The sequence below is a fragment of the Haliotis cracherodii genome, unplaced genomic scaffold (assembly GCF_022045235.1).
Source record: "Haliotis cracherodii isolate W230 unplaced genomic scaffold, xgHalCrac1.p SCAF_14, whole genome shotgun sequence".
NCBI classification, from domain to species: Eukaryota; Metazoa; Mollusca; class Gastropoda; order Lepetellida; family Haliotidae; genus Haliotis; species Haliotis cracherodii.
The window spans coordinates 12,478,979-12,623,157 of NW_027266269.1; the positions used below are offsets into that span (position 1 = coordinate 12,478,979).

A 144,179-nucleotide genomic window follows, 5' to 3' on the forward strand; every position below is an offset into this window, starting at 1 on the left:
GAAACAGTGCAAGATACGTACTTTATCATATCTTACATAAGGCACATCACTGAAACAGACTATAAGTTATCGTCCTTAACTCATATCCGGCAATTTTTAAACACATACCCTTATTGAATTAACATGCATGTTTGAGGCTGTCGAATCGTGTGTATTCGCGTGTGGTGAGTCGGGTGAATGCACTTTGAGATACGATCGTGTTTGTGGTGTTTATTTGACAGGTTTCATCGGAATTTCAAACATCCACTTCAAAACCTCGGGTGTACTTTTCTTTACACGGGAACATTGTTTGAACGGTGTGGCAGTTTTATTTGAGAAGGAGATTTAAGCGAAGGTTTTTTAAAATGCACTTTGCTTTAGGCGTGACATTTTTTTCGACACATTCATTGCCTAAAAGCTTTTAGAACAGGACTATGTTTTTTGGGATAAGTTGTCTAAACTTATTTATTTCATATTTCATCTCGTCATGGCTAAACTAAAATTGTGTCATTAATATTGCTGCACAAACTAAATACAATATCTGCGTGAACCATTGGTTTGAGGACTGACGGCGTTCTGCGTGCTACAGAAGAATCCATTTCTGGATAGAGGGGTCTGTGGCATGTGGTAGGGTCTGACACGGTGCACGTTGGGTTCATGCTGCACGTGTATTCGTCAATGCCTCATCGTCGACTTGACACCTGCACTGTCGGCCAAGCGTGAAAATCAACACCTGTTGTTGTTTTGACTTGACGGATAATTGTCAGGTCGGGATTTTTCCTGAGTCTGTTTGATGTATGGAATTAGAGACCTTACACCTGTTAAGGTGTTCTACATAACATTTTATACATTAACACACATACATCCACTGCGAACACCTGAACGTTATTTTATCAACGCAATGTACTCGGCATATGGTTTTGTCACACCGCAAACAACAAAATTGCAGCTATATGACGAAGGCCTGTGAGTAATCTAATCTGGACGGACAAACCAGTGATTAATATTATGAGCAACATTGCGAAAAACAACCCATATCACCGAGCCTGGCCGTCCAATCGCCATCTATTTGAATCCGAGTCCGATTTCCTTCCCGTGTAAATTTCACCACACGAGTTAGATAGTTTATCAAATATAATCCACACATATAATTGCTATCGGAAAGAAAAAGTGGAATATTATACAAAAGAAATATTCAGTTGTAGCAATTACAACCATGCGAATATAGCTTGGGTTTCATCGCAAATATCTGCTTTTATAGCTGTAGATGGAACATAAATCTAGTCTCCTTACAAAATCCAAACCCATCCCACCCCAAGAGAATCACATGGCCGATCCCTTAAACTATTTAGTGTCTATAAGTAGAATTACCAAAATTATAAAAGTTTCTATTACTTCCCAAAACTATCTACTTGCCGATTTTACAATTTCGTACAAGGAATCATTATTTGCCCATTGAAACCGGCCGATGGCGAGGGTTACTGAGGGAAGACTGTGTCTGTACACTATGCAATTCATCTGCCGATGGAGACAACTTTTTAGTTGTCAAGCTCTTTTCCAACAACGACTTCTCCATATCCCAAAAAGAATTGTTATATCTGGCCAAATATGTGTAAACTGAGTAAAACGTTATCACCTAAATATATATCCACTTTGAAACATTTGTCCAGATTCATTGTACATTTGAACACATTGTTGCGTTAAAGTGTCTAAATAACTTATTAGCATACAAATAGCATATTACGATGACACGCAATCATAAAGGCACCTATACTGGTTAAGTCGCCTCTCGCGCCAAATCCCAGGTCATAACTTGGCTCTGCGAGCCAGCCAACCACTCACCCACTCACTCTCATTTGTATCATAAACATTAAAACTCACAACTTGATACAATTATTTCGAGAGTAATTATCGTCATTAAACCCGTCTTTTGTATAACGTTAATATCTGGAGCAATTTCCGCGCTGATGCAGCGTCGCGCCATCAAATCAATACCTAGCCTATATACGCTAACTGTAGCCCACGCCCCGGCTGTCAGCATCATCGATGTCAGGTGTACTGGGTCAGTCGGTCGGTCACTAGATCGGCCCACATCTCGAGCCGTGACATCACGCTATGCTCTCTCACCTTGCCGGCCAACACTTCCTCTATTGAGTGAGTGAGTGGGTTGGGTTTAACGCCGCTTTTAACAGTCTTCCAGTTATATCACGGCGTGTCAACTTAATGTGGGCGGAAAGCCCGAAGTGAAGCAGGTCTCAGACGTTTACCACTTCGGTGAAACCCACGAGCACAGGTATGGTGCTGACAAACCCAGAAACATAATTGGGGCGAACCGGGATTCGAACCCACAATCATAGGTTTCTGGCGTGCCCAAGGGATGCAACCCTGCACAGCGAATCGCGGCGCCTTAGACGACTGGGTCACCCGTGTCCCCATCCTCTGTTGAAGTTGAAACCATGTGAAACTGACATTCCAAACATTGCCTTCAAAATGCAGCAACTATGTTAATATTACAAAGTTAAGAAACTGAACGAGATAAACACGATGACAAATCACTAAAACATTAGCTCGTTTTTGCAAAATGTGCCCGCGAAATGCATTGGAGCGGGTCCTCTCCGGTCAATAAGCTACCCCCATGGGGATTCAGAGGCAAACTATGTATCACAAGCCCATTAGGTTAGTAACAGCTGAAAGGCAAATGCACAACAAAGAGACAAGCGTTCAACCACTTCAAAATAATGACACAGTGACAGACAAGTCCCGACTGGTAGACAATGACACAGTGACAGACATGCACCCAAAGGCAGACAATGACACAACGACAGACACCCACCCACAGGCAGACAATGACACAACGACAGACACACACCAATAAGCAGACAATGACACAACGACAGACATGCACCAACAGGCAGACAATGACACAACGAGAGACATGCACCCACAGGCAGAAAATGACACAACGACAGACATGCACCCACAGGCAGACAATGACACAACGACAGACATGCACCCACAGGCAGAAAATGACACAACGACAGACATGCACCCACAGGCAGACAATGACACAACGACAGACATGCACCCACAGGCAGACAATGACACAACGACAGACATCCACCCACAGGCACACAGTTGAGTTTGGATATGGACGTTAAATTTTAACTCACCCCAAAAGAATTGCATGTTTTCTTTATTTACAAACCAACTTCTAGAATGGCAATCAGACAGTTAAAATTCTCTGTGGATATAACGTTACGTTGGAAGGTTCTGTATCAAGTAATGTAGCCCATGATGGCTGCTTCTTTTCAAATAATCAAACAAAAATACTACTGAACAATTCTCATGGTACAATATTACTTAAATACTGTATGTTTACATACAGTCATCATATCATACGTGACCTTTCTCTCCCATTGTATAATTACTAATAACCACAACATTGTTATTAAGTTAAAATCCTTATGTAATCAACTTTAAGTCCTTATTTTATAATACTACTTTAAAATATTCATATTGTATACCAACAAAAAAATCAAAAGTTACTAACTTACTTTAAAATACTGTTGTCGGATACACATTAAGGTGAGGTGAAATGGGGTTTAACGCCGCGTTCAAGCTTATTGCACTTACATAACGACGTGCATGCACGTGTGTGTGTGTTTGTGACTGCTTGTGCTAGTACGGACTAAATTTTGTTATGCCAGCCCACTGAGATACCATGCCGCAGTTTAACATGAATACCCACCTCAGATACAGTATACTGACTCCGAGCCGACCAGTCCTTGTTTTAGCCCCTTAATGCCGAGCGCCAGACAGGATAATAAAAAGTACCATCTTTGGACGTTTTTTGGTGTGACGCGGCCCGAGATCCGGGCGGACGCTCTACCACTAGACCACGGAGGCGGTTTATAATCAATAACTCACCATATGGTTCATTTGTGTCAGTGTCTTACTGACCTAGATGCAAGAAGTACAAATGTGCACCATCCTGCACTAATGCGTGGACAATTATTGTTCAGTAGCAGCTGGTTATCAAAAGTATTGACTTGGCGCTGTCATAATTATGGGCGCTATATTATTCTCTTCAGAGGGAGCAGGTGAGTGTGTTTTGGGTACTGAGTGAGTATAATTTTACGCCGCGTTTAAGACTATTCCAGCAATATAACTGTGATTTTCACAATTTAACCATATCAGGAATCGAACACCAACCTTTGCGTGGCTATCGAAGGGCCCTTAAAGTAAGTGAGTGAGTGAGTGAGTGAACGTCATAGGCCGCTGGCAACAATATATTCAGGTTAGGAAACGTCGCTTCTTGTTGTAATAAGAAGCTGTTCATTCATATATGTTATCTTTACTTGGTCTTACAAAGACGATAACCATAAGCCTCATGGGAAATGCTGCGCTCGAAATTCGAGCCTAATAATATGTTCCATAAAGCGTCCCAGCTTTGTGACGTTATATCAATATAACGTGACGTCGCTTTCCAATTGGGACATCAGAAAAAAACGGGACTCTCTTACCCAATCGTGATGATGGTGTTTCTTATCAAACGCAATCTTTTGATCTGTTCACACTTGGTACAAATGTTCTTTGTTTGTTTGTTAGTTTGTTGTTTATCGCCGCACACAGTAATATGCAGCTAAATGACGACGGTCTGTAAATAGTCATGCCTGGACCAGGCAATCCAGTGACTGACATCATGAGTAGATCAACGCCATTGAGATACGATGACATGCATGAACCAGGTCAGCAAGGCTGGCCACCCAAACCAGACATCTGTTGCTAGGGGCCGGCTCTGTGAAGACACGCTTACAGCCAGACAGTTATACAGAGAACAGAAAACGCACATACGAAATCACACACACATGCACACACATATACACACAGACGCACACACAAACACGTCCAAGTACAAACACGCATATATGAATGTACACACACATACATGTACACATATATACACACACAGACGCACACACAAACACGTCCTAGTACATACACGCATATATGAATGTACACACACATACATGCACACACATATACACACACAGACGCACACACAAACACGTCCATAGAGGTTATCACGAGAGTGTGTTTGGGGATGGTAAATATCCTGCATTAGGAATAAACATTGTATTTAGCGAGCCTTGGCGAGCAAAATACATAGTGTTTATTCCTAATACAGGATATTTACCATCCCCAAACACACAAGCGTGATAACCTCTTTATCATATAATGTCATTCTTTAATTTTGTGCGTGAAAATCGCTTTCCCTCTCTCACAAACATTACCTAAACATTGCGAGTTTTCCTGGAATGCGCGCATTAATATTTATTACGTCGCAGGGTAAGTGATGTGTCAGTCGGACAGTGACAGTAGCCAATATAGTTCCAACTGAAATCTGTTTCTTTAACAATGGCGAAGCAAAATATTCGCATAACAACAACAAAAAATTACTTGCATTTCGCGGCAATCCATCGGTCTGTCCGCTGGAGTAACTGCCCTTTGTCAAAGGGAAGCTACTCTAACCCTAGTCTAGGAGACGTCATGGCCAATTATCTCTGTAGTTTATCCAGATTCCCGATGGTTAATTCTGACTCGATTGCCGAATGTTTATAAACAGTGAAAGTAGTCCCTACTTGACCTTTGATATTTGCATCTCTATCCGCATGTGACCCCAACGGATATCGTTTTTATCCGTTGTCTTTATCCTGCCGAAAAACCTACCCATTATATGATAAAAGTACATACACGCATATATGAATGTACAGACACATACATGTACAGACACATAAAAGTACACACATATATACGTACACACAGGTGAGTAAGTGAGTGAATGAGTTTTGGTTTTGACGCCGCCTTAGCAATTTTCCAGCAATATCACGGCAGGGGACGCCAGAAATGAGCTTCACACATTGTGCCCATGTCGGGAATCGAACTCGGGTCTTCAGCATGACGGGCGTACGCTTTAACCACTAGGCTACCCGACCGCCCCCATACGCACATGTACAGACACCGCTCAGTGTGATGTCACAAGACCCGTACTTAACACCATGGTTGCTGGTATATAGTATATTACTACACAATTAGGATTGCAGGTCCAAGGCCGAATTGACCGCCCCCGTGGTCTAATGGTAGAGCGTCCGCCCGGAGAGCGGAAGGTTCGGGGTTCGATCCCCAGCCGCGTCATACCAAAAGACGTTAAAAGATGGTACTTGTTGTTACCCTGTCTGGCGCTCGGCATTAATGGGCTAAAACAAGGACCGGTCGGCTCGGAGTCAGACTACTGTGCCTGAGTCAGGTACTCATGTTAAACTGCGGCATGGTATCTCAGTGGGCTAGCACTATAAATCGGCATCAGTCCGGACTAGTACAAGCAGCCACACACACACACATACACGTGCATGCACGTCGCTATATAAGTGCAATAATCTTGGACGCGACGTTAAACCCTATTTCACCTCACCTCACAAAAGCCGAATTGAAAAAGATTTTCAAGGCGCTTCAGACGTTTATAATTGTCAAGTGGATAAACAGCCGTTCCAGGTTTGGGGTGAAAATGTAAACACGAGGGCGAGGGATTAGCCCGCGGGCCGTCGGCCAAGAATGACAGTTTCAACCAAAATCAAGGGGACTTGTTTTATCCATCATTTAAACAATCTAACTGCAATAAATACCTGAAAAGAGGAAAACCACGTGGAGCATGGAGACAACTGAAGTCACGTGTATTAAAATTGAACACCCTTTCAACACCTACCAGGAGTGTTTACATATAAGCCAAACCCGAGGTACAGTGATTTATTAGATCTATAAGCCGACAGAAGAATCTAAAACAACATTGATCAACAATGTTATATTTCCAAAAACACTTTCAATATACATAGGAAACGGACATAAAATGTCTCTTGTTGTTTTTGTTGTTGTTTAACGCCGCACTCAGCAATATTCCAGCTATATGACGGCGGTCTGTAAATAATCGAGTCTGGATAAGACAATCCAGTGATTGACATCATGAACATCGATCCACGCAATTGGGATACGATGACATGCATCAACCAAGTCAGCGGGCCTGACCACCCGATCCCGTTAGTTGCCTCTTACGACAAGCATAGTCGCCTTTTACGGAAAGCATAGGTTGCTGAAGACCTATTCTAACCCGGATTTTCACGGGTCAAGGCGATAACTGACTTCATGACTTTATAATTAAATTCTCGTTATGTTCATTATAATTCCTGCAGTCTGATTAGCTGAATAGTCACGTGTTGTGCCATTCATTTCCTATGAAATATAAAAAAATAAGCCACGCCCACCGAAGTGGACTACTTTAATCAGTACGGAATCTTGGGGAATCCCAGTGTACGGCGGAGGGATTCCCTTTCTGAGCACCTGTATCATCAGGAAGTTATCAGGCCTCCTAACATTCTAGTGCTATTTTGGGGTATCAACATCAACAACAAAACACAAATCACAGGTTCAAAGTTAATAAAGAGTTTACAAACGAAATCAAGAGTTTTACAGTATTTATGTCTTGTCTGGTATATACGCACAGCCCAGAAACAATCATTTGCGTCGTCTTGAGTACAAAGCAACAATATGGTCGACTTCAACAAGTGTTGATGTAGGCGATTCAAAAACTGTATTTGGGTTTCAATCTGGAGACAATGCCACGTTTTGTCCCGGATTCGATTACTTAGAATTTCTGGATGATATTAATCTGGATGAAATAGAAAATTTGATAGCGATTACAGCTTCAACTACTCCCAAAACCGCAAATCAAGAATTGGAAATGGCTTTACTAGACAATTAAATTCCAATGCTAGCACCGTCAAGATTTAAGAAAATATCAAATCGGGACTTGCAACAACTTAATGAAATCAGGCAATCCACGTCCACAAGAGAATTACAAAATGGGGTGTTCAAGGTAGGCCCTATGTTCCCAAAATAAACGAAATAAATATAACCTTACGGTGATCATGGTGATATTGCCTACAATCTATATAAACAAATCGAGAGCCATATTTCGTTGTCTACACCTGGAGATGCAACTGGATTTAATTTCACGGCATTTCCTTCTGAAAGAATACAACAGATTCCTATTTCCTATCCAGGCCTGATATTCCTCGTTTAATTAAGTCTCCCTTATGAGGTTGGAGTTTTTCGTAACATTTCTGTGATCGTAGATCTTGGCCAAATCAACACAGAAATCAAGTTGGGCTATGTTGTATCTTTTTAAGATTGGGCGATAGAAACTGGTGTGGCAGCTGTGGACTTTTCATCAATTATCCCCGAAGAGCTCAATGGTAACGTCGCTATGTAAGTGCAATAAGCTTGAACGCGGCGTTAAACCACATTTCACCCCACCTTAATGTGTATCCGACAACAGTATTTTAAAGTAAGTTTGTAACTTTTGATTTTTCAGTTGGTATACAATATGAATATTTTAAAGTAGTATTATAAAATAAGGACTTAAAGTTGATTATATAATGATTTTAACTTAATAACAATGTTGTGGTTATTATTAATGTGGACTTTTCATCAATTATCCCCGAAGAGCTCAATGGTAAATTGACCCGTGAATATTCTGGGGTAGAATAGGTCTTCAGCAACCCATACTTGCCGTAAAAGGCGACTATGCTTGTCGAAAGTGGCGACTAACGGGATCGGGTGGTCAGGCACGCTGACTTGGTTTATACGTGTCATCGTTCGATGCTATTGATGTCAATCACTGGATTGTCTGGTCGAGACTCGATTATTTTAGGACCGCCGTCATATAGCTGGAATATTGCTGAGTGCGGCGTTAGAATCAGCAATCGGAAATTAAGAGGTCAAGTCCAGTGTAAGCTTTATTCGGATAAATAATTGGACGCATGCGTTAGTTATTTCTCTTGTAACATCACATACTATGTACAGTAAACTACGGTTATAACGAACACGCTTATAACGAACTGGCGGATATAACGAACTTAATTGGTCCTGTCTATTTGCTGTAGTTATGCTGTATATATGCTTTTAACGAACTACGGTTATAACGAACTAAAATTAGTAGTCCCTTTGAGTTCGTTATAACCGTACTTTACTGTAGTTTGGAATAGTGATGACATTTTTCTTTCACAGTCAGGTAAGTTCTTAAACTGAAAACTTTAACGTGACGTTGTCATTGTTAACACATGTACTTTGATTTTGTCATGTCAGGATATTGTGTTGGGAAATAGTGGTACCTCACTGACAATGGGGACCCACTGAAGGGTATGTGACTTCATGAAGACTCTAATGGAACATGGTAATTTGAATTTACAAGTAATACAGAATTATTCATGTTTGTGATGTTTATGCCTGTATTTTGATTGTTGATGACGATTTGCCATGAATAAGGCCCAGATGTATGTTGGACTTACAGCAGGAGTCTACCTACAATACACACATAACGATCCTCACACAGCAAAAAAAATGTCGGTTTCCGTCTTCCGGATACCTTCTCATTTTGGATCCGGCCCGGATACCTTCCGGAAACCTTCCCCAACAATGTCAAAATTTGGGGGGTGCATTTTGTTCTAGTATGTGTGAAACACATAAAAAATTATCTGGAAATTACAAAAAAAATTGAAGGTTGCTGAAGGTATCTGGAAGGTTTCCGGATGCAAATTTTCTTCATGTTTTTGTTATAGTAAATGTGTCAGTGTGGGCGTATCATTCAACTGTAGTGATTGTCTGAGTCATGACATTCCTCAATATCCTCAGTAATGTTTGAGAATAAATCAGTATTATCTTACATATAATGAAACTTTATAAGGAGCAAACACTAAAACCACAAGACTGTCATGTCATTGACAGGGACGAGGTTACTAGAGTAACATGTACATTTTCGCGGAAATTCAGTCCGGACTAGTACAAGCAGTCACACACACACACACACACACACGTGCATGCACGTCGCTATGTAAGTGCAATAAGCTTGAACGCGGCGTTAAACCACATTTCACCCCACCTTAATGTGTATCCGACAACAGTATTTTAAAGTAAGTTTGTAACTTTAGATTTTTCAGTTGGTATACAATATGAATATTTTAAAGTAGTATTATAAGATAAGGACTTAAAGTTGATTATATAAGGATTTTAACTTAATAACAATGTTGTGGTTATTATTAATTATACAGTGAGAGAGAAAGGTCACTATGATATGATGACTGTATGTAAACATACAGTATTTAAGTAATATTGTTCCATGAGAATTGTTCAGTAGTATTTTTGTTTGATTATTTGAAAAAAAGCTACCATCATGAGGTACATTACTTGATACAGAACCCTCCAACATCACGTTATATCCACAGAGAATTTTAACTGTCTGATTGCCATTCTAGAAGTTGGTTTGTAAATAAAGAAAACATGCAATTCTTTAGGGGTGAGTTAAGATTTAACGTCCATATTCAAACTCAACTGTGTGCCTGTGGGTGGATGTCTGTCGTTGTGTCATTGTCTGCCTGTGGGTGCATGTCTGTCATTGTCTGCCTGTGGGTTCATGTCTGTCGTTGCGTCATTGTCTGCCTGTGGGTGCATGTCTGTCGTTGTGTCATTGTCTGCCTGTGGGTGCATGTCTGTCATTGCGTCATTGTCTGCCTGTGGGTGCATGTCTGTCGTTGTGCCATTGTCTGCCTGTGGGTGGATGTCTGTCGTTGTGTCAGTGTCTGCCTGTGGCTGCATGTCTGTCATTGTGTCAATGTCTGCCTGTGGGTGCATGTCTGTCGTTGTGTCATTGTCTGCTTATGGGTGTATGTCACTCGTTGTGTCATTGTCTGCTTGTGGTTGCATTTTTGTCGTTGTGTCATTGTCTGCCTGTGGGTGCATGTCTGTTGTTGTGTTATTGTCTGCCTTTGGGTGCATGTCTGTCGTTGCGTCATTGTCTGCCTGTGGGTTCATGTCTGTCACTGTGTCATTGTCTGCCTGTGGGTGCATGCCTGTCGTTGTGTCATTGTCTGCCTGTGGGTGCATGTCTCTCGTTGTGTCATTGTCTGCCTGTTTTAAGTTTGTCTTGGAATTTTAGGCTGAAGTTGGTGTTACTGCTAACGGCCGAAAAGTGGTTGGCGAGATTATTTGCTTTTTGGGCGGGGTTGGTTGAGTTGTTAATGCTGGGTGTTTTTTTTATGTCGTTTTAAGCCTCTAATGGCGTGGATTTTGCGCCAGGCCGTTTTGGCATCTGTACGGTTATTTATAGCTTCGCAGAATTTTTCCAGTCTCTACTTTTGGCTATTTGGACTAGTTTTTGAACCTGGTGGTTTAGTTCGTGGGCTATGTTTAGATGTTTGTAGTCGCGTTTTGCTTTATTGAAGGCTGATTTACGTTTTCGTCTAGTCTGTTCTATTTCCTCATTCCACTATGGTACGGTCAGTTTGCCTGTCTTAGATGTTTTGAAGGGGGTGGAGGTTTTTTGTCTGCGTTTATTATAAAGTCTGTTTTTACGATAGGTTTCTGGATCATTATTTTCTATTTCGTTTAAGTTAGCTTCGTTGCAGATATCTTGGAATTGGTCCCAGTTAGCTTTATTGTAATGGAATTTTGGTTGTTGGTTTTCTGTTTGGATTGGTACGTTTATATCTCCTATAGTTTATGGGGAAGTGGTCACTACCTAGCGGGACGTCGTGCACTTCCCATTGAGTACTTTGAGCTAGATCTGCGGTGCATATGGTTTGGTCGATAGCCGACATTTTTTGGTTTATCTTATCGTACCTCGTGGGTTGGTTGCTATTTAGGAGTACTAGGTCGTTTGTTTCTATCCATTCGGAGATTAATTTGCCATGATGATCTATTTTATCATCTATACTCCATGTAGGATGGTGAGCGTTAAAGTCTCCTAGGAATATAGTAGATGTATCGCTTATTTGGAGTAGTTCGTTTAGATCCTCAGGTTGGACTTTTTGTTCCGCCCAGTGGTAAATATTTATGATGTTTATGTTTCGGTTATTTAATGTGATTTTAATGCCGTTGGCTTCTAGGTTTGGCGTATCTATTTTTATTTCTTCGTAATTTATATCTTCCCTGATAAATATTATTAATCCTCCTGCGGCTCTTCTTGTTTTGGGTTTTGCTCTGTCAGTTCTAACTGAGTTGTAGTTAGGTAGTGTAAATTTGGATTTTTTTGAGAATTTGGTTTCCTGGATACAAGCAATGTGAGGGCCTTTATTTAGTTTAAATTTAGTTTTTAGTTCATGGCCGTGGGAGGTAAGTCCGTTGGCATTCCACTGAAAAATATTTAGTCCTTCCATTATTGGGTTCGGGTGATTGGTGATTTAGTTTTTAGTTTCAATTTTATTTGGTGACTTCTTTTAGACGGAGGTTAAAGAGGAAGAAGTTTAGATTGAAAGCTACTTTGTGGAAAGATTTCATGCTAACTTTTGGTGAGTTTTGACTATGCATGTATGCTAGGAGTAAGGTGAGGTGATTTAGGTTTTGGGTGTTGTCTGGTTGGGAAGTTTGGTTTGTTTTAGTTGGAGTATTTTCCATTGTTTCCTCAGTAGTGGAGAAATCTTCGCCATCGGTTAGATTAGGGTTAGCTGTATGAGTTTCCATGGGGGAGGCATGTGATGTGGAGGGTTGTGTAGGTGTTTGCGGGATGGGTGTAGCTGATGTTTTCTTAGTGTTTGTGTTGTGTTGTTGTGCTTGCTTGTGGGGGAGTGTTGTTGCCATGTGGGCTGAAGGGGGCTTGGATGACGGTCGTGTTGTGGCGGTCGTTTTGTGGTTTGTTTTGCATGCATGTTTTGGCTATGTGAGATATGGGAGGGTTCGTGGTTGGTTGAGTGGCTGCTTGTGTGTGTGAGGTGGGTGCGGTTTCTCGGTAGAGGCCCCAGACAGAGCTGTCGGTTATAGGTGTGGTGTTTGTTTGTGGGATGGTGTTTGGGTGTGGTGTAGGGAGGACTGGTTTAGATGCAGGTGTAGCAAATTCTCGTGTTTGGATTTTAGCCGTGTCTATGTTTATGTGTTTGTTGGCCTGCTGGGTGAGTGTGTGTCTGTGTGGGCATTGGTTTGAAAGTGAAGTGTGTTGGATGGATTTGCAGTGGATGCACCAGGGTGTGCATGTGCCTGGGCAGTCTGTTTGTGTGCATTTTTTACATTTAGTTTTAGGGTATGTGCATTGAGAGGCAGTGTGGTTGTATTTGAGGCACTTTTAACATTGCTTAACCTGCTTTATATAGGGTTTGACTTCTAAGTTGGTGTGGGCTTCGAAGGATATGTGTTCCCAAGGCTTCAGGGAATTTAGCGGGTTTTTTAAAGTTGATTATGACAATGGAGGTTGGGACCGTTTTTTCCGTTTCTGGTTGAGGTCATTCTACGCGTGCTGGTGAGGGGTTGAGGGTTATGGTCTTGGTTTATGTTAGCTTCTAGAGAGTATAATTGTAAGTCCTCAGTTGTTGCCCTTGGGTTAACCCTAATTACGCCTCGTGTATATTGTTGCCAATTAGGTGTTTGTTTGATTACCGTGACGTGGAATATTTGAGTTATTTTATTTGCTGCGTTGTAAGATTCTCGGTTAGGGATGATTATCTGGTATCCTTTGTTGACTTTTTTAATATTGTTGTAATTTATTTTTTCTCTCTTAAACCAAAGTCCTATTTTATCTGCCGAAAGTTCTAGTGAGAGAGTGGTGCCTGAGCCTGCGGAGAAGAAGTAGAGGGCGAAGGTGGAGAGGAAGGCGGCCGGGGAGGGTGTTGGCGATGGAGGTGGAGTGGATGTGTCGAGTTTTTTTGTTGTTGGTGTTTTGAGGTGGCGAGTTAGCTGGTTTGGTGGGGGTTGTGTGTTTCGTGTTTTCGCCATACTCGGTCGGGACGATGTTTTCGAGTGACCTCCCGGAAGTGTTGTGCGCTTCCGCGGGCGTGGGTGACTAAGGAGCTGGAATGTCTGCGAGTGTGACGTTGCGGGTGTCATTCATGTTGTTTGGGTGTTGTGTTTGAGAGTTGGAGAGCGTGTGTTGTGGTGAGTGGTGGTGGAGCGGAAGTGGGGAGTGGTGTTTTGGGGAGGTGAGTTGGTTTGTTGTTTTTACTGGGTGAGTTGTGTTTAGGAAGCGGAGGAGGTTGCGGTGGTTGTTGTTGTTGTTGTTGCATTAGGTGTTTAAGAGGTCGCCTTCTGCCTAGGCAATTTCGGCTGACCTGTCCCTCTTTGGGACTCCTGTGTGTGAGAAGGGTTCACATATCTATTGTGAGTTCGGTGTTCACATAATTTCTGTTTTTGAATTGATATGATTTCTAATTTCTTATATTGATATGATTTCATTTTTATCCTTGGCTGCTCTGTTTATATACGTTCGAGCAGCTGTCCATCTCTCAGAAATAGAGTTAGTTTGGCCTTCGCTATTGCATCTCTTGGCTTTAGGAGATCTATGACAGATAGCGGTTCTAACTGCAATTCTTGTTTTAACCTAGCCCGGGCTGGGGCATGGTCTTGACACTCTAGTAACACCTGGTCAATGGTTTCAGCCTGATGAACAAACCTTGTCATAGTGCTTTTTGTGACCAAGTCTGAGGCGTGAGATAGCAGTTTCAATTTTCCTTTCATTTGAGTATGAGTTTGGCTTTTGTTGGACCTTGGGTTGAATTTTGTATAGCCATCTGCCGATCTTACTTGCGTCCCATTGGGCTTGCTATCTTTCTGCTATGGAGGCTTTGATTTTGCTTTTTGTCTCTAGTTTACTAAAGGGAATAGGCTGTATATCCGCTTTGTCTAGAGCTAGCTTCGCCAGTGAGTCTACTTTTTCATTTCCATGAATATCTATGTGAGAGGGGATCCAACACAGCTCCACCTGTTGCCCTTGGTCCGATAGTTTTGTATATTCGTATAGAATATTGTTGACTGTGTTTGGCCTGGAGTTTGAGTTTCTCCCACTGATGGCCTGAAGTGCACTTAGCGAGTCTGATAGGACGGCTGCCTTTGCTTCCGGGAGTTCCGGTATGAGTTTGAGTGCATGATGAATTGCCTCCAATTCAGCCGTGAATACTGACTGACCATCAGGCAAGCGAACTGAATGTGCTTGGGGTTTGGAGCTGTGGATATGGATCCCGTAACCAGCACTGTTGTTGATAGGATTCTTGGATCCATCAGTGCATATATGGGCCCAGCTGTCCCAGGTAGTTTGAATTTTAGTGATAGCTATTGATCGTAGTAGGGTTGGGTTTTTTCTTTTAGTGACTTCTGATGTTAAAGCAGTGTCAACTTTGGGAGTTTGTAAAGTCCAGGGAGGGTGTAACCCTTTGTAGTGACTTTCTGGAGGCTGAATGTCATCGCAATTGTGACTTCGAATGAGTTCATGTACTAATATCCCAGATGGCTTCAGTGAGGGATTTTTTCGAGGTAGGGCTTCATCTCGACCGTTTTTGTCTTGCCATGTCTTTTTAACCAAAGGGTTTGATGTTCGTCCCCAGAACGATAATATTGCCTGCTCTTTTCTTAGTTTCAATGGGAGTTCTCCCGTTTCTACTTGTAGTGCCTCTAGTGAGGTGCCTGTCGCTGCGCTTGTGGCCAGCATTAGGGCTTTGTATTGTATTCTGTCTAGGCGCCTCAAGACAGTATTTGATGCTGAGTGAAAAGCCTCACAACCATAGTCAATTTCTCTGATAAGAGCTTTGTAGAGGTCCAGCTGAGTGTCCCTCGGTGTGCCCCAAGATGTGCCTGAAATTGCCCGTAATACGTTCAGGTCTTTTTGACATCTGTTTTCCACATATTCTATGTGCTTGCGCCAAGTGAGGTGTTACTCAAGGATAACTCCAAGAAATATTGCAGATTTTTCGAATTTGATAGGTTTGCCTTTTATGGAGACACGGGGTATCATAGCATCTTTCCCCCGGCGTTTGAATAGAACTCCAACCGTTTTTTCACTTGAAAGGGTGAATCCCCATTTATTTACTATTGATCTACTCCGTCCAGGGCTGACTGGAGTTTTTTTCTGATTTGTGAGATATCTCTGTGCTTTACCCATATTGCTCCGTCATCAGCGAACTTAGAAGTTTGGGTAGGAGAGTTGACATGGTCAAAAAGATCATTGATCATGATATTAAACAGGGTTGGGCTTATGATGCTGCCTTGTGGCGTGCAATTGTCCAGTGCCATAGGATCCGATCGATTGTTCCCTATTTTAACTGATAGCGACCTGTCTTGCAGGAAGCTGTCTATGAAGTTTGCCATGTTCCCTTCAACTCCATTTTGTGATAGTTTTGAGAGGAGTCCGTCATGCCATACCATGTCGAACGCTTTGCTGAAGTCCAGAAATACTGCGGCTAGGTATTGTCGGTTTCATTGGGCTTTTTTTTTATTTCATATTCCAGCCTTAGAATATGATCTAGACACGAGTGTCCCTTCCTGAAGCCACTTTGGTCAGGTTTTATGTGATTGCCAGTTTCAAGATGATGCATGAGCCTTTTTGTAACCATGGCTTCCATGGCTTTGCACATGTTTGAGGTGAGTGAGATCGGTCGATAAGAGTTTGGTAGGGCTTCTTCTTTCCCTTGCTTTAGCAGCGGGATAACCGCAGCATGTTTCCATGCTTTTGGGACTTCTCCTTTGGACCATATCGTGTTATACACCTCAGTGAGTAAGCCTTTGGTTTGATCAGGTAGGTTTTTCAATATCTCGTAGCTGGTTGTGTCAAGACCAGGTGCTGTGCCTTTTCTATGTTGTATCGCATCATCAAACTCTGTCACAGTAAATGGTATATTGTATACCAGATGCTTGCTTTGCGGCCGTTTTGAGATCTTAGACATAAGCATTTTTTCCTGTTTGAATTCTTCGCTGCAATTTGTGTTGCTGCTGACAGATGAGAAGTGCTCAGCTAGAATGTTGGCCTTTTCTTTGACTGTATGGGCGTTGGCTAACTTGGGAATTTTTGTGGGTTTCTGCTTACCCCTGATTGCGTGTATTTTGCATTTGTTTTCTCATTAAGGGATTTGCAGAAGGTCTGCCATGACTCTTTTTTAGAATCGTCTATGAGTTGTCTTACTTTCGTCCTGGCTGCTCGGACTTGGGCAAAGGCGGATTTATCCCTTTTTGACCTATTTATGGCTTTCTTTCTCACTCTCCTAGCTTTTGCTATTTCCCTGTTCCACCATGGTACCGGCGTTTTGCCAGTTTTGTGGTCTTTTTTTTGGAATTGATTTTTCAGCTGCGGCAATAATTGCTGAGGTGAGATTTTGGCAAAAAAGATCAGGATCATCCGAGGCAATTTCTGAGGACTTGAATGATATACATTCCTTCCTGAATTTAGGCCAGTCAGCCTTTGCATAGTCCCATGTGGGCTGAGGATCGGGCTGTTCCTCTAATTGTGGTGGGCTACCTATGTAGGTGAGTATAGGAAGGTGATCGCTTCCCCAAGTGTCGTCATGGACTTGCCATTGGCAATGTGAGGCGAGGTTTTTGGTGGCAATTGTGAGATCAATTGAACTCCACGTGTTGTGGACTTGGTCATAACGTGTGTGACTGCCGTTGTTCAGAGTTATGAGATTGTCGTCCTCAACCCATTTCTCTACCATTTTGCCGTATTTGCATGAATCATTCCTGTACTTACTTACTTACTTACTTACTTTGGAGATTTAACGTGCGCTTTCCGACTGATGCGTATTTCGCACACGGGCCCGGCCAGGCCATTTAATGTGTTTCCGAAAGGGGCGAGGGTGGTCTGTGCAACCCAAGAGGGGGCTTTAGGGGTTGCTTATATAGAATTTGGGAATTTTGAGATTTGGAATAGATGCCGATGGGGTTGGGGAGGAGAACTAAGGGAGCTGGGTATGGTGGATGATTGTTTGTTTATGTGATTTTGATTTGGTAGGTTATTATGGTTTTAGATGCGTTTTATTAGTTCCGTTTTGATTAAGAATACGCCTAAGGCCTTGAAGTTTTCTAGTTTATTTTGTGGGTTTAGTATTGCTTCTAGAGTGAGAGCCTTGTTTAGATTGAGGGTGGTTTGTAATGCGGTTTGATGTGTTGGGTAGTGTATGCAGTGGATGAGTGCGTGTTCTGGGGTTTCTGGTTGTTTGCAGTGTGGGCAGTTACCTGTAGTGTGTTTTTTAATTTTTTTTAGGTGGTTATTTAGGTTGGTGTGTCCTGTTTGGAGTTAAGTGATTACTCTGTCGATTTTTTTTGATAGATGGAGAATTTTTGGTTTGGTTAGTGGTTTGCTGAGCACTCTTTTGATTTGGCTATTTGAGTTTAGATATAGGTTATGCCATTTTTTGGTGACTTTTTGTTTGTTTACACTTTTAAATTCTGATTTTGAGATGGGTAAGTTTAAGCTTATTTCTGGGATTTTGAGGGATAGTTTAGCTGCTTTATCGGCGTTTTCATTACCGTATATTCCTACGTGGGCGGGTATCCACAAGAAGGTTATTTGTTTGCCTGCCTTAGTTAGGTCGTTGGAGCTTTTAAGTATTTGATTTATTAATTTAGGTCGGTTTTTGGTATTTTTGTTTTGGAGGGCTTGCAGTCCACTTAGGGAGTCAGTAAGTATTAGGATTTTTTGCTGGTTTTTGGATTTTTGATTATGGAGGGCTGAGGCCATGCCCATTAGTTCTGCCGTGAATATTGATTGGTTGTTTGGGAGTCGGAAGGATTGTGTGGTTTTAGTTGGTTGTGTGGTATAGGACTCCGAAACCTGTGTGTTTGGAGGTCGGATCTGAGGATCCGTCCGTGTAAATGTGACACCAATTTGGCCAATTTTCGAGTATGTATGCTAGTGTGGTAGTTTTAGCTATGTTTGGGTCGCTTTGTTTATTTATTTAGCTAGCTAGTGTTGTGTCTATTTTGGGTATTTTAAGTTTAGGGGTTAAGATATTTGATTGTTTGCAGTTTTGTTTAAGATTTTTAATTTGGTGTTCATTTAGGTAGTTTGTTATTCTTTGGGATATTGGGGTAAGTAAGGGGTGTTTACGAGCTAGAGCTTGGTTTTGGGGGCTGATGTTTTGGTTTATTAAGTTTTGGATGAGAGGGTTTGATTGGGACGCGGCCCTGAAATTTAAGCTTAGCTGTTCCCTGCGTAGACTTAGTGGCATTGAAGTGTAGGGGGTGCCATGTTGGGTGCGTGTAATTAGTTTGAGAGCCTGATATTTTATTGAGTCAAGTCTTTTAGATAGGGAGTTGTTAAGGGTGTTGTATATGGCGCAGCCGTAGTCTAGTTTTGATCTAATTAGTGATATGTAGAGAGAGAGGAGAGTATCTTTGGAGGCTCCCCAGTTAGAGCCAGTTAGGCATCTTAGGGTGTTTAGGTCTTTACTGCATTTAGTTGTTAGGTTTTGGATGTGAGCATCCCAGGTGAGATGTTCATCGAAAATAAGTCCTGAGAATTTGGTTTGTTTTTGAAATTTGATTGTTTGATTGTTTAGCTGGAGGATTGGGGAGGCGGGTTTCATGTTTTTATGTTTGAAAACTATTCCTGTTGTTTTTTCTGAGTTAAGGGAGAAGCCCTATTTGTCAGCCCTTTGTTGTATTTTATTAAGAGATTTTTGGAGTAAATTTTGGACCATTTTCATGCTTTTAGTGCGGATCCAGATGGCTGCTTCATCCGCGAATTTTGAAGTGTTTACTTTAGGGGATAGGCTCTCGAATAGATCGTTTATCATTATATTGAAGAGGTTGGGGCTGAGGATACTGCCCTGTGGAGTGCCATTTTCTAGGGGGCATTGGTCCGATAGAGTTTGGTCTATACCCACGGTTATTTTACGATTGTTTAGGAAGTCCTGGATGTAGTTTATTATCTGACCTTTTTAAGTTTTTGTATTATCCCATCGTGCCATACCATGTCGAAAGCCTTAGAGAAGTCTAAGAAGATGCCTGTGGTATATTGTTTATTTAGTTGTCCTGTCTTAATATCTTGTTCTAGTCGGGCGAGGTTATCTAGGGTTGAGCGGCCAGGAGTGAAACCGCTTTGATCTGGGTTTATGATGTTATTTTGGGTTAAGTAATGTTGTAATCTATTTTTAGCCATTGATTCCATTACTTTACATAAGTTTGAAGTTAGGGATATTGGTCTATATGAGTGAGCTTGATTAGCTGGTTTATTAGGTTTAGGGATTGGTATGACTAGGGCCTGTTTCCAGGGAGTAGGAACCTGTCCGTTTAGGTAGATGAGATTGTATAGTTTGAGTAGTGCCTGGAGTAGTTTTAGGGGGAGTTTTTTAATTATTTGGTAAGAGGTTAGGTCTAATCCTGGAGCTGTGCCCTTTTTCCTGTTTTGGATTACGTAGAGGAGCTCCTCCATTGTGTAGGGTTGATTTATTTCTAGATTGTTATTGTTTGATTCTTTTGTGGGTTTGTTTTCTGTTTTAAATTTATCTTGGAATTTTTGGCTGAAGTTTGTGTTACTGCTAACGGCCGAAAAGTGGTTGGCGAGATTATTTGCTTTTTGGGCGGGGTTGGTTGAGTTGTTAATAGTAGTTTTTTTTATGTCGTTTTAAGCCAGTAATGGCGTGGATTTTGCGCCAGACCGTTCTGGCATCCGTACGGTTATTTATACCTTCGCAGAATTTTTTCCAGTCTCTACTTTTGGCTATTTGGACTATTTTTTGAACCTGGTGGTTTAGTTCGTGGGCTATGTTTAAATATTTGTAGTCGCGTTTTGCTTTATTGAAGGCTGATTTACGTTTTCGTCTAGTCTGTTCTATCTGACCTTTGAGTCCTATTTTTTTCATGTTGGTCAGTTTCAAGTATCTATATACTAAGCCTAGCCATCTCAACTGTAAATCGTCTCATCTCAGTTTCTCAGTGTAATAAGTGTTTCTTCCTATTGTTATTTTTGTAATTTCTAAAAATTGTCTTCTCATCACACAGGCATCTTTCATTACACTTACATTAATTCTTTTTTAAAAAAAAAACAACTTTCCTTGAAGTCCCCTAATCCCCTAAAGCTCTACCCCTTTCATTTCAACTACCTCTACTCTCTCACCTTAGGGAGAATGCGACTGTAAAAGCCCCTCGCTAGACAGACAAGTAGTGAATGTTTGAGATAAGTTTATTATTTATTATATATAGTTTAAACTCAATAGATAATTCATAGTCTTTTTATTGTTCAAATTACTAATAAAACATATTTTAACTTGTTCCTTCTAAACATACTTCCAAACAATTCCAAACAATTCCAAACCATTCCAAGTCATTCCAAATCATCCCAAATATTTCCTGTGTTGGAAATATGTTTGGAAATGTTGCCAATCCAATTTTGGATTTTCCGTAAAGATCGATCTTTCCAAGCTTTGGAAATGTTGGAATGAGCGATCTTTCCAAAGCAATCCAACGTTCATTCCAAATTGGAATAGATGCTCCTTGGTCTTGTGTTAGTTCCCATCTCTCAACGCATCGTTAACTGAGTAAACACAAACAATCAAAAGGATTTAAAACTAAAACAATCACCAAATAACTCCTTCATACCCAAACTCAAACCCCCAAATATAGACATAACTCTCTTCACTAAACTAAAAAAGGAAACTGACCCAAATACCGCCAAATCCACGACACCAGCATACATATCCGAAAAAAGACGAGATCTGTGTCACATCTACACATACCGGTCCTCTGACCAGGACACAAAACGGACAGGTTTCGGCACCCACATCCACAAACATACACGAGAAACCAAATTCTGAGGCTCCCCAATAACCAATCAATCTCTACGGCAGAACTAATGGGTTAAAACAGCCCTACACAGGGCTGTTTTAATCAAACAGCAAATTAAAACACTTGCTACAAAAGCCACTAAAAAACCCAATAATCTATCACAGAAGTCTAGTCATGTAGTCTATAGCACTAGTCATATACCTAATCAATACAGGTCTACTCGGCCGCATCTAAAATAATCAAACAATCTGCAAATAAAACAAAACCCCTAAATCTATAAACACTAAAACAGCCATTACTCTTCCAGTCCCCCCATCTTTAATCATACGAAATTCACCAAACTTTTAGCAGAATTCGAAAGAGACCCGATATATGTAAACTATCAATGAAGAGTTATCTTATACTGGATACGTTTGCTCAGACAACCAGATACACGATACTCTAGACGATGTTATTACATGCTTAAGCACCTTGATGACTTTGGGGATATAAACTGGACCTCAGCTGTTAGAAAAAAAAACTGTTTTGCATGGATTTGCATATCCCAGGATTTTGGAAATAAAATTCTTAACAATGTTTAGACAACAATGTGAAGATATGTATGGTCAAGGCTGGTCAGCTGATCTCAGATGTTCAAAATCGTCACATGCCTGTTCCATGTTTAAGATGGAAATAATACCAGAAATGTATTTAACAACTATTGGATATACACTGCAGACCGTCCGAGAACCGGCCAACCAAGACTTACCACCCCTGCAGAGGATCGCTACATTCGAGTGTTCACCTACGTCATCGCAATCCTACAGCCATGAAGACTGCAGGACGCATCCCTGGTTTGAGGAGGATATCGGACCAGACTGTCAGGAACCTTCTTCGCATGGCTGGAATCCGACCCAGAAGACCAGTTATCGTCCCTGTTTTGCAACACTTCCACCGACAGCGACGCTTGCGTTGGTGCTATTGTACCTTGGGATTTGAGAAACTGGAGACGAGTGTGGTTTAGCGATTAATTACGATTTCTTCTTCACCGGCGAGATGGAAGACAATGTGTTTATCGTCGTCGAAGTTAACGTTTTGCCCCACATTGTGTACGTGAATTCGACAAATTCGGTGGCGGTAGTGTCTTGGTGTTGGGGGCCATATCCAACACCACGAGATCTGACTGGTTGTGGTTCAGGGATATGTGACAGCAAATGGCTCCTTGAATCAATTTTTTCAACCTCACCTGCTTCCAATCATTGACCGCCAGAGGGAGCTGCTTTTGAACAGGACAACGCTCCACCGCACACAGCTTGTGTCACGGTAGACAAACTTCATAATACCAACATTAACGTTTTGCCCTGGTCGTCGAGATCTCCAGTTCTCCACCTCGAGCACCTCTTGGCTGAAATCGATCGATGTGTACGTCAACGCCAGGACACGCCGCAGACACTCCCACAACTGGCCAACGCGTTACAAGCAGAATGGCGCAGAATGGCGCAGAATGGCGCAGAATGGCGCAGAATTCCGCAGGACAAAATTTGTACACTTATCCAGTCAATGCCGAAAAGATGCAGAGTCGCGATTGCTGCCCGGGGCGGTCACACGAGATACAAAGTTCAGCGCAACCTTGTGGCCTTATGTGACATGACAATGAACAGTTTTCAATGCCACTGCACAACGACAACATGTGACTATCGAGCACCAAAAGTAAATCTATGACATTGAATTAAATATATCGACTTTATTAGGTTCAATAAATTTACTAAAAATCTACCTGTGCGTTTCTTTTTTTCTAAGAATGTATGTGTGTCTATATGTTTGCGTGTAGGTTGGGGTCAGTGGGGTAGCCTAGTGATTAAAGCGTTCTCTCGTCAAGCCGAAGGCCCAAGTTCTATTCCCCACATGTGTACAATGTGTGAAGCCCATTTCTGGTGTCCCTCGCCGTGATATTGCTGGAATATTGCTGAAAGCGTCGTAAAACAATATTCACTCAATCACACACCCAAGTATGTGTGTCTTTCTATGTGTCTATGCATTGATGTGTGTGCTTGAGTATATATACATGTGCTTGTCCATGTGTGTCTCAATGAATGTGTGTGTGTGTGTGCGTGTCAGTGTCTCTGTGTGTTTTTTAATGTGCGTCTGTGTGTATCAATGTACGTGCATGTGCGTGTGGGTTGCATGTTTGTCCTTGTGATGGTGTTCGTGTCTACATGACTTGAGTATACCCAATAAAAAATAATAATATGGTTTAATTAAAAAAAACCACCTTCAATATACATATCAACACAACGGGGAAATAATATTACAACTGAATTCACAGGTCCAATTGTCAGGAGTAATAGTTCCTCATATTCACTCAACAATTGAGTACGCACCGATGCGCCACACGCCACAATCACGCTGATGCGCCACACAAAGGGACTTTCAGCAATGCACACCGACATAATGGCGGCATAGACATACCATCAATGACTTATTATAGACGTTAACAAGAGCGCTATGGATTGGTGAACATAATTGCTAGCAATTCTATTACAAGGAATCGACGACAGCCAAAACGGTTGTTTCAATAACAGGTGGACAATTATAAGATAGCCACGTGCATGCATATGTGTGTGTGTGGCTGCTTGTGCCGATTTATAGTGCTAGCACACGGAGATACTATGCCGCAGTCTAATATGAATACCCAACTCAGACACAGTATACTGACTCCGAGCCGACCAGTCCTTGTTTTAGCCCCTTAATGCCGAGCGCCAGATAGGGTAACAACAAGGACTACTATGCGTCAGTGACTCCACCTACAGACCAGCATCACCACACCAGGTCAGTGTCTCCACCTACAGACCACCGCCACCACACCATGTCAGTGTCTCCACCTACAGACCACCGCCACCACACCATGTCAGTGTCTCTACCTACAGACCACCGCCACCACACCATGTCAGTGTCTCCACCTACAGACCACCGCCACCACACCATGTCAGTGTCTCCACCTACAGACCACCATCACCACACCATGTCAGTGTCTCCACCTACAGACCACCGCCACCACACCATGTCAGTGTCTCCACCTACAGACCACCGCCACCACACCATGTCAGTGTCTCCACCTACAGACCACCGCCACCACACCATGTCAGTGTCTCCACCTACAGACCACCATCACCACACCATGTCAGTGTCTCCACCTACAGACCACCGCCACCACACCATGTCAGTGTCTCCACCTACAGACCACCGCCACCACACCATGTCAGTGTCTCAACCTACAGACCACCATCACTACTACATGTCAGTGTTTCCACCTACAGACCACCATCACTACTACATGTCAGTGTCTCCACCTACAGACCACCATCACCACACCATGTCAGTGTGTCCACCTACAGACCACCACCACCACTACATGTCAGTGTCTCCACCTACAGACCACCATCACTACTACATGTCAGTGTCTCCACCTACAGACCACCATCACTACTACATGTCAGTGCCTCCACTTACAGACCACCATCACTACTACATGTCAGTGTCTCCACCTACAGACCACCACTACATGTCAGTGCCTCCACCTACAGACCACCATCACTACTACGTGTCAGTGTCTCCACCTACGGACCACCACCACATGTCAGTGTCTCCACCTGCAGACCACCATCACTACTACATGTCAGTGTCTCCACCTACAGACCACCACCACTACTACATGTCAGTGTCTCCACCTACAGACCACCATCACCACACCATGTCAGTGTCTCCACCTACAGACCACCATCACTACTACATGTCAGTGTCTCCACCTACAGACCACCATCACTACTACATGTCAGTGTCTCCACCTACAGACCACCATCACTGCTACATGTCAGTGTCTCCACCTACAGACCACCATCACCACTACATGTCAGTGTCTCCACCTATGTACAGACCAAAATCACTACTACATGTCAGTGTCTCCACCTACAGACCACCATCACTGCTACATGTCAGGGTCTCCACCTACAGACCACATCACTACTACATGTCAGTGTCTCCACCTACAGATCACCATCACTACTACATGTCAGTGTCTCCACCTACAGACCACCATCACTACAACATCTCAGTGTCTCCACCTGCAGACCACCATCACTACTACATGTCAGTGTCTCCACCTACAGACCACCATCACTACTACATGTCAGTGTCTCCACCTACAGACCTCCATCATTACTACATGTCAGTGTCTCCACCTATGTACAGACCACCACCACCACATGTCAGTGTCTCCACCTTCAGACCACCATCACCACCACATGTCAGTGTCTCCACCTACAGACCACCATCACCACCACATGTCAGTGTCTCCACCTACAGACCACCATCACTACTACATGTCAGTGTCTCCACCTACAGACCACCATCACTACTACATGTCAGTGTCTCCACCTACAGACCTCCATCATTACTACATGTCAGTGTCTCCACCTATGTACAGACCACCACCACCACATGTCAGTGTCTCCACCTACAGACCACCATCACCACTACATGTCAGTGTCTCCACCTACAGACCACCATCACTACTACATGTCGGTGTCTCCACCTACAGACCACCACCACATGTCAGTGTCTCCTCCTACAGACCACAACCACATGTCAGTGTCTCCACCTACAGACCACCATCACCCCTGCAACCCTCCTATGATTCCATGTACTGTTACATGTCTCAGCGCCAATTCATTGACTCGATAGCCAGGTTGAATGCAGGTATTAACACGGTTCTACCCATACGTGAATCAACGTCCTCTGGAAGGTGAATAGTGCCCTACTCAAATCCATTCCGAGATCGCAGTTCTTTTTGTCATATGCGACAATGACGCCTCGCATACAAACTAATAATACTACCATACAGATTTTAAGCCCACTCATTCAAGGCACATTCATTGTGTTGCAGCTTGCTGTGAGCGTACACCATCACGGGGCCATGGTGTAGCTATTTAGCTGTAGATGTTCTCTCAAGCTGAAGGTATGTTCTCAATCGTACTTGTATAATTTGTGTTACAATTTGCTTAAAACGTACTCTGTGGTTTAAAGGTATATCATTTTAACCAGTTTCATATACCAGGACAATATTCTTATGTAGTATACGTACAGAGAAGAGGCACTCATGCCCAACAGTTACGAACAGGAGTGTGAGATGACTAAAACGGAAAAGAAATTATTCAAATAATGTTCCTCGGTGCGTGTCTCTTAATCGCACAAACTTAATATGATTCAGTTATGTTTTTACCGAGTGGCGATAGCGCCATGTGATATGGTGTCTAGTTTGTATCTCCAAACCCCATGACTAGTTGTGTCTGTATTAATAATGCACCTTATAATGCTAATGTGGATCATTTCAGGGTGGTTGCTATGGAAATCATATGACGTCGAATCGACTTATGTTCATTTTTGTCCTTACCACAGGCGGATATTAGACTCCTGGTTACAATGAAGCCAAATGCAAGAGTTTTCGGAATTCTGTTTGGAATAGGATGTATCGCCCTTCTTCTTGTGCTCTATAAGACGCAGGTAAGTTGCTGTCAAATCTACTTCACGCTCTATACAGCTTCTGAGGAGAAGGAGAGGTGTACACGTAATTATGAAACGGGTAGAATGGATGGGTGTTACTTGCATATAATCCCGGAAATAAATTGCGTTTTTTACCCAAACATTGGTTAAACGAACATGGTTAGCAGTATGTTTGAAATAAGAGGGGTGGTGGGTGCGCAGCCCGGGACCCCCTTTCTGTGTCTGTATGTGTATTGGGCTGGTGGTGTGGTGGGTGGGATATTGGTGTGGTCACTGACAGACTGTAAGGATCCCAATAACATTATTATTTTTCATAAACCGTCAGGAAAGCTAGCACGTTTAGCGTATAATTTTATTTACTATTTGTAAAACCTGAGGCCAAAGTATATTCATATACCGGTTTATCAAAACAATACAGACATTGATTTTTTTTATAAATCTGTTATCAGCGATACCGATTAAATATTAGCATGTTCGAGGACGGCAGTATACCAATTAACAGTCTCGTTAAACAAAGGCAATTACAGAGAGATGGTTAGGCAAGTTATCAAACAAAACTGAATCCATAACAATTGATATAACCTTTATACAGAATACACAAGTATGTTAGAACCAGAAAATATATTTATGCTTTAGTTGTAGCAAAGCTTCGAAACATTTTAGAGAAGTTCAGAGGGGAGCAGAAAAAAGAAGGAAGGTATTCGTTGTATGTGTATAAGAAAGTGTCCTAATTGTGATCGAGTTATAAAGGCTGAATAAAATCCTTTACTTCTTTGTCTACTTTGTCTACGGTATTGGAATGATATATTTAAATATTTGTCATAAATGCATTTGTTACAAACGATCCTGAACAAATCAAATCTTTATGCCTGTTTATCATCCTTTTTAAAGAAGAAAGTATTTTCGAAACAATATTCGGGGCGGTCGGGTAGCCTAGTGGTTTAAGCGTTCGCTCGTCACGCCGAAGACCCGGGTTCGATTCCCGACATGGGTACAATGTGTGAAGCCCGTGATATTGCTGGAATATTGCTAAAAGCGGCGTAATGCCATACTCACTCACTAACTCACTCGAAACAATATTCAAAACTTAATATGTATATTGCCAATAGAATGTGAATTGTTATTTGTACATGAACCTGTGATTGGTTTGTTGGTTGGTCAGTTTATTTGTTGGATGGATGGATGGATGGATTTGATGGATGGATGTGATGGATGGATGTGATGGATGGATGGATTGTTTGTTGGATGGATGGATGGATGGATGGATGGATGTGATGGATGGATGTGTTTGATGGATGGATGTGATGAATAATACATTCAATTATAAGTGTGTCAAGTGTCAACACTGCATACTATGTTTTCAATATAGTGTTAGTCTTTTTTATGCAAACAAAATGGTTGAATACACATCCTTTTTAATGGTTTGACTGGTATATGTTTTTTCGTTTGTGTACAAATTGATATTTTTTACTGAGTTACTGTTGTGGGAAAACAAAGGTGCAGACATTAGGAGTAATCTATAAAATGTGTTTACATGTGAATCAAAGAGACAAACACCTCGCCATGATAATAAGAACTCTCTGCTATAAGCAGAGTCCATTATGCGATTCAATAGCATGTGTTTATGCATAACTTAGGAGATGCACCCACTGTGTTTTGAAATTTGATGTAGTCCTGCTGTAGATTAGACACGCCTTATCTTAATTTGGAAACGTGCTCTTTCTTGCAATTGGTAATCATCGCGACAAGCAATTTCGTGGAAATATATCCCATTGCAGGGGTAACTGGTTATGGTAATAGTGACACAATTGCAAACTTTATTGAATAACAGGATTATGTACATTTGGAAGTTTACTTTTGTAGCAGTTGGTTTGAGATATCTCCCAACAGCAATTCAGTAATTCATATTATCAATCTCCCAACCCGTACCTCGACCTGTTCTAACTTGACATACTTCAGTTTCCATAACGCTGTCAAAACATGTGCTTGCGTTGACAGTGCTCTTTACAAATCCAGAGGGCATATAGGACATTAAGCGGTTACAGGCCGGCAAATCCACATTTCGAAAATAGATAGCCCAAATTGATGTGGCTCTCGCGGCAATGGTTATGGTTGCGTGATTGTATAATGAGGCTCTCGCGGCTATGCTGTCAAAACATGCTCTGTGATTCTAACAGGTTACCGTATATAACAAAACAAGTCTTGTTTTCTCATTTTCTATTCAACAAGGATAACATATTCATCAAAACTTTACATTGATGAATATGAATAGCATATGAATATCATAATGCAGATGAAGGAGGTCGCCCACGTGGTCAGCATATTCCATCTCACTCAGGTGTGGGTTCAGGAGCTGTATCTTGAGGGACGCAATACATGCATCGATTGCCTTGTACTTCTTTTTTCGTGAAGGTTCTGATCACTGGTGTGAGAGTCTAAGGACTGCAACCTCTTTGAGTGACTGCTCTCGCTGAAATAGCTTCACTACCTCGTAGATGTTCGGGTGGCACTTCTTGGCAAGTTTCTTTATCTTGTTGTGCAACCCTTCCAGGTGATTGTTGGTACGGTGGCCTTGGTCTTCGAAACGGTTCCAAATCTCTGGCATGAAGGCCCCTCCTTGAACCCAACAGGTTGTCACGTAGTCCATGAAGGCAGTCACTTTAGGGCCAGCAGGAGAGTCAGCAATGGCATCAAGCCACACATTATCCACTTTGTCACGAGGTACTAGCGGGAGGGCAGCAGCTCTTGTCACCAGCTTCTTCACCTCCTCATCTTCCTTATAGTCCAACACCAGACCTTCTTTCTGCACCCTCCTCCAGATACATTTGGTGAAGTGAAAGAAACACCCTCTAACTAATGTCCCAGGAAATACCTCAGTCACGGCGTTGTGAGCTGCACGTTCAAAGTCCAACTGAATTGTAAGTGGGGCAAACTCTAGACCTCCTCTACTAGCATAATCGCATAGGTACTGAAACATGTTGACATAACTTTTGTTCGATTGGACAACAAACAGTAAACTAATGGAAACATATGGCCAAACACCTCAGCATGTAAACAATAAATCTGATCAAACAACTTGGGACAGGCATAAGATGTACCATCACAAAATACAATGTCTGCAGTACACAAATGTTCAATGTTCTTGTCAGTAGTGAAGATGATGATGTCGTCACTAACACGGTGTAGGAACTGGTCGCTTCCCTCAGTCTGGGAGTACCGCGCTTAGTAATTTAAATGTGGGACACTCATATAAAGGTATCGGTAATCGAATTAATTAATTACCCGCTAGAATAGGCGAAATGCACTCAGCTGAAAATGTGGCTTTACCGGCAATAGCCATTTCTGAAATGTGGCTCTCCCGGCTAGACACCCATTAAGCTCGCTCAAGGATTTCTTTTTCTCAGTCAAGTCTGGCCACATGGCCCATGGTATAGTTGTAAGATAAATAACATTTTAGGTCACATGTCCAGAGTGTTATATCTCTGTCGATCTCATTTTAAATAATTCATATAAATATAAAGCTATCAAGCGTAGTACATTAATAACACGTGATTTAAATTTGCAAACGTAACATTACCTTTAAAATATATCTGTAATGAGGTATGAAAAAGTATTTCTCAAGTGAAAATATTTCTTACATACAAAAAAGACATGGTATTCATCCTCTACTAAATGAATGTCACATTCTTTATGTATAGATTCTGTATCAGGTATATTTAAGAATTGAACGTCTGTTTGGATTGGTTCATTGAAGCATGAACGATTTAAAAGCGCTGGTGTGAATCTCCGAGCTTTATGAATGTGTTACTTGTGTTTGGATAATCGCAAACCAATTCGGACGATGCGGAATGACTCTGAATCTTGTTTTGTGTTAATTTTCAACGTCAGGATGTGTTATATTTGGGATTTGTCGCGTGTGATGTAACACTTTGCTTAGCTGGTGTTTCTTGTCACACCTGAGATGGACCTACTGTATGACCTGATGCCAGCTTCATTTCTGTGCCCCGTCACACCTCATGTGCCGCCGCTTCTCGGCCTAGAATGTACGGAGTAGGTCGCCCAATTCAGAAACTGAATAGTAGATTTGGCCTAATTCCGACTACGGACATTTCCTCGTCTCCGATGACCAATCGATAAAACAAGTAGGCACTGTTTTTTTGTTGTTGTTTTTTTCCCCGATACGATAGTAAATCGGGTTTTAGTTTGGGATGTGTCAGCGGCCACATCTGAGCAGGGTACGACACTGTTTTCATTGGTGCTTGATTGCTGTCATTTCCGAAAACAGGGGATCAAAGTCAATATCGCTCAATACATCAATGTCGTTCACCTGAGTAATTTTACAGAATTAATTTTCTTCACTTTCGTTATTAGTATTGAAGATAGCCATTCCATATCCAAATCACCGCAAAGACAATCCATTTTGTTTCATGTAGCAGCTAGATGACATCAATCACCAGAACCAAAGCATTTATTTATTTATTATAAGTCACATGAAATGTTACAAGACCAGGCAAAAATATTAAATTAATTATATTGCTGATAAATGCAGGTATTACAAAGAAAATAGAAAAACGAGTTCATCATAAACACCGGTCGAGAACCCCTGAAAGTAGTTCCGGCAAAAGTTCACACGATCAATTTCACAGAAAAATGTTCACATCGTGTGAACTTTGTTTGTCCGTTCACAGGTGTGTGAACTCCAAATATCAAATCACGTGACTACCCCTTCAGCCAATCAACATGAAAGAAACAGTGTAAAGTTCAAAGTATGAAATTATTTAACAATGACCTTTTACGAATAATGTTGACTCAAAAGGAGTGAAGATCCATATTCCCTTTGAAGAATGTATCATGTACCACAATTTGAAAGCAAGGAGAGTGAGGATGCCACGCATTCTGTTTTGCAATATTGCCAGAGGACAATTCGTCATGACGCTATACATCATGATCATGTACATATATTAAATACAGTAGGGTCTAAATGACATTACTTTGTACCATTTCGTTGTGAAGAGCATGCATGAGAGTATTATTGACACTGACCAATCAAATTCAAGCTCTTTACACAAAAGGTAAGGTACACTACACAGTGTCAATCAGTCAATCATTTATGTCAGTGTTAAGGTCTCCGGCCTAGGTACAATTAATCCAATGAAGGTAATATGAACACGAGTGTAACAGCAAATATTTACAATTGTGAATATCTGAGATTGATGTCTTTCTTTAATGTTATTGACTAAATGTTTTTGAATGCTCAAATCAGAGGACTGCAACAACAGTATCAAACTATTCCGTAGATTAGCATAAGCAGGGACATTAAAAAAATGACAACTATTTTGAACGGATATTAACATATTACCAAAAGAAATTCATTTTCAGTTACATGTAAGTTACATAATGGACAAAACCGAAGTGTCTAATCGATGATCGTTCTCCTCCCTAAATTATTCATAATTTCCAGTTGACCAGTCCTTAATATAATATGCAAACGTCTATTTTCTTTTGATACTATACTTAACAAGAATGACTTGAATGTGAGCGAAGTCTTTAACACTTAATATGATACTAGTTTTTAATAACTCGACATCTCAGAATACCATTTTTGTGTAAAACAAATTTTAACTCTGCAGATACATTCTGTCCGAATACATAAACTTATATGAAAAGAGATCAATGTTGTTGTCGTGGATAATGAGTAGGTGACAAAGACACTGGTGAAACCCACGGGTATGGCGCTGACATCCTAGAAACAGAACCAGGATTGGAACCGACAATCCTAGGTTTCTGGCATGTTAATGTTGCACAGATAATTACGGCGCCTTAGACGATTGGGTCACCGCCTCAGCATTAAAGGATATGTCTTTGTTGAGCCCGCCGTATAAACGACGTTTCTGACACCTCCTAGTAGTTTTTCACATATGTGCCCTCTCTGAAGTGAGTGAGTGAGTGAATATTTATAGTCACATCGGCAATATTTCAGCCATATAGTGACTAAATCAAGTTATACAGTAATAATACATTCACATAGATATTAAAATCCGTCAACAAAGGACAGTAAAAGTACTAGTCTATCACAGATACAGATTTAAAACTAGCATGTTACCATAAAAATGTGACTACTCTGAACAATACATTATAAAAATGGGCTAGAGATCACCAGCAACCAAACTTTGGACACCATACTAGGGACCATGGGGACTTACGGTACATCTGCTTCCTACATGGGACCCCAGCAAGATTTACACCGTCCCTTTGGCTACTGGTGAGAGTTAGACAGTTGAAGCCAAAATATTTAAAAATAACAAGCATACTACGATTAAAATCCAGGAAAATGAAACATACTTTGAAGGAAGTGGGACTTACGCACCCTCTCAGGAGGACAATCATTTTACGATACTTCAACCCCCTTTGAAGGTACAGCCACAAACAATCACAGTTATCGAATCATTCTACCAAATTAAAACCACTTATTTTTACAATAAATACAATCAAAATTTATCTATTAACTCGATTTCTCTTAAAAAACCAAGAATTAAATGAGTACTGACATTATTAAAAAGATCCTTTAATGAAGATGAATGATAATATTTATCCCTTGTGAGAGAGAAATCGACACAATCAAGCAAAACATGCTTGACGGTGATTCTCTCATCACAAGGGATACAGAATGGAGGATCTTCAGCTTTTAACAAATATTCGTGTGTATAACGAGAATGGCCAATACGACATCGTCGCAGAATGACCTCTTCAAATCTGGACTGACAACCCAAGTAAGTGTAACCGATTGTTTGTTTTATTGCATGTAGCTTATTTACACCTACTTGGGTGTCCCACTTCTTTTGCATAAGGTCCCTGATGTAACATCTAATAACAGGTTTAATATCACTGTATGGAATAAGAAGTGGCGTTACAGATTTGTTGAGTGCTGCCTTTGCAGCAGCATCAGCCATTGTGTTACCCACAATGCCGACATGGCTGGGCAACCAACAGAAGACAATGTCGTATTGGCCAGTGGCAAGGTCATTGTATATTTCTAAGATATCCAAGATGAATGGATGACCCGAAGACCCATTTTTAATCGCCTGAAGACAAGACAGTGAATCAGAAAATATTATAAATTGTTTGTGGATGGACTGCTGTTGAATGTATTCCAAAGCTGTGAGTATTGCCTTAGATTCGGCTGTGAATATAGAGCTATTGTCGGGTAATCGGGAAGAGATAGTTTTTGATCCAATGACAGTGGCACTAGACACATTGCCACCGTCCTTGGATCCGTCAGTGAAAATAGAACGGTGAGAATCATAATTGCTCCTCAACTGTAGGTAATCCTGTTGATAGTGTAAGTCATTAGTGTCTGATTTTTTGTTATTAGCAAGCGTTAGATCCACTGTCGGTCGAACCAATTGCCATGGAGGAGATGATAAAAGTCTGTGTGGAGATACGGTATCAAGTTCTATCCTGGCAGCAGTAATATGGGATTTCATCCGAACCCCAAGAGGTGGAATATGTTTTGGTTTCTTCTGAAACAGTTCTTCATATTGTGGATGAAAAACTGTATCATAAGCAGGATTTGATAGATTTGAACGCAGTTTTGCAATATACTGAAGAGACAATTTAATACGTCGTTGTTGAAGAGAAGGCTCATCAGCTTCGACATAAAGGCTATCAATAGGAGATGTCCTGAAGGCGCCAAGACAGAGTCTCAGGCCTTGATGGTGGACTGTATCTAATTTTTCGAGATGACTCTTACAGGCTCCACCATATACAATCGAGCCATAATCTAATTTGGAGCGAATAAGAGATCTGTATAAGTGGAGGAGGGTTGTCTTATCCCCTCCCCACTTAGAATTTGATACGACTTTCAGTAGATCTAAGGCCTTCAGGCATTTATTCTTCAGATACTTAATATGAGGCAAATAGGTCAAATGATGGTCAAAAACAAGTCCCAAAAATTTGGCCTCCTCAACAACCTTGATTGGAGTATAGTCAAGAAACAATTCAAGATCTTTATGAGGTTTATAACTTCGACAAAAATGAATACAATTTGTTTTGGATTTTGAAAATTTGAAACCATTTTTTTCACACCAATTCTGAATTTTATTTAAGCAAAGCTGCAATTGTCTTTCAATAGTGCACATATTTTTGCCACGACACGAAATGTTAAAATCGTCAACAAATAATGACCCATCAATCGAGTCATTTAATACAGTTGCTAAACTGTTAATCTTAATACTAAACAAAGTGACAGACAATATACTGCCCTGTGGGACACCCTGATCCTGATTATAATGATCAGACAGGGTAGAGCCCACGCGGACTTGAAATTGCCTGTCAGTTAAAAACTTTGATACAAATTGAGGCAAACGGCCTCTCAAACCAAAGTCATGTAAATCAGTCAAAATACCATGTTTCCATGTGGTATCATATGCCTTTTCCAAGTAAAAAAAGATTGATACCGCGTGTTGTTTATTTACAATGGCATTTTTTATAAACGAATCCAAACGTACTAAATGGTCGATGGTACTTCTGTTTTTTCGGAAACCACATTGAATGTTAGTGATTAAATTGTTGGTTTCCAAGTACCAGACTAATCTATTGTTGACCATACGTTCCATGGTTTTACAGACACAGCTAGTTAATGATATCGGTCGATAATTTGAAGGATCTGAATGATCCCGGCCAGGCTTTGGTATAGGTATGACAATGGCATTATGCCAAGAAGATGGAAAATTCCCTGAAGTCCATATTTCATCAAAGATACAAAGCAGAACTTCTAAACATGATTTAGGCAAGTGTTTTAGAAGTTGATAATGGATGTTATCAGCACCCGTTGCAGTATCATGGGCCTGTCCAAGTGCAGTATTTAGCTCATGAATCGAAAATATTTCGATTATTTTAACATTATTAAGATTATGTACCGTAGGATGTCGACGGAAATACTTTTCCGCCTTCTTCCTAATCTTTCTGGCCTTTTTACAATCTGTATCAAACCATGGTTTACGAATGTGGGGTATTACAGAGGACTTAGGAATAGCTTCGTCAGCAATTTCATTCAGTTTATCAGAGAAAACCTGAATCGGATCAGGGACATTTATTAAAATGTCAGTTGTCAACATTTCCTCACATAATGATTTATATAAAGGCCAATTTGCCTTTGAAAAATTCCATCTCGTTGAAGGTGTGCCCTCTCTGAACACAAAGAGCAACATGATAAGGCATGAGTGTCCCAAAGGACAACAGTGTCTCCTTTATTTGGCTACCTATAGAATGACCATATAAAAGAGACCGTGGTCGTCTAATGTGCAGAGATTCACAATGACTGGGCTGTCTAACCATACATGAGTGGTACCCCAATGGCTCAGTGTAATACGTGTAGTCACTGACTCGTATAATCTGTTTCGGATTGACTGCCAATGGGCACAAGCGTGTTTGGGTTAGGGCAACTTAAGATAGTACTACAATATAGAGTTCAATTCAATTCAAAGTGTTATATTTTTGTCTCAACATTTGAACATGAAGAAGATAAAATTCAACGGAGCATGATACATAATACTCAGTAGCAAGATCATTGATGTATATCTCGAATAAAGTGGGCGATAACACACATCCTTGTTTGATACCGGAGTGTACAGGGAAGATATCAGTTTCATACTGCTTGTATGTTTGAACCACAGGATTTTCCGTTCACAGAGTTAAACGCTTTTTTAGAATCAATAAAACATGAAAATGATTTCATATTTTTTTCTATTATTTACAATACTATATAAACTATGAATATGGTCGAGACAAGACCCTCCTGTTCTGAATCCGTTCTGTTCGTCAACAAGAATATCCTGGGCTTCGAGGTATTTGCATAGCCTTTGGTTAAAGACGTCAATATAAATCTTGGAGCGAATGGAGAATATGGTGAGGGGCCTGGAGCTCAGTGGGTCACGCGGATCACTGCCCTGACTTTCCTTAGGTATGGGTTTAATCTTGCCTTTATTCCAAATACTAGGTTCGTGTCTCGTCTCGAAGCTATGGGAGATATATAATAATTCTGAATAAAAATTCAGCACATACTTCATTCTTTAGTACAACACTTAGTATATTGTCAAGTCCCGTTGGACCCGTGAAGATCAGGGGTTGAATAGGTCTTCAGCAACCCATGCTTGCCGTAAGAGGCGACTATGCTTGTCGTAAGATGCGACTCACGGGATCGGGTGGTCAGGTTCGCTGACTTGGTTGATGCATGTCATCGTATCCCAATTGCGAGGATCGATGCTCATGGTATCAATCACTGGATTGTCTGGTCCAGACTCGATTATTTACAGACCGCTGTCATATATCTGGAATATTGCTGAGTGCGGCGTTAAACAACCAACCAACCAACCAACCAACCAAACCAACATGTGCGCGATGGGATCAGAGTGGGCCTCCTAAAATCTCTGTCTGTGATAAGACCTTACCCGTCACCAACACTGAACACAGCCTTATTCCTTGGGTACTTTCACCACATATATACAAGAAGCACTATGCGCCATGTCAGCACATACTGGTTGTAGTGGTGGTGTTGGTGCCCGGAGTACCTTGCCTAAGGGCTCAGTCACACATACAGGATATTTACTGTCTTCCAAGATGGGACCATTCCCGATTAAAATTTGTCCAAAGTCTGATCAAGATCCGTGGCGGGTAGTTCACAAATAATCAGATACTGTTCAGGAAGCGTCTCGATTCAGCCGTTTCCAGCCGAATTCGTCGCGATTCTCTCGTTCTCACTCATAATCTGATCCGATTTGTATCTTCCGCATGGTAAAAAACGACCGAACCTGTCCCGATTCTCCCGAATGCCATCCGACAGAGATCCGACAGTGACCGGACAGTGAAGCTCGTCTAAGACAGAGACCACCTAACTTGGTGTTGTATGGGAGGTCGCCTTCTGCCTCAGCAATTCAGGTTAATCTGTTCTTCTTTGGAACTCATGCGGGTGAATTTGATACTCATACTATCTGTTGGGATTTTAGAATTGAATTTTGTGTAGCCGTCTACCGAGATTATTGGCGTACCGTGATGGTATGCACTTTATTTCGTGTGTTAAGACCCTAAACGTGTTTCGATAGAACATACTAAATGTGTATTCCGTTTAGGATTAAAGCACGATTGATTGGCAGTACTCCTGAACCCCTGTCTGAGCCCCTCCTCGTCCCTGGAACGCCTGGGGGAGTTTTCCTCCTTAATAGAAATTTGTCGCTCCGGGCCAACACTAGGCTGACTGACAGTAAAGTCCACTACACTGGTGATGAGCAATAACAATGGGGATTAACGTCTTACAAGTAAAGGCATTTACGTGTTTCAATGAAAACAAAACTTTTATAAAGTACTTTGATAACGAAGTTTCAGGACTACCCCATGTCCTTCCAACTTCCATCATTTGTGTTCTTCCTACTTCCAAATGCCAATCAGAGACTTAGGTGATTCTAGACATTACTTAACATGGTAATTTGCCTTTGGTAAACAGTGTATGAGGTTTGCTCCAGAAACGATCGTCCCTACCCCCATAGACCTGCAAACGTAATGTGAAAAAATCCCTAAAAACTCCCTTAATAGCCAAAGGTGCCAGTCCAGTGCATGTCTAATGTGTAAAAAGTTTAATGAAGAAATATTGAATGGTGTACAGGGTAAATACCTAAAAAAAAGTAATGGGCGCACACTGCCCGCTTCTATATCACCTACAGAAATCAGTTTGGACGGCGAATTATTAAACACTCTCCAGACTTGGAGAAATGTTTACTGAAAAATTTAAAACTGAGACAATCTTGACTTGCCTAATCATTCTTGACTTGAGTTGGGGTCATTTTCATATTTTTTTCTCTTGGGTCTGGGAGACACACAACGCTGTGAGTATCGCATGGAGAACTGACCAGTAGAGACAATCCGTTTGGGTCAGACTGGGTCAGTGTAATCGGTATCCTCCCATTAGTTTCACGTCCCGTTTGTCACATACCTTAAAACAACATAGGTCATGGCGGCTGGCACTGACAGGTCTACCCTATGTTACCTAAGTATTAGAATGGAATGATCCAAGAAAAGTAGAAAAGTAAACTTGTACTTTATTTCTGTGTTGTATAAACACAATGACATTGACATGTTATAATAAACATTCTTTATTTGCACTGGTAGCAGCACTGAATAATTAATTGAATTGATTGTCTCTGGATAGTTTTTGTGTACTCCAACCCTGCATTGAAGCCTGCAGCAAAGTCGGTGAAGAACATGTTCCCTTCAAACAAACACAGGCATATTTATCATCCGAGCGCTGTGCTGCACGGGCGTCGGCGAGCTTTAGACCATCACGGACCACCCTGTTTACAATATTACATGTGACATTATTGTCTTTGGCCTCAGGCGCATCAAATGGTAGGTTCCGCACAAAAACAATACAATAAGACAGTTTGACAGAAAATAGAAAGATTTGGCAACTGAACTGTCTAGTTAATATGTCTCTATTTTTTTATATTTATTTATTTATTTATTTATTTATTTATCTTATTTCATTTATTATTTTTTATTTTAAAAAAAATATTGTTTTACTATTTTTTTACACAACCAATTTGTAAGGATTTAACTTCACACTTAGTTTACAAAAATGTCAAAACTTGCTGACCTGCTGTCTGCTGTATAGGTAACCTATACCTAACAAGTATGCTACAAGACGTGCTACTCCATGTATAACTATGTAATGTCATAAGCTGAATTGAATAAAACATATTTTAAAAAAAAATTGACTGATTAGGTCCAATAGTTTTTCAGACATTGTAGTAAACGTCAGTACCTTAAATTAACTTCCAGACTATATATGCAACTATTTTCAAAAACGCGAGAATGCGAGATTGCGATACTTGACAAATGTCGCGATCTCGCGTTGTTCTGTCAATTACCTATACAATCATCTAGTGGCTTAGTCGTCTGAGGCGTCGCAATTCGCTGTGTAGAGTTGCGTTCCTTGGGCGTGCCAGAAACCTATGATGGTGGGTTTCGTCCCATTTCAAGCTGACAGGGTATAACTGAAATATAAATATTGTTCAAAGCGGTGTTAAGCCAAACTCACTCACTTATTCAGAGCCATGCCGGTCCCTGTGGGTACTTTTCAAGTATCAGCATGCCTATCATGTGGATGTCAAGGCCGCAATAAAATAATAGAGTTTAATTGAATTTTAAAATACATGGGAGACGGAACGCATTTTATTTTTAACATTTTATTGTTTTCATATCGAACTACTAGTATTTAAAGCATTTGTGTACAATTGTTGACGAAGGGCGCGATTGACATGTACCATGCGTGTTCAGTAGGGCTACGTGTACGGAGTAAGAACACACATTTTAGCGATATTTCTATTTCTAGGAACTTTGAGGCAATAGAATAATGTAAGGCGGGATATCGTATTTAGTTTGCTATTAGTGTTTTCCCCTTGTGTAGAAACACACGTTGGCCAGGCGCCCCTGTCCCCGGAAATAATTTGCGCGGCTGTATATGCAAGTCTTTCTCGATTTTGTTGCTTCGCCGTCCAGTTTCCGTTTAATCGTTCACGATCGTCTCGCTACTGAAGGGTCACGTTCGAAACTCAGGTTTCGTCAGTTAGTGGTTTTCGGGACCAGGTTCGACCTAGATTCTGACTTTGTCTGGTTGTTCAGAACTAAACTTAGTTACTCGGCTTTGTAATCCTCGTTTTTGCTGGTAACCCGTAGGTAACCAACTTTCCCGTGATTGTCCAGCATTTTGGGATTTATAGTATTTCCTTCAGTCAAAGTGACTGAAACTTTAGCCGATGGAGACTAGTTTATATTCAGACGTAGTCGTCTACTTTGTAGTCTAAGCGACTTATTTTTTTTGGATAAGCCCTCTGTGTTTATTTCCTGTTATAGCCGAGGATATTCGCTAAGTAGAGTATTGAGTTAATTGACGGGGTCATAATTGATCGCGGTCTTATATGGTGTCCACCCGATCTGTCGAATTTCTGAAATTAAGGTAGGTAAAATAATTCTACGGATCGGGAAAATATATCCGTGTTTACTTAACGTGTCTGCAGTTAGAGTATTCCATTATTTTTTTCTCATAGGGGTGATAGGGAACTTGACGCTGTTAGGAACGGTATATGACACCTGACACGAGGACTCGGCTATTTCATATTCTTCCTTCTGTTGTAACAAGGATATAACAATACATTTTCACATACATTCAGCAAAAACAGCATAATAAATAGTCAATATATATATTATCAAAAAATTTAGTATATCTTGATGATTCTAACAATTTTCATGATTTTTATTCATAAAAACGTTTACAATAGCCACGTTAACATACATACACAAACATAATAAATAATCACAAATATAAATATTTATCAAGTAATGTTCATTCATCAATGATCTTTTTATTCATAAAAACGTTAACAATAGTCATGTTAACATCCATACACCAACATAAATATTTATAAAGTGATCTTCATTCATCAATGATCTTTATTAATTAAAACACACGTTCTCCATGTTCAATAAATAAATCATAGTTTCACTCACAAATTTCATTCACAAATGTCACCACACACCAAGAAGGTTTGCCACATGATCAACATAGCCCACAGGACTCTCTCACCACATCTCAGTCTGTCCTTTACCCGTCGAATCTGCTCGTCCATCTCAATGTACCTTCGTCGGCGTCGTGGTTCACGGGGATGACCGGCAAGATGTGCAATCTTTACCTCAGTAACTGACTGTTCTCTTTTGATGAGTGTGATGAAGCTGAATATGTTGGGGTGGCATCAGGTGAGCTGTTTACCTTGTGATGCCATCCCTCAAGGCAGTTGTTGGTACGTTGACCATCATTCTCATAGTGGTTCCAGGATTGAAGGGTCCAGGGTCCTTCAATCCATTGCGTCGTCACATAGTCCATGTATTTGGTCACCTGTCCCCCACCGGGACTGTCGGCGATGGCATCAACCCACACATCTTCTACTGAATCTAATGGAACAAGGGCAAGGGCTTTGCTTCGTGTCGCTACCTTTCGGAATTCGTCATCATCTTTGTACTGGCTTGCGAGTCCTAGATGTTGAATCTTCCTCCAGAGAGCCTGGGCAAAGTGGAAAAAAACATCCCCGAATGTGAACACCTGGAAGGACATCAGTAGCAGCATTGGCGATGGCGACGGCATGTTCAAAGTCGATCTGCAGGATGTCAGGCTGGAAGTGGAACCCATGGTAGTTGCAGCGTCTATGATGTGGCGGAAAACGCTGACGTATGTTTCCTTCTTCTTATCTGGGAGGACGCAGTATACAAGAGGAAAGTTATGTCCCTGGACCTTGGCGTGGAAGGTGCACATCTGCAGGAAGAGGTGGGGAGCAGCAAAGAACGTTCCATCTTCATAAATAACGTCAGCGTCGCATAGAAGTTCAAGGTTGGCTGGTGTGGTGAAGATCAGCGTCTTCTTATCTGCCGGGGATGTCGGGGATGAGGAAGTCTTTTCCAGCATCTGTCTTGGACCATTCTCCCTCGATCTAAACATAAAACAAAACGATTACACACTTATAACACAAAATACAACACTATTAAACCAAATTGTTCAATTAAAAAAATACCTGAACATAAAACAAAATGATTACAACATTATGACAAACAAAATAGAACATTATCAACTTTAAAATATTAAGTTAACATAGAAAACGATATAAAATAGTAATAATAATGTTACCTTTAACTAAGACAAAATTGTTATGGATGAGCAACTTCTTTATTACAAAAGAGCAGCTTGATAACGGTGTTAGAATCTACACCGAAACGTCGCCCATTTGTAATAAAGAAGTTGCTCATCCATAACAATTTTGTCTTAGTTACCATTCCAACTTCTAAATGCCACTCAAAGAAGTTAATGTTACCTTTGCAACTACGATCAACACATCGCCAGTATTTTGTGTCATTCTTGGTCTTGTTGACGCTTAACTTAAACCCTCTATGATAAGCAAATAGTGAGCCACGAGCATTGGCAAGATAGCGGACTTCAACTGCAACGTTGGCCATAATTGAAATAAGTGAAATGTTGAGAGAGAGAGAGAGAGAGAGAGAGAGAGAGAGAGAGAGAGAGAGAGAGCGTTTTAGTGATTTTCCGACCGCTTCAGCCTTCGGCTATTTCGCAGTCGGGGCCAGACGGGTTTAAGATAAATATTAATATTGGGGAATAAGAAAAGTAATCGGCTGGCCCAAAAAACTGTAAATTAGGGGGGATAAAGATAGAAATAATATAGTGAAGGGGGTAGAATGGGATAAGAGAGCTTAGTGGAAGTTTGGAACTGTATAGAAACCTAGGCTAAATGGGAACAATAATGGAATAGATTATATATGTCACTGAAGAGCTGTCATGAGACAGCGAAAGTACTATGTATGAAACTGATATAAAGAAGATGATGGACTAACGTGGACTTTATTATTTTGTTATATATTACATGTACACCGAGTGAACATTTACCTCATTTTTGTATATATATATATATAAGATCAGTTAGGCTGATGTATTAATGTAGCATTCTATCTAATAAAAGCAACAACAAAAAACAGTGGGGTGGTGGGAAACCTACTCTAATAAACATTGGGCTTATGCGGCGGGGGTTGGGGAGGCGCGTGTCAGGGGTGAATTGTCGTCGTCTGCTACGGAGCCGGGCTTGGGTGAGCGGCTGGTTAAACGGGCATGGTTTTTAGTGGCTGGATATGAGTAAATTTTTCGCGCGGACGTCGGAGAAGACAATTCGCGCTAGGAATTTTGAATGTTGTGAAATGTTATCGAAAAGTGTGATATATATACCTAAATAAAACAAAAGCGGCAAAGATCACATTTGTTTTATATAGAAACGTCAATATATTTTATAAGCCCCTTGTAGGGTCGAAACTGAAGTAATGTTGTCATAAGTAACCTCCGAGCTCAACATGCCACGTTTGACTCAAAACTATACAACAAACATATTTTGTGTTTTCATTTTTAAATCATATAAGCTTAATCCCTCATCTTTTTACTGTACGCCTCTTAGTTGCTATCATCCGTTCACCCCTTAATTAGTGAAAGTAGATACGCCCAGTGAGTAGTCATGGTTGAGTGGTAGCATATGTTCGACCGATCGGGAAAAACCCAGACATTTTTTTTCTACAAATTGAAACATTGTAATTTCAGAAATCCGACGGATCGGGTGGTGACCGACTTAATTGGCTGCCTGCGCATCTGGTCGGTATCTTGTCAAAGTGTTGTTTGTAGCTACCCATTCTATTACTGTAATATAACTGCTCAGCTTAACCGCTTTGTATATTTGCACTAATGTAATTAACCAGTGATCCCTGTTAGATCTGATTTTGTTTATTTGATTTCTTGTTGTCATCTATTGCTTCAATTAGCCGTTATTAATGAACCTATTACCACGTTTTCTTTATTAGTTTATTCTTATTTCATGTCACCTCTGAACATTGAAACACAGCTCCGTGACATATCCCATTATTGTATATTTTTTAATCGATCGTTAAAAGGAGCGATCTTTCCAGAAAACTGGAAACTCGCTCACGTCATGCCATTGTACATTGTACAAGAAAGGTGACAAAGCATGCAACGACCAACTACATACCAGCATTCATTTATACCTTCTTCAATCAAGCTGTGGAATGACTTACCCCTTGCATACAGAAACGCAACATCATTGTCAAATTTTAAACAGATGATTAAAACAACCATTACAGCTCCACCTCCATAATTCTTAACCGGCAACCGAAAGGATAACATTTTACATACTCGTCTAAGACACTCTTGCAGTTCCCTAACGCAGATGTCCCAATTACACTATTCCCAGAAATATCATGTTCGCTAACACTGTACAGCTGGAACTACATATACAGTGCTCTACGGTTATGAGTGAGTGAGTGAGTTGGGTTTAAAGCCACTTTTAACAGTATTCCAGTTACATCACGGCGTGTCAGCTTAATGTGGGAGGAAAGACCGAAGTGATGCAGGTCTCAGACGTTTACCACTTCGGTGAAACCCACGAGCACGGGTATGGTGCTGACAAACCTAGAAACATAATCGTGGCGAACCGGGATTCGAACCCACAATCACAGGTTTCTGGCAGGCCCAAGGGACGCAACTCTGCAGAGCGGATCGCGGCGCCTTAGACGACTGGGCCACCCGTGCCCTCCTCTACGGTTATGAATCCCTTGCTGAAGGTCACAATTGACAATCTCATTCTCAACAGCGTTCAACAATATATACTGTCGACGAATAGATTCGAGTAACTCATTATCTGATTACAGAATATGCTCCTGCGACCACTTATTAATAATTACGACCTTGGTGTAGTGAGTGAGTGAGTATGGTTTTACGCCGCTTTTAGCAATATTCCAGCAATATCACGGCGGGGGACACCAGAAATGGGCTTCACACATTGTATCCATGTCGGGAATCGAACCCGGGTCTTCGGCGTGACGAGCGAACGCTTTAACCACTAGGCTATCCGACCGCCCCACCTTGGTGTATAAACTGCATACATGTATGTGAATATTCGGGTGTGTCTGCCTTTGTCTGTAAGCATAATATATATGGGTATGTGTATGTCTTTAAATGTTTGTGTATAATCATTCCTTATTTCAGAATCAAATGGCAGAAACGAAAGCCGACGTTGATGCTGATATCACTAAACAATTCAAGGTAAGGAAATTGAAACAGAGACGCAAATAGGGTGTATATGTTCATTAAACATTTAATATAAATCCAATTTAGCCCCTCAAAATACTGTCCATTAACGCATGTAGAAGTGTACGCCTTTTTATATTGAATAGTTTTGTTATTATTCCAGTGTTGAGACTATGGTATTCTCAATGAGATAAAAATATTTTTTGGGACACAACATTTGATGACAGTGTATACGATGAAATTAACTTGATCTCTTGCATGTCTTTTGAAAAACAATTCTTTCGTCCGCCAAATGCTGAACATTATTAAATTCCCTCGAGTTTTACACTTAAATTTTACCGGGCATGAAAACATGTACTGTGGTTGCCATAAACAAAATGTATGTTTCCTCATTTTAGACAGAATAAAATGAATGTATTGAGAACGGCGTTAACTGTACAGAGATGGATACGAAATAATTTCCCCCGAATGTTTCTGTATATTTGATTTGAAATAAGATCAATTGTGTGGCGACCTGGCAACAAAGACATGTTTAATAGCACTGTTCATTAATTTGATAAATCCAACTGTTCACCTTTAATATATTTGTGTTTGTTTGTTTCTTTAAAGCCATACTTAGCAATATTTAAGCTATATGACGCAGTCTGTAAACAATTTAATTTGGACCAGACAATCCAATGATTGACGTCATGAGTATCGGTCCATGCAAATAGGATACGATGACATGCATCAACCAAGTCATTGACCCTGACTAGTTGGTCCATTAAGCTGCCTCTTCCTCTCCTCTCTGGCTATATATTAATAGTTTTGCGTTTTGGGTTTTGCGTTCTGCGTATCCAATGAAACATGCCTTGCTCATATGTATGTTCAAATGAGGGAAGGGTTCATTTCTGGAGCTTCGTTCTTAAGATAGCTCTTTAATATTACTGTGAAGGTTTTCATATATGAAGAACTTGTACCTCTTGCTATTCGTGATATTTTTTATATTGAGATTAGCGTTTCCAAGATATCATTGAACTTCAAACGGAGGTAGGGCACTACTGAACTGGCGCCGATTGCTGTTCTGGAATTTAAACAAAAAACTGTTTCCAAAGGGGAAATTTCAACTGGGGGTAGGGTTTATTTCCAGTGCAAGTATTATAAACCTTTCAATATTTCTAGTAGAATGAACATCCATTAGTTTATACCTTCACATTTTGAGAGCTAGACTTAAGTTTAAACGTGTGTTGGTTTTATGTTACGACTATAGCTCTTAAACTTTCTGTATTGCTTTAAGAGGAAATTCCCAGATACCACATGTTTGTGCCTTTTGCCTATACAAACTAGTAATGTGCTTGTCATTGTATGGTTAATGTGTGCCAATCCACTTGCCCTTCCTTTTGCAAAGATTAAGGCGGCCTCTTACATGAAGGTCGAGTATTATTAACTTACTGGAGAGTACAGTGTAGTATTAAAAGAAGGGATTGTTTTGATATGTTTCCTGTGTTCCAAGTATTATAAAACTGTCTATTTGCGGATAGGTTTTGAAGTAATTCATTAATTTACTTGTAATTCCAATTATGATACGCCCAATGACTTCAATGAGATAAAAATAATGTTGGCAACACAACACATGATGTAAGTAAATTATATGAAATCTAATTGATCACTTGAAAGTCACGAGAAAGGGGACTTTTTTTTTTTTTAAACCATTATTTGACAAGCACTGTAATCGTAAACTCGCATTTTACTTCAGCACCAAACCTCAAAATGGAAGCTTAACGCAGAAAAAAACTTGGATGGACCACTCAAGGACCTTCGCCAGCAAGGACAGGTAAAAGACAACACCTTTCATCATTCCATCATGTGGTGCAGCCGTCTATGGCACCAAACTTAGCTGTGAATAGTTGCGTCCCTTAGACGTGACAGAAACCTATGATCCTGGGTTCGAATCCCTCTCGCTCGTGGTTTTCTCCAAAGTTTAACGGAAATACTGTTCAAACCTGCGTAAAACAAAAATAACATATCTGTCATAAGTCTAGTTTGAGGTCACATTGAACATAATGTGAGACGGCGTGTTAGGGTTAAGGTTAGGGTTAGGGTTAGGGTTAGGGTAGTGGAGGGGAATATCTCTGTTCGATGCTGAATTCCTCAGGCTCAAAATCAGTGCCAACCTGGGATACGAACCCATACAAGGTGGATCCTGATAGATAACAGACGCAGCTCTGCACAGAGGGATTCTTGGCTGGAGACCATTTGCCCGCTCCTTCCCACAATACACCATATTGTGCTTTAGATATTTTCTATTTTACATTCATTTTCCTGTGTTTGAGATGATATGCGCTACCAGTGACAGGATGAGACGGATGTAATGTCCCTGTTACTGCTACCAGGTACATCTGGACAACCCAATGTTGTAACCGCTGTTATTGCGTTAAAGAAACCATTGTAAATATGTGTTTTGAGAAACCTTGATTTGAAAATAGCCATCGATTTACTATATCGATACACACAAATAAGTATTTTATTTCACCTTCTACAAGTAAGCATTCTATATATAATATCACCATCTACATAAAAACATCCTACATATGGTATAGCCATCTACATGTAAACATTCTGTTCATAATATGGCCATCTACATGTAAACATTCTATATATAATATGGCCATCTACATGTAAATATTCTATATATAATATGGCCATGTACATGTAAACATTCTCTATATAATATCGCTAACTACATGTAAACATTCTATGTATAATATCGCCATTTACATGTAAACATTCTATGTATAATATCGCCATCAACATGTACACATGCGATATATATCGCCACCTACATTGTACATGTTTACAATCCATATATGATACTGCTATCCACATGTTAACATTCTATACATAATATCGCCATCTACATGTAAACATTCTACATATTATATCGCCATATACATGTACACATTCTATATATAATATTGCCATGTACGTGTAAACATTCTATATATTATATCGCTATCTACATATACACATTCTCTATATAATATCGCCATGTACATGTAAACATTCTATATATTATATCGCCATCTACATGTTAACAATCTATATATAATATTGCCATGTACATGTGAACATTCTATATATTATATCGCTATCTACATGTACACATTCTATATACAATATCGCCATGTACGTGTAAACATTCTATATATTATATCGCTATCTAGCTACATGTACACATTCTATATATAATATCGCCATGTACGTGTAAACAATCCACATATAATATTGCTATCTTTATGTGCATATTCTATATATAATATCGCCATCTTCATATAAACATTCTATATATGATACCGCAATCTACATGTGCACATTTGTATATAATATTGCTATCTACATGTACATATTCTATTGTACATCCCCCTGACAGGCCCGTGCTACATAGGAAGTACCGCACACATAACCAACGTTCCATTAACTATATTTGAGTTGTTACATGTATATTCCCAATGGAGATGAATATATTTACTTCAGACTTTCGTCAACCCTTGTCAACCCGAGATATTTCACATTAAAATCGACTGGATAAATAGTTTCCTGATTAGTCTTCCTATATACATGCACACGTTTGTTAGTGTTATTGTCCGGTTTGAGAGAGTTCCGGATTAACGCTGTTTACTCCCCACACGTGGTCCAGACTGTAGTTACTGTAGTGAGGTGAGGTGAAATGGGGTTTAACGGAGCGTCCAAGATTATTGCACTTATATAGCGACGTGCATGCACGTGTATATGTGTGTGTGTGGCTGCTTGTACTAGTCCGGACTGATGTCGATTTATAGTGCTAGCACACTGAGATACCATGCCGCAGTTTAACATGAATACCCCACTCAGACACAGTATACTGACTCCGAGCCGACCAGTCCTTGTTTTAGCCCCTTAATGCCGAGCGCCAGACAGGGTAACAACAAGTACCATCTTTTAACGTCTTTTTGTATGACGCGGCCGGGGATCGGACCCCGGACCTTCCGCTCTACGGGCGGACGCTAGTTACTGTAGTGTAACACGAACCTATCATACATGTTGAAATAGCTATAATGTGTCTTGACAGAATCATTTGGTATCGTGCATAATAACATATATTTCCATGTTGTAGGTTGTTCTACCCGAGAAAGATGTAATACAGAAAATGTCCATCAGTGAAGCGTTCAAAACATATCACAGGTTAGTAAGTTTTTATCAATATAGCCAACATAAATGGACACGCCCAGCCCTGCGCATTAATTGGATTTGCACAAATTGTATTTCTCATCTGTCTTTTCACTTTAAGTCTTGGCCAAATTTGTTTAGAATTTAAATTTGTTTGAACAACGTGTATTTTTTAAATTGCCTTGAGTCTTATGCCCAGAAGGCGGTGGCTCATGGGCCAATCTGGTGAATTGATGAAACTTTTAATTAGTCTACTTGAGTATATCATCTCAGTATCCTTGGTGCTGCCAGCTGGAGACCCACTGGTATGTAGCATTGTTTTGATGATACTCCGTGGTGGGTGGGGAGCTGGGATGGTGAACCTTCTATTATCAACAATGGATCAACCCCCAAAATACATTCGAGCATTGGATGATGGCATGTCCTCATCAGCGAAATATTTCGGGTTGACAAGGGTTGACGCCACACTCAGCAATATTCCAGATGAATGACGGCGGCGTGTAAATAATCGAGTCTGGACCAGATAATCCAGTGATTGACATCATGAGCATCGATCATCGCAATTGGGATGGATGACATGCATCAACCAAGTCAGCGAGCCTGACCACCCGATCCCGTTAGTCGCGGATCGCCTCTTACGACGAGCATGGGTTGCTGAAGATCTATTCTAGCCCGGATCTTCACGGGTCTCCCTATTTTGCTTGTTCCATATGTATGTTCCCGTGTTTTTCATGTGAACAATTGACTTGTCTTTGCATGTGTTTGTGACGGGTGCCACTGACGGGGCAGGATAGGCTCACATTTTCGCTAACACATTGTGTCATCGCTATTTAGAGTTATTCGTAGACACATGCTCATGGTTTAGTCAGAATCGTGCAATGGACTCGTGAATATGAAATATATTTTGTTGCTTTAATTTCAGTCCACACGGAAAAAATAACATGGAAGAATAGGGAAATAATAGACCAGATAATCGAGGATTATGTGTAAATATGTGTAACGCTACTTTTTATTCAGTTACCTTGACAACGTAGATATGTTGTGCAAGCGGAAGCTGCGCATTGGCAACCTCGGAGACGGAGGCTGGGAGATATGTGATGACGCAGAATACCGACCAGTAAAGCCTTGCATTGTGTATTCCTTTGGGTGAGTTGTCAACTGACTGGAATATATAGTTGTCTTAGATACAGAAACAAACATTGATTACGATGGCATGACCCATGTATGAATGCCACTGAGAACGTTCGTGTTTGTACCCCATATTCCAAGTCCAAGTCTGTGTATACCGTTAGAACGATAAAGGACACAATCATGTAAGAAAAGCCTTGTTGACACAACCTTGAAAACGGAATGTGGGGCACAAGCGTGTCTTGTCAAAACTCAAATAAATCTTACACATTAACACTTATTGTTTGGTTAATCTGTCCTCCCAACCAAACGCGGCCCCTTTAAACGAAATTTATGAAAATGAAATACATAATGTTTTATCAATAACATTCTTCCCTTGAGTTACAATAAAACTGTTTCGGCCAAGTCCGAGCCAAGATTTAGGTCAGACATTTGCATTAATGATGGGTTACGTTTTTTTGTTTGTTTGTTGTTTAACGCCGCACTCAGCAATATTCCAGCTTTATGGCGGCGATCTGTAAATAATCGAGTCTGAACCAGACAAACCAGTGATTGACATCATGAACATCGATCCACGCAATTGGGATACAGGTTACGCACTGTTGAAAATATATACACACACATGAAGCTAAGTACACATGAGGAATGAAACTTAAACGATATAAACTGAGCTTTATACACTCTTCAAAAAAAGAAACGCACAGTAAAAAAAAGGGATATTTTTTAAGCGGATGTAAAAGTATCTACACAGAATATGCGTGAACACAATCAAATGAAATTAGACACAGTGATCGACAAAAGCATTGTCGTCATTGTCAGCATTAATTCAGTTCAGTCATTGCACATGTCGTCGGATCTTTTCGTGGGGAATTCCTCGCCATTCCTCCTGTACGGCTATGGCGAGTTGTGCCAGTGTGTGGGGACGCTGCTGACCTTGACGGACACGTCGATCAAGTTCGCCCCACATATGTTCAAGAGGGTTGAGATCAGGCGATTTGGACGGCCATTGAAGGACATTGATGTTCTAATTAACAAGGAAATTAACTGTTGCACGTGCTGTTGGAACAGCTCCCTCTGGCCGTCCAAAGTTGGGAGGAGGTGTGGACGCAGAATTTGGTCTATGTATCGGTTTGCTGTAAGCTGGCCCTGGACCACCACTAACTGTGATCTACACGTGTTGGACATGGCTCCCCACACCATGACACTCCCTTCACCAAATCGGTCCACCTGTCGAACGCAGTTCGGCGCAAAACGTTCATTTCGACGTCGGTATACACGTTGTCTTCCATCCCGTCGTTGAAGAAGAAAACGTGACTCATCGCGGAACCAAAGGCGTCGCCAGTTCCTGAGATCCCATGCCTATACTCTGTTGCACCACCGGACACGTCGTTGACGGTGTAGACGTCGCAAGATAGGTCCAACTTTTGGTCGTCTCGCTCGAATTCCAATTTCCCTCAGACGATTTCTGATGGTTTGGTCGGAAATTCTTCGCATACCAGACCTTGACCTGCAGTGTCCGTTGCTGTAGCAAATCGATTCCGAAGGTGATGCAACCGGATGTACCGATCCTGACCAGGGGTGGTCACTCTTGGTCTTCCACTTCTGGTATGATCTTGAGTCTAACGGTGCTTTGGTGAACGTTGAAGTGTCTTGCAACGGCAGACTGGGACTCCCCATTCATAGCTATCGGGGGCACGCGGGTGGCCCAGTCGTCTTAGGCGCCGCGATTCGCTGTGCAGAGTTGCGTAACTTGAGCACGCCAGAAACTTATGATTGTGGGTTCAAATCCCGGTTCGCCCCGATTATGTTTCTAGGTTTGTCAGCACCATACCCGTGTTCTTGGGTTCACCGAAGTGGTAAACGTCTTAGACCTGCATCACTTCGGGCTTTCCTCCCACATTAAGCTGACATGCCACAATATAACTGGAATACTGTTAAAAGCGGCGTTAAAGCCAACTCACTAATTTTCACTGGGCGGTCAAAACTGGGGATCGTATTTGAAAAAAAGATCTGATATGAAAGAGTGCCACCAATGGGACAAGATACACTCCCTGCGAAAACCTGGCATCCTTACTATTTGATAGTGATTCATATAAACAAATGGTAATCATATACACTGGACTTGACTGGAGTAGAAATTTATTAGGGCTTTCGAAACGTGGAGCAGTCGGGTAGCCTAGTGGTTATAGCGTTTGCTTGTCACGCCGAAGACCCGGGTTCGATTTCCGACATGGGTACAATGTGTGAAGCCCATTTCTGGTGACCCCCGCCGTGACATTGCTGGAATACTGCTAAAAGCGGCGTAAAACCATACTCACTCACTCACTCACTTTTATCACTTTTATTTAAACGTGTGCGCACAACCATTTATGTACATGTATACTCACGCCGTATTGTTTTTGAAATTATGAGACGTGTATTTTTTACATCAGTATTAATATTAGTAATATTGTTTTTTCTTTCTACAGAATCAGCAACGATTTTTCGTTTGACGATACCACGGCCAAAAACTATGAATGTGACGTCTTTTCCTTTGATCCGAGGTTTGTAAACATGCTTGTAATGTATCGCTTGTTTAACTTCGGACTCAGATCAGCAATATTCTAATGATCTGACAGCAGTCTTACAATGTGAATAATCGCGTCTGGACAAAGCAATGATTGATATTATGAGCAAGTGACCCGCCGCCGGGATGCGATCGCGATGATGCGCTCTCGACGAAGTCAGCGAGTCTGACTACCTGGTCCATAAGTCGCCTTTCACAACCTGCATAAGCTGCTAGAGAGCAGTTCAAACCAGAAAACCACACAGGGTAAAACATGATAATGAGTGTAAATGAAAATCCTTTACTTATGCAGAGTTGTGTCCCTTAGTTGTGCGAAGACTTTGTGAATGTTCGATTCCCATATTTCTGCTATATAGAATCCTGGTTTGTCAGCACCAAACAGGTTCTCGCGGATTTCAAGACAAAGGCCTACATACCTTCGAGCTTTCCTTATCAATTGATGGACAGCCATTTGATGTTTTTACAGATATTTTTTTCTTTTCTGTCACTGCTTCAAAACATGCAACTTTCTTTTTGGGTGCTAAAACATTTTTAAATGCAAGCATGTGTGGGAACAATTCATACTCAACAACAAAAGTCCCTGTGACAACAATATTTTAGTGTATTTTTTGGTTTTCAATATTGTAGTACATGTATGGAATCAAGTCACAGAAACGCAACTGCTACAGAAAAGCATGCATTCCACGCAAAAGTTGTCTTTTATGCAAGCCCCATGCATATACTACCCAAGAATGGGTATAAAAACATGTGCGTTAACAGGATTCCATATGCATTGTTTAGCATCGTGCTGACAACAACCTGTCAGAAAAATTAACAAAATTACGCAATTATTCAACATACGAAAATGAGCGTCTGCGAGCCATTGTATGCTTAAAGCAGGATCGAGTCAACGTGATGTTGCAAGACAATTTAACGTCCACAGAAACACCATTTGGTGTTTATGGCAACGTTGGCAACAGACGAATGCAGTCAGAGACCATCCTCGGAGTGGCAGGCCACGCGTAACCAATAATCGACAAGGCAACTGGATTCGAACAACACACCACCTCTGGCCTTTCGACGAATATCTTCACAAACCGTACATCGTCGCCTCAGATGTGCAGGGATTGTCGCCAGAAGACCCGCCAGACGTCCCATTTGGACAGGAAACCACCGTCAAGCACGTCTACAGTGGTGCAGACAGCGTCTACGCTGGACGGACATGCAGTGGGGACAAGTTCTATTCAGTGACGAGTCTCGTTTTCATCTCAGCCACAGCGATGGGCGGATTCGAGTGTACCGACGTCGAGGTGAACGTTACGTCAATCATTGTGTCAACAAAACAACTTGTATGTCATCCCCTGGCCGGGTGGCTCTCCTGATCTCTCACCAATCAAGCACATTTGGGATGAGATGGATCGGCGCCTTTGACGTCAACCACAGACACTCCAGGAACGTCGAAACATGCTTCAGCAGATATGGAAAGATGTCCCACAGGACTTTAATTTAACCAGTTGAACATTTACAGGGGTCTTTTATCTGTTGCAAACCGAAATTGTTTCAGATTTGGTAAAAATCATAACTTTGCATTAAATCTTATTCAATGTCACAGGAACATTTGTTGTTCAGTATATTTATTTGGTAAAAGGAACGATAAAAACATACAATAAAACTATAACAAGGCTCACACAGGCTTGAAAAGGTTTTGAATTTTAAAGTCCCTCTTGAACAAATGTCAATACTGAAACCTTTGAAAATCACAAAATAGCTTGACAAGTATTTGTCAGTAAAAGTATTGAAACACACACAAATATGTACAAGGGTATTTAAGCGTGATTTATCACAGTCATAGATTTGTGTGTCAAAGGCCATTAGACAATTTATTTTTTAGTTTTGAAAATTTGTGATATTCACACTGCTTGTTAGGTCTTGCGACTAATATATAGTAAGCTTGATTTAATAATATATTGAGTCTAACGGTGCTTTGGTGAACGTTGAAGTGTCTTGCAACGGCAGACTGGGACTCCCCATTCATAGCTATTGGGGGCACGCGGGTGGCCCAGTCGTCTTAGGCGCCGCGATTCGCTGTGCAGAATTGCGTAACTTGAGCACGCCAGAAACCTATGATTGTGGGTTCAAATCCCGGTTCGCCCCGATTATGTTTCTAGGTTTGTCAGCACCATACCCGTGCTCTTGGGTCTCACCAAAGTGGTAAACGTCTGAGACCTGCATCACTTCGGGCTTTCCTCCCACATTAAGCTGACACATCTGCATGAACCTTGTATGATTGTTCGCCTGATATTCGGATGTGCTCAACAAATTGTGTTGCGAAAATATACTTCAATTGCGACCAGATGTTACGCTTTGAATTGATCGTCAATAAGGATGTGTGGGAGAAGACTTGAAAAACAGTTTATATGTCTCTGTCTCTGATTGCATCTATATTATATTAATAATGACACGTGCATCATGTTTCAGTATGGCACTTGCAAGTTACCAGAGGTCACCACGTGTACGGTTTTTGAGATTAGGTATTGGCGGAAGGGACTCCAAGAGCGGTTCCTGGGATCTTCATACATTGACCAGTTTCAAGACAATGCTGAACCACACAGGGGTCAGTAATATATATTGACATTTTGCATCATTAATTAGGAACCTCCACAAACGTATTTACAATAACCGTTTTAAATGTCTCTAATTTGGTCCATGTTTGGACGAAACAAAGACGTTTTCTCGTCACTCGTCTCGCTAAATTATAAATGAACCGACCCTAACTAAAAGTATTCATCGCCATCGGGATACGACGACTTGCACTCACCACCAGTCCATTTTCTCACCTCGTATGATGAGTACTGGCTACTGTAGCCTGTATTCGTATCGGGTTCATGCTGGAGCCGGGGGCACGGGTGGCCCGCTAGAAACCTATGAATGTGGGTTCGAATTCCGGTTCGCCCCGATTATGTTTCTAGGTTTGTCAGCACCATACCCGTGCTCGTGGGCTTCACCGAAGTGGTGAACGACTGAGAACTGCAGCACATCTGGTTTTCCTCCCACATTAAGCTGACACGGCGTGATACTAGAATACTGTTAAAAACGGCGTTAAACCCAACTCCGACACTCACTATGCATGATCCAGTTTACTGTGTCTGACTGATGTTAGAATGCAGCTTGGTACCTTAGTGGACTATTATAAAAGCGGCATACCTCAGCACCATCTGCCGCACGCACGCACGCACGCACGCACGCACGCACACTCTGCACGTTGTAAAAAAGTGAAACAATATTAAACGCGGGGTTAAACCCCATGTCACCTAATCTCTTTGCACTTATCTTAAACCAAGGGTAATTTGTGACACAGTAAAACCCTTCCTTTTGTTTTCCAGAAATTCATTGATGTTCTCAAGATGGACGTCGAAAGTTCAGAATGGCCAGCGCTGCCCAACATGATCTCATCAGGGGAACTGTCTAAAGTCCGACAGCTTCTTGTGGAATACCACGGACCTTGTACCACAAGAAATGATTGCATCCTTAAACTGAACATTTTGAAAGATATTTATGATAAAGGTTTTAGGAAGTTTTATGTCCATAAAAATTTTCATTGTGTATTGAACAATGATTTATTTCCTGTTATAAGAACATTTTGCTATGAGATTCATTATGTAAATATCAACATACAGTAAAATTTATCAGATCAAAGTTTGTGGACATATTAAAATTCCAGGTAGTTCTTAATATTCTGCCTCTTCCTTTGCTCTAGTTCTATCACCAAGTCGTTACCCTCACACGAGTTTAATAGTCTTTGCTTGACGTGCGTGTATGTCTGTCGCCGACTACAATTATTTGCCACTAATTATAATCATGTAACGTTTCAGCATATATTGCTTTTGCAAATAATCTTGGCCTGTTGATCTCACCTTACGTGTGATCTGGGGTGGGGGGGTCTACGGTGGCCGTATCCTAGCCGAAGAGCAAATGTGACTGAGGCATAATGTGATGGCGAGTATGTGACAGAGCGAGGGAATTACGTAATATTGAATAATGATCACTGCTTTCAAACACTGACATTCAAACAACATGCAAATTATACCAGAAGCATAAAGTATACACTTGAAAATTGGATCAGACCAAAACATCACAAACGTTAACAAAACATTACCATGCTGAAAACAGTCGCCGAAACAATCAAAATCAAAGGTCCAAAACACAACTGTTATACCTCAACAAATACATCACCGTCGAATAACATTTCTGGTTTGATTCATGGTAAGCCATCGATAAACATGGATGAATATTTTCTTGTTTCAAAAGGAAACAATTTGCATTCTCAACCCGTTTTCTCTTTCGTCGAGGGTAATGTCCGAGTAACTCCCCATTCCTTAAAAATAATGGCACAGAAGCCCATTTGACGAAATATTTTGTTGTGGAAAATATTTGAAAAATAAACCAAAACTCTTTGTTGTATGTGTGTAACCGGGTTTTCTTGGCTTTATCCATGATTTTTTTATAGATGACACCAAGACGGCTACGGGGTGTGAGGCTTATATTTATTTGGTGAATAATCACGATAGTCACCCTGTAATAAGAAACTACAGATAATATAGTATATGCATATTAAAACATAATATATATCATATCATCATCAAAGCAATACAATCATTTCTGTTACATTACTTACAACTAATTATTATTAGATGATATGATAGAAATGGCTTACAGTACATATTAAGTAAAATGGTTACACATACCCTATGTGTGGCACAAGGGTGTAAAACGTGTTACCCTTGAAATGTCACCATTCATGATATGTCCTGCAGAAGAAAGAGCAGTAATAAATACTTAGAGTGACTAATTTCAAATGAAATAAATAACAAATTGCATAGTTGGTGCAATTCCATTAATGTAGATATAACTTGGCAGGTATACAAGATAATATTAAAATACACTAAAGCTTAGGTTTAAAGTTCAGCCTCTAAACCACATTCATTCAAAACATCAACATTATTAGAAATATGTGATTCAATGTAAATATAATTACTTCTTAAATGCTTATTTATAATGCATAATCTTTGATTACTATTTAATCCTATTTAGAAATAAAGATAAATTATAAACTAACCTTTTGTGGTGATCTATGAATACTCCCAGTGCAGTGCACAGTGAAGGTGGCAATATGGAGTTAGTCAGAGCAAGAAGGTAAAGTTTGAATGTGGTCAATCACAGGATCGCTTGGGGTGTGATTGATCAGCAGAGGGCTGGACAAAGAATGTAGTTGAGCTTGGGTTGTGATTGATCACTGAGGCCTGGACTTAGAATGATGGGATAAAAACAAACACACACCTCTGTTGAATAAAGTTCAACAGAAACAAAACTTGAAATAGATTTATTTACAAAAAGACTAAAATACAAATATATACACCTGCTACATGTGTTAAAACTGCGTGCGTCGCCCTTGTGTGATGCACGAGGAATGCGTTCTCTGCCGCTGTTGCACGTGCGCCAAGCTCCGTCGCGAGCTGACATTTACAATGCATGGTACCCGGCTCTTCATAATTTCGTTGGGTCCTAAACTAGTATTTATCAATCGCTTGCACATTGTTAATACATGCTGACGGAAATAATAGGAATTATACAGCCCCGAAAAAGGATATATTACCTGATTTGTTTTTTGTCGTTTATCTTATTACTTACATATGAACATCGTTGTAGGTAACCTGCTTTAACAGAAGATATATACATTTTTTTAGCTTTGAGCATAATGCAAAATTATGAAAATATTTGGTAGTTAATTTCACACCATACATTCATGTGCTGCCGTAGCTGATGTTGACAATTAGACGTCCTCAAATCTAATGATGCGGGTTAAAATTCGAATCCCGCTGGCGACACATGTTTTCGGGACAAAAATGAAATTCCGTTTATTCAGGTGGGATTTAATTCAAATGTTGGTTCAAGATAATGTAACGTTGACAACCAACTCTCCAGTCCTGAAAAATAATGGAGCGTTCATACAATAGAATGACGTCACAGATGTGTTTTAATTGTTCCACTTTCTTTTGTGGGGCGAACAGCCGTTGGGACTCTGGGTAGGTGAGCGAGTATGATTTTACGCCGCTTTTAGCAATATTCCAGCAATATCACGGCGGGGGACACCTGAAATGGGCTTCACACATTGTACCCATGTCGGGAATCGAGCCCGGGTCTTCGGCGTGACGAGCGAACGCTTTAACCACTAGGCTACCCGACAGTCCCGCCTCTGGGTAAGAATACAGGTCTCCAGGTACCCATGCTTGTCGTTAGAGGCGACTAAATAGACCGGGTGGTAGGCCTCGGTGGCTTTATTGCACATCATGGTCTCCAATTTGCTCGAATCGATGCTCATGATGACAATAAGTGGATTGGGGCGGTCGGGTAGCCTAGTGGTTAAAGAGTTCGCTCGTCACGCCGAAGACCCGGGCTCGATTCCCAACATGGGCACAATGTGTGAAGCCTATTTCTGGTGTCCTCCGCCGTGATATTGCTAAAAGCGGCGTAAAAAACCATACTCACTCACTGTTGCCGGAATATTAATAAACCGGCGTAAAACAATACTCACGTACTCAATGAGTGGATTACCATGCGATTATTACAGACCAGCGTTAAAGAACCGGAATATTGCTGGTTGGGACGTTAAACAACAAACAATGTAGAGGGCCAAATATATACTGAATCGCAAAAGAAACGTCACCATGGATAGATACATGAGAAACCTTTTTTTGTCCAAACACTGTAAACATACATGTACCTTGAGACATATTAAAAATATGAAACGTGGCAAAACTGATCATCAAGGTTGAAATTAAAGTGTCAAATGTTCGTAAGGTGAAACACAACACTAGTCTCTGAGAAAATGACATCACAAGTCAGCTTCTCCTGTGTCCGCCATGTGCATTGATGACTACCGGGCAATGTCGATACATGGAATGGATGAGGCGGTTGATGAAGGCCATTGGCATATGAGCCCACACTCTGAGGAACGCCTGACGCAGTTCAGCTGCAGTTGTCGGCCTTGGTCGGACGTCATTCCGCCGTCTTTGAATCTCGTCCCACAGGTGCTCAATGGGATTTAAACCGGGACTGAGGGCAGGATACTGCATGGTTCTGATGCCATTCTGCTGGAGGAAGTCTCTTGTTGCTCTCGCAGTGTGGGCAGGGGGGTTATCATGCTGAACATCGTGGTTGCGGCGACGTGCCAAATGAGGTATGGTGTGTGGTCTGAAGACTTGATGAATGTACCGAGCTGCTGTGACACCATTGCCTCTCCCTGGACATGATGTTCTGGAAGACCACAGGGCCGACCCTCTGTACAAGACTAATTCCACCCCACACCATGATGCTCGGACAACCCCACTAGTCCCTCTCAACAACACAAGCATCCGAATAATGTTCTCCGCCGTGTCGCCAGACTCTCTCTGCCATCTGCTGTTGGGATACAGTAACGCCTTACTGAGAAGAGGACTCTTCCCCACTGCTGGTGGCGCCAATGCTAGTGCTGTGTTGCCCACTGAAGACGGTCCCGGTGATGACGTGGTGTCAGAATGGGTCCTCGTTGTGGCCTGTGACAGTGGAGGTGTCTGTTCTTGAAACGTCGACGCACGACGTCGACGTTGTCCGCCCTTATGTGTCGCTGGTGTGTCCCCTTGGTCTGTCGAACAGTTTCCGCAGCAGTAACAAAGCCATCTTGAAGACGCTGTCGCACAATCTGACGATCCTGACGCCCGCGATGACCTTTGGTCTTTCGTCTGTAGTGTTGGTGGTCTGGTACCGTTGCTGGAGCCTGTATATGGTCCTTGCGTGGACTAGAGTTTGGGCGATCGGTGTTATTGTCATCTGCTTTGTTTTTTATCATCAAATTTCATTTTTCTGGACAAGGTAATGTTAGATTTTAGAGACTTTGACCAAACTTACCCAGATATTTAAATGACAACTTTTCATGCAATGTTACTCGAGGAGACGTTTCTTTTGGGGTTCAGTATAGTAGTCAATCAAATGCGGTTATATAAACGGTGATGTCTCTGAAGTTGGATACTTCGCCCCAGAGACTCTGGGTATTGAAGGTATTTACAGACATCACTTTGTACCAGACGATACCGTACTCACATAAGTGACCTGGGCCCACGTGCACAAAGCAATCTTAGCGCTAAGACTATCGTAAGCCTATGTTAAAGTATAGGAGTTACGATCATCTTAGCGCTAACATCGCTTTGTGCAAGTGGGCCCTGATCAATAACCTGCAAGATTAACGAGTCATTGATGAAATAAAGTTTTTTTTAAATAATTAATATAGGAGACAATACCCTTTCTATAGCCATAAGGCATCTCGGCGATACGTAAGGACCATTTTGCGAGTCCGACTATATCATAAGCATGTGCTTCTGAATCAAAACCAAACAGTGATGACACCAAGTGTTCGCTGCTCCAGCGGTGGCACCCGTCACAAACACATCAAAAAAATCGTCCTGGATGTGGGGTTTCCAGACTAACGGGGTCCGGGCTAACGAGGTCTCAGTGTATAAGAAAACTGAAGAGGTGAGTGAGAGTATGTTTTGAAGCCTCTTTTAGCTATATTCCAACAATACCACACCGGGGATAACCAGACATTCGAACGTGTTTTCACATTAAACATCAAACGTAACTCGTTTACTTAATCCTGGAGCTCCATACGTTTCTGAGGTAATGTACATTAAACATCAAACGTAAGTCGTTAACTTAATCCTGCAGCTCCATACTTTTCTGAGGTATTGTGTAAGGTCAAAAACAGTACCTGTGTTACCATGATGTTTTCGTCAGTAAATTTCAATCACAACTCACCAATACATCTTCTTTATTTGTTGTCAAATGTTTGTTCTATCCGATGAGATTGGTATCGCCCAGCTCCTGTGGGCAGTCATCCCATGCCATGATTTGTGCCATTTGTCATGAAATAGGGGTGTGCTGAACTTTTTTCTTTGTGTATATGTGGGCCAGTGTTATTAACCCACTGAAGAGTACAGTCACGTTCAATGTGAAGGGACTAGGAGGTTAACCTTCTGCTTTATTAAATTAACTTTAACTTAGATGTCTCTTATTTGTAACCGAACTGTTAATTGTTTAGTTAATTCACTATACAAAAGATGAGACAGACCAATGATACACTGATACATTCGGGAACCACCAAATGGGTACCCGGTAGTATTACATGGCTATATAAATGCCAAAGTTTCTAGCGGGAGGGTAAGAATCCCTATTTATGAACTACGTCAATACAAACATAACGAAATCAGGAATAGTTTGAATGTTAAATTAGGCAATACAAAGGTAATGGGTTAGTGAGTGAGTGAGTTGGGTTTAACGCCGCTTTTAACAGTATTCCAGTTACATCACGGTGTGTCAGCTTAATGTGGAAGGAAAGCCCGAAGTGATGCAGGTCTCAGACGTTTACCACTTCGTTGAAACCAACGAGCACGGATATGGTGATGACAAACCTAGAAACATAATCGGGGCGAACCGAGATTCGAACACACAATCATAGGTTTCTAGTGTGCCCAGCGGATGCAACTCTGCACAGCGAATCGCGGCGCCTTAGACGACTGGGCCACCCGTGCCCCCTCAAAGGTATTGGTGTAAGAACATATACTACACAAAATATGTGAAACAATTTTTTTCACAACGAAAGACTTGACCCCTTTACCTTCAAATCTTTAATGGATTTTGCCGTTTTCAGTTTCAGGCCTTTAATGTTAAATTATTTAGGGGAGATTCTTATCAGGATTTGTTTTTTCAAGAATTTCGTAATAATAAGTACAGTAAAGTACGTTTATAAGGAACACGCTAATAACGAACTGACCGATATAACGAACTTATTTTTTAGTCCCGACCATTTGTTGTATCAATGCTGTATATATGCTTATAACGAACTACGGTTATTACGAACTAAAATTAGTGGTCCCTTTGAATTCGTTATAACCGTAGTTTACTGTACTGCATTGTCAGAGCCGAGTGAGTTCATGGAGGCGTATTTATCAATAAAATATAATACATTCTGGCTGAAATATTGCCGATGTGACGTTTCATTTTAACTCATTCACTCACTCATGGACGCGTATAAGCGAGAGCAATTAGAGTGAGTGAGTATGGGTTGTATGCCGTTATAGCCGTACTAGTCCAGCAACATCACAGCAGGAGACAACAGACTTGACAACAGTAACTAAATAGCAGTTGTGTTCGACAAAGACCAATGACCTTCCCCTCGGTAAATAGATATAAAAATGATCTTATGGTTGCCTGATTATGATGTGACATGATTTTGATTATGATGATTATGATCCTATGAAGAGCGATACAAACACCCAATGTTACACCGCTTCACCAACCGATACATATAGATGCCACTGGATTTGTCGAACAAATTATTGCAATTAACCTTACCTTCTTCACAGTATGGACGATACGCGCGAAGATCCGGGGTAGAATAGGTCTTCAGCAACCCATGCTTACCCTAAAAAGCGACTATTCTTGTCGTAAGAGACGACTAACCTGATCGATTAATCAGGCTCGGCGACTATGTTGATGCATGTCATCCTATCCCAATTGCGTGGGTCGATGCTCATGATGTCAATCACTGGATTGCCCAGACTCTTGTTACATGTATGGCTGGCATATTGCTGAGTGCGGCGTTAAACAACAAATCAACAAACAACACAGTATGGTCCGCCTCCGTGATCCAGTGGTAGAGCGTTCGCCCTGAGAACAGAAGGTCGGGAAAAGATGGTACTTGTTGTTACCATGTCTGGCGCTCGGCATCAAGGGGTTAAAACAAGGACAGGTCGGCTCGGAATCAGTATACTGTGTCTGAGAGGGGTATTCATTTTAAACTCCGGCATATTCCAGCTATATGACTGCGGTCTGTAAATAATCGAGTATGGAGCTGACAATCCAGTGATTAATATGATGAGCATCGATCCACGCAATTGGGATCGATGACATGCATCAACGAAGTCAGCGAGTCTGACCTCCCGATCCTGTGAGTCGCCTCTTACGACAAGCATATCGCCTTTTACAACAAGAAAAAGGTTGCTGAAGACCTATTCTGTCCCGGATCTTCACGGGCCTCGAGCACTTAGGATGCAAAACATTTTGTGCAGAGATGACTGCAGTACAGCATGTGCTTCAAACTGCTGTACTACATTATCTGTAAACTATGATAAAATGCCCCCTTAAATAATTTGAAAAAGGTATGTTTTTAATCCTGAATGATCATGATATTTGACTCGTCAAGAGGTACTTTCTGGATCCGGTCACTTCAGTTAAGATATTGTAGGGTCAGAGGAGTCAATGTTGTATTTCAATTTATTTTCAATTTATTTCAATTTATTTTCCTTGCTCGAGCAGATTCTACTTCATGGTTACAAATGAGTGAGTTGGGTTCAACGCCGCTTTTAACAGTATTCCAGTTATATCACGGCGTGTCAGCTTAATGTGGGAAGAAAGCCCGAAGTGATGCAGGTCTCAGACGTTAACCACTTCTGTGAAACCCACGAGCACGGGTATGGTGCTGACAAACCTAGAAACATAATCGGGGCGAAGCAGGATTCGAACCCACAATCATAGGTTTCTGGCGTGCCCAAGGGATGCAACTCTGCACAGCGAATCGCGGCGCCTTAGACGACTGGGTCACCCGTTACAAATGAGGGCAGTATCACATAATGATGAAGGAAGCCACATGTCGTCTCGGTGAACATGGTAACACAGAGGCCACATCAAACCGCTTTCCCTTGTGATAAGCCGTTTTTTTCTTGCCATCATTTTGCAGTGACTGAGATGCGAATCGTTTGTCTCTTGCCATTCTGGAAGGTGAACGCCATACGATAAATATTTATGTTTTGATTCTTGACGTCAATGTTAAGATACATTACGCCATTTCGCTGTAAGGAGCATGAAATGTAGAGATTACAGATGTCGGCTAAGTGCGTGGAGCCTTCATGGCAAAGGATGTTCCTTCCAATTGTATCTCGGAGGACAATTTTCAAACCGTTATTGACCCTTAAAGTTCAAATATTCTACATGTCTAGTAACCTAATTGATCTAATCGCTTTATAAAATGATCTGTCACATGATTAGCATTCAGATAGAATTACCTCGGGTAGGAGTCAAAGAGGAATTGACAGGGGAAAAAATATGTACAATCTTTATGAAGAATATTTATAGTTTTGAGACTATTAATCTGAATATATGATACCTTAGAGGCAATAGCAAATACAATAATGATAATCAGAATATTTGTCAGTGTCGTTTGGAAAATGTTAAAGATAATTCATGACCTTGAGTGAGGTTGATTTTACACCGCTTTTAGCAATAATCCAGCAATATCACGACGGGGGACACCAGAAATGGGCTTCACACATTGTACCCATGTCAGGAATTGAACCCGGGTCTTCGGCGTGATTGTGACGAGGGAACGCTATAACCACTAGGCTACCTGACCGCCCCGACCTTAGAAGAGAATGGACATGATCAACAACTGTTTTCACATGTTTTAGAGGGTGTATCAGACATAAGACCACAATACCCCCCCCCCCCCCCTCCCCCCCCCTCCCCCCATTGTTCTCAATCAAAGATCGTGTTATTCACTAAATTTAATAAAGGCAATGCAATTTTCATGTATAAGAATTATCTCCTATGAGTAATCATTACTTCCTCAGACTGGAAGCGCAGTTGTCTTGCATTCAAAAAGTGTTAAGGTATATAAAAATATGAGTATTTCTAAGCACTAGATTATATATACTAGTGCATACTCAAGGCACAATTTTATCATTACACAAGCGATTTTATCAGTGTGCATTCTCTTCTCCCTGGGGAGTATACAACCCAAACTGACACATGAGACGCTTGAAGATGGACATTTGCATAACCATCTCGTACCACCTGGTAACCTTTCACTGCTGGGTGCACATAGGGATATATCGCAGTTTTCTGCCTTAGGCGCTTCTTGTATTAATGTGTAAAACAGGTCTGTCTGTTGTTGTGTAACTCCGCACTCAGCAGTATTCCAGTTATATGACAGCAGTCTGGACCAGACAATCCAGTGATTGACTTCATGAGCATCGATCAAGGCAATTGGAATCGATGACATGTATCAACCACCCTGACCACCCCATCCCGTTAGTCGCCTCCGTTAGTCGACAAGCAAAGTCGCTTTGTACGGCAACATGGGTTCCTGAAGGCCTATTCAACCCCGGATCTGTACGGGTCGTCAAACAAGTGTCATGACTTTTAAATGCATAACATACTCCAATTAATCAATAACACCAGCTACCATTATTTAATTACATTGTACTTACTCGAATATATACTAACACCAATAGCGTAGACCCATAGCAATAACAAATATTGAACTGGGGAGGGGATGTAAACTGTAGTCATACAAACTGATAGTAATGTTTTACTCGCTTGTACTCTACATGCGGGGGTACAGGTGGCCCCATCGTCTAAGGCGCCGCGATTCGCTGCGCAACTCACTCACTTATAATGCGATTATCTTTCCGGATGTGAGAATGTGTGTGAGAGTGTGCCTGCGAGTGTAGTTATGTGTGTGTTGCGTGTGAATACATGTGAATGTGTGTATGTATGTGTATATGTGAGTGTGTGTGAGTATCTGTATATGTGAGTGTGTATGTATGTGTATATGTGAGTGTGTGTGAGTATCTGTATATGTGAGTGTGTATGTATGTGTATATGTGAGTGTGTGTGAGTATCTGTATATGTGAGTGTGTATGTATGTGTATATGTGAGTGTGTTTGAGTATCTGTAGATGTGAGTGTGTATGTATGTGTATATGTGAGTGTGTTTGAGTATCTGTAGATGTGAGTGTGTATGTATGTGTATATGTGAGTGTGTGTGAGTATCTGTATATGTGAGTGTTTATATATGTGTTTTGTGTGTATGTATGTGTGTATGTATGTGGTGTGTGTGTAAGTATATATGTGTATGTGTGAGTGTGTGTGAGTATCTGTATATGTGTGTATGTATGTGTGTATTTGAGTGTGTATGTGCTGTGTGTGGATATGTATGTGTTGTGTGTATGTGAGTATGTGTGCTGTGTGTATGTGTTGTGTGTGAGTATGTATGTGTATATGTGAGTGTATGTGAGTATATGTATATGTGAGTGTGTATGTGTTGTGTGTGCGTATGTGAGTGAGTATGTGTGTATGGGAGTGTTTTTGTGGTGTGTGCATGCGTCGTGTGTTTGTGAGTGAGTGTTTGTGGTGTGTGTATGTGAGTGTGTTTATGAGGGTGTATGTGTTGTGTGTGTATGTGTATGTGTGTGTATGTGTATGTAATTTGTCATTATTTACTATACAATACAATACTTCTTATACGGGTATTACATCTGGGTATCCTGTGATTTGCTGAATCTTGGGGATGGATTGCGAAATGTTAAATAAAAAAACACTCAGTACTTTCCGAAGACAAGAAGTCCTTATAAAAAATATCATAAACAAGTTGAATGTAAAACTATGTTAACAAGCACGCGTCAGCTAACGCGGTTGTCATGCACAATACGTCAGAGAGCTGTAAAACCCGGAAACATCCAATTGATCAATTACCGGTTCTAGTTAGCATCCTAGTGAGTTGTCTGGAAGTATTGACGCAAAGACCTGGGTATCCTTCTAGTCCAACTTCACAGTCTGGTTGACGCCGCAGCAGAGGCATGGCAGTCCGAGACTCAATGTTGACACTTCTTCAAGCTGTACGGTAAGTTAACCACAGATCTGATGTACACTTCTTCAAACTGTACGGTTAGTTAACCACAGATCTGATGTACACTTCTTCAAACTGTACGGTAAGTTAACCACAGATCTGATGTACACTTCTTCAAGTTGTACGGTAAGTTAACCACAGATCTGATGTACACTTCTTCAAACTGTACGGTAAGTTAACCACAGATCTGATGTACACTTCTTCAAGCTGTACGGTAAGTTAACCATAGATCTGATGTACACTTCTTCAAACTGTACGGTAAGTTAACCACAGATCTGATGTACACTTCTTCAAGCTGTACGGTAGGTTAACCATAGATCTGATGTACACTTCTTCAAACTGTACGGTAAGTTAACCACAGATCTGATGTACACTGCTTTGGGCAAAATGAGGTAACGTCTGAACAAATATGTTTTTGAAACAGAGATAATTGTCGCAGAATAAGTGATGGAATGTTTGTATTGTATCACGAGGTAAATCTTTGCATTGTATCTTTGTTTTGTCGGATGCTTCTGCTGTTTAATTTGTACCCATACCATGTTAGGCATGTAAGATACTATTTTAGAACACCAGCGGATGCAGGGGAGATACATACATGCCTATTCATTAGTCAGTCAGGTGAAAACATTGACTTTATTACGTCACACTCATGAAAGCCAACCAATACAATAGGATAGATTCAGAAGCATTTATCAACATGAAGCACAATAGATATCACAGTGAAATTTAAGTATACATGTTCAGTAGATGCATATGTAGATAGTTCACAGATTTAGATTTATAGACAGTTCCACACTTAACGAAACTCAAGTACTGGGAACGGGGTGTGTGTGTGCACGGGTCGTCTAAGGTGCCGCGGTTCGCTGTGCAGAGTTGCGTCCCTTGGGCACGCCAGAAAGCTATGATTGTGGGTGGTTCCAATCCCGGTTCGCACCGATTATATTTCCTGTGATCGTGGGTTACGCCGAAGTGGTAAACGTCTGAGACCTGCATCACTTCGGGCTTTCCTCCCATATCAAGCTGACACGCCGCGAAATAACTGGAATACTGTTAAAAGAGGCGTTAAACCCAACTCACTCACCCACTCACTCAAAAGAAGCGAGATAGTATTATCTAAGCTGTTAGCATCATCTTTGTGTTGCAGTGCTCTGTATTCGTTTGTGTGAAGGAAGGCATTTTATAGTCAATCTGCTGCGAGTAGATTGTAACATGACACAGGATTGTAAAATGCATCATGAAGACATTGGTCACTCAGTTACGTCAGCTCATATGTTCGGAAATCAGTGTTATAGTAATTGTACCTCAAACGTAACTCTTGTAAACACATTATGTGTGATCTGACCGTCAGCTGTGTACAAGGGGTCAAAGTGTATATGAAAGGGGTCAAAGTGCACGTAATCAATAATCACCTTTCACGTTCTTGGTTTCTAGATAGTATGGACAGATTGTTTCAGAGACATAATTATTTATCATTTAAAAAATGTTTAAAAGGTAATAATTTGACAAACGTCCCTGTCAGAGATTGAAACATAAACAATATCAAATCAAGATGAATCGTATATCTAGTTCTGCCACCATTTGTTTTGTTGACCAATCTAATTAAAATCAGCTCTTAGTTCTCGCTATCGCTAAATAAAGATCTGAGGACATCCCGTTACAGGTCACGTCAGACCGACCCAGCGCGAGTTTTGACCGACCAATGGGGGGGACTGACAAGAAGTCGACATTAGCCAATCAGAAGGCAGCTTTCTCGTGCTTTACGGCACTAAATTCAAATTGGCGACTACGCTTCGAAACATATTTTGACAAATTCTCGATTAAAAATTTGAAACCTGACAAAAGAACATTCTGGAATGGCAAATATATGGTCTAGATTGTATGGATTCAGTCGTTAAACACGTAACTACCCGTACTACCCCGTGTTTAAGTTTTCGAGGTTGCATGATTAGAAATCAGATTCCGACTGTCACTTTCATGATCTGGTAAGCGACGCTCTGATTGGTCGGATAAAAGGACGTTCTGACGTGACCCCTAAAGGGATGTCCTCAGATCTTTGTTACGCGGTAGCGAGAACTAAGATATGATTTTAATGAGATTGTTTTGTTGAAAAAATATAATTCCAGAGCGGCTTTTTTTCGTGCACGCAGGTTAAATTAAAGAACTCTCACGAGACACGCCCTTGAAGTAAACTACCGGCAAAAGAAATAATAAATAAGAGGCATAGGACTATAAAAAGAGCATATATCAAAATAACGAAAATTGCCCTAATCAAGCCTGTCCTAACTGCCACTGTGATAACCCTTAAAATGTACTTTTACATTTAAAATGATGATCAACTTAGAAAATATTCGTGTTTTGTCATGCATGTATGAAATGGCCTTTTACCTGAGGTGATGACCTAACATTCTCACAGATGCAAATGTCACCGAGTTGGGGTGGTGGTCTCAAAAAGTGCTGTTATTGTACTTAATTGACATGTGCGTTGATGGACATGTACTGCATTATATTTGTTTGGAAAAATGATGGACTAGTTAACAGCTGTGAAACGGAATGAGTATTGGAAGGTTGCGGTTTTGGAATCCAGAAGTATTTGTTGTTCTACAGATGATTTCTTGAGGTAGCATTTATCTCCGCTGATGCCGTATATGAATCTGTACTTTTGAATGTATTATGTCTTGCCACAAACCATTTAAACTTAGCCAAGATGGGCACAAGAGGGTTGAGATCAAAATGTCTGACTGGCGTACGTAAGACAACGTGACCGTGTTGTGCCGCCAGCACATATGTCCTGTACTGTACAGGGTTCTTATTCAGCCAAATCTTCTCCATGATTTAGTTTCATATGGTCATATATTCCTGTATTGTCGCCTTCATACTACTCATGGTTTGGGCGACAGTATCTGATACCCCGACATTATATTTACTGGCGTTATCCATGACAATCACACTGACGTTGTTTAAAATAGGCAAAAGGTGAAGTTACAACCAGTCTATGAACACATCACCTCCTATAATTTCCTTATGAAAATCACCAGTTTTCTTTTTGGCCTCGAAAACTAGCACACATCCATCAATATGCCCCATATCATGGGTTGCAGCGTGCAAAACACTGACACGATTACCTTTACCTGATGGGCTGTGGGTGTCTTTTGTCCATCTGCCGTTAGCCACACGTAGTCAGTGGAATGATTCATCAAGGTAAATTATCTGGACGCCCTGACTGTGATAGTTATGAATGGTTAGGAGATAATGTGATCTCATAGACAGGATGGAATATTTTCCCCTGAAAAGTGCCCGGTCATCGCCACGCACAGTGTATAGGAATCCATCTCTTGGAGAGCAATAGTTAGTGCAGCTGACATTAATTGTATCTTTAATTCCTCCCAAATTCTACTACAAGTCAGGGTTACCTTCTGCTCATAAAGCTTGTACACTATACGCCTAGTCACCCTGTATCAAAGCTGTCTAATATCCTTTTACGTCACGTTTTGTTTTTGAGACCACCCTTATACCTGTTTTATTTTATTTATCATACCGGAGACTTGATGGTATGAATTGAAAACCATATGCTTGGGCAGTTCAGTAATTCACCCTATCTAAATTAATGCATGTTTTCCCTCTATCTCTCTAAAGTGTAAAGAACTTGTATCCCTTTACCAATACAGACTCCATATTATGGTTATGGGACCGCCTCCGTGGTCTAGTGGTAGAGCGTCCGCCCGGAGATCGGAAGGTTTGGGGTTCGATCCCGGCCGCGTCATACCAAAAGACGTTAAAAGATGGTACTTGTTGTTACCCTGTCTGGCGGGTAAAACAAGGAGCTAAACAAGGACTGGGCGGCTCGGAGTCAGTATACTGTCTGAGTGTTGTATTCGTGTTATGGGACCGCCTCCGTGGTTTAGTGGTAGAGCGTCCGCCCGGAGAACGTAAGGTCAGGGGTTCGATCCCGGCCGCGTCATACCAAAAGACGTTAAAATATGGTACTTGTTGTTACCCTGTCTGGCGGGTAAAATAAGGAGCTAAAACAAGGACTGGCCGGCTCAGAGTCAGTATACTGTCTGAGTGTTGTATTCGTGTTAAACTGCGGCATGGTATCTCAGTGGGCTGCAGTCCGGACTAGTACAAGCAGCCACACACACACACACACGTGCATGCACGTCGCTATATAAGTGCAATAATCTTGGACGCGACGTTAAACCCAATTTCACCCCACCTCACCATGGTTATGGCTATGCAAGTGTAATGTAACATGCATCATGGAAGCAATGATAACAAAACACACGGAGCGTCATTTTGTCATTTTAGAAGATGCACATCTAGATTTTATCATTATAACGGAGTCATGTGCGCATATTTCTATAGTCCGTTTCAGACTGCCACCATTAGACTTAGAATAAAAGTAAACTTCCTGTTCTCGTTCGAATTTTTCTCCTGTAGACTTGTCGATAGGACTCCTTGTGACTGAAATACTTCAAACCACAGGTAGGGCAATCGGTAGTTACTCAATATTTCAATAACAACACTCTGTGAAAAAACATATCCTTTCTTAACAGGCAAAAACATTGCATTCCCGACAGTACTTTAGTAGCGTGTGTGACCACCCTCTGCATCAATGAACGCCAAAGTACGCACATCTTCCCGAGGCAAGGGAGTATATTGACTATAGAAGTCCAGTTTCCACCCTTGTCGAACTAGGCTGGAAATCTGGAGTTACATTTTGGCTGGACTAACGAGCCTATGCATAGTCCAATCAAAATCGAGCAACAACCTAGACATCAGGTTCGTAAAGAACATGGATTTCAACCTGCAGATTTCAACTGAAGGATTTGCAAAGCGTGTGTACCGTCAACAGATCGTCAACAAATCGTCTTGACTAGGCTCCGCCCTCTTGTTTAAAGCAAAAACAAGCGACATGAGAGGTGAAATCTGATGAGTCAGTAGGAGAGACATAGAAGAGACATAACTCGTAATAGCCACTGGTGGTGCTACGATCGAGCCACGGAATTCCAGCCTAGTTCGGCAAGGGTGGAAACTGGACTCTTATAGTCAGTAAACTCCCTTGACACGGGAATTATGGTTTGCGGAGAAGGTACGCGTTGTCTCAGCTGCCGATCAAGATGATCCCAAAGATGGGATTCATGTCTGGAGAACATGCTGGCCATGGCAATATGTTGACGTTAACGTTGTGCAGATGTTGCTGAAGTCTCGAGGTATGTGTCTGTATCTTTGGCCAGTCAGATTCCCAAAGATGATGACAAGCCTTGTTGTCCACTGACCGCAAATACCGCCCCAGACCATGACGCCGCCTCCACCGTAAGGGTGCACATCTTGGATTCAGTTAGGTGCCATTCGCACTACTTGTACTAGTCCGGACTGACGCCGATTTATAGTGCTAGCCCACTGAGATACCATGCCGCAGTTTAGCATGAATACCCCATTCAGACACAGTATACTGACTCCGAGGCGCCCAGTCCTTGTTTTAGCTCCTTGTTTTAGCCGCCAGACAGGGTAACAACAAGTACTATTTTTTAATGTCTTTTGGTATGACGCGGCCGGGATCGAACCCCTGACCTTACGTTCTCCGGGCGGACGCTCTACCACTAGACCACGGAGGCGGTCCTGACCTGTTCGTTGATAACGGCTCAACATGTTGCTGATACTGGTTTGACTGCAGTTAAAGGTTCTTGCAATGTGCCATTGAGAGGCCCCCATATCGAACATACCAATAGCTCTGTCACGTTCCTCTTGTGTGCGTCTCGGCAATTCTCTGATGTCCTTTTTTATGCCGCATCCTTGCTCTGCCTCACGCCAGTATTTATGCAACAATCATGCACGACCATTTTTATAATAAGAAATGAATAATCTTATTTGACCCCCAACCCCGACCAAATAAAACGCAAACTCTTTGGTGTTAGCAAATATACTGAGTGAAGCGGCATGGGTTGAGTCCAGTGTTTTGAGTGGGTTATCGATCTTGATTAAGGAATCACCGACAAAAGCCTGTGAACAAAATATGGCGCTGTCAACACTCAAGCAGATTGTTTACACCGTAATACTTCACTCGGACACATGACTGGCATTGAAAGCATGTAAGCACGGCAACTTGGTCAGTTAAGATGAGGTGGGCATCCCTAAAGAAAACTAAGCAAACTTAGCAAGGCTTTCGTTCTTTATCACGCGTCACCATTATGACGTCATATAGCTCATTATGACGCAAAGATATGACGTCACAGTCGTACTTAGAGAAGCGCCAAAATTCCATGCTCTCTGTTGTCTCCAAAACGTAAATACAAAACCTTTGTAGATTTCTGTGTTTCTGCACGAAATGATGCGGTGATGCGGTGATGCGGTGATGCGGCCGTTAAACCAGCTGTTTCAATCCGAGGGGGTTTATTGTGATTTAGTTAGCCTAAGATTGACCAATAAGAATCGAGTCAATTCCAAATTCATGGTAGAATGATGGGTAATCGTTGAGACAGGAATTTGGTGATACATTTGCTGGACCTGCAATATCTCTCTCTGTGCGGATCTTTGTGGACATTTGGAATCCAGTACGAAAGAGAAATGGACAGGTTTTAGAGTCAAGACAAAAGCTGAAAATACTGATGCATACAAAGGTCAAGGAATGAAGTCATGTGGGAATGTGGTGAATAACTTTACTGAAAATCAAGCAAATCTTTTAGAATCCACATGGTAATAACGCCACAACCACTCAAATACGTTCTGTAAATATGCAGAAATAATGTCCTGGATTGTATTAAGAATTATGGTAAATATTTTTGATGCGACCTACAATTTTAATCCTTTCACTGAGTGTGACAGGGATTTTGTGATGAATATACTGTAGTTGTTATTTTCAGAATAGCACTCCTTTGTGGACATGTGGGAGTCAGTTGTCTGGACTTGAACCTCTTCTTCAAAGCCACCTATAACCGTGATCACAGACAGCGCAGCAATGAGTCCTTTGTCATGGTGACGTGTGAAGTGCCACATTCACTCCACTGTGAAAGGCTGTGCACAATGACTTCAGGATGCAAGTCATTCTTCTACAGCCCCCTCACGGGAGCCTGTCAATTTCACAATGGAGTTGCCAGTTGTCCAAATGACGAAACTCACCAAAGTGCTGCCAAGCATGCGGGCCTGTACTACTACAGGGCGGAAGGTAAGAGGAAGGTTGTCTAAGCTATTACTTAAAGGCAGAAACGTAAATGTTGATCTAACTAAGCTCTTTAGTCTAATACTGATGTTTGTAAGTCTATGATCGGCGTTAAGTTTGAAGGACATGAAACTATTAATCGTTTATTTTGGCAACTGCTTTCACTATTCAAATCACCCTAAGGAGAGGAAGAATGTAACCCTGAACGAAGTTACAAACATTACGACAGTTGTTATCTGTAAACAATTACTTATCCATTATCCATACAATGTCTCCTGGTCTTGTAATATTTGTTTCGTTCCTAATACAACAATGTGACGCATGTTTTATGACCACAAGTCAAAATTGTTACAAAAGATGTGATGCTCTTTCAACTGTAATCTGGTCACTATTCGATGTAGAAGCGTCACCAAAGGTACCGTTAGTAATATTTGTGAGGGTGACTTCAAATTTACTGCTGTTGAAGTAAGGAGGTAGGACTTGTTTAAGAATGGATGAACGGTGCGACACTTCTTTGGTCTGATTAGGACGTCTCTTCTACAGGATGTCCAAAGGGTCAGCCAAGAAAATGGACACGGCTTCTTTTCGGGCCTGTATGGAAAGATGGACGGATGACCTTCCAGCAACTATCTCTACACAGCAAGACCATAAAGACATATGCTTACCTTCGAAAAAGCGAATTAATCATTAACATTGCCTACATGCCAACAGCAAGAAGGCTGCTTGTGTCTACAAAAGACCCGGGTGAAATTTGGGATGCTTCGCTTGACAGTACTGACGACTGGTCCCTTGTGATGAATGTCTCAGCAATCCACATGGCGGTAGATGAAGACAGGCGCCTTATTTTCCTTCAACATCCCCAGTATGGTTATATTCGAAAGATATATTTGGAATGCAAGCGTCTCGAAAACATCATGGAAGACGTATGGGTCCGTGGGCTCGCATTGTTCCCTAAGTACCAACTGATCTGCACATTTGACAGAGAAAATCTCCTTATTGTAAGCTATGGAGGCACTATCAGGAGAATTATCCCCGTTGGAGACGATGAATGTGTTGCAACGAACCTTGCTGCGGCGGCTGACGTGCTATATTATAGTAGATCAGGGTATCTCATGCAAATGTCTTTGTCTCAGAATGCTATTGTGTCGGTAGCAGAATTGGGAGAAACTCCAATGGGACTCCTGTTTGATGGTGACCGTACAGTTTATGTGCATTTTCGTTATAGAACCATTACCTTTGATGTATCGCAAAGAAAGCTGCTTAAGAAGAAAACAATTGCAAACAGAAGGGTTTCAGAGGTGTACGTTCTTCTATGAGGCTCTTCATCTTCACACTACTGGTACGTGTTGATGTGTTGAGGTTTCGTTTATATTAGTTGGTTTATGGATGCTTCATCAAAATATTTTGGTCAGTGGTTAAATAAAATACAATCTAACCGGTCAGATATTGTAGGAATATAGACAAAGAATAAAATATCAGATTTTCACGTTTCGGCATTTTTGTGTGAATTTTTCAGGCATGTTAAAGTATATATAGCGTTAACATGGGAACATACCACATATGCACAGAAGTTACGGTGAAGTTTAGAAAGTTATCTAAGCAAACAGTTACGGAGTACAGAGCATGCACCAATTGCCTTGGTCAGATAGTAAAAAGATTTTAACTGGAATTTTATTTGTTCCAAATTCCTGATAATTTTGTATCGTCGGATGCCTTAACCAAGGAATGAAAGGTAAAGACACTAACCTTAGTAATGTTGTCCGCCAGTGCCCCACTTTGATTTCAAGAAGGAGTGTCGTGTACCTTTCTACAGGTTGGTTGGTTTGTTGTTTAACGCTTCACTCAGCAATATTCCAGCTGTATGACGGCGGTCTGTAAATAATCGAGTCTGGACCGAAATCCAGTGACTAATATCACGAGCATCAATCCACACAATTGGGATGATGACATGCATCAACCATGTCAGCGAGCCTGACCACCCGATCCCGTTAGTGGCCTCTTACGACAAGCATAGTCGCCTTTTATGGCACGCATGGGTTGCTGAAGACCTATTCTACCCCGGATCTTCACGGGTCGCCATTTACCGGGACTTCCTGTACTGAGGTCCATGCGTATTTACGCTCACGGGTCTGAGTCCGGTTCAAAGTTTTATATATTTTCCCAGCTAAAACAACTTAACAGTTTCTTATATGTTCAGCAGAGGTTGTCCCCTGTTTGGTAAGAAAGCGTCAGCTTCCGAAATTGAGCCCTGGGGTTAAACTGGGGTATTTCCGTCATTAGGCCCGGGGCTTAAATACGGGAAGTCCAGGTAACCTCCTGGCCATATACTGGCGTCGGCTATATTTGTCAAACTCAAACTCAACTCCAAGATATCTTGGGCATGGTGTCTCAGTGGGCTGGCACGATGAAACAGATTTAGTCCGGACTAGCAGCCATACGCACACACAAACACACACACACGCACACACACACACACACAGACACACGCACGAACGCACACACAAGGACGCTCCCGTTTTCTAGTGGCAGAGCGTCCACTTGGTGAACGGAAGGTCTGGGGTTCGTCCCCCGGCCGCGTCATGCCAAAAGGGGTATATAATGTTATATAATGCACAGGTTGCATATTCATCAGTAATATATGGATCAAATACACCGAGTGAAAAGCATAACCTTCAAGCGATAATGTATAATATTTTCCACAAAACATTATACGTGCATATTCCTGTTTTCCAACATCATGCATTTTAGTCTGTGTGGCCTGTCGGGATGAAATTGAAACATTTCTCTGTAAGAAACCAATTCGGTTTCTTTTTGTTTATATGCCCGACTTCACAGGTAGGCGCGTTTGGATTGGGTTGACGATCTTGTCAGGGTTGAGCTCCCGTACTTTTCACAGATGCACGCGATTGGACGTATTGTCTTTTAACGTTGTGATCCTTACCAAACTTTGAGTAATCTATACTTTACTGAGCAAAGCGGATCATTTTATTCCCATATATACCAGTTTACTTTATAAAGTGAAAATTACTTCAGGAACAAAATACAGAAGTGAAATTGTGCACGCCAAAACAGTTCCGGCACTGATAAGAAAGTCATGTTTTGTTTTGCTTGGTGCATGCAGGTGGCCAACCTCAAGTAAGTCAGTGCTGAAATTACATGCCAATGTTATTGCCCACAATGGTAAGATCAATGCACCTTTTCTTTCTACCATTGCATGTAGGTTCGTGTTTTTATGCGGGAGTAAGGATTGCTTGCTTTGGACTTTGGACAACAATAGGACCGATTTGGATTGTTACTCAGTGTGTAATCCTCTCCGCGAGCCTGGTCTCTGATCAGGGAGGGCATGCATTCGTATACAAAGGTCAGTTGCAGACACTGTATATGAACTAGGTATAACAAAGTTGCTAAGTCTGACCCCGAAGATGATTTCTCCACTTGATGATGTAAGTGCTATTGCAAGGGTGTTGCAGGACATGAGGACAAACGTACTTATCCTGACCGAGTAGATGATCTCTCCACTTGATGATGTAAGTGCTATTTCCAAGGTTTGCAGGACATGCGTACAAACGTACTTATCCTGACCGAGTGGATGATCTCTCCACTTGATGATGTAAGTGCTATTTCAAAGGTTTGCAGGACATGAGGACAAATGTACTTATCCTGACCGAGTAGATGATCTCTCCACTTGATGATGTAAGTGCTAGTTCAAAGGTTTGCAGGACATGAGGACAAACGTACTTATCCTGACCGAGTAGATGATCTCTCCACTTGATGATGTAAGTGTTTTTTCCAAGGTTTGCAGGACATGACGACAAACGTGCTTGTGACCAGGAAAAATAATAAAACTTTACTGTCAAAATGTTTAATCACAATAATTAACTGTGCATTAAGTGATACATTTCTTAGAGTAGCACTGTAACAAATACAAACCAGAGATTGGGAATGTCAACAGGAAACAGAGGATGCGTGGGGTCATATTGATGACCTTAGTTCCAGAATGTGTGTATCAGTACGGGTCTTGGCCTATTCCAGATATTGACAATTGTAAACTAAGGATTATAGTTAGTTTGGGCTGGGATTTAAACCTACAAGCAACGATTTGTTGTTGGTTTTTTTCAAATGCCGCACTCAGCAATATTCCACCTACATGACAGAGGTCTGTAAATAATCGAGTCTCGGCATGATATAATCAGCATTGATCTACGCAATTGGGATTCGATGACAAAAACCAACAAAGTCATCGAGCCTGACCACCCGATCCCATAAGTCACCTCTTACCACAAGCATAGTTACCTCTTACGACACACATGGGTTGCTGAAGGCCTATTCTAACCCAGATCTTCCCAAAAGCAAAGAATCCTGGCACAACTCTGCACAGCAAATTGTGCTGCCTTACACAACTGGGCTTCATTGCTCAGGATAGTTATTTTCTGGTGGGTTTTCATTAAGTCAAAAACAACAAACATGCATTTAAATATACAAATAAATAAATTCAACAAATACAGTATTAATCTTTTGACTTAAGTGTCCTATTTTAGATGAATTTGACTGGAATTACAAGGTACATTTATTTGAAAGTAAGCCCACACAAGTTTATCTAATTTGAAAAAGACGGCAAGATTTATATAATCTGTTGATAATATAGATCTGGACTGAAAAATCAAATTACTGACATGATGAGCCTTGATCCAAACAGCTTAGATGTTGGCCCGTGAAGATCCGGGGAAGAATAGGTCTTCAGCTACCCATGCTTGCTGTAAAAGGCGACTATGGTTGTCGTAAGAGGCGACTAACTCGGGTGGTCAGGCTCGCTGACTTGGTTGATGCATGTCATCGATCCTGATTGCGTGGATCGATGCTCATATTGTCAATCACTGGATTGTCTGGTCCAACAATTCAGATTCAGAAGCAGTTAATGAAGCAAGTATTTATATTAATCCAGTGTGTGTTTTCCCACTGACATTGGTTCAGGTTAATAACAACATGTGAAGCTTCAATCCATTAAATATTTCCCAGGCTAACAACCTGTAACAAATCATGCCATGTTTACATCATAGAAACAAACTGAAATAAAATGCCTTTCATTTCGCATGAAGTCCTGCTGTTTATGTACGCAATCTTCGCTGTATACACACAAGTCATGAACTACCTCTTTGTCATTCATTCATATACACATTAGTTCCTGTAACAAAAACAGAAAATGACAACCAAAACAATGACTTGGTTTACGCTTGAGGTTAAACACGAAAGCTTAACATTGTAGTATTTCCAAGAGCTGCAGAACAAAATGGCTCTCTGACAATTTGTGTCCACGTGATTTCTTGATAGTTTTGATTATACATACAGACATCAGACAAAAGATTATACAATTATAAAGCATTATAAGATGTCAGATAGAAAACATTTGAAACTGTCTTCCTTTTCCCATTACATAAATGTGAAATCGGTCACAGAGCCAGTGAAGATGAGACACAATGAGCTGATCCTATTGATACAGATATACCAGCACACAATGTAGATGTACTGTGAGATCAAACCTAGAAAAGCTGTCGTGTAGTGAGACACCATCACATACATCCTCAGAATTAAGCATACAAAAAAGTTAAGATGCAATTTTCCATCAGCATAGAGTCAGAGGCAGAATATAAATATAAAAGAAAGTGTAGTGGGTTGATGTACTGTATTTTATGCCAAACATGTTTTTAATTGTAATATTATGAGGTGATTGTGATCATGTATAACAGTTATACTGTAGTTCAATGTATAGTGACTGAGTGAGATGGGTTTAACGCCGTTTTTAACAATATTCCAGTTATATCGCGGCGTGTCAGCTTAATGTGGGAGGAAAGCCCGAAGTGATGCAGGTCTCAGACATTTACAACTTCGGTGAAACCCACGAGCACGGGTATGGTGCTGACAAACCTAGAAACATAATCGGGGCGAACCGGGAACCCACGATCATAGGTTTCTGGCGTTCCTAAGGGACGCAACTCTGCACAGCGAATAGCGGCGCCTTAGACGACTTGGCCACCTTGTCATAAAATACAGACACTTAAAGTGAAATATTACACACATGTCCTATGATGAGTAACTAACATTTTCAAAGATCATTTTTTTTGTTATAATTTTCCTGTAAAGTATGTTGTGCAAACAGTTTATCGGTTGTGCAGTGAGTACGTTAACGGCAGCTTGCACTATGTGCAGTGGAGAAAAAAGCACGAAATCGCACCCCTCAAGCCATACATGTATAATGTCAATTTATGTCAAGAAATACAAAATGTCTCATATTTACAAAAAACCTGACTATTTATATATATATTTGATATACCAAAATCAACAAAGCATCAGAGCAGGCTCAGGTCCTTTAGTATTTACCACAGGGCTGACTATTGAAATTTATTGCTACTGCAAGAGTATTTTAATAGCCATTAACCCTAGTGTCATACTATTGCAATAGTAAGGCCACCGTTTGCTAGGTTGCCTGTTTGATCAATTTAGAAGGATGACATGACATTAAAGTTACTATTCTTATTTCAACTCGTCATCAATATATTGTCCTCCAGCCGTGGAAAATGGTGATACATTGACAGTTCCATTGATCAAGATACCACTAATCATAGACAAGACCTTTCCACTCCTCCGCGTAATACCTTGAACACAGGTAAGGGTGATTCCATGGAGCGTGGGAGTGCCTGGCGGTTTCCATGAACAGGTAGTTTGATGGACTTTGGTTAGTTTGATGACCTACGGTCATTCCTCTACCAGTGTTTCCTCTGCTCACTGGTTCTGGTTCTGGTCAGCTAAAGTGGGACACTTGTATTTTCTGGACACAGCATCCACCCAGTCCACGATCTTGCCTGGAAAATTGGAGAAGAAACATTTGAAAGAAATCTTGCACATCAGGCTAAAAGAACATGATCATACTAACAAAACATGAAAGTAGCAGGCACTGTCTTAACTGGAGTCCATTTCAAGTCATGGTGTATGTGATTTGTGTGTTTGTTTGTTTGTTGTTTAACGTCGCACTCAGCAATATTCCAGCTATATGATGGCGGTCTGTAAATAATCGAGTCTGGACCAGACAAGCCAATGATTGACATCATGAGCATCGATATATGCAATTGAGATCGACGACATGCATCAACCAATTCAGCGAGTCTGACCACCCGATTCCGTTAGTCGCCTCTAATGACAAACATGATCGCTTTTTACGGTAAGCATTAGATTTCGGTGCCAAAGTAATGAGAACATAACCAAGATGAGAGAATTCAAGATTGACAAAGCAGGATTAGGAGTAAATCAATTTGCTGCTGACACAAAAGTACCTATTTATGGTTGAAGTGGAAGGTAATGCCAAATACGGTAAACATGAGTGTAGCGATGTTTTGAAGAACGTTTTTGAGAACAATTGTTACCATACCTTGTCTATTTAGTCACTACAGCTTATAGTATTGTTGGTCCACATATTTGATACAGTTGCTATTTTCAATCCGTCTGTATTTGACTAGTTGTCATCTCTACAATACGTCGATACGGCATCTAACTGGAGCACTGATGAGTCTCCAGGACATTGCTTCTATGTCATTAGTGTATTCACTTACTTCTAGATGGATATACATTCCAAAATGGAGCAAGTCGACAAATGTGAATGACTTGAATCAGACTGGCTGGGACCGCTGATTGGTTCTAGCCAAGCCCCCTTTAAATGCTCTTGTTATAACCCAAACTCACTCAAGGCATCCAGCTCTTTCAGCAGATGAGACCGATCTGCCTTGGCTGGACGTCTGGGTGGTGGTGTTGGACGGTGGTCAATGCTGGACCTTGTATTCCTAATGATGTCCACCCTCCTCTGTCCTTGGGAAGTTCCAAAGGGGAAGCTTTCTGGAAAACATTTAACAAGAGGCTAGAGGTGACTGCAGGTTTTTAAAATAGTGTGTGAGTGAGTGAGTTGGGTTTAACGCCGCTTTTAACAATATTCCAGTTATTTCGCGGCGTGTCAGCTTAATGTGGGAGGACAGCCCGAAATGATGCAGGTCTAAGACGTTTACCACTTCGGTGAAACCCACGAGTACGGGTATGGTGCTGACAAACCTAGAAACATAATCGGGGAGAACCGGGATTCGAACCCACAATCATAGGTTTCTGGCGTGCCCAAGGGACGCAACTCTGCACAGCGAATCGCGGCGCCTTAGACGACTGGGCAACCCGTGTCCCCTTTTTTAAAATATATCTGACCAATGTTTCAATATGATTCTACTTAACACTTTATCTGCATTTTGATGATATGTTTATAAAAAACAACAACGTGTGTTTGTTGTCAATATTAGAATTATAAAACGACCATGAGTCGTTTATCTCTTGTATGAGATATCAAAATTGTGTACATCCAGATATTCTCCATCTTACGGAGGCAAAAGAGTTAACTGACTATAAAAGTCCAGTTTCCACCCTGGCCGAACTAGGCTGGTATAATGGATTCTTGGCATAGTCCGATCAAAATCCCGCAACGGAATCGAAATCCGGTTCGTAAATTATCATGCAGGTTTCGGTCGATTGCAGGATTTGCAAAGCATGTGCACCGCCAACTCGTTGTCAACAGATATTAAATTATTTTTTTCAAATCTTTTCATGTTGTTAATCAAGGTGCTCACGTGATTTGATGCACTTCGCGATGTAAGACGCGTCTTATGACAATATAGATCTTTATTATCGATCAGATCGTCTTGACTGGGCGCCACCATTTGGTTTGAAACAAATGCAAGTGATGCGAGAGGTGAAATATGATTGGTCCATAGGAGAGGCTTAGAAGGAACGCAACTTGTAATAACCACTGTTGACGCTACGTTCGAGCCCAGGAATTCCTGCCCAGTTGAATCGGCAAGGGTGGAAACTGGACTTTTAAAATCTGTTAACTCTCTTGCTCGGGTAGATGGATATTCTCCCAATTGTCACTGCGTCTTTTCTACCATTACCAATTGTCATATCTCTGTTCGGCTACGGAGTTGACCTGTGGCGCTCAGCTACATCAATGGGGAACAACTTACTAGACACTTCCCTATAAAAAATAACACCGTCCAATTACGATGTCATCAAGTTGCGAGCGTATGTTCGAATCTCCAGAAATGACGTCACGCGTTATATTTAACATTATAGAACGTAAAATGGACTTTCCGACATTTCCGAGGACGTATTCTATTCAGGGAGTCATCATTATTGAAATGTGGGTAAATATTCTTTAAGTTTGTACATTTTATCAACATCCTTAAAGAGGCTGTACAAAATCTCGATATCTCATATAAGACATAAACGACTTGTGGTCGTACAATTAAACACCGCAAGGAGTATAAAATCCCCGCGCCATCATGGTTTATTCTCCCTGCAATGGTTTATTGTATGATAAACAACAACCACGATCGTTTACTTCTTAAATATTGCAATACAATTAATTTGCCAATACACAGTACTACTGAGTAAGCATATATATATCTGGATTTGAAGACATAACACCACACATACCTTCGATCAAATCCTTCTGTCCGATACGAGGGGACTCCGTCAACAGTCCATCCTCAAGAACTACAAGTGCATCCGGGTATCTCATGTTGTTGGGGATCTTCTTCTTCACATACAGATGCACATCGACTGTGGTTGCATTGAGTGGAACCTCTTCGATCCAGATATTGTGTCGGACAACAACCTTCTCACTACTTGACGATATCTCGGTGGACTCCACTCTGACCTTCAACCCTGGAGGAGGTTCCGGTTGAACTGGGCGGGGCTCGTTCTCCTCGTACATGTGTAGGATGGTGTTGATACGAAGGGCATGATTCGGGGGCACTTGTAGAATATAGATGTCATGCTGGTAGTTTATTGTGACGGAGAACACATGTTCCTGGTTACAGTTTGGGCAGCAATGTTTGTCTTCATTCCCCATAATCTGATAAAAAACAGGAAAATATATATCATAATATATACAGGGTTCCACGTGTCCATGAAATCTGCATAATTGACGCCACTTTGAACAGTATTCTAGCTACATCATGGTGTGTCAGCCTATTATGGGAGGAACCCGAAGTTATGATGTTTCTGCATTTACCACTTTGTGGAAACCCATGAACACGGGTATGGTGCTGACAAACCTTGAAACCGAATCAGGGCGAAATGGAATTCAAAGCCTCGATCATAGGTTTCTGGCGTGCTAAATGGAAGCAACTATGCACTCCAAATTGCAGCGCCTTAGACGACTGGGGCGCATATTCCCCAAGTCAGAACTAGAAAGCACACATCCATGGGGCCGTAGCAGAAATTGTTAAAGTTTTCACTATAACATGATTCAGTCAATAATGTCTTAGGTCTTTTATTTTTGTCATCAATACAATCAACTCAATCTGAAGTGCTCATGATACTAAAACAAATGCAGTGAGTCATGATGACCCTGTGTATATATTTTGAAAATAAATCTCATGCCATACATGACTGGGCCATTATTAAAAAGCCTTTGCTTTGGGCAAACATGCTCAATCCTGCAAAATAACTGCAGTCGAAAACTTTTTTTGCCATCTCTGAATGTGTTAACATACACACACTCTAACTCGGCAAGTCTGTCTGTCCATCTGCATCCCATGTCATCCCATGTCATTCTAACTCCATACCCTCATATAACCTTCATATCCTGACAGAAACACTTAAAATAATGGGCAGGATATTTTATATTTTCTGAATTGATAACCAAGGGCAGGTAACTCAAACCTGCTTTCCCTAAAATGAACATAAAAACTGCACATGGCGTACAATGCCTCTTGTGTCTGTGGGATGATCATAAGGCATCACTCTACCAGTGTGGGAATGTGTTTCCAAAGATCCATGGACATCATTATATTTTACTAGCCCCAAATAATTCCAATAAACTACAAAATGAAAACAAAATGACAACAGGCTTTGACATGCCTTTACTGACTTGATGATTCATAGAATAAACAAGTATTGACAGTTGAGCCAGCTTTGCGGAAATGTTACTATCCCAATATAAAAGTCACCTTCATTTGGCTATAGTAGTCTGTGAGGCAGCTTTGTCAAAGACAGCACTCTACTGATCTTTTATAAATTGCTGGCATTTTACCTGCAGATCCCAACGTAACATTTTTTTTCTTTAGCCTTGTGGCCATGACAGGAACTTTTTGCCTTTTATGCTTAATTTCGCACACTGCACCATGACAAAAACCTGGCTGGTCCACCATTCCTGGGAGAATAGTTGCTGTTGCCTGCTGACCCACTGTAGAACAATGTGTAACTACATGGGTACTGGCCACCCACCAGACAGACAACTGCTCTGCCAGTGAGGGAGTGACTGGGAATAAATTTAAGAAACTAATCAGGTTTTGTCAAGGAACTACGGTGTCTACAAAGTTTGAGGGCCCAAGTAGCATGTTTGGATGGGAGGGTATCTCTGACATCCTGCAGTCTTCATAATCAGAATCATGCACGTTGGTCTATGGATAACTCAAGCTTGACTACGCTAAGGCCAGGTTCAGATAGAGCCGATTATGGTTCCCATTTGAAATCAGACAGCGCTACGACACGAAAAGTGAAAAAGTCGGATTACTATCCTCAATGGTCTGAAATGTCCTATCAGTGTCTGAACGCAGTCGTGTACGTTCGTAACAGAGTCCTACGGATCAGGAAAGGTCCAGAGAAGTCGGCCAAGCACTCCCGATAGTATGGTGCGTCCCGTAACATTTGAGAAACTCAACGATTTTGTCTAGTCGCATTACAAACGGGACTATGTCGTGACAGATTCTGCTTTATCAGATCAAAATCGTAACAATGTCTTGTGTTGTCTGGACGCTGTCGTGATGAACGGGCATGAATTGTTCATTGCTGTTTCTTGTCGATTGAGTCCAGATTGCGTCAAGATCTTGCCGGATGCGAACCGTCTTATTCGGGAGAATCGGAACGCTGTCGGGACAGAATCGGTCGTTTTTTACCAAGCGAAGATACAAATCGGATCAGATTCGGATTGAGAACGGGAGAATCGGGACGGATTCAGCTGGAAACGGCTGAATCGGGACGCTTCCTGAACAATATCTGATTGTTTGTGAATTTCCCCGCCACAAATCACAGGATCTTGATCAGACTTTTGACAAACTTTAAACGGGTAATGGTCCTATCAAGGTAAAAGGTCCTCTGTAAAAAAAGAAATTGACGGGGCCAATTTTCGAACTTGGTCTTTTAAATAAGCATGCAAACTTTCATTCATGTTTCTTCAGTAGTTTCTGAGAAAAGATCTCCAGCATGTCACACTGTATGCACTAAGTTGAAAAGCATGGAGCAAAGGGCCATAACTCTGTTAAAAAGTGAAATTATGACACTAATTTATGAACTCATTTGAGATAATGACCAGTAACACCAGTGTGTTAAGTTTTATTTCTCTGATTTAAATAGTTTTTGAAAAACATTTCCCCTTTAAGAAGTGGACGGATGGACCGACGGGGAAGGACACAGTCTGTTCCTATATCCCCCGCAAGTATGGGACACGGACATACATTAAAGCACACTCAGTTATCTCCCCTGGATCATAATGGCAGTCACAAATGCCGCCTCTGTGCTTTACATTCTGTGACATGGATAATTGCTTACAACTTGATTAGAATTTCTCACTGGGTCACAAATGTTCAAAATTATTTGAGATCTGAGGTCAATATTATCACTAATCATTTGAAGTTACATTTATGAAAACATAGAATTTAAAATTGTCCCAATCTGACACATTTCCTTCAATCAGGATGAGAGCATTGTTTACATTAATACACATCCTTCTTTCACATCAATTTGAACCAAAATAAGTCCATATAAACAGGAAATACAATGAATACCAGTCAGGAAGTTTTGTGGAGTGGATTGTTCAGTGTCGACAGTTAACGTTGTGCCTGGTAATGTAGATGTTTTGATATTTTGATATAGGTAAAAAAAAGTCAAATGGATATGAAATGGTTTCGGTACGTAAAGTGATTGGTTCCTTTTTTCAAAATCATGATGTTCCAAACAAAAACGAGTAACATACTTCTCCAACATCCATCATATCAGAAAATTATGCAATGTTAAAATTTCATGACACGAATAAGGTCTGTGGTGCAAGTTGGAAATGGAGTTTGGCTAGTTATATGCAACTTCTGGTCCAATGACATCGGATTCCTTCAGTTCAGTGAAGACAAAATAATGCCGTTGAGTATTCTTCAATATCCCACAATCATCAAAAGGCACCTGTTCACCATTTGACTGATCTGTATACCAAGTTTCATCAAGTAATATTCAACAGTAATGGAGTTCTATTCTGGAAACGAGCACTACCCTCATTTTCAGTATGAGTCAAACTTGTCGCATTAAAACAAACCAAAAAAACTTTTAAAATCCCAAATCATCAAAAGGCACCGGTTCACTACTAGACTGATATGTATGGCAAGATTCTTCCAGAAATATTTCATGGTTTCCGAGTTCTGCTCCTCACAAAAGCACAACCCTCATTTTCAGTACAAGTCAAACATTTTTATTTTTTTTCAATCAAATTCAGTAGTAATTGTTACATATTTCACATAATGACACATGACATGCAATTTTATCCTTATAGGTGTATGTTACATACCTATACAACAAGAGAGCAAATTATAGCAGGCCAGGGTACCGGTGTACATATCTATATCAGGTCAGCAGGTAGCGATAGTAGCAGGCTACGTTGCCATGTGTATTATGACTGCCAAACTAAATCCCCACAACACAGCAGTTGGAACTAATCATGATTAAACAAGAGAGAAATTATTACCTAGACAGTTCATTTGCAATTTGTTTCCATTTTCTGTCAAACTGTGTTATTGTCATGTTCTTGTGTGCTATTAATTTCTCTATCTGAAATATTTCAATACAAGTCTTCAAAAAGAAAATTTGTTTTTCTAATTGCATATTTTTTTATTTTATTTTTTTATTAAACGCCGCACTAAGCAATATTTCGGCTGTATGATTGTGGTCTGTAAATAATCGACTCTGGACCAGATAACCCAGTGATTGACATCATGAGCATCGATCCACGCAATTGATTTTCGATGACATGCGTCAGCCAATCTGACCACCTGATCCCGTTAATCGCCTATAATGACAAGAATAGGACTTCGCCTCTTACAACAAGCTTGGGTTTCTGAAGACCTATTCAAACCCGGATGTTCACGGGTGTTATCACATGTGGAGATGATAACAGTATTTCTTGTATTCCAATGATAACAGTAGTAATAAAAAGCTGGAAGCTTTCTCACACTGGCCTAATTTTACCCTTGTATGCAGTGATAAAATAGAATGTTACATTACTGAATTTAGAATATAAGATTTCTTTTAAAATCCCAAGTTTGAACAAAGTATTTTTTCCCAATTTGCCTGCCAAGGGCACTTTGTTTGCAAGCCTTGATAAATCCTTGTATAAACTAAGCAGAGTGGCTAAAGCAGATTTTCGTCTTAGATATTACATTCTGACGTGAAATGTTAATGTTATTTTAAGTCAGGATTAGTTTGAGTAATGGACTTGATTTTCGTTCTCAGCTCCCTTGGGTGTATACAACCAGAGCTGCCTGTGAGGTACAAGAAGGTTAACAACCACCTCATCCTACCGGGTACCCACTCACTGCTAGGTAAACAGAGGCACATTTCGAACAAAGTCACTTGCCTAAGGATACACAACATGTGGCACTGAGTATGGGGCAGGACCGATGCCCTAGAAACTTTCTGGAGCCAAGCTGCCAAATCGCGGTCACCCATCAAACTACTCTCTTGGACCGACGTTGCTTAACTTCACCTGATTGTTGTACCTGTGTGCTGTGCACAGGACCACGTGCCACCACATAATATAGCTAGATTGTTGCTCAATGCATTTCGACGAACCATTTGATGTGCCCATACCTGTTTGTGCACCCATATGTGAGGTGAAATGGGTTTAATGTCGCATTCAAGATTATTGCGCTTACAAAGCGGCGTGCATGCAAGTGTGTGTGTGTGTGTGTGTGTGTGTGTGTGTGTGTCTGCTTGTATTAGTCCAGGATTGTACCGGTTTATGGTGCTAGCCCACTGAGATACCATGCTGCAGGTTAACATGAATACCCCACTCAGACACAGTATACTGACTCCGAGCCGACCAGTCCTTGTTTTATCACCCTAATGCCGAATGCCTGGCAACAAGTACCCTTTTTAAGATCTTTTGTTGATGATGACACATATGGGGATCCGACCAGCGACCTTCCACTCTCCGGGCAGAGGCTCAATCCACTAGACGACGGAGCTGGGCCATGCTTTGTTTGTTTGTTTAACGCCACACTCAGCAATATTCCACCTACACGTATAAGACAGCAGTCTGGCAATATTCGAGCTTGGACCAGACAATCCAGTGATCGACATCATGAGCATTGACCTTCGTAATTGGGATACGATGACATGTTTCAAAATTATTATTTTTTTTGAGGATCACTTTATCCAGCGGCTAATGAATTTTAATGAAATGTTGATTTTTCTTTCAATTTGACTCTAAAGGAATAATTGATTGCACACATTCTTAGATCATTATTCAGTATTATGCCATTGGGCAAGTGACTTTGTTCGAAATGTGCCTCTGTTCACCCACCAGCAAATGGGTACCCGGTAGGTTGAGATGGTAATGCTACTGTTAACCTTCTAGCCCCAGGGAGCTGAGAATAAGAAATCAAGTGTGAATTCACATTGCCATTTAGAAAGTGGTCCAATGTAACAGATGTTATATTTGTGATAACACTTTCTTAGTAAAGTACAGATTCTCGTACTTTTTTAGGTTGAGACCCATCCGGGATTCGAACCCACACTACCAGAGTGAGGCACCTAATCACCAGCACACAAAGTCAGCGTTCTAACCCACTCAGCCACCGAGGCTTCCACTAAAATAAAAGTCCGACAACTGGTAGTCTAGATCACATACTTTGTGTACCCCTCTGACAAGTGTCAATTGGCACGGCTCCCACGTGGTCGAATCCCGGATGGGACTCAACCCCAAAACGTACTAGAATCTGTACTTTACTAAAAAGTGTTATCCCAAATATAGCATCTGTTACATTTGACCACTTTCTAAATGGCATTGTCAATTCATAGCTATTGGCCATGGGAGCCGTGCCAATTTACACTTGTCAGAGGGGTACACTCGCACAACGCACAACGCAACCTCAGCTCAATCGACATCTGATGTCTGTGTGTTTTCAATTTGTCAACTCTTTTACAATGGCAGATTGAAAAAGTCAGCAAAATAATTCTTTGTTGCAATATCACTCGGGGTCTATGTCATCTTACGTGCCCAACGTGATGTTTTATACCACGAACCGGCGTTGGTATAAAACCTTACGCCAAACGCATAAAACAACATGTTCTCATCGTGATGGTGCTAAAACGTATAATTTATACGCAAATGTAAGATGTCGTAAGAAAGCCATGGTTCAACTCATAATAAGCTGACAAAGTAGAGACAATTTATGGATGACAACTTCTATATTTAAGCTTTCTGACCTTGGAAGGCAATTGTTCTTCATAGCCTCTGAACCTCTAATGACTATTGATAAGTCAGAAAACAATACATTTATATTTATCTGCATGTTGAAATTAATCAAATACAAAAATAATATTTATGCTAACAGTGGGTGAATGAGTTGTGTCTAAATCCCATCAGAAAATACACCACCCAATATCAGTGAGTGAGTTGGGTTTAACGCCGCTTTGAAATGTATTCCAGCTATATCACGGCGTGTCAGCTTAATGTGGGAGGAAAGCCCGAAGTGATGCAGGTCTCAGACGTTTACCACTTCGGTGAAACCAACGAGCATGGGAACAGTGCTGACAAACCTAAAAACATAATCAGGGTCATCCGGGATTCGAACCCACAATCACAGGTTTCTGCCGTGCCCAAGGAAAGCAACTCAGCTAACTGCAGCGCCTAAGACGACTGGGTCACCTGTGCCCGCTCCCACTATGTAAACCTGAATGTGACATGGAAAAAGCCCAAGGGTTGTTGACAGACTATAGACATCTGAACATGTTTGTGAAATCCATGAACACTGTCAACAGAGCTACAGATACGCTGCATATGTGCGTACAATACTCCCCCAAAATATTCAAAACCCAATTATTATCAATTATCTTGCGTACAGAAACGTATGCATTAAATGAAAAACTCAAATGTATAAAATCAGCACGCGTAAATACCCAATGGAGGTTTTTCTGCTTGCGTACAACGGAGCTAATTTCCAAATCACAATTATGAGTCAATTTACTTTCTGAGTCAAGCCTGTATATTTAGAACCGTTATATACATCTAAAAATTATTTCATTTTTAAAAAATCTTAAACTGTTCACTTATTTTGGAGAAAAAAACAATAGAGTGATGAATGGATGAATGAAAAATATTATTTATCCAGAGTAAAATTTGATAACCCAATTAAAATAGAAACCCAACAGTAAAATCTGAATTGCTCAAAATGTTATGTGGAGCTCTGCTGGTAAGCTGCTGATAGAACACGTATCTTAAGCAGGGGAAAAGAGAGATTTGACCCCATGATCAGCGGAACCTTGAACAACTAAGAAAGACAACTTTGTCCATAGAATGAGTTAGTCCCTGGGCCAGAGGTGAGTGAGTGAGTGAGTTTGATTTTAACGCCGCTTTTAGCAATATTACAGCAATATCACAGCGGGGGGAACCAGAAATGGGCTTCACACATTGTACCCATGTCGGGAATCGAACCCGGGTCTTCGGCGTGACGAGCGAACGCTTTAACCACTAGGCTACCCGACCGCCCCCTGGGCCAGGGATGTTCCATATATAATACATGATGTGAATAATGAACATGACACTGTGGACTGTTCTCGGTAACTGACATCTACATGGACCTACTCACAGACTTCAGTGTAGCTTGAAATGTAGGTAACTGTACTACCTACTAAAGCTGGGACGGGTAACTCAGGTACTCGGGTCAGGTGGGTCCTGAGTAGGACCCGGGTACCCACAGGACTACCCGGACCCGTGGTTGGTCACACGATATATTGTTTTAAGACAAAAACTCACTATAGCTCAGTGGTCGCTAATGTCGCTATAATGTTCGCATTTCTTTCTGACGATGCACACCTTCCTTTTGACATGTATATGTTTGAGTAAAGATAAAGCTTCAGTCAACTTCAGTGTACGCATGATCTGATCGTCTGATACATGTATCTAAATAGTTTTAGCCGGGTGTGCGGTAAAACAATTCCCAATTAGATATTTTGTTTCCAATTCTTGAGACCAGCAGTGGTTACCCGGGTAGGGTCGGGTAATAACGGGGTGGGTACCTGGATAGGGTCGGGTAATAGGGGGTGGGGTACCTGGGTAGGGTCGGGTAATAGGTGGTGGGGTACCTGGATAGGGTCGGGTAATAGGGGGTGGGTACCTGGGTAGGGTCGGGTATTAGGGGGTGCGTACCTGGGTAGGGTCGGGTAATAGGGGGTGGGTACCTGGGTAGGGTCGGGTAATAGGGGGTGGGGTACCTGGGTAGGGTCGGGTAATAGGGGTGTGGGTACCTGGGTAGGGTCGGGTAATAGGGGGTGGGTAGCTGGGTAGGGTCGGGTAATAGGGGGTGGGTAGCTAGGTAGGGTCGGGTAATAGGGGGGTGGGTAGCTGGGTAGGGTCGGGTAATAGGGGGTGGGGTACCTGGGAAGTAAATTTGGACTCGTCCCAGCCCTACTCCCTCAATGCATCACTGAAGCTCAAACAAATAAGGGGAGATAATTATGTATATACAATGTATGCCTTAGCGTGTTCACAGCAGACATGCTATATATAACACTTCATCAAGTCAATAATAAAATGAGTTTACATCAGGAATAACAAGTAATATTTATCTGCATAAAATGAAAATGTATTTCAAATGAAATAAAGGAAAGTACTCATGTTGTGTTTTGTTGCGATGTAACTGTTGAAGGATGCATTAAAAAAACTTGTCACTCCGCATTCAGTTCACTGGGGAAAAGAACGATTGACACTTATACCGCATTCAACGTAATAAGCGCCTAGGAAGCTCTCAAAATAGAAATAAGGGGCTCTTATTAGAAAATTATTTTGATGAAAAAAAAAATGATTTGAAAGATCGTACATTTCGTGGTTTATGCTGACACCCTGAAATGTTTATATATACGACAGATATAAGGATGCTTATAACACACGAGTGCGTATTTTACACGAATGAATAAGTCTTGTGTAGTCATTGATCAATCGGAAGGGGTGTTATTTGGGATTGTTCACTAGCCAATGATTAGCAAATATCGCCGTGGGCGCTTATTACGTCGAATACGGTAAGTTATGATTTGGTGCAATATTTGTATGAAATGTACCTAAAGTACAACCAACAGCCAAACACAATTAGATTTTCAAACCTTTTAGAAGTTGAAGCCGTACACATTCCTTCTGCGTCACATACAGCTATGTGATCCCAGCGCCAGCTCGAGGAGTTGACAAAATGGCGAATGCGACTTCGAGTTCGATGCGACTGTATTTAAAAGTGTTGTCAACACTAATATTATGCTATGAGTTGAAATTAACTTACATTTGGCGGAGGAGTGGCGGAGATGGTGACAAGGTAGCGCTGTCTTCGTGTGAGGAGATCTCGAGCGACTTGACTCTGTATGCTTCCCGAATACTCCAGCCGGGGAATTCCCTTCCGTATCACGTGACATTGCCGATGACGCGTTACTATAAATACTATATCAGCAGTGGGTTTATACGCGGGTGCTTTTTCCCGTGGTAATTCCGGTTTGGAAACTTACTGATGTGAATCAAGTTTACCTGAAACGAAAACCGCTTGTTTGTGATCTACGGAATCGCTATTATTTACATAATTGGTAACGATATAGCATGAAATATATGAAATATTTCATTTAGGAGATAAATATTTCGTTTTGTAAGATTTGCGTGATGTTATGCTGAATGGATGTACGGAAATTTTTCATTTGAACACTCCGCCTTACGGCGTCGTGTTCAAATGAAATTTCCATTCAGCATAACATCACGCAAATCTTACAAAACGAAATATTTATCGACATTGTAACATGAACGTTAATTAAAATCGATATTTAGGAGGAACTAATTTACTGAGCGCATGACACAACAAGACTGTCGTTATCAATACGTCTCCTCGTGCTCACCTTCGAAAGGATGCATGATATGGGGTGCCGCGAAACCGATCAATGGTTTCGAGGTACTCCAATAATGATGGTCCATTTTACGAAAGGGGTGGTCACATGTTCAAGCCCATTTCTCAGAAAATAAACAAACAGCAGAAAATGTCACAAATTCAATTCTTTATCACAGTTTCTCATCTTACTTGTAATTTGTAGTTATGCGTATCTATGAAATACAAATAATCAAAATTAGAAAAGACGTACATACTGTTTGGCCCCTGTTCAAGATAGAGTCAACTCGCCTTAAACTGAGGTGGTGACAAGAGACGTCAAACATGTGCGAAATTTCAGACATGCAGCTTAGCTGGGATGGAAAAAGGTTGTTTACTGTTACAGTGGAATGACATATGTGAGAGAGACCGTGGGAATTAGCAGAAGAATTAACCTGGAAATTATTCACGGGAGCAGTGGACAGTGGCAGGATATTTGTATCTTTGACAGGTACCAAATTACGTTCGTTAGCGAGCTGCTGCTGTCCCTGAAAAATGTTCGAATAATGTCGTTTTTGAGCCGAGCTCGAGTCAATGGAATACGACGTCAATGATTCATCGGTTTTGTGGCCGGTAATTTTGCAAATCTCTCGATTTTCAATACCTGCTTTTGACAGCAAAGTGACGGCAGTTTGCAGTGTGAAATTCCCGGTCTTGGATAATGTTTATGCTGCGCTCAAATGGCGGCCCCCTGATGTGCCTGTGTATGGCAGCACGCAACCCAACAAAACTCGATTTTGAGTAAAGATCTCCCTCAGTATTTCTGACTTCGATATAAAAGAACCTCAGTCTCTCATTCAGTTGTAAAGCATGAAGCTCTTCGAACGTGGGTTCAAAACCTCGGAAACCAAGCCATTCTGGAAGTGAAAAGATTGCCTTGTTCAGGGTACAAATGTGACGGTAAGTGGGAGAATTCGTTATTATTACGGTGTCGTGTTTAAATATAATTTCCGTATATCCATTTAGTATAACATATCTCAAATCTTACAAAACGAAATATTTAATTTATGTTAAGATTTTGGTCAATCTCGTTATATTATTGCCAATTTTGCGATGACACATTGGTCACGCTTTACATTGCTATCATGGCAATGGTGTAAGGGAGGTAACTCTCGCTGATGTTGATCGAAACTGCGTAGGAAATGTTGGTATGTGATTATGTATTCTTTTATGTTTCAGTGGCTTACGTCGAAATATTTTAACTGCCTGTAGATTTGGAGAGGTTCCCATCCACGATGTCCTGTACTGCTTTTTCATCAAGGGACGCGAAGCGGTCACTGGACGCTTGAACTTTAGGCTCTACGGAAACGCTGGCTGTATTTCCTAGTTCAGGGGCCATCTCAGAACGGTTTTCAGCTTCAACAGCTGTTGTGGGTTATAATAAGAACAAAATTAGGTAGGTGTGTGAAAGTCATAACTATTATAGCGTTGCAATAAATGTTTTTACTATGTTAAAAATTGATTTTGTTTTGTTTTTTCCTTTGGCCAAGCCCAAGAAAATTACATTAATTATGATTATTATTTTGTAATTAATGGAAAAAGGTAAATTTCATTTACCTTCAAATTCTTTAATTATCTCAGAAAATGTCTCGACGTCCCATTCACTCAATATTTCATCGAAATCTCCGATGTGGAAGTCAGGGTAAATTTCCCTCTGTTCCTCCATGTTGATGATTTCAAAAATAGTTCCATTAATTAATGTATACATACACGGTGATGAGACACCAAAAATTCAGCGATGTTATGCTCATTCGACAACACTTTTTAACCAATCAGATCAGGGAACATACCTACTTTTATGTTACAATACCTAGCAAAAAGACTATTTTCTGATGGTGTTTATACACGGAACACATAAAATAGAATTCCTGTTGGAGCGGAGGTCGGGGGATCGATCCCGATTCTCGATATTTCCGTAAACCTATCATAACTTTATGTACATTAATTGCTGATGCATCTTCTATGTTTTGCATTTTCTTACCATACGTGTGTAATCTAGGTCAGGCCCCGATTTCTCGAAACAAACTAAGTTTTTACCCAAATCTCAAATGAGTTTGTAAAAAAAAGCTCAGCTGAGTTTTTAACTGCATTTCTCAAATCAAACTCGGCAAAAACTCAGCTGAGTTTTCAACACAGGACTGAAGTCCGATCTCAGTTTTTTTATGCGAAGTAAGCGGCCTTGGCGCGAGATTTGACTTCCGTTTTCAATGTAAACACTGGACCGTTAACACTTTGCCGTCTGCACATGAGTGTCAACGTACGAGACGCGACGGTTTAATGTCGATGATGGCAAGGGGAGGCCGAATTGGACCGAGGGGGAGAGGGAGCTACTTGTTGAAGGAGTACATATGCGACACGATCGCTGTTTTGGAAAATTCATTTGGAGCGCAAAGAACAAGGAGCAGTCGTCGGGAGCAGATTGCCGAGGTCCTAAATGCGTAAGTTAATGCACATGCCTTTGACAACGAGAACCATAGCATGTCTACACTAATTCTACACGCATCCCAGCCGAGGCTGTCGGACCCCATCGCGGCTACACGTATTCATAGCCCTCATTAAAATGAATTAATACTGCCCCAAACTCACCCATTTTCTAAATTCTGGACCTGCCTTTGCTGATGATGTTGTTGAAAATGAATGATATAATGCAGCCTATTTTAGTAAAAGTACATATCAGTGAGAAAATTGAAATGAAGCAAATTGTATTCCAGAAAACCATTTTTGTGCGAAGATCTGCAGATGAGGGCAGGAAGCAATCTGCTACTTGAAACAGAGATGTATGTTTACATATCAAATGACGCTGTTTGTTTATTGTATTTTGTATGAAACTTGCTGATAATTATTATTGTTTGTACAATTTCATAAATGTTTTCATTATTTGCATAAATAAATATTCCCATCTTCCCTTGAATTATTCACTCATAACTCACAATAAGGGTTTATTGAAAATGACAGTGTTACTGTTAGGCAACAGTTATCATAATTTATGCTTTTAGTGTGTTACTTTGCCCCGGACACACACATCCATTAATAATTCATCTAAAATATGTTAAAATACCCCCTATTTTTTACAAGAAACAGCGACTTGGTACCTGATTATGAGTGCCCTGTATTGAATGTTAAGAAAAATATTGTCTGTTGATATCTGTGTTAAAGTGCCTACACAAAGCATACAGTCCAGCGAAAGAAAAGTCAGATGCAGTAAGGAGGCCTAACCCTCCAAAGGTCAGCTTGTGGAATTGACACTTAAGGTTGGTAAGCTGCGTATTGTTGGCTGAACATGCTAAAGATGTATCTTTCTAAAGAGTTACACTTTATGTAATGTTTTTACATCCTCATCTTGTTAAAATAACATTTTGATACCATGTCCTAACATTTTTCGATACAATTATGAAATATACAAGGATGATTTAGTCTTGAGTGACCATTGATACAATGCCGATAATGAAAATATTGTATTTTAAGTGATGGAACCGTTTATTGAAAATGTAGACATTATGTTCTGATTTATTTAACTCAAGTTTACATAACACATTTATCAACAACACAATATTTCACTGTGTGGCATCTCCTGCAGTCTACAGGCAACAGGTTTATTCAAAGCTAATTTGTACAGTACTGCCAGTGCAGTCAAACAGGTATTAACTATTGGAGGTAGGATCATGTACCTAGCAGGAAACTGTCTGCACTTGATAGCACATGTGTTTTGCATATGTTGTGATGTTGCGTTACTTATTGTGCTGTAGATGGGGATTCAGCTGCAGCTTCACTCCTGGAGGCAGTGACATCAACAGAAAGTGCATTTTGTGACAATGGTAAGACATTATAATCTGATGTCAATAGAATAAAAGACCCGTGAAGATTCCGGGATGGAATAGATCTTCAGCAACCCATACTTGCCGTAAAAGGCGACTATGCTTGTCATAAAAGGCAACTAAAGGGATCGGGTGGTCAGGCTCGCTGACTTGGTTGATAGATGTCATGGATCCCAACTGCGTGGATCGATGCTCATGATGTTAATCACTGGATTGTCTGGTCCAGACTCGATTAATTTACAGACCGCCGTCATACAGCTGGAATATTGCTGAGTGCGGCGTTAAACAACAAACAAACCAACAAACAAACAATAGTATAAAACAAGATGTTTTTGTATGTATTTGCAGAAATACAAGCTGCCCTTTCACCACAAATATGTTTCCCTCCACATTTTTGCTTGCAGCCAGTTCAATACACACCAAAATGAATCTATGCTGGTATGACCTGTCGGTGGCCATGGACATCCTTACATACTATCAATACAAGATTCATAAGCAATGAGCACAGGCGAATCATCTATAACATTCTCAATATATTTATTCAGTGATGCACATCAACATGTCCAGACTACTGATATGCAGTATATGATTTCGCAAAAGTGTTGCAGGGACAGGAGCATGGATGTCTTAATATCCCTGGTTGGGATACTACATACAGCGCCAAAATTAACCGAGGCCTCAGCATGTACAAGCGGGGAAAACCCCCCCAAAAAATTAAGTTTGTGAGGAAGAAATAACCACACAACAAGCATGACAAGGGAAATGTTCTTATTAGATACCAGAAGAAACGGAGTACTACAGGGCCAAAACATCACTGATCAATTTGCAAAAAAATCACATCCAAAATCAACTTCTACAGTGAATATCAAACACTGATGTACTGTTTCATCAACTGGGACGTCCCCATTTTAACACCATTTTATAGTATGTGAAACAAAGAAGCAAATACCCCCTGAACAAACATTAGGAACTAATCTGAGACTGAGACTATTGAAAATCTCAAATGACTGGCTGTCTTCTTGAATTTTTTTGTTTTGTTTGTAAACATGTGTAATAAAGTAATAAATATTTATCTGGCCTCAATTTACACAATAGTTAATGAGATACATGCAATCATTCACTGTCAGACCGCCTCCGTGGTCTAGTGGTAGAGCGTCCAGCCTGTCTGGGGTTCGATCCCCGACCTCGTCAAACCAAAAGACGTTAAAAGATGGTACTTGTTGTTACCCTGTCTGGCGCTCGGCATTAAGGGGCTGAAACAAGGACTGGTCGGCTAGGAGTCCGTATACTGTGTCTGAGTAGGGTATTCCTTTAAACTGCGGCATGGTATCTCAGTGAGATAGCACTATAAATCGGCATCAGTCTGGACTAGTACAAGCAGCCACACAAACACACACACGTACATGCACGTCGCTATATAAGTGCAATAATCTTGGACGCGACGTTAAACCCCATTTCACCTCACCTCATTCACTGTCTAGTATTATCTTACTTGGAATAAGTCATGTAAATATTGGCACGCTTCTTTTTCAGGTTTTGCCCTAAATCCATGTATTGATGTTGCACGGCAATCATCAATGCACATGGCGGACACACGAGATACTGACTTGTGATGCCATTTTCTCAGACTAGTGTTGTGTTTCACTTTAAGAACATTTGACACTTTAATTTCAACCTTGATGATCAGTTTTGCCAAGTTTCATCTTTTTAATATGTCTCAAGGTATGTTTACAGTGTTTGGACAAATAAAGTTTCTCAACTATCTATCCATGGTGACGTTTCTTTTGTGGTTAAGTGTATTTGCCTTGTGTTTGTAGTATCACAGAGTTATCGTTCTTGGATGGTTGTTTCAGTCAAAATTGTGTAAATGACAATTTCATTATGTCTCTACAGCATCATTTATTGCGTACGTTTTCATCCCGTCACCCCCACCTCATCACCCCATCACCCCGTCAGCTTCCAACCTCATCATCCCTACCTCATCTCCCCGTCAACACCACCCCATCAACACCACCTCAACACCGCCACCTCACCCCTACCTAATCACTCCGTCACCCATACCTCATCACCCTCACCTCATCAATCACACCGTCAACACCACCCCGTCACCACCATCTCATCACCCCTGCCTCATCACCCCCACCTCATTACTCCGTCACCCCTGCGTCATCACCCTCACCTCATCACCCACCTCATCATCCCCCAGCTCCTCACCCCATCACCTCCACCTACTCACCCCATCACCCCCATCTCCTAACCCCTTCACCCCACCTCATCACCCCACCTACTCACCCCATCACCCCCACCTCATCACCCCCACCTCATCACCCCACCTCATCACCCCATCACGCCACCTCATCACCCCACCTCATCACCCCCACCTCATGATCATCCCTTCACCCCCACCTCATCAACCCATCACCCCCACTTCATCGTCCCCACCTCATCACCTCATCACCAGATCACCCCCACCTCATCACCTAATCTCACCGTATCACCCCAACCTCATCACCCCCACCTCATTAACCCACCTCATCACCTCCACCTCATCACCCCCACCTCATCGTCCCCACCTCATCACCCCATCACCCGATAACCCCCACCTCATCACCCGATCACCCCCGCCTCATCACCTCATCACCCCCGCCTCATCACCTCATCACCCCCGCCTCATCACTTCATCACCCCCACCTCATCACCGATCACTCCCACCTCATCACCACATCACCCCCACCTCATCACCCCATCACCCCCACCTCCTCAACCCATCACCCCCACCTCATCACCCCACCTCATCACCCCCACCTCATCACCCCCACCTCATCACGATCACTCCCACCTGATCACCTCATCACCCGATCACCCCCACCTCATCACCTCATCACCCCCACCTCATTACCACATCACCCCCACCTCATTACCACATCACCCCCACCTCATCACGATCACTCCCACCTGATCACCTCATCACCCGATCACCCCAACCTCATCACCCCATCACCCCCACCTCCTCAACCCATCACCCCCACCTCATCGTCCCCACCTCATCACCTCATCACCCTATCACCCCCGCCTCATCACCTCATTACCCGATCACCCCCGCCTCATCACCTCATTACCCGATCACCCCCACCTCATCACCTCATTACCCGATCACCCCCACCTCATCACCTCATTACCCGATCACCCCCACCTCATCACCTCATTACCCGATCACCTCATTACCCGATCACCCCCGCCTCATCACCTCATCACCCGATCACCCCAACCTCATCACCTCATTACCCGATCACCCCCACCTCATCACCTCATTACCCGATCACCCCCGCCTCATCACCTCATCACCCGATCACCCCCGCCTCATCACCTCATCACCTCATCACCCCCGCCTCATCACCGATCACTCCCACCTCATCACCACATCACCCCCACCTCATCACCCCATCACCCCCACCTCATCAACCCATCACCCCCACCTCATCACCCCCACCTCATCACCCCCGCCTCATCACCGATCACTCCCACCTCGTCACCACATCACCCCCGCCTCATCACCTCATCACCCCCGCCTCATCACCGATCACTCCCACCTCATCACCACATCACCCCCACCTCATCACCCCATCACCCCCACCTCAACACCCCACCTCATCACCCCCACCTCATCACCCCCACCTCATCACCGATCACTCCCACCTGATCACCTCATCACCCGATCACCCCCACCTCATCACCCCCACCTCATTACCACATCACCCCCACCTCATTACCACATCACCCCTACCTCATCACTGATCACTCCCACCTGATCACCTCATCACCCGATCACCACAACCTCATCACCCCATCACCCCCACCTCCTCAACCCATCACCCCCACCTCATCACCCCACCTCATCCCCCCCACCTCATCCCCCCCACCTCATCACCGATCACTCCTTCCTGATCACCTCATTACCCGATCACCCCCACCTCATCACCGATCACTCCCACCTGATCACCTCATCACCCGATCACCCCAACCTCATCACCCCATCACCCCCACCTCCTCAACCCATCACCCCCACCTCATCACCCCCACCTCATCGTCCCCACCTCATCACCTCATCACCCGATAACCCCCACCTCATCACCTCATCACCCGATCACCCCCACCTCATCACCTCATTACCCGATCACCCCCGCCTCATCACTTCATCACCCGATAACCCTCGCCTCATCACCTCATCACCTCCACCTCATCACCGATCATTCCCGCCTCATCACCCCCACCTCATCACCCAATCACCCCAACCTCATCACCCACACCTCCTCACCCCCACCACTTCACCCCCACCTCTTCACCCCCACCTCCTCACCCCATCACCCCCACCTCCTCACCCCTTCACCCACACCTCCTCACCCCATCACCCCCACCTCCTCACCCCATCACCCCACCTCATCACCCCATCACCTTATCACCCAAACCTCATCACCCGATCACCCCCACCTCATCACCTCATCACCCGATCACCCCGCCTCATCACCTCCTCACCCCTTCACCCCACCTCCTCACCCCATCACCCCCACCTCCTCACCCCTTCACCCCATCTCCTCACCCCTTCACCCCCACCTCATCACCCCATCACCCCCACCTCCTCACCCCCACCTCCTCACCCCATCACCCCCACCTCCTCACCCCTTCACCCCACCTCATCACCCCTTCACCCCCACCTCATCACCCCAACCTCATCACCCCATCACTCCTACCTCATCACCCCATCACTCCTACCTCATCACGTCATCACCCCAACCTCATCACCTCCTAACCCCTTCATCCCCACCTCATCACCCCATCACCTCATCACCCCATCACTCCTACCTCATCACCCCCACCTCTTCACCCCACCTCATCACCTCCTAACCCCTTCATCCCCACCTCATCACCCAAACCTCATCACCCCCACCTCCTAACCTCTTCACCCCCACCTCATCACCACACATCATCAACCCCACCTCTTCATCCCATCACCCCACCTCCTCACCCCCACCTCCTCACCCCCACCCCCACTTCATCACCCCACTTCATCATCCCCGACTCATCATCCCATCAACCTACCTCATCACCACCACCTCATCACCCATACCCCATCACCCCCACTTCATCAATCACACCGTCACCAACACCTCATCACATTACCTCAATCGCCCCAACCTCATCACCCCACCTCCTCACCCCTTCACCCTACCTTACCACCCTCACCCCATCACCCCTACCTCATCACTCCCGCCTCATCACCCCATCATTCCCGCCTCATCACCCCATCACTCCCGCCTCATCACCCCGTCACCCCCACCCATCACCCCCACCCTATCATCCCCACCCATCACCCTTCATAAGTTCACATTATTCGACAAAATACTATTTCTGTGACTTGCAGGAATCTTTTTCTGACCTTTTGAAGTTCTTTGTCGGTCGCAACAACAGAGTATCGTGACCCGGAGAAGAATGTGTCCCCAGAACCCCAGTGGTTCCTACAGCATGCTATATGCCGTTGAAAGAGGCAGGTTAATGGATCGGGCGCTTGGTCAGTCTCGGTATCCCGGTCAACGTACCCCGGTCAACGTACCCCGGTCAACGTACCCCGACAGAGTGGATCGCTGATAATTCTTCAATTTCTGGATTTTCCGGCCTTAGCTGAATTATAATGGCCATTGTCATATAAACTGTAGTATACACTTGAAATTACCAAACAATTTCAAACGTTATCATAACGTTACAATGCTAAAAACAGTCGCCGAAACACCACATCTCAACATCTTCCCGTGGCAAGAGCGTTAACTGATTATAAAATTCCAGCTTCCGCTCGACCGTAGCGCCACCAGAGGCTTTTATGTCCCTTCTATGCCCCTCCTATTGACCAATCAGATTCCACCCCTCAATATCGCTAACTTTTGCGGGGCGGTCGGGTAGCCTAGTGGTTAAAGCGTTCGCTCGCCACGCCGAAGACCTGGGTTCGAATCTCGACATGGGTACAATGTATGAAGTCCATTTCTGGTATCCCCCGCCGTGATATTGCTGGAATATTGCCAAAAAGCGGCGTAAAACCTCACTCACTCACGCTCACTTTGGCTTCAAACAAGAGTGCGGCGCCTAGTCAAGACCATCAAATCGATAGTCAAGACGTCTTTTTTATTAAAATGGGCCCTACCTCGCGAAGTGCATCAAATCATTTGAGTACCTTGATGAAAAAACCACGCTTTGCAAATCCTGCAGTCGACGGAAATCGGGACGTTTAAATCCATGTTGTTTACGAACCTGATGTCTAGTTTGTTGCGCAATTTTGATTGGACTATGCATGACTCGTTAGTCCAGCCAAAATGTAACCCTAGAATTCTGGCTTAGTTCGGCAAGGGTATCATCCCGAGACAAGGGAGTTAAGTGACTGTTAAAGGTCAGTTTCCACCCTTGTCGAACAAGGCTGGAATTTCTGGGCTCGATCGTAGCGCCACCAGTGACTATTAAGAGGTATGTCATTTCTAGGCCCGTCCTATTGACCAATCAGATTCCACCTCTGATATCGCTTGCATTTGCTTCAAACAAACATGGCGGTGCCTAGTCAAGGCGATCTGATCGAGGATTAAGATATAAATAGTAGGATACCGGGTCTTACCTCGCGAAGTGCATCACATCACATCACGTGAGCACCTTGAATACAAACGTGAAAAGATTTAGTAAATATCTGTCGACGCCCAGCTGACAGTACACAGCTTTACAAATCCTGCGATAGAACGAAATCTGCACGTTGAAAACATGTTGTTTACGAATAGGTTGTCGATTTCGTTGCGCGAATATGATTGGACTATGCATAGACACGTTAGTCTAGCCAAAATATAACTCCATAACTGCAGCCAAGTTCGGCAATGGTGAAACTGGACTTTTACCGTCAGTTATCTCCCTTGTCTCGGGAAGATGCACATTTAAGGTTCAAAACATAACTATCATACCCGTTTCACATACACCACCATCGACAATTATTTTTTGTTTCATTTCTAACCACCACCAAACATGGCTCGTGTGGTCTGGCTCGCTGACTTGGTTGAAACATGTGATCGATCCCAATTGCGAGGATCCATGCTCATGATATCAACCACTGGATTGTCTGGCCCAGGCTCGATTATTTACAGACCGCCGTCATACAGCTGGAATATTGCTGAGTGCGGCGTTAAACAACAAACAAACTCACTGGATTTTATAGTCCAGGCACGATTACTTACATACCGACGTCTTATAAATGATATATTGCTGACACAAACCAACCAAAAAGTACAATTATTTATCATTGTTTCGTAATAATTTAATGTACCAAAACAATTGTCTCGATTATTATACTGAACAACAAAAGTTCTTGTGACACTGAATAAGATTTAATGCAAAGTTATGTTTTTTACCAAATCTGAAACTATTTCGGTTTGCAACAGATAAAAGACTCCTGTAAGTGTTCAAATGGTTTAATTTGCCATACTGACTTCAGAAAATTCGTGATTTCATAAAACAAACATGAACATGCCAAAATGTCAATTTACAAGCATCACATCTTCGTCTCATGGAATGGACCAGGTGTCGCATAAAGTCCTTTGGGATATCTGTCCATATCTGCTGGAGCATGTTTCGATGTTCCTGGAGTGTCTGTGGAACACGTGGTTGACGTCGAAGGCGCCGATCCATCACATCCCATATGTGCTCGATTGGTGAGAGATCAGGGGAGCGAGCCGGCCAGGGGACGGCATTCACGTTGTTTTGTTGAACAAGTCGAGCAATATGAGACTAGGCGTTGTCATGTTGAAAGGTAATGCCTGGGCCATGACGACGCAAACACGGTAGAACAACAGGGCTATTGATCTCGTCGCGGTAGCGCTGTCCATTGAGGTTTCCCTCTACCACTATCAAACGGGTCCTCTGTCTTGCTGTAATCCCACCCCATACCATAACGCTGCCGCCCCCGAACTGATCTTCTTCCATGACACAATGGTTGAACGTTCACCTCGACGTCGGTACACTCGAATCCGTCCAGCGCTGTGGCTGAGGTGAAAACGAGACTCGTCAGTGAACTTGTCCCCACTGTATAGCCGTCCAGCGTAGACGCTGTCTGCACCACTGTAGACGTACTAGACGGTGGTTTCCTGTCCCAATGGGACGTCTGGTGACAATCCCTGCACATCTGAGGCGACGATGTACAATTTGTGAAGATATTCGTCGAAGGCCAGGGATGCTTCTTGCAGTCACTGTTGCTGGCTGGAATCGATTTCGTAGGTGTGTTGTTCGAATCCAGTTGTCTTGTCAATTATTGGTTACGCGTGGCCTGCCACTCCGAGGATGGTCTCTGACTGCATATGTCTGTTGCCAACGTTGCCATAAACACCAAATGGTGTTTCTGTGGACGTTAAATTGTCTTGCAACATGCTTCAAGCATACCAATGGCTCGCAGACGCTCATTTTCGGACATGCGTGGCATATCGTAATGTTGAATAATTGCGTAATTGTGTTGTTTTACTGAGTGGTTGTTGTCAGCACGATGCTAAACAATGCATATGGAATCCCGTTAACGCACATGTTTTTATACCAATTCTTGGGTAGTGAAATGCTTGGGGCTTGCATAAAAGTCAACTTTTGCATGCCTTGGGATGCATGCTTTTCTGTAGCAGTTTCATTTTTATGACATGATTCCATACATGTACTACAATATTGAAAACCAAACTTTACTTGTTTGAAAAATACACTAAAATATTGGTGTCACAGGAACTTTTGTTGTTGAGTATACTTCGCTCTATAAGTGAAACAACCTTGAGCGCGACGTTATCTTCCATTTTCTTCTTTAACCATTTCTGTAAAATATGTGAGTGAGTGTGTGGATGAGTGAGTTGTGCGTTTACACAACAAATGTACGCTTGTATACACACAACATAGAACAAACTCATCCTAGCTAGGGATTAATTTCATATTAGGTCAGAAAGCTCGCCATAGATTTTTCGGGAACATCTTAAATTGGCTTATTGTACAGTTGATATATCAGTTTCATTTGTTTAATCACGTGATATACACGATATCCAAAAAACTATATCAGATAAAAGATGTTTCATCAATATTGTTGGATCATGTAAGACTGATAATTTTCATCTTGTTTTTATGCATTTTTTTAAACTTCGGAATATACTTTTCTCTTAGTTGCTGATACTTATAACAAAACTATTAACATATGAAATTCATCCCCCATCTGTCTTAACTGGCAGTTTTTACCCATTTCCATTTGAAATTATCTTTTTCACATCTACAAATGACACTTAAACAAGCTATAGTTACAGGAAGACATAATAAGTGATTAATCATCTAACATACTTATATACGTCTCTGGTTCTATAGCAGACTAAATGTCATTGTAATGGCTGCGGAAACGTGCAGAAGATATACTTGTATGCCAGTTTTGACTATCCATGTCCTGTAACCTTTGTTTTAAAGCATTATCATAAGAACAAATTTGTATCGACTACATCTTGGGAAATCCACACAAAAGGATTAACCACATAAAAGTAATACATCTCTCACATTGGACATCCTTATCGTCTTGCCATTCTCATCAAGAGCTTTCAGTAGTTTGGAACATTGTTTAGGATATCTTTGCGATCCCACTCTCAAACCGGGGTTACGGGTGGCCGAGTCGTCTAAAGCGCCGTGATTCGCTGTGCAGAGTTGCGTCCCTTGGGCACGCCAGAAACCTATGATTGTGGGTTCGAATCCCGGTTCGCCCCGATTATGTTTCTAGGTTTGTCAGCACCACACCCATGCTCGTGGGTTTCACCGAAGTGGTAAACGTCTGAGACCTGCATCACTTCGTGCTTTCCTCCCATATTAAGCTGACACGCCGTGATATAACTTGAATACTGTTAAAAGCTGCGTTAAACCCAACTCACTCACCCACGCTCAAACCAATATTATTATCAACCACTAAGTTGATATATCATCCTTTTTCATCTTTAATAGCTTTATTGAAAGCATATTTTCAACCATTTTAAAGCTTTTAATGTAAGAAGAATGTACTTTTTAATAGCGTCATTATATTTAGCACCCAATAATTCTGCATCGTGTTACAAGATGAGGTAATTTTGCCGTCAAATATAGCATAAGCTTCAGAAAAGGATACATGTACATTTTGCTTGAAAATATATAGATATGTATAATTGATTTTGATGCTATGATGCTGATTGTTTGCACGCAAGTAATCATGATAGTTTGGATGATAGCTTCAAGCCTAATAAAGTAACATTTTTTAAGGGGATATTGCTATATGTCGATTTTCCAATTTTGGCAATGATGCCTGAATTTCTAAAAACAATTTCTTTTGTTTTTGACAAATTAACTTGCAATCCCTATGTGTAGAACATTCAAGTGTTTCTGTAAACAGAATATGAAAACATTATAATATCATCAGCAAAGAGAGGTAACATTAAATCTATGATATCTTGTCTGACAAACACACTAAAATGACATTCATTATATATTTCTAAGACGAGCGCATTAATGAAGAAAATAAACAAAACTTGGCTTAATATACATCCCTTGCGTACACCACTAGATGTTATGAAGCACTGTGTTCTACCAGATTGTGTTTTAATACATAACCTTTACCGATGAAGACATATTCTTTGAAACTAGAAATGATTTCCCATGACATCATTTGGTAAGAAGTAAATATAACATTTTTTTATATCTACAAATGCACAATTAAAGCGACCCCTAGGTTTACATAAATATTTGGAACACAAAGCTTGCAATATAAGCAAATCGAATAGTTTGGACGGATCAAGACTGACATTCTGATAGAAGATTATACACATCCAGCCAAATTCAAAGCTATGCATTTGTTACCATGTAAATAAATAATTTTCCAATGACAGTCATGTAATTGCAAGTTTGCATTTTTTAAAATGATATTATATTCTAAAATATTGAATTAAAGAGAGCCATCAACCCGGATGCAACGAACAAGTAAACAGATATTACTATTGACAGAACATGTATCTATTCAATATTCGAAAGAAGAAAGAACAAGATTATACAATTTCAAAATTTTCTACTTGTTATTTTTTGGTTTTCTGGTTTAAAATATATTGTTAACTGACTTATTGGTTTGCTCTTCTTTTTGTTCGTGCTGTTGGTGTTTTTGTTGTTCGACAGATTACAGTTCGTTGTTTTGGAGAGTTTCGAATGTGGTGTTCTACGACTTATTCATAGCCATCGCAACACATAATCAACATTATTTTTGTTTATTATTTCAACATTCTTATCATGTTTCTGATATTACAGAAACCATCTGCAGACTACCAAGCCACGTTAATGGAACTTAGGTGTGTGGCGATGGTAAGACAATCATTGGTGCCATTGGTGTGATTTTGGTAAGTGTGATATCACATGTGTTGAATGATACAAACAAACATTGACGCTTTCAGTAAATACTGAAGCGCTCATTATGTCAACCACTGGTTTGTCTGGTTCAGACTCGCTTGTTTACAGGGCTGTGGCATTGACGTCCCACGATTTGATGTTTCTCAAGACAAGTGAACCCGTGAAGATCCAGGTTAGAGTTGGGTCTTCAGCAAGCCATGCTTGTCGAAAGAGGCGGCTAACGGAATCGGATGGTCAGACTCGCCTACTTAGTCGATGGATGTCATCATATCCTAATTGCGTGGATCGATGCTCATGATAGTAATCTCTGGATTGTCTGGTCCAGACTGGATTATTTACAGACCGCCGTCATATAGCTGGAATATTGCTGAGTATGGCATTGGACAACACACAAACAAAACCAAGACAAGAAAAACCTGACAAACGGTTCAGTCTCGGCACAGTTTTGTGGAATCTCTTTCGTTCGAGTGTGTGAGTGTGTTTAATGACGCTTTGAGCAGTAATTGAGTAATACGACGACGTGTCAGCTTCCAGATCACTAGGAAGGCATGCCTAAACTAATGAAGGTCTTTGATGTTTACCATTTTGGTGAAACCCTCGAGGGCGGGTATATTGCTGACAAACCTCGAAGTATTATCAGAATTCGAACATACTATGATAGGTTTCTGACACAGTTAAGGGACACAACTCTGCACAGCGAATAACGGCGCCTATTACGGCTGACCAGCCGTGTCCCTACTAATATTCGAATGCACATTTATTAGAGTAATAACAACTACACAGAATTAGACGTACTGCAACAGCCTCAGATTAGTATTAAGTATAACAGGGCTATGGATAACATCCTGCCTCATGACTAATTGACCAGGAGGAGAAAAAGAATGGTATGCAATGAACTGATGTAGGTTAAAATATCTGTCTGCTTTAGACATGTTTCTTGTAGACAGAATGCTGATCGTGTGAAGTCCTGTACTTCATTAAAATAAGTGTTCAGTCCCCTATAAATAAACTGTGCGATATGGGAAGAAATTACCTTTTTGGAGGATTAACCGGGGATCTACCCCTCACCTTACTGAAGGGCGACAAGCTATGTGCCCTGTGATGGATGTTGTCGGACACATCCATGTTCTCTAGTGATCCAAATTTGTTGAATAGTTGGCTCAGATTTGACTGATCCTTTTGGGGCTCTGCCACTTTGATAATGATTTGACAATTCTGTTCTTGTTTTATTTTAACTTTCAAAACCTATTTCACATTTGTATCAGATTGGTGTTTTTAAGCTGATTGAGAAGACGACTGTTCCTGAGAAGATTTAGCTAACTTTGAGTGATCTTGAGATATGATTTGTGTGTCAGGGAGTGATCCTGTAGTTTGAGCTGACTGTTGAGTCGAGAATACTTGTGGAGTATCTCTGTTGACCCATGTCAAGTCTGTTTGGTGAATTTTTTGAAGAAGTGGATACAGGCGAGGTAGCTTTTCGGACTGTTTCAAAATGTGGTCTGGTAATGGATGCATAAGTTTCATTTGGATTTGTAGTTTGAACTAGTGTCTTCGCATCAGCAAAACAGTTATTTATTTATCTCCATCTGTTGTTTCTTTAGAGAAGGATGGATGACTCCCTGGGCAGCTGACACTTCTTTCATCATTGCTGTCACATTCCTCAGTTACATGTGTATTTTCATTACAGTGAGCACACGCAATGGCCTTTGTGCAGGTATTCACACTATGTCCGAATTGCTGGCATTTGAAACATCTGAGAGGGTTTGGAATGAAGGTTTGAACATTGATATTACAGTATCCTGCTTCAAATGATTTTGACGCAGTTGGAGAATAAATAGAAAAGAGCTTAATGTTTGTTCGGTGAGTTTCATTGTTTCTTCGAGCTATAAATCTTTTTACAAAAACGACACCTTGTACTTTCATTTCAGATCCGATGTCAATTTCGTTCATATCAGCAAACAGTCGACGCCAGTCTCTAACCATGCCATTACTGGTGTTACTGTGTGGAGTGACTAATCGGGATGGCCACAAACATCTTTGTTGACATAAGATTATGTGCTTGTTGTCTTGTGTTGCATTCTATCAAAATAGAGCCTGATCGGGTTTAATGTGTTTTTCACATCTCCTGCCATTCCATATACACCCTTTGATACTGCAAATAGTTTCAACTTTAGAGGTGTTTGATCAAGAGTCTCAAGAAAAAGATGGAATTCGACGCACACACTTCTTCAACATATCATCATTGTCAAGTGGACGTTTGGAATTGTTTTGGGGGATGGGGGATGGGGGATGCGGGTTCGTAATCCATGGTTGTAATCCATGAGTTGCGTCGTCCCTAGTCACCACCCGCCACCGAGTGCCAACAAGGGCAGTGCCTTAACGTCTGTGGATATCCGACAGATAGACACTGGGGATACATACACAATCAGAAGGTTCCACCACTTTGGCGCATGAGCCACCGCCTTCTGGCACTAGCATCTAGGCAAATTTTGAATTTTAATGTAAAGCTAAAATTCATATATAATGATAAAAGTACAACACAATTAAGTAAAAAAAGTGATGGAGAACAAAAGTATAAGTGCTCAGGGCTTGACATGCCCAGCTGATTGATAGGACCAGGCTCATCTCGCACCACCCGTCTAGGCGACGTAAGAGTCAAAGTGGTGCATTGGGCAAATGAACAGGTAACGGGTTGCCCAGTTAGGTCGCCTTTAACGGCCAGCAGTGGGGTGCTGAGGACACATTCTTATCTACCCCGGGTCCAAACAGAGGACAAGTCATATGATACTAGAACACTGGTTACATTATACTAACATGATACTCCCTACACTGTTTTTTTAATACTCTCTACACTGGTCATTTGACACTTCCGACACTGATCATTTGATACTCCCCACACTGGTCTTGTAATACTCCCAACACTGGTCATTTGATACTCCCGACACTGGTCATTTGATAATCCCGACACTAGTCATGTGATACTGCCCACACTGGTCATGTGATACTCTCGACACTGGTCATTTGATACTCCCGACACTGGTCATTTGATACTCCCGACACTGGTCATGTGATACTGCCCACACTGGTCATGTAATACTCCCGACACTGGTCATTTGATAATCCCGACACTGGTCATGTGATACTGCCCACACTGGTCATGTAATACTCCCGACACAGGTCATTTGATAATCCCGACACTGGTCATGTGATACTGCCAACACTGGTCATGTGATACTCCCCACACTGGTCATTTGATACTCCCGACACTGGTCATTTGATACTCCCTACACTGGTCATGTGATACTCCCTACACTGGTCATGTGGTACTCCCTACACTGGTCATTTGATACTCCCGACACTGGTCATTTGGTACTCCCGACACTGGTCATGTGATACTCCCCACACTGGTCATTTGATACTGCCCATACTGGTCATTTGATACTGCCCACACTGGTCATGTGATACTCCCAACACTGGTCATGTGATACCCCCCACACTGGTCATTTGATACTCCCGAACTGGTCATGTGATATTCCCCACGCTGGTCATGTGATACTCCCGACACTGGTCATTTGATACTCCCAACACTGGTCATGTGATACTCCCCACAGTGATCACATGATACTCCCTGCATACGACATATGAGTTTTCGTGGAAGTAGTCAACTGAACGCCGAAGAGTTGTTCAAAAACTTCAACACGTTACATTTCTCTCTTGCAAACACTCAACTTGTCCATCTATTCTTGGCACAGACCTTTCTCACAGATCAATTTGATGCTATGAGCGTTGACAGGAAAATGTTTCAAGCGTATATGGCTTCACAGAAATTACTCTTTTATTTTTAAATGATTTTAAAATTCCAGCTGTTGTTACACAACAGAACGTTTCTTGTCCTTTTCGCGAACACTTGGTGCCAACACTGATTTTCGGTGATCCATTCATACAGTTTCCCCGCTATTTTGCGCCAGTGCAATCTGTTTCGGCGGATAATCAGACATCCTCTGGCTTTGATGTTATAAATCTAGACGTCCATCCAGATCTGAATCACTCATTCTAGTGATAGTTTGAAAGCCTAAATCTGCACTAGGTTTATGAGAACCAACTGATTCATTGTCAACCGTTTAAGTGCTAAGTGTATAGTACAAACCTTGCTTCATCATGCTGGAATGGAATTGATAAATCCCACCAATGTGCCATAATGTCATAATGCGAGCAAGGCAGCTAGTGGCCGGGTTTGACCCCATCAAGTCCCACCATGTCCCGTGGCCCTTACGGGACAATCAAGGTGACAACAATGTGACAGACACAAGACAATCCAACAGGATTTCTTCTCGTGAAAGCATTGACACTGCTTCACGATATTGACATCAGGTCCAAATATGCAACCCCTTGAATTCCTACATTGGAATAGAGATGTTTTGCAACACATTGATTGAGTCAGGCAAAGGCTCAAACTTTAAACTTAACAATTTAAAGCCAGTGACTCCAAATCATTTGGGGCGGTCGGGTAGCCTAGTGGTTAAAGCGTTTGCTCGTCACGCCGAAGACCTGGGTTCAATTCCCGACATGGTTACAATGTGTGAAGCACATTTCCGGTGTCCTCTGCCGTGATATTGCCGGAATATTGTTAAAACCATATTCACTCACTCACCAAATCATTTCAAGGTGAGGTGAAATTTAACGTCGCGTCCAAGAGTATTGCACTTTTATAGCGACGTGCATGCACGTGTTAGTGGCTGCTTGTACTAGTCCGGACTGATGCCGATTTATAGTGCGAGCTCACTGAGATACCATGTCACAGTTTAACATGAATACCCCACTCAGACACAGTATACTGACTCCGAGCCAACCAGTCCTTGTATTAGCCCATTTATGCCGAGCGCCAGACAGGGTAACAACAAGTACCATCTTTTAATGTCTTTTGATAAGACGAGGCCGGGGATCGAACTCTTGACCTTCCACTCTTCATGCGGACGCTCTACCACAAGACCACGGAGGCGGTCACTTCGTCAAGGCATCTATGGTAATTTTCATAAGAAATAAAAGACAGGTAGATGAAATGAAGATTAGAATGAAATCAGTAAAGCAAAACACTTCTCTGTTTTGGATCTTTTCTCAGGATCCTGGCAGATAAATTTAGATGAAGAATTTACAAAATGACTGAGCATTTTACCAGAATTTCACCAGACGTCACTCGTGTAACATTGGGAAACACGTTGTACATGTTCTAACGTGACAATGTCGTGAGGGCGATATAGACGAGATAATCATATTCAGTAACACGCTTTCTGATCTGAAGAGAGGCCAATCAAACCCAAACGTTCACAACATAAATTTGCAGCACATATTTAGGTAAGTTTATTCCCAAAGAAAGTATCTCAGTTGACAGGGTGGAAGAAACATTTTACTTTACTCCAAAATAGAAATCAATTGTTATGATTACGTTCATATTATAGGAAATCTATTAAATATTTCGCCCATGTCCAGGCACCTATAACTGTATCTTTCATCTAGGGACTGCTATAACACATTTGCTAAACGCACCTGATTTCTGATCCCATTCTAAGGTATCCTAAAACAAACTTCATTTTGTCTTCTGTTGCCAGTGGCCTGGAAACAAATTCCACTGGACGTAAAAGGTATAATAGCAGAGAAAGGTTTATACATAAGGACCACTGAAAGCCAGTGATGAAAACCAGGTGTTCATGAAAACTGTTATCCTTTCCAGTCCTACCAGAACACGTCACACAATATTTGCATAAAAAGTAATGGTTAGTGCCTGACGTTGCAGAGCAGTGTACCATGCTTGAAGATGTAAACCATATCACATCTATTCAGCGACAATTCATTTAATCTCATTGTAATCAACAGTGGTCTCAATTATCCAAAAGATACTACTTGTTTTTACAAACCACAAGTGATGCATAGTATTTTATACAGTGCTCATTATTTTCATAAGTAATTATTTTATATCTTAAAGCAAACGAATGCTGGATGTAAGGATGTTTTGCATAAACAAACACAGTGGGGAATATCCTAGGCCAGCTGTTGGACAATTAGGAAGTCACTGATTATGGAACACAAACAGGATGTTAGTCATAAAACGTTTGTTACAGACATCCATTGTTATATTTATATTATTCACAATGTCAAGATCAAAGACCGTTTCAAACATTTCAGTATGCACTGTTATTTTTGTAAGATTAATAAAAATAGCAACACTTTTAGATTGACCGCTTCCCGGTGTAAGCGTATTGTTACCAATCATCACAAGTCAGCCAACTTATCAGCCATTGACAACATTTGCCACGCATTGAGGCACCATTGTGCTGGCACCTTTAGGCCACGCCCCCAAATAGTTTTGTTTTGGAATCCAATTACGGAGCATTTAAACTCTTTCTATGAATATCATGCCTTTTTCCTTTTAGAAATTGACATAAGATATCTTGGCAATTCTGATTCGCAACAAAATCACAATCATTGTTTTTCTTTACTTGACCTTTAAATATATCTGGACAACGTATATTATTCAGTTTCATTTGGTAATTAATAACAGAAAATATTGCCTTGCTTGCTTGGGATATAAGACAAGTCTGAGCTTTTCACCAGATAAAGATTCCCAGAAGGGAATAACACGTTTTGTTTGTTTGTTTATTTGTCCAAACTCGATTATTTACAGACCGCAGTCATATAGCTGTAATATTGCTGAGTATGGCGTTAAACAACAAACAAACCTTAAGTTACTGCCAACTTCTGAACACAATAATGGAGTTTTTTTTAGATATACTTGTTTTACAAAAAAAACATATTAGTACCCTTGCCTAGTTCGGCAAGGGTGGCAACTGGACTTTCATAGTCAGTTAACTCTCTTGCCTCGGGAAGATGAATATAATTGTGACGTTCATAAAGTTTGACAAATTTTGCTGACGGATGTTCATAATAGAAGTAAAAACAGGTTGAGTCCATGTGAGAAATCCCTCTCGTTGTAACCAATAGAGCACACAGCCAATTTGCACCCCTGGTGCACACACGTCACATTCGTGTGTCATGCGTCCTCAAAGAGTGTAAGGGGTGTGGGCTTCTCGACGGTAGTGTACATGACCATGGGCATTAATTAAAACGTCATTGACAGTACAGTTCTATTATTTTTCTTGTAAGGAAGTCAGGAAATGTTAAGCTCTAATAATAACAAAATGCTTAGAAGACCTTATGAGTCAACGCCATCTTCGGAGCTGTTTATTCTTTTGTATGGACATCTGTTCATTTCATGATTCTGCTACGCATCTTTATCATGTCCACATCACTCCTGGTATCCATTGCTTCTGTGATCCATCACAGATCTGCTTGAAAAAGTAAGTCTTGCCGAAAGACGCCTTATTTGAAACAAACACACTGAAGAAAGATTTTTCTGATGAAATTAAAACATCCCAACTGTTAATTGCAATCCGGTGATATAATCGCTCTATGGGTGGAAAACACACGTGGGAACATAGATGTTTTTTTCAGGGATTTATTTTGCTGAATATCTAATGTCTCTAATGAGATGCAAACACTATCTGTGGAATGATGCACACTGTCCTTGCTAACTTTATTTGTGAAAAGGAAGTTTGAATGCAGGTTTCATCTTCCCGGCCAACGAAGTACAATGTTGAAAATGAAATAATGTTTACTCTTTAAAGATTTTAATTTTCATTTGTTGTTACATTCTTTTGATTATCCACGTTTCATAATCATCCTCATCTTCTTTGGGTAAAATCACCAAATCACAACAGTCTCCCTATATTTCCAAGGCGATAGAAAAAACCATGTTGGCAAATGTATGCTTTTGGAATCTGAGATAACAGGCACTGTAGGCTCTCACTAATTGATAAATGTCAACAGACCTAACCATTACCAGCTTTGAAGTAGATCATTCTACATTACACTACTCAATCAATACTATACTATAGAGGAGCAACGTCAAACAATTCGCACCAAGCAGCAAAGCATCATCGGATCAAACTGTGAACATGGCAGGACGTGTATGTTTAGCAATTAGTCTGAATATTATTTCATTAATGTCTGTAGTATCAGAGTCCAGGATAAAGTTATGTGAGAGTGTTTGTTTAAATACTTCAATGTGCGCGCCGACCAAACATGAAATGTATGCCTTTACATGCTGCATGAAAAGTAATTCTACAATGGGACGTCGCAGGGACATCGACAGTCTGGTAAGTACAATGTCAAAGCCAATGTTTTGAGATACAATGTATGCCCTGAAAGAGATAAGTATACAAATTCTAAAGTTCGATATTTGAGGCTGAGGGGTGTGGATGGACTTGGGTGTTTGTTTTTTGGTAGAGTCATTTTTCTTTCCATTTAAGAGACTGAGATTTTTGCGTGTCACATTTCAAATCTTACATACAGAGTAAAATGTGAAAAATGTATCATTGTTCACTGAAACAGAAACGTGATTTTAAAACAGAACAAAGAAAATAGCAGTATAATAGAGAAAATGTGTAGCAAAAAGCCCATCCGGCCAGTTTGCTGTTTTCCCTCAAATTGACAGAAAACTTGTCAATTTGACATGCTTGACAAATTGGACATAAATAGCAGAACGTTTGATGTAAACTGACGAAAAAACATCATTCTCGGCATGGTACAGATAAATTATTTTGACAAAAGACGTATCTATCTGGACATTGACACTGTTACAGGAACAAATAATGTTGGTTGGTAACGTCGTTTCTTTTGTTTGTCAGTTTAGGTTATTGCAATAAACTGTTTATGGGTATAGTGATAGGATCATGTCTGCTGGGGAGTAGGCCATTAGATCTAATGGGTTCTAATGGTTGGTATGATGTGATGGTGGGAGTCAGAGATTAAAGAGGTCGGAAATTTGCCTTTTGCTGCTTCTGATAAGTCGACAAATGTCAGCTTGACTCACGTCATTCAACTCATCAGTGAGAACAACACCGAGTTTATTGAGAGTGATAAGAGGATTTTCCCAATGGCATCCCAGACTTGTTCAATGGGGGAAAGGTCAGGATTGAGAGCTGGTCATGGCATGACATGGATTGGAGGAATAAGGTCACAGTATGACACGATTAGCACGTGCATTATCATCTTGAAAGATGAAATGTTGGCTAACTCGTGCAAATGGCACCACATGCACTGCAATGATCATGCCCCGATAGGATTGACTCTGTCATGGAAAATATGGAGTGCATTAAGATGTCTACAAACTCGTTTCCTTTGGGCATGGAAGTCAAGAGTGAACCTCGATTCGTGAGAAAACATGACATTAGCCCTACGTTGATTTCCCTAGTGCTGAAATTGCCAATACCACTGATGCTTCTGATTCAAATGACGTGCATGAAGTTGTAGGATGACACGTGGGTCATCTGAGTAGTATATTTTGTGGAGCTTCAGTGCCTTCCATTGAAGGCGCTCTAGGAATATTCACGAGCCTAGTGTTATGCTAAAAGACATGCATGACGTCACAATGAGAACGGAGTCATTATGAATGCATGTTAAGAATTTGAAAAATGCGACCTTTGTTTGTTTGTCTTAGCCTAGGAATTCTTTAGGAATGCCATTGAAGCTATTAGGAATGCAGATATATACTAGAATGATGATTATCCAATGTATTGTCGCCTCAAATGTGGAATTTCTAAGAATGCCATTGAAGCTATTCTAGTGAATGAGTGAGTAAGTTTGGGATAACGCCACTTTTAACAGTATTCCAGTTATATTGCGGTGTGTCAGCTTAATGTGCGAGAAAAGACCGAAGTGATGCAGGTTCAAACGTTTACCACTTCGGTGAAACCCACAAGCCCGGTATGGTGTTGACAAACCTAGAAACATAATCAGGGTGAACCAGGATTTGAACCAACAATCATAGGTTTCTGGCGAGCCCCAGGTACACAACTCTGGACAGTGAATCGTGGCGCCTTGGAGGACTGGGCCCCCCGTGCCATCGAAGCTATTGGAGAGCAGTCTGGGTAGATACCTTTGGTCAAAGATTCCTACTTGGATGATCATCTTCAAATGGAATGTCACCCTTTCGTAAAAGAATGCAACAGTACTCGATCACTTGATACAGCTACTCAGTGAATACGTAGAATGTCATCATCCAGATAAAGAGGAGAATGTACTCATTCACCATTGATCGTCACAGCCGACCACACTTACTCACTTCTGCTTACAAAATACAGGCAAACCTTTCATTTTGGATAGAAACAATCGTATTCAGCCAATACCATCAATCATTTTCACGCGAATAAATAGATAAATAAATAATTAACAAAAGTAGTGTAGACTGTACTTTATTCACACTGTGATATATTTCATGACTTGATTTTCAACTCTGAAAAATCTCATTTCGTACCCCAAGTTTCCTATCTAAACCCTGAATCCGACCATACATGTCCTTTTTGAATTATATAATTTTCACAGGATATATAAGTCATCCCAAATATACTGAACAACAAAAGTTCCTGTGACATTGAAGAAGATTTAATGCAAAGTTATGTTTTTTACCAAATCTGAAACTATTTCGGTTTGCAACAGATAAAAGACTCCTGTAAGTGTTCAAATGGTTTAATTTGCCATACTGACTTCAGAAAATGTATGATTTCATAAAAAAACATGAACATGCCAAAATGTCAATTTAAAAATCAATAGCCTGTGTGTCCACTTCTGGTTGTGATGCAAGCAACACATATTCGCCTCATGGAATGGACCAGGCATCACACGAATTCCTGTGGGATATCTGTCCCTATCTGCTGGAGCACATTTCGAAGTTCCTGGAGTGTCTGTGGAACACGTGGTTGACGTCGAAGGCGCCGATCCATCTCATCTCACATGTGCTCGATTGGTGAGAGATCAGGGGAGTGAGCCAGGCAGGGGATGACATTCACGTTGTTTTGTTGAAGGGAACCTGAACAAGTCGAGCAATAAGTGGCCGGGTGTTGTCATGTTGAAAGGTTATGCCTGGGCCATGACGACGCAAAAATGGTAGAACAACAGGGCCAATGATCTCGTCGCGGTAGAACTGTCCATTGAGATTTCCCTCTACCACTATCAAATGGGTCCTCCTTCTTGCTGTAATCCCACCCCATACCATAACGCCGCCGCCTCCGAACCACTCTTCTTCCATGACACAATGATTGACGTAACGTTCATCTCGACTTCAGTACACTCGAATCCGTCCAGCGCTGTGGCTGAGGTGAAAACGAGACTCGTCAGTGAATAGAACTTGTCCCCACTGCATGGCCGTCCAGCGCAGACGCTGTCTGCACCAGTGTAGACGTGCTTGACGGTTGTTTCCTATCAAAATGGGACGTCTGGCGGGTCTTCTGGCGACAATCCCTGCACATCTGAGGCGGCGATGTACGGTTTGTGAAGATATACCAGATATTCCCTGAAGACCAGGGATGCTTCTTGCAGTCACTGTTGCTGGCTGGAATCGATTTTGGAGGTGTGTTGTTCGAATCCAGTTGTCTTGTCGATGATTGGTTACGCGTGGGCTTCCACTCCAAGGATGGTCTCTGACTGCATTTGTCTGTTGCCAACGTTGCCATAAACACCAAATGGTGTTTCTGTGGACTTTAAATTGTCTTGCAACATCACATAGACTCGATCCTGCTTCAAGCATAACAATGGTTCACAGACGCTCATTTTCGGACAGGCGTAGCATTTCGTAATGATGAATAATTGCGTAATTTTGTTGTTTTTCTAAGTGGTTGTTGTCAGCACGATGCTAAACAATGCATATGGAATCCCGTTAACACACATGTTTTTACACCCATTCTTGGGTAGTGAAATGCAGGGGTCTTGCATAAACGTAAACTTTTGCATGGAATGCATGCTTTTCTGTAGCAGTTGCGTTTTTGTGACTTGATTCCATACATGTACTACAATATTTAAAACCAAACTTAACTTGTTTGAAAAATACACTACAATATTGGTGTCACAGGAACTTTTGTTGTCGAGTATATGATGAAAGAATATATTTATGTTATAAAAGCTAGTTTGAAATGAAACATCCCAAGTTATTATGAACAGTTTCAGAATATTGCTCGAGTAGCTGGTTGCTCGAGTAGCTGACAAACATTAAAAAAGGCATAATCTCACCGATAACATATCTTCTGTATAGCATGTATCCCTTATTCCACACGACTTTAGAGTGAGTGAGTTTGGTTTCACACCGCTTTTAGCAATTATTCCAGCAATATCACGGCGGGGGACACCAGAAATGGGCTTCACACATTGTACCCATGTCGGAAATAGAACCCGGGTCTTCGGCGTGACGAGCGAACGCTTTGACCACTTGGCTACCCGAACGCCAACACGACTTTAGAACTTGTGTAACTCGTTAAGAGTATATTTAAGTTTATTGTCTTCATTCATTTGCCTCAACCCTGTTCTGTGAAGAGGAGGGGCATGAAGGGCCTGATCCATCTGTCTTCTGTGTCTCATCATATTATCACATCTGGCAAAGAGTTTCCTATATTCTGGACATAGAGATTACTACACGAGTGTCTGTCAGAAACCATTTATCTTCCATTTCCATCATCGAATCAGTGTATTTTGTATATTCTTATGATCACAGTGGCGCATTAATACATAACACCATGGTCATACGTGACGTCATACACTGCTTACTAGTCATAAATAATGTGACCCTACACAAAAAGGTTTCTGTCATGTCTGTGGATTATCAAGGCGATGATGATAATGCAAACTCGATAAGATCAAAGAACACGCTGAATGCCGAGTTCATAATTTTCACCTCAAAGAAATTACCAAATATGTACAACAGTGTTTACTTCCGTATGACATCACTACCAGTGACCGAGTTTTACAAAATGTCGTGTTCACTGACAACAGTTCCCGGGATTTACCAAAGAGGATTTTCGTTGATTGAGCGATCGTACATAAATGCGTCATGTAAGTAATCAGAAACAATCAGACAATCTGCGTATTTATTTGTTTTTTGTTTTCCAATGCAACTAAGAGAATTAGTCAGAAATACAGATAACTGCCGTTATCCTTACATGTGTCACACAGAAAGGACTGCCATGATATTGATGGAATACTGCTAAAACTGGCGTAAAACCATACACTCACACAGGACGAAAACTTGCATAATTTCTGTTGAATTTACCTGATTATTGCAATGTATATATTTGGAATTCTACAATTTCTAGTCATCATTTTTCATTTGCTTGTCTTTTTAGTTTTGGGCGTACACGAGTTGCAAATATATCCCGGTACAGATAGCTGGACTTTTTACCCATGTCTATATTAAGGCATCTTCCCCTCACAGCATCTTCTGCTGAAAATGATTTATTCCATGTTTTATTGTCCATCATCATTAGAAAATTTAAACGTTAGTATGTGTAAGGAGAGAGAGAGAGAGAGAGAGAGAGAGAGAGAGAGAGAGAGAGAGACAGAGAGAGAGAGAGAGAGAGACAGAGAGAGACAGAGACAGAGAGATTGTTAACTCGTCCTACTTTCCTGGTTGTGACAATCTCGTCTCCAGCATTACGTTTTATAGCCATAGTTCTCACCTGTGCAGCCTCGTTTCTTTCCACTACATTTCGATTGTGTGATGTCACTTCTATATTACTATCTCCCTGCTTTGAAGAGGGCACATGTTTCGCTACAATGGGTATCATATTTAATACGGAATGTTTAGTTTCTGTTCCATTGTGGTTGATATAGGAAAGGATATTGTGCTATGAGAAGTGATATGTTCACGTCCTCTTCCAGAAATCAGTAGAAATTTCCTGTAGGTCATTAATATAGATTATAATATAGGTTGTATCTTTCACAATCGCCATATGTTTGGATGATTAGCAGTAATCACAAAACAATCAGACACTTTTACAGCAATTTTACAACACGTGTCTTTTCTTCGTCAATCCACTGAGCTGTCTTAAATTGGGCATTATGATAACTTGTACATTGATATTGACATAAAGTGAATGCCGACAGACGTTGTCTTGAACCAGTTGAATTCACTTTTCAATCACGTGACCACCATTGACCTCAGAAATGCCCATGTTAAAGAACTGATTGACTTTATCTTGCTCAGACAAGTGTGATCTTGTTGTCCTTCTCCGTCAAATATACAACCAAAGCAGAATTAAACACTGAGACGTTTTACGATTTTACCGAGTTCGAAACCGTAACACCATGTCAGCAAGAATTCAGTATACTGGATGACATTGACAGCTTCCTCTTCATCCGCTAAACCTTCTGTGGGCGTATTTTCTTGACAATGACTCGTTTGCTTGCTTTCACATCATCTTGAAATCTGGTCTGCGCATCGTGCACACATTTGACTGTCTTGAAACACTGGGATGACTGTACAATGACTGTTTCTTTGAGCTGGTCAGCTTCACACAACACATTTCCACGTGTAGAAAATGGCTCTTTCATCTGTCACCCTTCTTTAGACAGAACAAACGTATTCTGTTATATGATTGTCTCTGACTTCCATTAATATTTTCCCTAATAAATTCTGTCCTATCCATTTCGATGGAAATACAATGTTCGGGTCAAGTGGAGTCCAACACCCCAACGTTTATCATAAGGACTAGTGAGAATTCTAGGATAAGAGTATTGGAATATCTTCTAAGTAAGCAGACTGACGATACTGTGCAAGATATGCTTTTCGCACCACATCACAGCCAACACTGTCCACATTCTTAACACGTTTACTGCCCTCTACGTGATGAACTTTTAAAAATCTCCACAGCTGTGTCCCAATCTCCAAATGTCACTGCTTTGTTATACATGCACAGTTAAATTATTTGTCATCGATATGAATGACAGTATCGTAGTGTTGACTGAATGGAGATAACTTGGAATAAAACAATACAAACCTATCTACTATCATTGTTGCCAGGATTAGATGTTCAAACACACAAAGGTTTTCATAACTCGACTCAGCAGTTGAAAATGGAAAAATAAGCGAATATATGCTTGCTTTAAATATAGAATTAAAAAAAATAGAAATAAGTTTTGAATCCATTGGCTGTTGGTAACCTTTTAGCATCATTTAAAATGATTTTTCTGTTTTATTTCGGTGAAGAGAGCTTGGCTAGGTTAAACAGAGAAGGGCATTAACACATGTCCACATTCTTTCACCAAAGGGTGACATTCCATTTGATGATGATCATTCTAGTATATATCTGAAGGAATCTACCCTGACTACATTCCAAATAGCTTCAATGGCTTTCCTGAAGATGTCCTAGGCTAAGACATTTTAACAAAGGTCGCATTCTTGATATTCTTAACATCCATGCATAGTGACTCCGTTCTGATTGTGACGTCTTGCATGTCTTTTAGTATAACACTAGGCTCATGAATATTGCTAGAGCGCCTTTAACGTAAAGCGCTGAAGTTCCACAAAATATAATACTCAATTGTGCAGATGATTTCACACCGCCTAGGCATGTCCTCTTACACCAGTTGCTTGCTGCAACCGGTCCCATATCTCAGTGGCAGTTTGCAACTTGTCCCTTATCTGAGTTGCAGTGTGAAAATGGTCCCTTATCTGAGTGGCAGTGTGCAAATGGTCCCTTATCTGAGTGGCAGTTTGCAACTTGTCCCTTATCTGAGTGGCAGTTTGCAACTTGTCCCTTATCTGAGTTGCAGTGTGCAACTTGTCCCTTATCTGAGTTGCAGTGTGCAAATGGTCCCTTATCTGAGTGGCAGTGTGCAAATGGTCCCTTATCTGAGTGGCAGTGAGCAAATGGTCCCTTATCTGAGTTGCAGTGTGCAAATGGTCCCTTATCTGAGTGGCAGTGGGCAAATGGTCCCTTATCTGAGTGGCAGTTTGCATCTTTTCCCTTATCTGAGTGGCAGTTTGTATCTTTTCCCTTATCTGAGTTGCAGTTTGCATCTTTTCCCTTATCTGAGTGGCAGTTTGCATCTTTTCCCTTATCTGAGTGGCAGTTTGCATCTTTTCCCTTATCTGAGTGGCAGTTTGCATCTTTTCCCTTATCGGAGTGGCAGTTTGTAACTTTTCCCTTATCTGAGTGGCAGTTTGCATCTTTTCCCTTATCTGAGTGGCAGTTTGCATCTTTTCCCTTATCTGAGTGGCAGTTTGCATCTTTTCCCTTATCTGAGTGGCAGTTTGCATCTTTTCCCTTATCGGAGTGGCAGTTTGCATCTTTTCCCTTATCTGATTGGCAGTTTGCATTTTTTCCCTTATCTGAGTGGCAGTTTGCATCTTTTCCCTTATCTGAGTGGCAGTTTGCAACTTGTCCCTTATCTGAGTTGCAGTTTCAACCCGAGTTGTTGCAGTTTTTGCCCGTGGGCTTTCAGAGCGGCGTTAATCATCGACGCTATGTGTTCGATGACATCAGGCCCACAATCTGCTGCTGACAAATTGAGAAAATGTGCAGCGTTTGGGCAAAAATATTCAGAGGTGTGCCCACCTGCAGAATGCCTGCGGCACATAAACGTTCAGCACGTTGCAACCGTCGCACAATCAACACTGTGGCTTCCTTAATGATTAAATGTGTTAATAAAAGGTCCTTGAGAGTTTGATTCCAAGAAAACAACAAGCTTCTGCTCACAACAGTCTGAATGGCAACGGTAAATCTGGTACACTACCCATTACATTACTGTCCGAGTTCACGTGCTTCATGACTGAAACATTGTTGGGTTTGGGAGCTTGATTTCTTCGGAAACGTTCTTGCCACATAAATCAATTACTTTCATTGCCAGACAGTTTCAAAGTATCCCAAACTTTTGTGTTAATGTTAGTAAGTAAGGGTAATGATGCTTAATGGGCATTTCACATCACAATCAACAACTGTTTCAGTCATATCACAGTGGGACAAGCCAATAACCGTGTCCAGGGATACAATACATTGACTTCATGATGCAGTCTCTGGAAATGGAAGATTTGAAATGATCATTAACAAATAAGCGTTGCAGGCATACTGTCATCCTCATGTCTCGATGTCAATGATTATGGCTTGGATCACGTGATACCCTTTGTTGATTAGGATGACCATATTATTCAGGATGAGAGATTTTTCAAGCACACTCCGAGTTTTTACCTCACACTCCTAGAAATCAAATTGTCCACCCCTTAGCATCAAGTTATATACTCAATTGCAACGTGCAAGCATGTGTTTTCATTGATCTATATTATTTAATTAACAAAACATGAACTCAAACCTCGTTACAGTTTTTAACAATATTTGATTAGTTTAATTGGTTGGCCAGGGTTAGGGTCACGGTTAGAGTTAGGGTCTAATTGAGGTGAGTCTCGTGCGATTTGAATATTCATGGTTCATTACACATGTCACATCATCAATCGGATGTTGTGTGCAAAAAACACCTGGACTTTCTTTCCTCTAGATAATTAGATAAAAGACCTCGATATGTCCATGTCATCTCGCAATCAGTTTTCACGTTCAATATTTTACAATAAACTCTTCAAGATATAAATTGTGTTCCTTGGGAAGAAAGAGCCACACAGTTGAACACTATTTTAATGTAAAACCGGAGGACATTTTTTCCAAGATTAACAGGAATATTTAGTTTGTTCTTAAAATAACTCTTCCCCTCTCTCAAAATATCATATTTGAAATTGAGGTCATACTGGATTTTTTAATCCTGGGAAGCTTATGTGATGTTTCGACATTCGAACTCTTCCTTTGTTTTTGTTTTACTGACAGTTGGTCATGACTTGAGGCATGGTGTCAGCAACAGAAGCTGTGTATTCATTACATGACTACATGCAGTCATCTGTGACGAGAGATGTCGTGGATGTTTTTTATATATAATTCACTTCATCAAGCAGATTTATGGAATGACTATATTGAGTTATGTATTATTGCTTCTGGAAAACTGTATTCTATATATTGCTGTTAGTTTGGTTTACAATTGTACACCACCTTTTTGCGAGCAGCATCACAGTGGGGGACATCCTCAAACACTGTACAGAGGTGGTGAATCGAACTAGGACCATTGACGTGATGAGGGAGCGCTTGAACCACTTGGCCATCCCACCATCATCTATGGATTAAGAATTATAGGGTTAACAATATACATTAACACCCTTCACCCTAATTGCATGTATAAATGAAACTAATATGTCTACGAAATATTAATAATCATCGCATCATATAACCGATATTTTGTTTTTGTTATTTTATCATTTTTTGTGATATGACAGATCCCATCTGCAGAATACCAAGCCACGGTAATGGAACTTAAGTGTGTGACGATGGAAAGACAACCGAACCATTGGTGCGGTTTTGGTAAGTGGGATATTAAATATGTTGCATGATACAAACAAATATGAAGTTTTCAGTAAATACTATACAACATATGATAACATGAGCCATTCAATTGCACCCTCATAGCATACATTGGCACAAGTCTACAGCCGAATATATTATTCGTCATAGGCTACTGGTAAATTCGTTTGCTTTAAAACAATATTGACGAGCTCAGTAATCATGACATGTTTGGATGCACCCAGACCGTAGTCACTTACAACGTATAAAGCACCACTGCTGTGGACAACAATCAGGAAAATGAAATCAGATAAAGGATCTACTTTTTCAACCGAAATCAACCATGTCTTCACTGACAAATCCTCGATTGTCCAGTGCATCTTCGTTCCTTAATGCTGGATGCACTGGCTCCATTCGCCACAAAGTTTCCTTGAGAAAGTTGCATCATCAGATCCATATCTGTTATCACTAACTTATTTGCTCACGCTCAAAAGGAAGATGTGGCGATACAACGCACTGGACAACAGAGGATTTCACTGATACTACAGCCCGTTTTCACTCCAACAACAACACAGTTAGCAATGAACCAGCTATAAAGCTCCCTTGCCTGTTCTGAAACACAAATGTACTAGATGAAACCGGGATATGTTTTTCATAATAACATAACAGCATCCCCTGAAATCAATGGCCCTTCGGTTTCAGAGCGGTGTATTCTGATGGCGACACAGGAGAACGTTTCGTCCATGTTCGGGTTCACACTTTGGGAGATTAAACATGCTTCTGGCTTCGCTTACAACTGCACCCACAGCAAAATCAAGTCTGCACAAAATGGCGTGATGGAGCCTGGAGAAAATGGACATGACCCAGACACAAAATTTGAAATCACTGTGAAACAGAAACGTAAGTCGTCTTTCTAAAGCCGTTGAGTGTGGTGTGTGGGTGTGGAGTGTGAGGGTGAGGGTGTGGGTGAAGGTGAGGCTGTGGGTGTTGGTGTTGGTGTTGGTGTTGGTGTGGGTGTGGGTGTGGGTGAGGGTTAGGGTGGAGATGGCGTGAGATTCAGCATATCCTGTAAACATTTAATGTAATATCGTTAAAGCTAAGGCAAAATTGTTTGCCCTAACTATTACCGCCCCCTCCACTCTCTGTGAAATAGGGGTCATTATAGGGGGCATTTTGTAGCATTGCAATAGTATAGCAAACATTTAGGGCAACATCATAAATTCTAATATCTAATTTTATTAAAAGTAATGTGTGTTTCTCAAAGTAGTATGTGATTTTTATTTCAACATATAATAGATGCTACTTTCTTCAGGTCAGCCCAGGGGATACAAGGCAGTTAAGGCTGGTGAAGAAACTATCCATATCAAGAAATACAAGATGGTGAAGACATGGTACGGTGCCCTCAACTACTGCCAGGAAGAAGGGGCAACACTTGTTAAGATCACCACTATGGAACGAAACAGAGCTGTAATGGGCTTACTTGGATTTAGAGAAGGTTTGTGAAGTCTTATTGCAATGAATCATTTAGTATTCAAGGCGCAGAAACACAATATGAGAAATGCTCATAATGTCAACCACTGGTTTGTCTAGTCCACAGGGCGCCTAAGTGTCAGTTTGAATATTGCTGACTGTGATTGTGACGCGATGGAGAGAAGGTGCCAAGACCACTTGATATTGCTCACTTCCGCCTTGAGAAAACATGTATATGATTATGTTTGTTTTTTAACGCCACACTATTCCAGCTCTATGACGGCGGACTGTAAATAATCAGGTTTGGACCAGACAATCCAGTGATTGACATCATGAGCATCGATCTACGCAATTGGGATACGATGACATGCATCGACCAAGTCAGCGAACCCGACCACCCGATCCCGTTTGTCGCCTCTTACGACGGAGATGATTATTTAGCAGAGTGTAACCTATATATTGGCTTTGTAACGTTGTTATTGTTATTTTTTCATGACTGACAAAGTTATGCTGACCAGTGTTATAAAAGCCGTTTTTTTATATTATTCTTTGCATCATTGTGCGCATGTGCGTTGGTAGCTGGTCGGTCAAAGAAACGCAGAAAGAGAAAGGAAATTACTTACATCATAATCAGGGATATGTTTGCTCATAATAACTTGCCATAAGGTAGGTAGTAGGTGATTGATACATGTGCTCAGTTTTGTTGAAACCTTGACAAGGAACACGCATTTCATAACCCGATTAGCCAAAGAGCCAGGTGCACGAGCATAAGGTTCGGGAAAGGACCGACACACAATGTGTTCCCACAGTTGGGCACAGCGTTCTTGAGGAGCTAGGGTTCTTTGAATGAATGTTAGCTATGATTTTAACAATTTAGACCACACCGATTTCGATGTCTAATCATTCAAATTGTCAGTTAAACCTCTCAGTGCTCCGAGCCTTGTGGTTTAACTTAAAATATTACTGCAAATCATTATATGTTATCTTTCATCTTTGTTGTATATGTCCTGTGCTATTTACTTGTTTTGTGCCAATTGTATTAAGCAGCCGTCAACGGGGATCGTAGAATGACCAGAATCCTTGAACGAGATTTTATTTAAGTGTAGTAAAACTTTCTACATGCTTAGTAAATAAAATATTGCAACTTCGATAAGAAGATTATTAAATATCACTTATTAAATTAGTGTAATTTACTACATAAAACCAATAGTTCTTTGAAAGATGGATAGTAATCTCTTCTAACTGATTAGTAAATCTACGATAGCTCCAGGCTGATTCATCAGCAACATCCCGTCGTGGAGGTCTAAGACATGCAGCAAAGAGGGTTTAAGTGATCCTGGCTCAGTCAGGCTGGTTAGGCTCATCACAGGGCCCTTGTACCCTCTCCTAGCAGCCCAGACAGCGAATGGGACTTCTCCCAGGATGCGGTACCTAGTCAAACCGACACAAAAACTTTTCGGAGGATGTGAAGACTCCCCAACACTGCAGCTCTCTGTATTACCCAGATTGTCAGAAGGGCTGGTAGCAAACCCGAGTACTCTACCCATTGTCGGCATTGGGGAGTCAGAGAACTTGGTACTTGGGATGCAAGCGTGACATTTCGAAACCGAGGTCTACATTTTTGCAATGTTTTTCCTGAATCTTGTCAATCAGATTAGTGTCAAAAGGGACAGAAAATTCAATGATATTATTGCTTTTATTGGATTTATGAAAAAGGACAAGATCAGGTTTGTTGTCCAGGATACGTCTGAGGCTGTATATTCATAACCCGATTAGCCAAAGGATTTTGTATTTATCATTTTCCATGACACCATCCACAAATTCCGGGTCGTACCATGGATGGACCTCTGTGTCAAAACCACAAGCATGGCGAAGACGGTAATAAAATGATCGAGCCACCCCATCAAGTTGATTACGATACTGTCTGTGCCACAAATGGGCATTTCTTATTCACATTGTGGTGCAAAATCACAGTTTCGAGTTGGAAGTGACTGGTCCTGAGCAAGAAACAGAAAGCCTTCTGTTTCACTTTTCAGGCCAGACGACTTCATTCAAGCGAAGGACTCTGCAGGATTTCTGATGTTCTCAACACACTGCACATAAACTCGTTCACAAAGCCTCGCCTTGAAAACACTGAGTCTGGGCCGATTTGATATGGCACTTCGCTTGGTTGACACTCATTTCTGGACCGTCCAGCAGTACAGAACCATCAACTAATTCAACACCAACATTGGGATTATGTCCCACATCCTTGTCTCGTTTTAGAAAACTGTGGAATGCCTTGTTTTCATCATGAGTCTTGACATGCTTCACAAGAGGATCATCAGACAAATAAATGTGTGCAAAAGTGCACAAAACAATTCTATCATGAAGAGCCTCCACATCAATCAAACCTATTATTATTATTATTATTATTATTTGACACGCCATTATTGAAACCATAATTAAAACAGCCTTAAATACGAAGTTTAACCTGAATTCACACACTTATGTTGAAATTTCAGAAGGAGTGTGTGTGGGACTACGAGATGTTCATGGCAACAATACATACTTCTGGTGCGATGGAAGTCCTCTGACATACACCACCTGGAAACGAGGGGAACCATCATATTATTGGGAGGAGGAAGATGAGGATTGTGTAATAGCCGCGAAATATTTTAACATACCTATTTGGAATGACGTCTATTGCAATGGAAGGAAATATCCGTTTGTTTGTGAAATTGCAGGAATGATAATGTAGGAGTATTCGCTTCTATTTAATTCGATGCCATGCCATGTCAAATGATATTTGTGATTCACATGGAAGTTGGTGTTTTAACTCAACGTGCACCACCTGAACACTTCACTAACGTGGAGTGGGACATTACTAGGGGTGGTAATCTTACCAAATATGTCTGTGTTACTGGTGATATGAATGCTAGAACGAAGTATCTTCCCAATAACATTATAATAGATGACTTTATTCAGGAAAATGCTTATATCCATGAAGATATCCTTCAATCAAGCGTGCAAATCCTCACAGGTAACAGTTTAAGTATGGACATGATACCAATTCCTATGGTCATCATCTTTTAGATATCTGTAAAACTACTGGTTTATATATAGATAATGGACGCGTAGGGGAAGACTAAGGTCCCTCACGTGTAAAAATGCAAGTGTTGTAGACTACTGTTTAGCCACTTCAGAGCTGTTTCGGTGTTTTCTGCTATTCATTTTGTGCACAGTTCACATTGATGTGTGTCAATAATCATACCGTTTGTTTGTTGTTTAACGCCGCACTCAGCAATATTCCAGCTATATGACGGCGGTCTGTAAGACAATCAAGTGATTGACATCATGAGCATCGATCTACGTAAACCAAGTCAACGATCCTGACCACCCGATCCCGTTAGTTGCCTCTTTCGACAAGCAAACTCGCCTTTCACGGCACGCATGGGTTACTGAAGGCCTTATCTACCCCAGATCTTCACGGGTCCAACTATGATACTGACAGTATTGGACACGATGTGTTAAGAAGAAAGCAAATAAACAAGTGGGAACCTAAGAAAGTGATTTCTTTATCCAGCATATAGATATAGATGTGTGTTTGGTTGAAGATCTATATTAACATTGAGACTGATGCTGCACAGCGTCGAACGTGTTTCGAGTGTAATCTGTGATAAGTTAACTTCCCAAGTTTTAAGTCCGTTTGGCCTCAAAGTTGTCACTCAAACATCTCACAAGAATTCAAAACCGTGGTTTGACGCAAACTATATATCAACTCGCAAACGGTATCATAAAAGCAAACGGAAGTTTGGAAAGACGGAAAGTGATCATAATCGGCACATATTTTTATCTGCAAGCAAAAGTTACAGCAAAAATCTAAAGAAATCAAACAGGTCATATGAACGTAAATGTACTAAATAGCTGCGTAAAACAAAATGTAAAAATCCGAAGGATTTCTGGAATATTTTAATATCTTTTAATGATATTAGGTGTGCTAATAATAAGGAACAGACGTTTTGGATTTTCGAACAACCATTTCACATATACTGAACAGCAAAAGAAACGTCCCCTCAAGTAACATTGCATGAAAAGTTATAAATATTTGGGCAATTTTTGGCAAAGTTTCTAAAATTTAACATTACCTTGTCCGAAAAAATGAAATTTGATGATAAAAAAACAAAAAAGAGGACAATAAAACCGATCGCCCAACGCACCACGGCAACGGCCATGGAAACCAGATGCACGTTGAAAATGCACATGCATTCCCCCATTCTTGCCCTATAAAAATCCACGCAGACCGGATAACATTCATTCATTATTGAATTGCTACCACATGCCAAGATTGACAAGAGTTCACGTGCTTCATGACTGAAACATTGTTGGGTTTGGGAGCTTGATTTCTTCGGAAACGTTCTTGCCACATAAATCAATTACTTTCATTGCCAGACAGTTTCAAAGTATCCCAAACTTTTGTGTTAATGTTAGTAAGTAAGGGTAATGATGCTTAATGGGCATTTCACATCACAATCAACAACTGTTTCAGTCATATCACAGTGGGACAAGCCAATAACCGTGTCCAGGGATACAATACATTGACTTCATGATGCAGTCTCTGGAAATGGAAGATTTGAAATGATCATTAACAAATAAGCGTTGCAGGCATACTGTCATCCTCATGTCTCGATGTCAATGATTATGGCTTGGATCACGTGATACCCTTTGTTGATTAGGATGACCATATTATTCAGGATGAGAGATTTTTCAAGCACACTCCGAGTTTTTACCTCACACTCCTAGAAATCAAATTGTCCACCCCTTAGCATCAAGTTATATACTCAATTGCAACGTGCAAGCATGTGTTTTCATTGATCTATATTATTTAATTAACAAAACATGAACTCAAACCTCGTTACAGTTTTTAACAATATTTGATTAGTTTAATTGGTTGGCCAGGGTTAGGGTCACGGTTAGAGTTAGGGTCTAATTGAGGTGAGTCTCGTGCGATTTGAATATTCATGGTTCATTACACATGTCACATCATCAATCGGATGTTGTGTGCAAAAAACACCTGGACTTTCTTTCCTCTAGATAATTAGATAAAAGACCTCGATATGTCCATGTCATCTCGCAATCAGTTTTCACGTTCAATATTTTACAATAAACTCTTCAAGATATAAATTGTGTTCCTTGGGAAGAAAGAGCCACACAGTTGAACACTATTTTAATGTAAAACCGGAGGACATTTTTTCCAAGATTAACAGGAATATTTAGTTTGTTCTTAAAATAACTCTTCCCCTCTCTCAAAATATCATATTTGAAATTGAGGTCATACTGGATTTTTTAATCCTGGGAAGCTTATGTGATGTTTCGACATTCGAACTCTTCCTTTGTTTTTGTTTTACTGACAGTTGGTCATGACTTGAGGCATGGTGTCAGCAACAGAAGCTGTGTATTCATTACATGACTACATGCAGTCATCTGTGACGAGAGATGTCGTGGATGTTTTTTATATATAATTCACTTCATCAAGCAGATTTATGGAATGACTATATTGAGTTATGTATTATTGCTTCTGGAAAACTGTATTCTATATATTGCTGTTAGTTTGGTTTACAATTGTACACCACCTTTTTGCGAGCAGCATCACAGTGGGGGACATCCTCAAACACTGTACAGAGGTGGTGAATCGAACTAGGACCATTGACGTGATGAGGGAGCGCTTGAACCACTTGGCCATCCCACCATCATCTATGGATTAAGAATTATAGGGTTAACAATATACATTAACACCCTTCACCCTAATTGCATGTATAAATGAAACTAATATGTCTACGAAATATTAATAATCATCGCATCATATAACCGATATTTTGTTTTTGTTATTTTATCATTTTTTGTGATATGACAGATCCCATCTGCAGAATACCAAGCCACGGTAATGGAACTTAAGTGTGTGACGATGGAAAGACAACCGAACCATTGGTGCGGTTTTGGTAAGTGGGATATTAAATATGTTGCATGATACAAACAAATATGAAGTTTTCAGTAAATACTATACAACATATGATAACATGAGCCATTCAATTGCACCCTCATAGCATACATTGGCACAAGTCTACAGCCGAATATATTATTCGTCATAGGCTACTGGTAAATTCGTTTGCTTTAAAACAATATTGACGAGCTCAGTAATCATGACATGTTTGGATGCACCCAGACCGTAGTCACTTACAACGTATAAAGCACCACTGCTGTGGACAACAATCAGGAAAATGAAATCAGATAAAGGATCTACTTTTTCAACCGAAATCAACCATGTCTTCACTGACAAATCCTCGATTGTCCAGTGCATCTTCGTTCCTTAATGCTGGATGCACTGGCTCCATTCGCCACAAAGTTTCCTTGAGAAAGTTGCATCATCAGATCCATATCTGTTATCACTAACTTATTTGCTCACGCTCAAAAGGAAGATGTGGCGATACAACGCACTGGACAACAGAGGATTTCACTGATACTACAGCCCGTTTTCACTCCAACAACAACACAGTTAGCAATGAACCAGCTATAAAGCTCCCTTGCCTGTTCTGAAACACAAATGTACTAGATGAAACCGGGATATGTTTTTCATAATAACATAACAGCATCCCCTGAAATCAATGGCCCTTCGGTTTCAGAGCGGTGTATTCTGATGGCGACACAGGAGAACGTTTCGTCCATGTTCGGGTTCACACTTTGGGAGATTAAACATGCTTCTGGCTTCGCTTACAACTGCACCCACAGCAAAATCAAGTCTGCACAAAATGGCGTGATGGAGCCTGGAGAAAATGGACATGACCCAGACACAAAATTTGAAATCACTGTGAAACAGAAACGTAAGTCGTCTTTCTAAAGCCGTTGAGTGTGGTGTGTGGGTGTGGAGTGTGAGGGTGAGGGTGTGGGTGAAGGTGAGGCTGTGGGTGTTGGTGTTGGTGTTGGTGTTGGTGTGGGTGTGGGTGTGGGTGAGGGTTAGGGTGGAGATGGCGTGAGATTCAGCATATCCTGTAAACATTTAATGTAATATCGTTAAAGCTAAGGCAAAATTGTTTGCCCTAACTATTACCGCCCCCTCCACTCTCTGTGAAATAGGGGTCATTATAGGGGGCATTTTGTAGCATTGCAATAGTATAGCAAACATTTAGGGCAACATTATAAATTCTAATATCTAATTTTATTAAAAGTAATGTGTGTTTCTCAAAGTAGTATGTGATTTTTATTTCAACATATAATAGATGCTACTTTCTTCAGGTCAGCCCAGGGGATACAAGGCAGTTAAGGCTGGTGAAGAAACTATCCATATCAAGAAATACAAGATGGTGAAGACATGGTACGGTGCCCTCAACTACTGCCAGGAAGAAGGGGCAACACTTGTTAAGATCACCACTATGGAACGAAACAGAGCTGTAATGGGCTTACTTGGATTTAGAGAAGGTTTGTGAAGTCTTATTGCAATGAATCATTTAGTATTCAAGGCGCAGAAACACAATATGAGAAATGCTCATAATGTCAACCACTGGTTTGTCTAGTCCACAGGGCGCCTCAGTGTCAGTTTGAATATTGCTGACTGTGATTGTGACGCAATGGAGAGAAGGCGCCAAGACCACTTGATATTGCTCACTTCCGCTTTGAGAAAACATGTATATGATTATGTTTGTTGTTTAACGCCACACTATTCCAGCTCTATGACGGCGGACTGTAAATAATCAGGTTTGGACCAGACAATCCAGTGATTGACATCATGAGCATCGATCTACGCAATTGGGATACGATGACATGCATCGACCAAGTCAGCGAACCCGACCACCCGATCCCGTTTGTCGCCTCTTACGACGGAGATGATTATTTAGCAGAGTGTAACCTATATATTGGCTTTGTAACGTTGTTATTGTTATTTTTTCATGACTGACAAAGTTATGCTGACCAGTGTTATAAAAGCCGTTTTTTTATATTATTCTTTGCATCATTGTGCGCAAGTGCGTTGGTAGCTGGTCGGTCAAAGAAACGCAGAAAGAGAGAGGAAATTACTTACATCATAATCAGGGATATGTTTGCTCATAATAACTTGCCATAAGGTAGGTAGTAGGTGATTGATACATGTGCTCAGTTTTGTTGAAACCTTGACAAGGAACACGCATTTCATAACCGGATTAGCCAAAGAGCCAGGTGCACGAGCATAAGGTTCGGGAAAGGACCGACACACAATGTGTTCCCACAGTTGGGCACAGCGTTCTTGGGGAGCTAGGGTTCTTTGAATGAATGTTAGCTATGATTTTAACAATTTACACCACACCGATTTCGATGTCTAATCATTCAAATTGTCAGTTAAACCTCTCAGTGCTCCGAGCCTTGTGGTTTAACTTAAAATATTACTGCAAATCATTATATGTTATCTTTCATCTTTGTTGTATATGTCCTGTGCTATTTACTTGTTTTGTGCCAATTGTATTAAGCAGCCGTCAACGGGGATCGTAGAATGACCAGAATCCTTGAACGAGATTTTATTTAAGTGTAGTAAAACTTTCTACATGCTTAGTAAATAAAATATTGCAACTTCGATAAGAAGATTATTAAATATCACTTATTAAATTAGTGTAATTTACTACATAAAACCAATAGTTCTTTGAAAGATGGATAGTAATCTCTTCTAACTGATTAGTAAATCTACGATAGCCCCAGGCTGATTCATCAGCAACATCCCGTCGTGGAGGTCTAAGACATGCAGCAAAGAGGGTTTAAGTGATCCTGGCTCAGTCAGGCTGGTTAGGCTCATCACAGGGCCCTTGTACCCTCTCCACGCAGCCCAGACAGCGAATGGGACTTCTCCCAGGATGCGGTACCTAGTCAAACCGACACAAAACTTTTCGGAGGATGTGAAGACTCCCCAACACTGCAGCTCTCTGTATTACCCAGATTGTCAGAAGGGCTGGTAGCAAACCCGAGTACTCTACCCATTGTCGGCATTGGGGAGTCAGAGAACTTGGTACTTGGGATGCAAGCGTGACATTTCGAAACCGAGGTCTACATTTTTGCAATGTTTGTCCTGAATCTTGTCAATCAGATTAGTGTCAAAAGGGACAGAAAATTCAATGATATTATTGCTTTCATTGGATTTATGAAAAAGGACAAGATCAGGTTTGTTGTCCAGGATACGTCTGAGGCTGTATATGGGCCTATTCCAAAGGATTTTGTATTTATCATTTTCCATGACACCATCCACATATTCCGGGTCGTACCATGGATGGACCTCTGTGTCAAAACCACAAGCATGGAGAAGACGGTAATAAAATGACCAAGCCACCCCATCATGTTGCCTAAGATACTGTCTGTGCCACAAATGGGCATTTCATATTCACATTGTGGTGCAAAATCACAGTTTCGAGTTGGAAGTGACTGGTCCTGAGCAAGAAACAGAAAGCCTTCTGTTTCACTTTTCAGGCCAGACGACTTCATTCAAGGGAAAGGACTCTGCAGGATTTCTGATGTTCTCAACACACTGCACATAAACTCGTTCAGAAAGCTTCGCCTTGAAAACACTGAGTCTGGGCCGATTTGATATGGCACTTCGCTTGGTTGACACTCATTTCTGGACCGTCTAGCAGTACAGAACCATCAACTAATTCAACACCAACATTGGGATTATGTCCCACATCCTTGTCTCGTTTTAGAAAACTGTGGAATGCCTTGTTTTCATCATGAGTCTTGACATGCTTCACAAGAGGATCATCAGACAAATAAATGTGTGCAAAAGTGCACAAAACAATTCTATCATGAAGAGCCTCCACATCAATCAAACCTATTATTATTATTATTATTATTTGACACGCCATTATTGAAACCATAATTAAAACAGCCTTAAATACGAAGTTTAACCTGAATTCACACACTTATGTTGAAATTTCAGAAGGAGTGTGTGTGGGACTACGAGATGTTCATGGCAACAATACATACTTCTGGTGCGATGGAAGTCCTCTGACATACACCACCTGGAAACGAGGGGAACCATCATATTATTGGGAGGAGGAAGATGAGGATTGTGTAATAGCCGCGAAATATTTTAACATACCTATTTGGAATGACGTCTATTGCAATGGAAGGAAATATCCGTTTGTTTGTGAAATTGCAGGAATGATAATGTAGGAGTATTCGCTTTTATTTAATTCGATGCCATGCCATGTCAAATGATATTTGTGATTCACATGGAAGTTGGTGTTTTAACTCAACGTGCACCACCTGAACACTTCACTAACGTGGAGTGGGACATTACTAGGGGTGGTAATCTTACCAAATATGTCTGTGTTACTGGTGATATGAATGCTAGAACGAAGTATCTTCCCAATAACATTATAATAGATGACTTTATTCAGGAAAATGCTTATATCCATGAAGATATCCTTCAATCAAGCGTGCAAATCCTCACAGGTAACAGTTTAAGTATGGACATGATACCAATTCCTATGGTCATCATCTTTTAGATATCTGTAAAACTACTGGTTTATATATAGATAATGGACGCGTAGGGGAAGACTAAGGTCCCTCACGTGTAAAAATGCAAGTGTTGTAGACTACTGTTTAGCCACTTCAGAGCTGTTTCGGTGTTTTCTGCTATTCATTTTGTGCACAGTTCACATTGATGTGTGTCAATAATCATACCGTTTGTTTGTTGTTTAACGCCGCACTCAGCAATATTCCAGCTATATGACGGCGGTCTGTAAGACAATCAAGTGACTGACATCATGAGCATCGATCTACGTAAACCAAGTCAACGATCCTGACCACCCGATCCCGTTAGTTGCCTCTTTCGACAAGCAAACTCGCCTTTCACGGCAAGCATGGGTTACTGAAGGCCTTATCTACCCCAGATCTTCACGTGTCCAACTATGATACTGACAGTATTGGACACGATGTGTTAAGAAGAAAGCAAATAAACAAGTGGGAACCTAAGAAAGTGATTTCTTTATCCAGCATATAGATATAGATGTGTGTTTGGTTGAAGATCTATATTAACATTGAGACTGATGCTGCACAGCGTCGAACGTGTTTCGAGTATAATCTGTGATAAGTTAACTTCCCAAGTTTTAAGTCCGTTTGGCCTCAAAGTTGTCACTCAAACATCTCACAAGAATTCAAAACCGTGGTTTGACGCAAACTATATATCAACTCGCAAACGGTATCATAAAAGCAAACGGAAGTTTGGAAAGAAGGAAAGTGATCATAATCGGCACATATTTTTATCTGCAAGCAAAAGTTACAGCAAAAATCTAAAGAAATCAAACAGGTCATATGAACATAAATGTACTAAATAGCTGCGTAAAACAAAATGTAAAAATCCGAAGGATTTCTGGAATATTTTAATATCTTTTAATAATATTAGGTGTGCTAATAATAAGGAACAGACGTTTTGGATTTTCGAACAACCATTTCACATATACTGAACAGCAAAAGAAACGTCCCCTCAAGTAACATTGCATGAAAAGTTATAAATATTTGGGCAATTTTTGGCAAAGTTTCTAAAATTTAACATTACCTTGTCCGAAAAAATGAAATTTGATGATAAAAAAACAAAAAAGAGGACAATAAAACCGATCGCCCAACGCACCACGGCAACGGCCATGGAAACCAGATGCACGTTGAAAATGCACATGCATTCCCCCATTCTTGCCCTATAAAAATCCACGCAGACCGGATAACATTCATTCATTATTGAATTGCTACCACATGCCAAGATTGACAAGAAATCAGCGACACCAAGCCCTTAGGCGATTGCAAGCTTGACAAACCACCCGGCAAGTAGCCAATGCATTTCAAGTCCACGTAAGGACCATATACATGCTCCAGCAACGGTACCAGACCAACACTACAGATGACCGACCACGTAGTGGAAGACCAAGGGTCACCACCCGACGTCAGGATTGTCAGATTTTGCGACAACATCGTCAAGATTGCTTTGTTACTGCTTCGGAAACTGCTTGACAAACCATGGGGACACACAAGCGACACATTGGTGCGGACATCGTGCGTCGACACCTCCACTGTCACCAAGGACCCATTCTGACACCACGTCATCGCCGGGACCGTCTACAATGGGCAACACAGTATCAGCATTGGTGTCCCCAGCAGTGGGGAAGAGTCCTCTTCTCAGACGACAGCCGTTACTTTATCTCAACAGCAGATGGCAGAGCGAGGGTCTGGCGACGCCGTGGGGAACGTTATTCGGATGCTTGTGTTGTTGAGAGAGACTCGTGGGGTGGTCCGAGCATCATGGTGTAGGGTGGGATTGGTCTTGCACAGAGGCTCGGCCCTGTGGTCTTCAAGAACATCGGTCCAGGGACAGGCAATGGTGTCAAAACAGCTCGGTACATTGATCAAGTCTTGAGACCACACGCCATACGTCTCTGATTAAAACAGTGACACAGCTTTCCACTCTCAGGCAGTCAATTAGCTTATGTGAAAAAACCCACTGTAACCCTTGTAATGAGAGAATAATAAATAATGATACATTTCTTCAGACAAACATAATTCTACATGTCTTTATTACTCTGTATTGTCTGTTAATTCTGCAAATAATTTTAAGATATTTCATCCTATCTAAAATAGAAAATATATTTTAAGATGCATAAATGTCAATCATTGTTGAAACAAAAGAATAGTGTTTTCAAAAGAAATACCTAATAAGGTTGATTGGTGCCCACCATGTTTATCTTCATCATTTTGTCTGCTCCCTATAAGAAATCAAAATGGTAAAGTAAAAATATAAATAAATATATTACTTTTTTGAGTTTACATAGATTTAGGTATGACTTAATACATTCAAGTTTAAATGTGGTAATGTTGTTTCTTCATTGTTCTGAGATCGCATGTTTAAATAATTGAAGTCTTCATATTTAAAAATAAACCCAAATAATTTTAGGCCAAAATAGATTAATTATATTGATCTGGATAAACTCCACCTGTTGAAAGGGGAAACAACTGCTGTTGTTGCAAAACATCTTGGTCGTGAGATGTACAGTACGTCTGGCAAAGATCGTTTCCTGCATTAACATTGAGTATTGCTTGAGATCCAAATTATTTCAGTGTTTATATTCTTAAAATATGAAATTTGTCTCGATTATTTCAATATATAACTACAAAATATGTTTTTGATCGATTGTCTCTAGATCAACACTTCGTTATAACGTGACATTTATCATGTGGTTGATAGTTGTTGTTTTTTAAAAATACCAAAAACTATATATTTTGTTTCACTATTTCATCAGTATTTTTACGTGAATTAATTAACTGTTTCATTAGCTTTTTTTTATCAGCCTTGAAAACGCCCGTAAAGAATGTACCGGAGTGGCTCACCTGGTCCCGTAATATCG

At 41.2% G+C, this 144,179-nt stretch overlaps 3 protein-coding genes across 4 annotated transcripts; 2 read left to right on the plus strand and 1 right to left on the minus strand.

Moving 5' to 3' along the window:
- The first annotated feature begins 24,232 nt into the window (after window positions 1-24,232).
- Window positions 24,233-58,590, plus strand: LOC139460564 (probable methyltransferase-like protein 24). Of its 2 annotated transcripts, XM_071242030.1 has the most exons (11): window positions 24,233-24,369; window positions 26,483-26,554; window positions 26,995-27,099; window positions 44,291-44,341; window positions 45,749-45,805; window positions 47,526-47,603; window positions 49,923-49,990; window positions 50,993-51,121; window positions 53,572-53,646; window positions 56,127-56,262; window positions 57,032-58,590. In XM_071242030.1, exons 3-11 carry the CDS (start codon window positions 27,019-27,021, stop codon window positions 57,326-57,328), a joined length of 972 nt encoding a protein of 323 aa, XP_071098131.1. In that variant the 5' UTR covers window positions 24,233-24,369; window positions 26,483-26,554; window positions 26,995-27,018; the 3' UTR covers window positions 57,329-58,590. The 2 variants fall into 2 exon arrangements, with proteins under 2 accessions (XP_071098131.1, XP_071098132.1); XM_071242031.1 differs by lacking the exon at window positions 44,291-44,341.
- Window positions 58,591-80,395: 21,805 nt separating this feature from the next.
- LOC139460565 (uncharacterized) lies at window positions 80,396-95,302 on the minus strand. Its single transcript, XM_071242032.1, has 4 exons — window positions 95,199-95,302; window positions 85,096-85,516; window positions 83,311-83,460; window positions 80,396-82,436 (listed from the first exon to the last, which is right to left on the minus strand). The coding sequence occupies exons 2-4, from the start codon at window positions 85,511-85,513 to the stop codon at window positions 82,357-82,359; spliced, it is 648 nt and encodes a 215-aa protein (XP_071098133.1). The 5' UTR covers window positions 85,514-85,516; window positions 95,199-95,302; the 3' UTR covers window positions 80,396-82,356.
- A 6,047-nt stretch (window positions 95,303-101,349) lies between these two features.
- Window positions 101,350-102,480, plus strand: LOC139460224 (uncharacterized). The gene is made up of 2 exons (XM_071241733.1): window positions 101,350-101,359; window positions 101,531-102,480. Exons 1-2 carry the CDS (start codon window positions 101,350-101,352, stop codon window positions 102,478-102,480), a joined length of 960 nt encoding a protein of 319 aa, XP_071097834.1.
- Window positions 102,481-144,179: the final 41,699 nt, after the last annotated feature.

Coding starts and splice junctions, on each gene's coding strand:
- LOC139460564 (XM_071242030.1), top strand. CDS start 27,019: ATGAAGCCAAATGCAAGAGTTTTCGGAATTCTGTTTGGAATAGGATGT. Junction 51,122..53,571: donor TGCATTGTGTATTCCTTTGG/GTGAGTTGTCAA, acceptor TTCTTTCTACAG/AATCAGCAACGATTTTTCGT. Junction 56,263..57,031: donor CAATGCTGAACCACACAGGG/GTCAGTAATATA, acceptor TTTGTTTTCCAG/AAATTCATTGATGTTCTCAA.
- LOC139460565 (XM_071242032.1), bottom strand. CDS start 85,513: ATGGGGAATGAAGACAAACATTGCTGCCCAAACTGTAACCAGGAACAT. Junction 83,461..85,095: donor ACAGAAGGATTTGATCGAAG/GTATGTGTGGTG, acceptor AATGTTTTCCAG/AAAGCTTCCCCTTTGGAACT. Junction 82,437..83,310: donor GAAAGAGCTGGATGCCTTGA/GTGAGTTTGGGT, acceptor CCAATTTTCCAG/GCAAGATCGTGGACTGGGTG.